The 139024-nt window shown below is 48.4% G+C and overlaps 5 protein-coding genes and 4 pseudogenes across 21 annotated transcripts in view; 4 read left to right on the top strand and 5 right to left on the bottom strand.

Annotated features, from left to right (window-relative positions):
- The window catches only part of KCNH3 (potassium voltage-gated channel subfamily H member 3), a 24536-nt gene extending 4277 nt beyond the window's left edge, over positions 1-20259 (top strand). Inside the window, exons 1-19 of the mRNA XM_039882110.1 lie at positions 1-553; positions 946-1009; positions 1247-1358; positions 1699-1888; positions 2305-3084; positions 4554-4787; positions 5259-5393; positions 6331-6464; positions 6902-7145; positions 7513-7670; positions 7755-7962; positions 11913-12185; positions 12487-12686; positions 13010-13259; positions 16620-16837; positions 17591-17922; positions 18335-18441; positions 19106-19182; positions 19277-20259. The exon at positions 1-553 is cut by the window's left edge and continues 4277 nt beyond it. Coding sequence (XP_039738044.1) covers positions 3009-3084; positions 4554-4787; positions 5259-5393; positions 6331-6464; positions 6902-7145; positions 7513-7670; positions 7755-7962; positions 11913-12185; positions 12487-12686; positions 13010-13259; positions 16620-16837; positions 17591-17922; positions 18335-18441; positions 19106-19182; positions 19277-19873 — 3243 coding nt within the window. The 5' untranslated portion in view covers positions 1-553; positions 946-1009; positions 1247-1358; positions 1699-1888; positions 2305-3008 and the 3' untranslated portion in view covers positions 19874-20259. The remainder of the gene's footprint in view (positions 554-945; positions 1010-1246; positions 1359-1698; positions 1889-2304; positions 3085-4553; positions 4788-5258; positions 5394-6330; positions 6465-6901; positions 7146-7512; positions 7671-7754; positions 7963-11912; positions 12186-12486; positions 12687-13009; positions 13260-16619; positions 16838-17590; positions 17923-18334; positions 18442-19105; positions 19183-19276) is intronic.
- Positions 20260-20264: 5 nt separating this feature from the next.
- On the bottom strand, positions 20265-29481 carry MCRS1 (microspherule protein 1). 5 transcript variants are annotated; one of them, XM_039882115.1, is made up of 16 exons: positions 29328-29435; positions 28455-28527; positions 28003-28122; positions 27351-27489; positions 26828-26966; positions 26065-26223; positions 25804-25913; positions 24813-24921; positions 24384-24522; positions 22251-22326; positions 21907-21935; positions 21696-21788; positions 21420-21502; positions 21164-21302; positions 20789-20932; positions 20265-20711 (listed from the first exon to the last, which is right to left on the bottom strand). In XM_039882115.1, the coding sequence occupies exons 3-16, from the start codon at positions 28010-28012 to the stop codon at positions 20602-20604; spliced, it is 1479 nt and encodes a 492-aa protein (XP_039738049.1). In that variant the 5' UTR covers positions 28013-28122; positions 28455-28527; positions 29328-29435; the 3' UTR covers positions 20265-20601. The 5 variants fall into 5 exon arrangements, with proteins under 5 accessions (XP_039738049.1, XP_039738048.1, XP_039738051.1 ...); XM_039882114.1 differs by lacking the exon at positions 28455-28527 and having other exon boundaries at positions 29328-29481; XM_039882117.1 differs by lacking the exon at positions 28455-28527 and having other exon boundaries at positions 21164-21251; positions 29328-29481.
- A 10771-nt stretch (positions 29482-40252) lies between these two features.
- On the bottom strand, positions 40253-62567 carry FAM186B (family with sequence similarity 186 member B). 6 transcript variants are annotated; one of them, XM_039882103.1, is made up of 9 exons: positions 62356-62567; positions 54562-54696; positions 53474-53699; positions 50265-50447; positions 46494-48168; positions 45816-46008; positions 44175-44353; positions 43287-43472; positions 40253-40597 (listed from the first exon to the last, which is right to left on the bottom strand). In XM_039882103.1, exons 2-9 carry the CDS (start codon positions 54655-54657, stop codon positions 40456-40458), a joined length of 2880 nt encoding a protein of 959 aa, XP_039738037.1. In that variant the 5' UTR covers positions 54658-54696; positions 62356-62567; the 3' UTR covers positions 40253-40455. The 6 variants fall into 6 exon arrangements, with proteins under 6 accessions (XP_039738037.1, XP_039738039.1, XP_039738040.1 ...); XM_039882105.1 differs by having other exon boundaries at positions 62438-62521; XM_039882106.1 differs by lacking the exon at positions 62356-62567 and adding an exon at positions 54768-56680.
- On the bottom strand, positions 57716-57834 carry LOC120618719 (uncharacterized; annotated as a pseudogene).
- Positions 58529-58646, top strand: LOC120618814 (uncharacterized; annotated as a pseudogene).
- Positions 62568-62719: 152 nt separating the features above from the next.
- Positions 62720-83023, top strand: PRPF40B (pre-mRNA processing factor 40B). 6 transcript variants are annotated; one of them, XM_039882099.1, is made up of 26 exons: positions 62721-62850; positions 68762-68842; positions 69589-69732; positions 70044-70109; positions 70793-70820; positions 71045-71070; positions 71208-71318; positions 71604-71724; positions 71806-71830; positions 72054-72263; positions 72490-72619; positions 72703-72767; positions 73312-73476; positions 73578-73686; positions 74062-74212; positions 74900-75033; positions 75714-75828; positions 75976-76067; positions 80257-80373; positions 80598-80735; positions 80942-81037; positions 81280-81366; positions 81577-81754; positions 82034-82095; positions 82205-82348; positions 82455-83023. In XM_039882099.1, exons 1-26 carry the CDS (start codon positions 62848-62850, stop codon positions 82545-82547), a joined length of 2691 nt encoding a protein of 896 aa, XP_039738033.1. In that variant the 5' UTR covers positions 62721-62847; the 3' UTR covers positions 82548-83023. The 6 variants fall into 6 exon arrangements, with proteins under 6 accessions (XP_039738034.1, XP_039738036.1, XP_039738033.1 ...); XM_039882100.1 differs by lacking the exon at positions 68762-68842 and having other exon boundaries at positions 62720-62850; XM_039882101.1 differs by lacking the exon at positions 71208-71318.
- A 271-nt stretch (positions 83024-83294) lies between these two features.
- Positions 83295-134541, bottom strand: FMNL3 (formin like 3). Of its 3 annotated transcripts, none has more exons than XM_039882095.1 (27): positions 134119-134541; positions 104777-104860; positions 102685-102765; positions 102338-102414; positions 99059-99142; positions 96141-96293; positions 94824-94932; positions 94565-94641; positions 94148-94241; positions 92987-93061; positions 92271-92381; positions 91810-91956; positions 91300-91401; positions 90030-90309; positions 89500-89568; positions 89285-89409; positions 88883-89085; positions 87916-88150; positions 87709-87777; positions 87502-87582; positions 87271-87400; positions 86436-86596; positions 86034-86135; positions 85613-85705; positions 85199-85322; positions 84961-85077; positions 83295-84251 (listed from the first exon to the last, which is right to left on the bottom strand). In XM_039882095.1, the coding sequence occupies exons 1-26, from the start codon at positions 134242-134244 to the stop codon at positions 84986-84988; spliced, it is 3084 nt and encodes a 1027-aa protein (XP_039738029.1). In that variant the 5' UTR covers positions 134245-134541; the 3' UTR covers positions 83295-84251; positions 84961-84985. The 3 variants fall into 3 exon arrangements, with proteins under 3 accessions (XP_039738029.1, XP_039738027.1, XP_039738030.1); XM_039882093.1 differs by having other exon boundaries at positions 91810-91959; positions 134119-134540; XM_039882096.1 differs by lacking the exon at positions 96141-96293 and having other exon boundaries at positions 91810-91959; positions 134119-134540.
- LOC120618191 (NADH dehydrogenase [ubiquinone] 1 alpha subcomplex subunit 5-like) lies at positions 128459-129018 on the top strand (annotated as a pseudogene).
- On the bottom strand, positions 129255-129373 carry LOC120618773 (uncharacterized; annotated as a pseudogene).
- Positions 134542-139024: the final 4483 nt, after the last annotated feature.

Genomic DNA, 139024 nt, shown 5'->3' with positions numbered 1-139024 from the left:
CCCAGCCCCACCCTGCTGAAGGTCACCCAGTTGGTCAGTGGCAGTTAGAATTCTAACCCAAATGAGTCTGACTTGAAAGCCTGAGATTTTTCCCACCACATAACACAGCCTTAGAAGCGGAGCCTGGCCACACTGGCTGAGAGAGCCAGGCTGGAGAAACAAACACCTGGGAATCTCCAGAAGAGGGTGGAGAGAGTGGGAAGAGGGGAGGAGATGGGAGGGGCCCCTGGGCTCTGTTCCTAGACAGCCACCTGTTCTCACCCACTGTGACTGACTCTGCCTATGCCTGCCGTTTGGGGGCTAGGGGCTTTATTCATCTTTTGTGCCTTGAGCGTTTTTTATCCCCCTAACTTTGCTCTTCCCTTCTCTCCTTGTTCCTTTTGTAGATAATACTCCTACAGGCCTCCCACGGCAGCTCCAAAACAGCCTCCTGAGTTTCTTCTTGTTGACAATGGCTCTGAACAGGGCTCTCCCTCAATCTTCCCCTCCCTGTGACTCCCCACTGTGGCTGATGAGTTGAGAGAAGGGGAGAGGAAAAGATTACAGTGAGGAGGTCAGTGCTCCATGACTTCCCAGTGCTCTGTTCACATCAACTCCTCCCCAACCCCCATCTTCCTATCTCTAACCAGGTCCCTGCCCCTTCCTGTATTTGGAGGTGGGGGGAGGAGGTGGAAGGAGAAGACAGGAAGACCTGAGGGACTAGGTAAAGATATAGAGATAAAAAGACTTGCTCAGGGTAACCACGCTGGTAAAAACTACATATCCCTACCTCTGCTTCCACATTTGTGAAACGAGTGTAAATAGCATCTACCCTGCCTATTGCACAGGGCTCCTGTAAGATTCAAAATCAGATAATAAACATTAACATGATGTAAATGTCACACATTGTTCTAGGTCCTTTAATTCTCCTAACAACCCTCTGAAGTAGTTATCCCCATTTCACAGGTAAGAAAATTGAGCCCCAGGAGGGAAATCACACGGCAAGTGGCAGAGCTATAATCAGACCTAGGTAATCTGTTTCCCAAGTTGATGGCACTGGTGCTATCAACCATGGCCTCAACCTGTCTTCAAATTGAGCTGACTCCCAAATAACAGCGTCTCCTCATTAGAATGCCTAAATGTCTCCCGGAGGGGCATAGATGAGCGGGTAGGGGCGAGGTTACTTTGCAGCCCAGGCCTCTGCGGGGTTGGGGGTGGAGGTGGAGAACCTGATCTACAGACTTCTTAGGCTCATTCTTCCTGGCAGTGAGATTCCAGGATTCAGAGAACTGCGGGAAGAGGATGCTTCCTTTTCCTTCCAAAGCGCCAACTAATTTTAATACAGGTGTCTGGGCTTTGGCCCTCATCTCGGATAAAGGGTAGGTGGAGCAGGGGACACTCCTTTCCGATGCTGGTGACTATGATGTGTTTCCTAGAGGGGTGGGGGTGCTGAGCCTCCTGCTTCACTCGTTTGGGAACAAATTGCTGTTTTGGCCCCAGCGGCTCCTCTGGGCGCGGGCGGTAGCCGCGCTCGCCACAAACCGTGGGAGGGAGGAGGAGCGGCGCTACAGCGCCAGGCTGGGAGCATCGACGCAGCACCGGAGACGGGCAGGAGACCGCCCCTTGCGCCCGGCTCCTCTCCGCCTGCCCCGCCCCTCCTCCCCTCCCACTCACCGGAGGGGGGCCCTTCAGCCACCTCACCCCGTCTCCCCCCGGCAGCTCCCCCTTCAGCTCAGAGCGGAATTCTTGAGGACCGAAAGCGGGCGGAGAGCGAGGAGGCTGGGTCCTCCTCCCTCCCCGCTCGCCGATATCTACGCGCACAAGATTGGGAAGTTCTTCCAAGTCTGATGTCTACCTGTCCCCTGTATTTGCAACCTGACCCTTTAGCGCACCCGGGGAGCTGCAAAAGGTGACGAATAATAGACATAAAAATTTAGGGACGAGACATAGGATCTAGCTCCCCCCCACACACACACTCACTCTCTTTACACCCCCGGGGCACACACGAGGAGAGTCTGAACCCTCTAATTCCCTGCCAGCTCCTGCCAGCAGCGGCTTCTCCTCGATGCATTTTCCAGAGGTCGAGTTGAGGTTGAGAAAGGCTTAGATGCCCAGAAGCTATGTTCAGACCGCCCCTCCCCAAATCTCCTTTTATATTTCTCCTGTACAGTTGGCGCCCCTCAAGGGCCCCGACCTCCGCCAACTGCCGGGCCTTCACTACCTCCGCTAGTTGCCCAGCTCCCTTTCCCATTACATTTTCCTCCAGGAACGCATCCTCTAAATTTTAGTCTAAAACACACCCCGCCTCCCCCGAGCTCTCCTCAGGTCCCTCCTGGGGAAGACAGGCAGCGAGGCTCTCTGAGAACCCCCAGCTGCAGGGAAAGACGCCTCATCCCTGCGACTGAGTAGCCCGAGCAGGACCAGGCGCTCGTCAGTGGTTCTCCGAGGGGGTGGCTTTGGGCGGCTCGAGTGGCAGGAGTAGGAGGGCCGCCGCCTCCCTACCCCCACCGAGGTCCCTAGGGGAGGGAGATCCCTCGGTGGGAGGCCTGTCCCTTTAAGGAGGCGGCCCTGCCTGGGTGTGCCCGGTCTCCATGGTTACCCCGGTGCAGGCGGCGGGCGCTGGAGAGAGGGAGGCTGCCGCTTCTCCCCGACAGACGGAGAAAGCTGCGGGGACCCGGCGCTCAGCCGAGCTCGAGCGGGAGCAGACCTGCAGCAGAAACGGGAGCCGCAGTCACCGCCGCCGCGAGCTCAAGGTGCTTAGAGCGCAGCCGGCGCGGAGCCGGGAGCCCAGGATTCGTGGGCGGCCGGAGAGCGAGGGGCCGCGCGCGATGCTCCGGGCCCCGACGGCCGGGACGCCTCCAAACGCGCGGACGGCTGGAGGGGCCTGCAAGCCGGGGGTGGGCATTGCCCCCCGACGGCTGCGCTAGGGGGCGCGGGGCCCGGAGGAGGGAGGCCGAGTAGGGCTCCCTCCCCCGGCGCTGAGTCCCCGCGCCCCGGAGGGATGGGGCGGGCGGCCACGGCCGCCTAAAATGCCGGCCATGCGGGGACTCCTGGCGCCTCAGAACACCTTCCTGGACACCATCGCCACGCGCTTCGACGGCACGCGTGAGTCTGACCCTCGACTCTCCCGGACTAGCCGTTCCTTTCCAGGGTTCCTGCGGGTCTTGCACCCCACATCTCAGCCTGCCGCCCTCCTGCTCTCACCTTCCCTCCTTCCCCCAGATCCCCGCTATTAGCTGGGACCACCGTCTCCTTCCAGAAGCCGTTTCACACAAAAGTTCGGAGTCAGCACTGTCCCAGGCCCGGCGAAACGGCTTGAAGTCTCCGAGTTTGGGGCCTGGAATGCCGTCTGTTCGCTGGGGCGCGAACCCGGACCCATCCTATCCCTGAGTCTGGCGCTATCCCACCGACCACCCTGGAACTGGTGGACTGGGGGATGAGGCGGGGGCGCGGTGCTCAGGAACCGCCTTGAGGGCTCAAAAAACAGATTTAGAAGAGATTTTAAAACGGAGATAGAGTAGGCGGGACCTAGGGGCGCACCGTTTGGTCAAGTTCACCTCACCGCCTGAACCCACCAACCTAAACCCACGTACGGAGTCCACTAGTTCCTAAAAAATAGGTTTGGGGACGCCCACCAAGACTGGGGAAGTTTGGAGAAGGAGACCAGAGCTTCTGGATTGTGAGTTCCCAGTCCCTGAGCACCGGGAAAGTCGTGAAAAGCCCCTTCCCCCTTCCTCTTCCCTCACAATCGCCCCCCAGTGAGGCTTCCCAGCCCTCTGCCTAGCGACCTTCATGGTCTCTGTCTCTTGATAGGAATCGGGTGGGAACCCATCTGATACCCCTCACCCCACCCCACCACACACAAACACACAGGCTTCTCCATCTGCTTTGCTGTGTGCTTGGCTCCTGCAGCCTGCTGATTCAGCGCCCCCACTCCCAATACATTCCTGGCTCCAGGCTATGGTATTCAGCTACCATTCTAACACCCCCATTCTCAATGACATTCACTAATTCCTGAGCCAGGTCACCCAGCTGGGGCTCAAACAGAGAGTGCAGAATGGATGATGGCCTGGACTGCCTCCCAGTCCAGGTGGGTCACAGTGGGAGGAGCCAGACAGCCAACTTGGGTACCTGGCTGGTGAGTGAGCCTGGCAAAGGTAGGGTTAGGGCTGAAACTGGCCTAGAGCTGGTGGTGCAGTACTCCTTTGGGCATTCCCGAACCTGCCCCTTATCCCAAGCTGCTCAGGACACACTACAGAGGGCATAATGCCCACACAGGGCTGCGTTCACCAATCTCAGTGTTCACAACTGCCGATTCTTAAATGCACTCATACGCATACTACTAGGAGTGGGGTACTGACACAGGTGACACACTCATTCCTGCTCATAAGCAGCTCTGCCCTAAGTCTGTCTATGTCTCCCCCAAACACGCACACGCACATACACATACACACTCACACAGGACTCCTGGGTTTTGTAAAGCCTACCTTTGGTCGCAGGCTTTTGAGAAAGGAGGGGTGATGGATTCTGGGCCTCTGTACCCCATGCCTACTCTGAGAGGTGCTCTCTTGCAGACAGTAACTTCGTGCTGGGCAACGCACAGGTGGCGGGGCTCTTTCCTGTGGTCTACTGCTCTGATGGCTTCTGTGACCTCACGGGTTTCTCCCGGGCTGAGGTCATGCAGCGAGGCTGTGCCTGCTCCTTCCTCTATGGGCCAGACACCAGTGAGCTTGTACGCCAGCAAATCCGCAAAGCCCTTGATGAGCACAAGGAGTTCAAGGCAGAGCTGATCCTATACCGGAAGAGTGGTGAGGGGCCGCCTGGCCGGCTGGCCTTACCTCCTTAGTCTCCCTCAGCCTGGCACCCATCCCATCCTTTGTCCCTCCTTTCCATTATCATCTTTTCCATCTTCCCATCTCATTCCACTTTCCCACATCCCACCTCCTCTTCCTCCACCCCACCGCTGTCCCTGGCTCTCTTCTCTTTTATCCTTATCCCAGCCTCAGCCTCCACTCAGTTTCCCATCTTGAGTTTTTTACCCCAGCAGGAAAATGTCCCCATGTCAGCAAGACAGATCTATGGACACACATATCTGATAGTCATCCCTGCTCTCCCTTGCTTTCCTCTGCCCTGTTTCATCAAGCCCTGTTCTAAGTGGAGTGAGCTGCTGCTCCTCTCCCAGAATTCTACTTGTATCTCAGCCAGGGGTGTCGTTGGTGCCTCTGTCTCCTTGGGCAGTGTGAGAATGGGGGCTAGGCTGAGTTTGTCTTTGTGCCCAGGGCTCCCATTCTGGTGTCTCCTGGATGTGATACCCATCAAGAATGAGAAAGGGGAGGTGGCCCTCTTCCTGGTCTCTCACAAGGACATCAGTGACACCAAGAACCGAGGGGGCCCCGAGAAATGGAAGGAGACAGGTGGGTGTTGGTGAGGGCTTTGATTTAGCTGCTGTGACTGGGGTGTTGAGCACCTGAGGCCTGAGCTTGTGGGTCCCCTCATGCACTCACACTTCTTGACTCCTACTCTGTTGCTGAGAGACTTGTGCTGCTTGCTCTCCTCTCCACATGCCCGGGTATGGAAAGCTTGTTTCCACATAGGCAGGTGGAGACACAGTGGGAGTTTTGAAGTCAACTTTACTAATAAACTGAAAGAAAACAAACTCCACTAGTGCCTGTGAAGTTCCATTTTCTGACCAATTAGTGAGACGGAGCACGGCCACCCCCCATCCCCCGTGCCTTTTCCTCACGAAAACCTGACTGGGAAGTCCTAGCCAAAGCCCTCTTTTAAATTTTTGGCACCCAACCCCTCTCGTATCCTCCCAAGGCTGGGGAAGGTCCTTGGACAGCTCACCAAGCTGTTATCTGAACCTGCTCCAAGGCCTCTTTGCCGCTTGGGGATGCTGGGTACTCTCCATTCTCCACTCCCCCACCCCCAGGCCCAGGTAGGCCTCTCCACAATGTAAGTCCTCAGTGGTCCCTGTAGTTGGACCCTGGGCTCCTTCTCTGAGCTCCTGCGACTCTGCCTGATGGCTTTCTGCTCACTCTGCACTTCCCCAACCCCTGGGAACCACCTCTCCCCTCCATTCCCAGGCTTTTCCCTGTGGAGATTTTCTCTTGCCTTGCTTTGGTCTAAATCTTCTCCTGGAAGCAGATGCTGGGAGTAGTGTCCATAAGCACGCATAGGATTGCCCATTGCTGGGGGTGGCCAGTGACCCTAGGAAGTGAGGAATGCCAGAGCCCCCATCTCTAAACAGGTTGACTAGTCAAGAGCCAGACCCATCCATGACCCCGCAACTGGTGTCCCATACCCAAGATTCTCTCGCCATCATCCTCATGGGCCCCTCTTCTTTTGCAGGTGGTGGCCGGCGCCGATATGGCCGGGCAGGAGCCAAAGGCTTCAATGCCAATCGCCGGCGGAGCCGGGCTGTGCTCTACCACCTGTCTGGGCACCTGCAGAAGCAGCCCAAGGGCAAGCACAAGCTCAATAAGGTGGATTGAGCACTAGGGTGTGTGCCTGGGGGTCGGGGCAGGATAAGGGCAGGCTGAGTGAGGAGTTAGAGGTGGGAACTGAGCCTACCACAGAATGTCCAGGGGGCTGCACAGCACTTTGGGGGTTGTGACTGAGAGAGGGACTGTCATATGCCTGATCCATCAAAGGGATAGAGGACAGTCTTAGCTCTGGGGTCGGATGGGCTTTGGCTCAATCCTGGCTCCTCTCCTAAGCAGCTGTGTGACTTCAGCTGTCACTTGACCTCCCTGATCCTTAGTCTTCTGATCTATAACATGGAGACTCTAAAGCCTACATCAGAGGTTGCTTTGAGAATGTAGAGAGGGGAAGGAGGTGGATGCCTGTCCTGGACCCCATCCAAACTCAGCTTGTACCAATTTCCTATCCTCCCTGCCTGGACCTGCCCTGTCTTACTAAGGGGGTATTTGGGGAGAAGCCCAATTTGCCTGAGTACAAAGTAGCCGCCATCCGGAAGTCACCATTCATCCTGCTGCACTGTGGGGCATTGAGGGCCACTTGGGACGGCTTCATTCTACTTGCCACTCTCTATGTGGCCGTCACCGTGCCCTACAACGTGTGTGTGAGCACAGCTCGGGAGCCCAGCGCCGCCCGGGGTCCTCCTAGCGTCTGCGACCTGGCTGTGGAGGTCCTCTTCATTCTTGGTAGGTGCCCTCTGTGCCTCCCACCCCACCCCATGCCAGGTGCCCCTCAGGCTTTGATGAGAATAATCTGCATGACTCTAGTGCCCCACCAGTGTACCCCTTGCCCTCCTCTTGTTTGTGACCTGTGGGCTTTGAAATCAGGCCTGGGTTCCAAATGTGTCTCTACCACTAATGAGTTATGTGACCCTGAGCTAGTCGCTGCCTCTCCAAGCCTCAGTATCTCCCTCCATCAAATAGGAATAGCAATATCCACCTTTTAGAGTTACTGCAGGCCAAGGGCCCAGGACAGTGTCAAATACTGAGCAAGTGCCCAGTAGAGAACAGCTCCTCTCCCACCCATGCCGACTCCCACCCGGACGTTCCGCAGACATCGTGCTGAATTTCCGTACCACGTTCGTGTCCAAGTCGGGCCAGGTGGTGTTTGCCCCCAAGTCCATTTGCCTCCACTATGTTACCACCTGGTTCCTGCTGGACGTCATCGCAGCCCTGCCCTTCGATCTGCTACATGCCTTCAAAGTCAACGTGGTCAGTGTGGCTGGGCAGGGTGGGCTTTGGGGTGGGGCGGCTGACGCTGGCCCAGGGGTGACCACCCTCTCTCCCTTGCCTCAGTACTTCGGGGCCCACCTACTGAAGACTGTGCGCCTGCTGCGCCTGCTGCGCCTGCTCCCCCGGCTGGATCGCTACTCGCAGTACAGTGCGGTGGTGCTGACCCTGCTCATGGCTGTGTTTGCCCTGTTGGCCCACTGGGTGGCCTGCATCTGGTTCTACATTGGCCAGCAGGAAATTGAGAGCAGCGCATCCGAGCTACCTGAGATCGGTACTGGAAGCTCCCTGGGGAAGGGAGTGTGCGTACATGCCTGCTGAGGAGTGTGTCTACTCGAATGTGCTTGTGTCAGGGAAATGTGAGTGCAAGCGTGTGTCTGTCGGGGTATGTTTGTGAACTGATACAGTGTCAGGTATGTGTGTGCGCCTATGCGTGTATCACAGGAACATCTGTGCAAGTAGACCTGAGTTTGTGAGAAGAATGTGGGGCTGGTGTGTGTGTCTGTGAGTGTGTCTGTGTGTTTGCGCAGGTGTGTGACAGAGCCACCACCTCACCGCAGGCCTGTTCTCCAGCAGCCAGGCATTATGGAGAAAGCATGGTGGACTGCCTAGGGGAGTCCTATTAACCCATTAATGGGACCAAACTTTTGTGGCCAAAACTCCTGTGGCCAAACTTTTGTCAATTTTTTGAGCCCCTGCCCAGCTGAGAACCCCGCCCCTCTCAGGAGAAGGTTGCACAGGAAGCCACTGCCCTCCTGGGTTGCTCTGAAGCCTGGCACTTTCTCGCCACCCTCTCTAAGCGCATTCCCCACCACCTTGGCTCCTAAGGCCCCTTCCCCGCTCTTGTCTCCAGGCTGCATCTCTCTCAGGTGCTTCGGAGCCCTCCTCCAGACTAAAATGCAGCCTTTTTCAGTTGCATCAGTATCTTCACTCTCCTTCATTTCACCTCCACTTTCACAACTCCTCCCTCTGCTTACTTCCCACTCATATCTTAACAACTGCTAGGAGGGCTTCCACCTCCCCCTCTCATCTTAAAATGTCACCCAGAAAGTTACAGTGACCTTCTTGGGCCAAACCCTTGTCCCCTTAAACTCCCTGTAGCACCTGACCCTGCTAACCACACTCCTTCAAAATGTTCTGCCTCTCTGCCCTGGCCTGGGCCTCCTCCTGCCCCAGCCCCTCCCAGTTCCAAGCTTTCCTCTGATCTTTCCTCCCCGCTCACCTTATTCTCCTTTGGTGATTCCACTGGATTCCTATGTGAATATCTCAGCTTCCATCCTTCCTCTCTCTTACTCGAAACCATTTTATTTCAACCATTTCTAACTCTCCATACTCACAGCTCCAAAATTTAGCACACCTTCCTCCTCCTAGGCTCTCCAGCCCTCTGGTAACTGCCCAGTAGCTGGCTTTTAGCATGTATTTCCAGTCAGTGGGCAAGAGACCAGCTGCTCAGATGGCCTCTTATGACTTCCCGCTCCTTGGCGGGGTCCAGGTAGGCCTAAGAAAGCCTCTCTAATCAGTTCTTAGGGATGAGGAGGCTCCCGTGAATGATCGCTCCTTTGCCAAGCCCACAGAGACCGGTGTGTGGCCCAGAGGGCCCACCTGGAGAGTTCCCAAGTGCTCTAGTTGCCATGCACACAGATGTTCCAGGCAGTGTCAGCTCCTTGGTGCTTACCCTTCCCAGAGGGAAGCTGCGGTGGAGGCTGCTCTTGGGATCAGATGGCCACCCAGCAAACACAGTCAGAGGGCCAAGAGATGGATAATAGTGACATAAACCTCTGACCTAAAAGTGAGCCAAGACACCAAATTCCCGGCTCAGTCCCCCTGCCCTAAAACAGGAGTCTATGTGGCTCCTTTGTTCTGGCCACTTCACAGGGGCTGCGGAGCTGACATTAAGAACACTTTTGGCTCCCAGAGGGCTCTGGGCCCCACATAAAGACCATGGGGATCCGGGGGGCCGGCTGACTATTTTGCAGATATACGTGGTAATTTTTGCACCCTTGAACCATAAGTTCCAGAGTGCTTTTGTTTTATTTGGGTCTGGTACTAGTTCACATTTGAAGAGTTTCCAAATTCTTCACATCATCATCTGCCTGTTCTTTCTCCAGGGAAACTAGCTTTCCACCTGGGTCGGAGCCACACCCAGACCTCCCAAAGTCTGGCTGTGGAAGGATGTCCGTAGGTGGCCTGGCTCTGTCTGTGGAAGGGACCTTCTCATGGTTTCCTTGTCTGGGTTCCCCTGCTCCGCTGCCCATGGTGTGGACACAGTTCCTGCCCCAGATTTCCATGAGCCCAGTGGAGATGGGCTGGATTTTCAAAAGCTTGTGCTAAATATTGAGGAAAATTGCTAAGGGCATTTCACGGTATGAAAGACGCCAGCCTCTAGAACAGCTTCTGCCAGCCTGACCCTCTCCACATACAGGCACCATCCCACCACCAGCTCCTGGGGCAGGAGTAGCTACTGCCCCAGCCCAACACAGAGAGGAGAGGTTCCTCTGCCACCCTCCCTTTATCCTCCTGCTTTCTGCAATCCTCACCAGGCAACTGGCTTCACCTCTGGCCCAATTAACTAATGACCGAGAAGTTTTGCATATTCCCCTGCATTCTCACAGAATACCTCAAGTAACAAGAGGGAGGAATCCTTACCTTGGCTTGGGCCTTATCACAGCCCCCCAGATTCCTTAGCCTGGAATTTGATGTCCCAGTGTGTACCTCCATTCTAGCTAAGCAGAGCTGCTTGCCTGTACGTGTTTTTATCTCAAGGTTTGGCTCATGCCTTTTTCTAAATCAGGAATGACTCCTCTCAGTTTGTATCAAAACTCTATCCATCCTCTGAGACCAAGCACAGATATCCCCTCTTCCAGGAAGCCTTCTCGCCCTAGCCTTATAGCATGTTGGTTTGAGCCTCATCATGTGGCACTTGAGCCTTATTTACCTCTGAAATGTACCTTCTACCCTGCAGTAAGCTCCTGTAGGTTCTCCCAGTTTTTGGTCCATATACATCAGGTTGCTGAATAAATGCGTGGGTGAGAGAAGGGGAGTCTGGATCTCAGGGGACAGCATATGCAAGGTGTTGGGGAGAATGTGGAGCAAAGAGGCTAAGATGTGTCGAGGTGGGAAGGGGAGAGTGAATGTAGAGAAGGGGTCTCACTGCAGCCTGTGATCCTAAGCCCACTCTCAGTACTTACCCTCTGCATCTCCATTCTATATCAGCCAATATGCCCTCACTCCCTTGCTCCCCATGGCCCCCAGCTCTGCTCTGACCCCTGGGACCTCTGCAGGCCCTGGGAACCTCCATCTAACATCCTATGATGCCCATAACCCTCCAGCTAGACTCAGAGTGGCTGCAGGCAGCCATGGGATCCTGAGAGACCCCAGTTCACAGCCCTGCCTTCTGCCAAGGCCAGCCCAGAGAATGTGGGGTTAATGGGGAGACTGGGCTGATCTTTGGCCTCCACTGGAGGCCCAGGCTGGCTGTGTCTGCATGTGTGCTGAGGACCTCTCTATGTGCACAGGTGCCTGCCCATCTGTGGCCTTTGAGTGTCCTCACCTGTGTGCTTATGTACATGCAAGTGTGTTCCCTCCCTAACCTGGGTGCCATTGTAAAAAGCACCTGTGTATCCTTATTTATCTCCAAAGTGTGCACAGGTCTTTTCTGTTTGAGTGGCTATGGCTGTGTATCTGAGAATGCTCACATATGTGTATCCTTGTGCTTTCAACTGTGCGGAGCATGTATATAGCCTTGATGGTGTGTATGTGCATGTCCATGCTGCTGTGCTTGAGAACCTGTGTGAGGCTGGGTGATTGTAGGGAAGGAAGAGGTTGAATGGGAGGCAGCTTTCTGGAGCAGGCGAGCTCAGAGAAAGAGCAAGAGGAGCCTGGGTGGACAAGGCAAAGGAGGTGGCCTCACCCATCCAGCCCTGGGGACGATTGGGATTAGTGCCAGCTGAGGGGAAGAGGGCACAGTGCTCCTTCATCCTCAGCACCAGTCGATGCTGGCTGGGGAGATGACAGCCTCAGCCTGATCTTCATGTGCTTCTCTTGCTGAGGGCTGAGGGGGTGGAACGAGGAGTGCTGGGCTTGCATAGAAGGAAAGTGGTGGGAAGCCATGGGGTTAGATTTGTATCCACATGCCCCCTACCCCAGGGGTACCAGCAGGCACACCTGCACCCACAGCGTGGCAGTGCTGTCCTGCTGACTCAGGCCCACCCGCCTCCTCCTCAGGCTGGCTGCAGGAGTTGGCGCGCCGACTGGAGACCCCCTACTACCTGGTGGGCCAGAGCCCAGATGTAGGGAACAGCTCTGGCCAGAGTGACAACTGTAGCAGTGATGCCAACAGGACGGCGCTGGAGCTCCTGGGCGGCCCCTCGCTGCGCAGCGCCTACATCACCTCCCTCTACTTCGCACTCAGCAGCCTCACCAGCGTGGGCTTCGGCAATGTGTCCGCCAACACGGACACCGAAAAGATCTTCTCCATCTGCACCATGCTCATCGGTGGTGAGGCCTGCCACTCTCTGGACTCACTCCCAGACTTCTGGCCCCAGGCGGCCCCTCCCTCCCTACCTCTCCCAGGGTCCCAAGGTTCTTCCCAGAGGTTCTTCTGCTTTAGGGAGCCCAAGGAACTCGAGGCCAGGGCCGGGAGCGCCCACTTGGCTGCAGGACTCCATACCACACAGTGGCGCATGCGCCTTGCCTAGGAGCGGGTGGGAGATGCGGGATTAGGACAGAGATGTCCAGCACGGTGTCAGGCTGGGCCAGGCCAGTCCTGGAGGTGACCCCCTCTCACCACCCTCCCCAGCCCTGATGCACGCGGTGGTGTTTGGGAACGTGACGGCCATCATCCAGCGCATGTACGCCCGCCGCTTTCTGTACCACAGCCGCACCCGCGACCTGCGAGACTACATCCGCATCCACCGCATCCCCAAGCCCCTCAAGCAGCGTATGCTCGAGTACTTCCAGGCGACCTGGGCCGTGAACAACGGTATCGACACCACAGAGGTACGCGGGACTCCCGGACTGGCCCTTCCAGCCTTCGCTCCCTCAGGGGTGTGCACTTGGCCTAAAATTCTCAGAAGTGGGCTAGGGGGCAAGGAATGCAGAATTCTGGCCTTTCTGCCTCTGCTCTCTCCTGGGGAGACAGCAGCATGGAACAGAGGGCTCGAAGGCCCCTTTCCATCTTTGTTAGGTCTAGAGGAGGTGCTCATAGAGGGGGTAAAGTGATTGAGAGAGAAAAAGAGAACCCTCTCACTGATTGGAACCTGTGGGGCTGGCTGGAGGCTGCCTCCTTTCTGCCACCCCAACCCTACTCCTTCCACCTGCAGCTGCTGCAGAGCCTCCCAGATGAACTTCGTGCAGATATTGCCATGCATCTGCACAAGGAGGTCCTGCAGCTGCCCCTGTTTGAGGCAGCGAGCCGTGGCTGTCTGCGGGCCCTGTCCCTGGCCCTGCGGCCTGCCTTCTGCACACCGGGCGAGTACCTCATCCACCAAGGCGATGCTCTCCAGGCCCTCTACTTCGTCTGCTCCGGCTCCATGGAGGTGCTCAAGGGCGGCACCGTGCTTGCCATCCTAGGTTTGTGAGGATGGGAGAGAGGGTTCAGGGGCTTGTGGGAGGCAGATGGTCCCATCTGCAGAAAACCCAGAGTGGAGACCCAGGCAAGACCACCCAGGGAGAAACAGCCAGGATGGAGTCAGGAGTAGCCATGGAGCCCTGGGTAAAGCTCAGAGCTGACCCAGTGACCACAAGGTGGCAACACAGGGAGGTGGAACCAATCTTGGGGGTGTTGGATCTGAGGGTGGTGGCTGGAGTGAGTGAGGACCAGCCTTTAGTCTCTAAGGGGACAGAGGAGAGCAGGAGGAAATTCAAATGCTGAGGATGGACGTACTGGAGAGAATGTTCAGATAGGGCTAGAAAAGGGAGGAATGGAAGTTGTCCTTGTGGGGCTTCCCACCACCACTGGGCTGCAGAAAGGGGAGAGGCTACTTTCCCAGGGCAGATGACAGAGCAGCCCCAGGGACAGCAGAGCTCAGACTCAGTGTGTGTTCTCCGTTCTTGGCAAGCGAAAGAGATGAAGATGAAGGATCCATTCCCTAGACAAAGGAGAGATTGCAGTTTTGGATTCGGCATCTTAATTTAATAGTGCTGACCCCAGGGTCTCACAGTGGGGCCAGCTGTGTTCCTTATACCTTCATTTCAAGCAAACCTCAAAACCCAGGAGGAGGAACTATTGTTATTTTTGTTTTGTATAGAAGGAGACTGAGGCTCCCAGAGGTTAATGAATTGGTAGGCTGGGGTTAGAGCTAGTCTTCACGACTCCAAACTTCAGTCTTCATACCTTGTGCTCCTGAGCGCTCTGCTCTGGGGAGACTGTGCACTGCAGAAAGGGCTTTGTTTCAGGATGCGTGGAAGCGCAGCACATTCGAGCCCTCTGGGAAATGCAAGGCCTCAGGGCTGCGGGGTGCTTGGACTGTGGGAGGCTGTCGGCAGTGACCCCAGAGGGTGGGAACACTGTGGTCTGGTTGGGTAATTGAGGACCTTGCATGCGGGACAGAGTGGGACAGAAAGGAGGTGGCATCCCAATCACAGTGGAATCTTCAGGCAGCCAAACGCTTGTCAACTCACTGTGGGGACAGGTGACGCCTGGAAGAGCTATGATGTGTCACAAACCTGGAGAATCAAGAAGACCAGATCCTCAGCAGCTACTGTGTGTTCATCCTTTTACCCTCAAAGAGGATGATGCTCCTACAAGAAACAGGAGAAAGAAGTATCATCAAGAGGTCTTGGAGCTGAGAGAGGCAAGACGCTGCTATGCCCTTCACTTTTCGTCATTCAAGAATTTGGCTTCTGGACCTAGATGCAGTTTATGCCAGGACTCTGAGCACACAGAGTTATGGCCACTCACATATGGCTGGCAATCCTTGAGAAATTATGGAGAACTGGAGAGATTCAGAAAGGCATAAAGACAGATTTTAACAATTGCAGACTGGTCACTCCAAAGCAAGATTGTCAAGTAGATTATTAAACAGATGGTTTCAGCTCAGAGCCGAGGAAGCGGTGTGGCTGGGAGCTGGCATGGGTCCTGCAAGAACATCTCTTCACTGATGCCAGGCACCAGGTCTCAGAATAGCCACATTCAGTATTAAGATGGAGCCTCAAGAATAGCCACCACCACCTGCCCTGGGCCTTTGCCTCTGGAATATTCCCAGTATTGGGATTTATACCACCTTTGATCCATCCTGGCCTTGCTCATAAATTCTGGATGAACTGGTCCTCTGTTGACTCGGAGGCTCTGAGTGCCCTGAGAATGCTTGGTTCCCCATGACCTGGTTTTCCACTTCGCCTTCACCCTATTCCTCACCTGCTTCCTTAGTTTAACATCCAGGTGCCTCCTCCCTGCTCCTGACAGCTAAGGCTCACCATGCATCTAGCACTGTTGATTCTGGCCCCTCCTTCTGTGTAGGACTGACAACAAAGCATGTGCAAAATCAGTTGTCGGGGAGGAAGGAGACAAGACAAAGAGAAATGGGCAGGGCAATGGTTCTGGGACGACGACCTTAAAGGGCTTGATGAGCTGAGGTGGAGGCTCTGGCTGAGATGCCAGCCTGAAGGGTGGTCTCTAGTCCCCGAGACCAGTGGCACAGAACTCTGTCCTTGGTCCTGTTCTATTTCTTGTTTTTATCTCATTTTCTGGTTGAAGACAAGGAATACACACTTATCCTATTTCTACATGACACATATGAGGAGAGAGAGCTCATTCATCCGATGATCACAGTGAGATCTAAACAGCTCTCAGAAGGGACCAGAAAGATGGCCTGAAACCAAGAAAATAAGATTAAACAATGATGCTTTCCACTTTTAAGTTTGAGCAAAAGTCCATGAACATTTAGACTTCTGCTGGCAGCATGAGGCAGCCCAAGGCGGGGATAGCAGTGATCCATCTTCTTATTTAAGGATAAGGAAACACTTTCCAATATTGTCAATGGTCTGGCCATGGGTTGAGCTGGCTTGTGAGGGCAGTGAGTGCTCTGCCAAGCCCGATGGCATGCCATCCCTGTAGAGAAGAATCTGTAGGGACTTTTGTCGGGTTCGGAGGGAAGGAAATGAACTTTGGTTGCTTATGTATGAGGCACTTTATCACCACTAATTCGTTTCATTCTCTCCATGTCCGAGATCAGAGACACCGTATTTCATTGATTCTAAGACACACATTTTTTTCCTCACCATTTAACATCTCAGATCTGGCGGGATACAGACTCTAATTGATGCCGTTCTACAATCTCTGTCAGCCAGGTGGCAGCCTTAGCTGGGAAACTCTCTATTGACACCTGCTGGTAAAATCAAGAAAGTACCACAGCCTCAGTTTAATACAGGATCAGGGAGAAAAGCAATGTGGGCTTGATATTTTCAGTGTGCCACACAGGGCACTAACCTGTTAATTCCACATACTGCTCCTAGATAAGCTACACCTGAATCACCACACAGGCTGGAAAACCATTGGATTGTGGGTCTCCCATAGATATTCTGATTCTGTAGGTAAGGATGGGGCCTGGGAGTCTGATTGGTTTAACTTTCCCAGAGGATGTGGATTCCCAGGCATGCAGGGAGCCGCTAGAATTGGTGACTGCCCAACCGTCTCAGAGCTAAAAGCTGGATGTGTTTCTGCACAGCAGCTTTGATCCAAAATGTGCTTGAGTGCTTGGGTCACAGTGCTTTTCACCCCAAACCTGTCTTGAAGAGCCAGCACGGCAGACAACAGGATCATTCAGGGCCTGGGCCCCTCTGCTTCTTTGTGTCTTGGCTTTCCGGCCCCACAGTGGGGGTCAGGCTGGAAAGGCCCTGCTCAGCCCATGAGGAAAGCTCAGCAGCCTTCACTCAACTTCCCTTTCTAGTGGCTGAAAGGCAGGCTCACTGACCTCTGCTTCCTCTCCCCAGGGAAGGGTGATCTGATCGGCTGTGAGCTGCCCCGGCGTGAGCAGGTGGTCAAGGCCAATGCTGATGTGAAAGGGCTGACGTATTGTGTCCTGCAGTGTCTGCAGTTAGCTGGGCTGCATGAGAGCCTAGCACTGTACCCCGAGTTTGCCCCATGCTTCAGCCGGGGCCTCCGAGGGGAGCTCAGCTACAACCTGGGTGCTGGAGGAGCCCCTGCAGAGGTGAGGATACTGGGTACATGCATGATGGGGGCTGGGGTGTCAGGGAGCCTGGTAAGGTGGGCAAAGGCCAGGGTTTGTGGAGGTACTGTGTGAGCACATGGTCTGGGTGAATGCCCCCTGCACATGGTGGAGGGGTCCACACTCTCCCTGCCCCTTCATACTCACATTCTGTCCTTTAGAGCCCAGCCATGCTTGGCTAACCTTTCCAGCTCTCCCCGGCCTATCTGAGACAGCCTGGCCCTCCCAGAGAGGTCTTAGGGGAGGGCAGCTAAATCTACTAGTACCAGAAAAAGAGCCTGCAGGCCGAAGACGAGGCATGGCAACAGTGGGGAAGAGTGGGCAGGGCCATGAACAGCCTTCCAGGTCACTGCATCTCCCCAGCTTCTTCATGGTGAAACAAGTCTGTTCTGAGGGGCTTGGATTTTCCTGGCTTATGTCACCAATTCCAAACCAGTTTTTAGTATGTTCTCTTGGATAGTTGTTAGCCTGGGGGACCAAGCCACACTTGGTTAGAATTTTGAGGGGCAGCGAATGTCTCCAGGGCTTGGTGGCTTTATGGTGGCAGCAGAAAAGTAGCATTTCCCCCACCACACATACATACTGAGCCTCTTCCTCTGAAGGATGGGAGACACTGGGCATCCTTTTTAACAAAGATGGCTTCTCTCTTCTAGGGAGATGAGGCCAGGGTGGGAAAGGTGAGTGGGACACAGTAAGGGCTATCCATGTGGGTTCCCTGTCCCCTACTACCCCCAGGTGGACACCAGCTCCCTGAGCGGCGACAACACTCTCATGTCCACGCTGGAGGAGAAGGAGACAGACGGGGAGCAGGGCCCCGCAGCCTCACCAGCCCCAGCTGATGAGCCCTCCAGTCCCCTGCTGTCCCCAAGCTGTACTTCCTCTTCCTCGGCCGCCAAGCTGCTATCCCCACGTCGAACGGTGCCCCGGCCCCGGCTAGGGGGCAGAGGGCGGCCTGGCAGGGCAGGGGCTTCGCAGGCTGAGGCTGGCCCCTCTGCTCACCCTCGGAGTTTAGAGGGGCTGCGGCTGCCCCCTGTGCCATGGAATATGCCCCCGGATCTGAGCCCCAGGTGAGCAGGCCCGAGGCTACTACACTGTGGCAGAGATGGTGGTGATAGGGCTGGGGCTCCGGCCAGGCACACCCCTGCCCTAGATGCCCATCCTTCCATCCTAACCCCTCCTAGTCTCCTCCAGGAAAGCTTCCCTGACTTCTCCACCTCCCTGCTGCCCCCACCTCACCATTTCCTGCAGGGCTGTACACTGCTTAGATCTCTCTTGCTGTTTCATGTTTTGAGCTTGGACCCCCAGCAAAACTGCAAGCTCCAAGGGGAAGGGACCTCATGTAATCTTTCTCTTGGGGCCCCAAGCCCCCTTGCCCAGCTCCTGCAGCCTCTGTGTGAGAACACTGGGGCATCTTGTCCCAGGAAACCTGGCAGTGGCTACCCATCTGTTGATTTATTGTCCTGGCACCTGTGTCCACAGGGTAGTAGATGGCATTGAGGATGGCTGTGGCTCTGACCAGCCCAAGTTCTCTTTCCGTGTGGGGCAGTCTGGTCCGGAATGTAGCAGCAGCCCCTCCCCTGGACCAGGTACTGGGGCCTGGGTCTGGGGGGAGGTCGGCAGAGCAGTCCCTTTGTCCTGTGAACCTCTGAGAAACCGGCAGGATATAGACTTTTCCTGGAAGCCCTCTTGCCCTCATCTTACCTGCGTAGTCTGGCCAGGGAGCTTTGTGAAGACTAGCGCCTTGGTGTTGGAAGGTAGCTGGGAAGGGGGTTTGGGTCTCTGCTGTCAGCTCTCTAGCAATGCTACCTTGGTTCTTGCCCCAGCTTCCAGTCTGTAAAATGGTTGTTGTATATGTTAAATAAGATTATGTTGCTAAGACCCTTAGCACAGTGCCTGGCTCAATGGGAAGATAAAGGGCTGCGGAAGCAGAGTTGAAAATGGCCCCCAGCGATGCCAGGGAGCCCCTGGAGTAGACCAGGTAATGAGCTCCCAGGAGTGTCCATGTCCCTAGAGGACAGAACAAGAGACAGGCATAGAAAGCAGCTTCCCAAGAGGGAAAGCATGGGGCAGTGTGCCTGAGGCCCTCTGGCAGTTTGAGAATTCAGCAACTTGAGCAAGGCTGGAAGTGGCCCTTCCTGACATCAGGTCCTGCCAGACCAACGTGGTCTGTGCTATCTCGGGAACAGGCCTGGACCCTGCGCTACCTCCTCTTACTAGCCCTGGCTAGTAACCCCATCTTACTGTCCACAGAGAATGGCCTGCTCACTGCCCCTCTTGGGCCCAGCGAGGTGAGGAACACAGACACGCTGGACAAGCTTCAGCAGGCGGTGGGTGAGGGGCAAGGTAGAAGCAGGGAGGGGAGAGGGGCCCTGCTGTTGTGTAAGGTCCTGATTTTGACTTCACTCTCCTCCCTTCCCATAGGTGATGGAGTTGTCTGAGCAGGTGCTACAGATGCGAGAGGGACTGCAGTCTCTGCGCCAGGCTGTGCAGCTCATCTTGGCACCCCATGGGGAGGGCCTGTGCCCTCGGGTGTCAGGAGAGGGGCCATGCCCTGCCAGCACCCCTGGGTTACTGCAGCCTCTGTGTGTGGACACTGGGGCGTCCTCCTACTGCTTGCAGCCCTCAGCTGGCTCTGTCTTGAGTGGGACCTGGCCCCACCCTCGTCCGGGACCCCCTCCCTTCGTAGCACCCTGGCCCTGGGGGCCCCCAGCATCTCAGAGCTCCCCCTGGCCTCGAGCCACAGCTTTCTGGACCTCCGCCTCTGACTCAGAGCCACCGGGCTCAGGAGAACTCTGCCCTGAGCCCAGCATCCCTGGCTCACCACCTCCTGAGGAAGGAGCTAGGACCGGGCCCTCAGAGCCCATGAGCCAGACTGAGGCTACCAGCACTGGAGAACCCCCACCAGGGTCAGGGGGCTTGGCCTTGCCCTGGGAGCCCCATAGCCTGGAGATGGTGCTTATTGGCTGCCACGGCTCTGGCACGGTCCAGTGGACCCAGGAAGAAGGCACAGGGGTCTGACTGCCAGCCTCAGAACTCAGTGTTGCCAGACATGCAGCCCTTTGCCACTCTGCCCAACCTCGGGGAAGAGGAAAAGTGGCAGCCGCCCCCAGGGACACCAGGCTGCCCGCTGGCTCAGGGTAGCAAGCCCAAAAGCCAAAGCAGGACTGGCCCTGGGCTTTCATGGAGGGTGGGCTGGAGCCTCAGGGGCAGGCCCCAGGCTAGGAATCCTTAGGCCCCTACTTGTGGGGCCCCTCCTCAGCCTGATCCTCTGACCTTCTAGTCTCCCTCTGCAGGCTGGGTGGACAGAGGCATGAGGCAAGGAGGGGTTCTGCCATCTCCCTGCATGTAAACCCTGCCTCGCCTGTCCCCACATTTTTTATATTAAAAAAATAATAATAATAAAAGAAACTACTTTGGAACGCAGTGCTTTTTATTTACAAAAGAAAATAAAAGTCTGAAGCTAATCAGCTGGAGACACAAAAAGTAGGGATCTGGGGAAAGAGAGGAAGGTGGTCTGCAGAGAGAACGGGAGGGGCTCTGGCTCTAAAGAAGCTGCATGGTCCCAGCCTCTAGGGGCTTCCTGAGGGCCAGCCCAGCCCCGCTACAGAAGCTCTGATCAATGGGCCATCAGTGGGTCTCCTGCTGCTCACTCTGGTTTTTCCAGGAGCTTGAGTCCCAGCTCCAGGAAGCTGGAATGGCAGAGGAAACTAAGGCCAGGGAGAGCCCATGGGTTCTGCTACCACTCCTCACTGTGGCATGATCTTGGCAGCCTCCGCCCGGATAAGGGCAATGAGGTCCTGGTTAATAAGGAAGACGAATCGCAGGCTGGCAATCTGTGGGTGGGACAGAAGAGTGGCTGAAGATAGAGATGGGACTGGGGATGAGGCCCACATACTGGCTCCCTACGCCCTGGGTCTCATTGTGGCCTCTCACCTCCCTCCCAGCTCACCTCCACCACGGAGTTGTTGCTGAGGCGCCATTTGGAGCCACAAAGCACGGGCCTTCCATCGATGTAGATGGGCCGCCGGCCCTCATTGGCAATGAAGAAATCACCATTGTTCTTCAGTTTGATGACACCTATGGGAAGAGAGAGGAAAAGGGGATAATGGGATGGAGGAAGGCCAGAAAAGAGCCCAAAGGCCTCATATACTCTCTCTGCTTCCTGGGGAAGGGCTAGAAGGTACCCCTGAAATGCAAGCTCATCAGCCCCAGCTGGTCCTTGAGAGTTCCCATGGAGACTAAGCCCCAGGGCTGGATGGGGCAGCAAAAGGCCAGGAGGAACAGCCTTTCATGCCTTCTTGTTGGTACCTTGCTTCCGGGAGATCTTCCAGGCTGGACCCTCTAGAGACAGGTCCACGTCAATCTGGTTATCCTTGGTTGCTCTGCCCAGGGTGATCTGGGGGAATGGAGTAGGTGAGGGCTGGAACCTAAGGACTAGGGGAAGAGTCTGCATAGGCCAGGGAAAGATGAGAAATCAGGCACCAGACATACAGCAGAGAGGACTGACAGACGAGGGAAACCTAGGAAGGGGAGGTGGGGTTGGGATGGGCTGGGCCTGCCTTACCTCTCGTGAGCGCATCAGGTACCGCACCATGCGACCCCGTAGCACTGCCAGCGTCTGGTTGTCAAAGTCCGGAGAGCTCATGCCTGGGGGAGGAGCAGTTCATGTGGGGAAGAGCCCACCCTTAGGGCTGCAGGGTAGAAGGGAGGGGGAGCCAGCACAAGGTCTAATGAGGGAAAGGAGTCAGGACTAGGAAAGGAGGGTGCACCCAGCCAGGCAACCACAAAGGCTCAGGGTGGGGGTTGAAGCATGCCCCTCATGGTCCTCTGGCCTCCTCACCTGTGATGCTATCTACTAGCACCTGCCACTTATGCAGTTCCTGTTCCAGCTGCCGAATCTCTCGCTTCTGGCGCCGGTCAGCCACTGTCAGCTCTGGGGTGAAGTGGGGTGGTAAGGAGGGACACTCTAAGGTCACCAGCACCTTGTACTGGTCCTCTCTGTTCCAGCAAGAGCTTCTACCCCCTCACTGACCTCACCAAGGCACACTCACCATGTTCCAGGACCTCATCTCGCATATCCCTGGGGGCAAGAAGAGACAAGATGGCTGAGGTTCTGCTTCTAGCTCACTTGCTATCACCATCAGGTGTTCCTCTGCTTACTAGGGTCTCCTCTTGCCTCCTTCCCAGGAGTGGGAATGTATGTGGGGGGTAAGGTACTCTGGGGGCAGGGGGAGCTCAGGAGGGAGACTAGGTGCCATTAGCTACCACTGGAACTTGAGGCTGAGACTAGGCTGGGCTCTGTTCCCTGCAGCAGGAGATGTAAGGCTAGGTGGCCCAGCAGCTCTGCCCCTAGGAGACACTCAGCTCTGCACTCTGCCTATGGCCCGTCACTCACTTGAGCTTACTGTCATCAATCAGGTCCTCTGCATCGGAGAAATTCAGCACTTGGTCCCCCTTGGGTAGCGGCTGCACTGAACAAAGGATGGAGGGAGGGTCAGCACCCATGTTCCTACTCAACCTCAAGTTGCTGAGCAGACCACTTAATTAAGGGGACAAACTGTAAAGAATGAGCCCACGGCATCAGTTTTGTGCTGAAGTGAACAAAAGTTAATCCAATACAAGTAATGGAGGTAGTTCTAGAAAGGACAATCAAGATTGCCCTTTCATGTGGGCTTTTTGGTGTGCAAAGGGTTCTCACTCACACAGCTCTGAAGTAGGAAAGGCACTGCCATTAGCTCTATTTTACAGATGAGGAAACAGACACAGGAGGGAGGATCCAACTCTGTGACTCTAGTTTATGACAGAGCTCTGTCTTCCAGATTCTAAACCTAAAGAGCAAAAACTTCGCATGCTCCTGAACATTTTCTGCTGCACTCAGTGAAGGGCTGAGAGGCACATGCCAGTCTGCTTCTATGTAGAAAGGATGTGTCAAAGGTAGCTGCTCTGCCTTATGCCACTGTTTTTCAAACTGTGGGTCATAATGTGTTAATGGGTCATGAAATTAGTTTCATTTTTCCAAAAAATGCGATAAAAATAAGATAATTAAGAGTCCATCAGCTATGTTCAGGATACATATTGTTTCATGTTTTTTTTGGGGTCAAAATGTAAAAGAGATTGGGGCCTTCAAAATCTGACAACTTCTGCCTTAAGACCAGCTATTCCCAGGACTGCAGTGTCTGCTCAGTAGCAGCTCCCACTAGTTAGTGGTCATGAAATTGTCAGTTGAGGAGTCTGACAACACCTGAAGTGCCAAATGTTCCTTCCACCACTGCCCCCACCTCCTTAGGTCAGACTATGTGTGAAAGAGGGTTTACGGCAGTCACTCCCACTAAGCCCCTCCTCTACCACAGTTGCCTGAAATTCCACCAGTCTAATAGTCAACTGACTTGACAGCTAGGCAGTGTACACCCCCTGTCCCTAGGGACTCCTTCTTAGCTCTAAATAGCAAAGGAAAAATCAAATACTCACATAAGATGACTCTTGAAGAGAAAAATTAAACTTTTAAGTTAACGAGTTTACACAAAATAATTCTCAAAATAATGATGAAGGAGCTAGCTATAGCAGCAAAAATAAACTTTATCCAGTGTCTGTTCTCGCTGTGGGATTTCATCAATATCTGAGCATGAGGAAGCAGTAGATATGGAAGCTGCAGGAATAAGCTGAACTGTGTGCTGGGCACTAAATTCAGAGATCCTCAGGAAAAAAAGATGGAGCTCCTCCAATTAAAATTTCCTAAAATCCTCTTGCAGGAGTATCTTTTAATAACCAGAGCTGGAGGACCAAGTTAATAAGATAAAGAGCATGGATGAAGCTTGCTTTTCAGAACAGTGTGAACAATGATGTAGAAGGCAACGGGCAATAATAATGTTTAGGAAGTAAGAGCAGTACTATGTAAATATGACCCTGAATCCCAAATCTACCTTGAAGTCTCTTCCAGTTTAATCAGACTGCTTTCCTGATCTGTCACTAAGAGAGTGAGAGTTTTGTTGATGAGGGAGATGAAGCAGGAAGAATTCTGGCTTGGTTGGGAAAGGAGAAAGAGAATGGACTGGGTGTGAAGTCCCAGTGGGAAGTTCTGAATGGCCTGAAGGCAGCCTGACAGCATGAACTGTTGGTGGGAGAAGTGGCAGTGAGAGGAAGGTGGAGATAAAGAAGGGCAGAAAAACTTAGAGAAAGTCTCTTTGGTGGGAAACAGGGAAGGGTAAACAGTGCAGAGGCTGTTCACATTTTGCTCGTTTGCAAGTTATTCATGAAGACTGTATTAATAAATTACTTATGTAATGATAAAATAGGTCAGAAAATCCAAAAACAAAAACAAAACAAAAACAACAGAAGTGATAGAAAACTGCCAGGATTTCTATCATTTCAGCTACTTTCCCTCCCTCTAGAAAGAAGAGGTTTTTGCTCCAAAGACAGGTGAACAAGACACTGGGGGCCACTGAGGGAGTTGTTACAGAGCATTTGAGGGCAGCTGTGCCCGGATCACATCATATTCACACACCCACACCCAGCTTCTGAAGCCAGTTACCTGTCTGGTCCTCCAGCAGGTAATACTGCTTCATGAGCTGCCAGTGGGCCTGAAGAGCCTTGGCAGTACGTGCCAGGTAAAAGGCATCGGGGTGTCTATGCAGCAGGTCTTGGAAGGTCTCCAAGGTGGGCTGGCTGGTCTGGAGGGCAAGAAGCATGTTCTAAGAGCCTGGGTTTTCTCACTCCTGCCTCTGCCTTACCACCCCATCCCCTGCCTGTACCCACCAGGAGCTGAAGGAAGGGACAGCTATGACTGCCCAGAGAGCCAGGCTTGGCCCTTCCTGAGGATCCTGTCACAAGGGCCCTTGCAGATGTGTGTGTATCTGCACAGGCATGTTTTCAGGTGGTAGGGACTCCCCACAGCAGTTTTCCAGGTAGTCCAGCTCTCACCCTGCCCAGTTCCCTCAATCTTATCAGCCCTTGACCTTACCGATCCCACTTTGCTCAGCAGCTGTTCCTCAGCCTTGCTAAATAGGGCCTTGCTCTGGATGGCAGCAATGGCCTCTGGGTGCAGCTGCCTCATGGCCTGGCAGGCCAACCTGGGCAAGGAAGAGACACGTCAGGGCGGAGCTGAAGGGAGGTTCTCAAGAAATCTGGGGTTCCTAATTCCCCTAAAGTCTACAGGTCTTTGAGATGCAAGACAAGAGGCCAGGCCCTCAACAGGAAGAGCCCGAGGCTTAGCATGGTACCTGTGGCCTCATGGGTTTGTCAAAAGCAAGAACAGGCAACTCAGGAAACTGAAGTTCCTGTGTTCAACCCTGTGAAGAGACTCAAAGGCAGTCCTCTAGATGCTAGTCCTGAGGGAAGTCCTGTGACTCCCTCCCCAAGTGTGTGGCCAAAGCTGCCACCCATTAGCCACTCCCTAGCATCCCCTTTTTCCCAAGCTAAGCCCTGCCCAGTTTCTGGTGTATCAGGGCCATGGCCACAGCTTAAGCAGCTGTGGAGTGGAAGACAGGCGTTAAACTTCCAACCAAATTTGGAAGATATTAAATAAAGTGACTGAGAAGAAAAAGTGTATGGTGCATGTGCACACGGGTTTATTTGGAACTCAAGCTGTTGAAGCTAGAAGTAATTACGGGAAGTCAGTGAGGAAAGGTTCAGAAGTGATCGGCCCAAAACCGCAATATACTCAGTGGCGGAATCAGGGCTCCTGGCATGCATTTAGGTTTTTTCCCCCCTATGCTTCCTCGGCATCCAGATCCCCTCGCTTCTGGCATCAAGCCAGGACTGGCAGGGTTGACAGCAGGAAGCAACTTCCCTCTGAAGCCCTGCAGGTCTTGGTATCATCATAGAGGATGCAAGGTACCAGGAGTCCTGCCTCTGAGGCCCCCTCCTTGGGCCCTTATACAATTCTCTGTTCCAGGAGCCAAATTCTGGTATTCCCCAGTACTTCCCCCACAGCTGGAGCCAGCTTCACTCACTTGGAGATGACAGGATCGTAGAGCAGGGCGTACCAGCGCTCCTGGACTTCCCGAAGGGTGAAGCGGCAGCTGAACTTCACACCCAGGTGGACAGATGTCAGGTCGTTGGTCTGCAGTGCCCCAGGGAAATTTGCTTCAGCCTCAGAGCTGGAAAGAACCCGTCCCTTGCCACCCAGAGGACACTGAGGGGCTAGTTGGGGGGCTGGGAACTAGAGGCTGAGGGAAGGAGGGAGACACAAAAACTATAGTGGGAAGCACTACCTGCAACACAGCATTGATGAGCAGGAGGTCATCTGCAGGCTTCCAGCGGCCCAGGTCCTTGGTCACCTGAAGTGGCTGTTTGCTCTTCTTTACACGTTTGGTGAGTCCAGGGGCTGGGGCTGGGCTGGGTGGCACAGGAGTGCTGGGGGCCTTGGATACCTGGGCAGAAGACCAAAACGCAGTGAGCTCAAAGCCAGCATCAGGGCAGCTGGGGCTTTGGGCCTAGAGATTTATGTACTGAGTGGCAGCCCCATCCCACCCAACAATAAGTAGCACAGGCAGGGAGCTCAGCTTTCTAACACCCGCCCACCTAAAGCACTTCTACATAGTCCTTGACCATATAGGGTCTTCTCTTTGCTGGTGGCACCCCCAACCCCAGAGTGGAGGGTGGGTGGAGAGGATACCAGGAAAACACTCTTGCTGGTACAGTGTCTGGGGCTAGAGCTATGCCACCTGGGGGTTATTTTTACACCCGGCAATGCTGGGAACAGGCTGTCTGCTCCCAGAATAGATGCACACTCTATGCCTCCCACACAGAATGTGATACAGGATGCACTGACAGGGTGGGGGTGCAGCAAGAAAAGAGGAGTAGAGAGAGATGGGCTCCCAGGAGAGAAGCATCTGAGGTTGAGGCTGGGGCAGTCTGGTCCTCTCATAAGCCTCCTCTGCAAGACTCTTGCCAGCTGGCAAAGGTTGTAGGGAAACACAGAATCTGGCACTGGACCCCATCCTCCCCCACCCCTTCCATCTCCCAATCTCTCACCTTCTTCTTCTCACTGGAGGAAGGTTCACTCCCAGAACAGCGCCCTGGTTCCACCCCGCTGGCCCCCTTTGCTCGGGTAGAGGACTTAGCCAAGCTGCTCTCTACCAGCTCATCATCAAACTTCTTCCTCTTGATGAACCTGTGTAGAGTCCTACTCAGTGAGCAAACCTTGCCCCCTCCCCAGCACCCACTCACACATATCTGGCATCCAGAACAGACCAGGTTCCCAGCAGGGTGCTAACTGCTCTGGCTCTGTAGATGGGGCATGGAAATATTATGCCCCATCCCTCTAAGATAACATGATATTTAACCACAAAGACTTCAAGTTAAAGACCTAAGATCTCCCTACTTTGCTCTCAGTCAAGGATTTAGTAAGGACAGAAAATGAACAAGGCTCTGCCAACCCTTAGGCCCCGCCAACCCTTAGGCCCCTAAGGGTCTCAAGTAGTCATTCTCAACAGGGGTGAAGGCATGCAGCACCTAATGCCCCTGCCCAGTCCCTGGCCATCCAAACCCTTATTACCTGGAAGAGCTTCTCCGTTTAGGAATGGTACCCAAGGCCTGTGAGGAGGCCCGCTTCTGCCCTGCCAGCGACTCCTCATCTTCTGAGCGGCTGGCAGTGCCTGATGCCATCAGGGATGAATCTAGCAACCCTTGAGAATCTAGGAAAAAAGAAGTGGTAAACTCGGGCCTCCTAATTGCCTAGCAGAGCCCTGAGCTTCTGCTCATGGGTCCCATTCTCAGCAGCCCCCTTACTCTGGCAGCCTTCCCGGCCCCTCCCTTTCTTCCTTGACACTTGAGGTTTTAAAGTGGGAGTTCCGTGGCCATCCAGATTCCATCTGGGCTCAGACCTGGCCCAGACCTTCTATGCTGGGCAGTCCTCCAGGTGCCACCTGTCATGTGCAGCACATGGTGCTCAGGTCAGACTGGTGATGCTGACACACCGGGCTCTGGGCATAACTGCTCCCTCTGCCATCAAAATGCAGCCATGCCAAAGAGCAGCAGCTCAACAGCAAGTCAGTCAATTGTGGCCTCTGCCGAGAGGTACATGGGTGGTGCTGGCCCAGGGGGAGGTGGCAATGCCCAGCCAAAGACACATGTGCCAGGTGTGGGGTAGAATCAGCAGATGCTTTGTGCCCAAATGTTTGGGGAGCTGGCCCGGCCTCATATACTACCTTTGTCCATCCTCTTACAGTCCCAAAGCCACTGGCTCCAAACCACAGGGCTAGGAGGAAGGGTCCCACAGGCTCATCCAAGGATTCTGACCAGATGAGCTTAGAGGCTGAGAGGAGATTCTGCAAAGGAGAAATGAGGCTCCCTGAAGCTCAGGATTCCAACTGGCCAGCCTCACCTCCTATACTGCAATAGGGGCCCGAGGGTCCCATAAGCTGAAGAAGACACAAGGAGAAGACACAAGCCTCTGTTCTGTCAATATGACCCTGATAAACCAGTAATAGGCTTTTGGAGGTCACTGACATCTTCGAGAATACGATAAAAGCTATGGGCTCCAGATAAATGTACAAACATATACTATTTAAGGATTCACGAACTCCACTAATTATATTCATAGCCCCTAGGTTAAGGGCCTTGATATAAACTAGCAGAAAACAAGGGATTCTTGGCTCACTTTTTCTTTTCGTCATCTGATCACTAAGCTCAACAGCAGCACCACTTTCCTTCTTCTGAGCGGCTGGCAGTGCCTGAGGCCAAAGAAGGGAAGAGGACAGAATTCCAACTAGCCTATCTCTCTTTTTTTTCCATTTGCATCTTTAACTGAAGATTTAGTGGGTGGTACCTCATGCAAACTAAAATACATGGTTTGAGAACTGCCCGAATATAAACCGCCAGGGGAGGAGGGGGTGCTCCTAAACTCCTGAGAACTCAGATACTAGCGACTTTAGGGGGCGCGCCACTTTTGGGTACCGCCCCCCTGCCCAGGGCGGCTCTTCGCGTTGCGGTCCGACCCTTTCCCCAGGTGTATTCGTCGCGCCGCCCCACAGAATACAACTGGAAATCTTGACGCCTGGGGAGAGGGAGAAGGGCCCCGATTCCAAGGGCAGACTTGAGGCTGGGTCTGAGCCCCCTTCCTTCCTTGACCTTCCCTCCCCTCTCGCTCGAGTGCACACCCAAGGTGGGAGATTAGTTTCAGGGGTTCGGGATAGCAGTGGTGATGAAGTAAGACCGCAACTCAAAAGCAAAGCACCGAGTGAAACCCGATGATCCCGCAGCCTTCGTTTAAGCCCCTCATGCCTGGGGAGGGGAGACCAACTCTCTGTGCAAATCTCACGCCACATTCAGCATGACACCTTGCGCATGCGTAACATCTCGGACCAGATTCTGGCCCGGTCCGGCCCACGCATGCGCAGAATTTCGGGGCGCTACCGGGGCGGGGCCCCAAACCCTGAGGGGGGGGGGAGGTCGTCCCCGGAGGCACTCTGAGAAATTCCATTTGACCCCCAACTCCGCTCAGAACCCGCAGATGCGAATCGCGAGGTCTCACCATTCCTAGGCTGCCAGCTCCAACAGTTTCTCCGTGGCGACGGCAGCTGCCGCAGGGCCAAAGCCAGCTTCCGTGAGGTACGTCTAGTTCCGGGTCTACGAACTAGAGGCTACACAATCCCTTCCGGTTTGTCCGGAAACGTGGGTAAAGGGGGCGTGGCCATGGCTACGAAGTTGTTATTTTCCTGACAGCCTAAATTAAAGGTTTCCCCTATTGGGACAACATAGGGGAAATCTTTGATTACTGTCAAAGATTACAGTCTCTAGAGAGGTTACCGGGTTGTGGGGAGCGATTAAAGGGAGGGGCGAGACTTGGGTCGGGATAGACTGAGAGGCGAGGCCGTGGGGCGAGGTGGGACGACGCTGGGCGGGGCGGGCTGGAAGGTGGGCCCAGGACGCGGACTGGATTTCGGCTTCCGAATTCGCACAAGGAATAGGAGTCTGAAAGTTACCCAGGACCAGTTATGTATTGTTTGATTCTACCAGAGATCTTAGAGAAACTATGCTATGTCAGGCCTTGTGCTAGGCACGAGACGGGGAGATGAGGCGTACCGGAGGGGCAGGGAGGTGGTTGTCTGTGGAACCGATGGAGGGTCGTGGGCCGTGTTCTTAGAAGGTAGAGGCCCTGGGAAAAGGAGCGGTGCTCAGTTGGTCCCGTCAGCTTAATCCCACCTGGACTGCTGGAGGCATTGTGGGTCCTGGGAGGTAAGAGAGAAGACCAATGGAAGCACTTCCAGGGGGTGGGGGGTACCCTGGAGGGAATTGGAATAGAAGAACAAGCATACAGGAAAAGTTGGGAATTTGGGGGTGTAAGAGCTGCCCTGGGAAACCAGAAAGACTGTCCTCTAAAAGGGAGTTTCTGTTTGTTTTGTTTCCTCGGAGGGCACAAAAGTGTAGTAGCTCCAACGAAACACTGCAGCTCAGATCCATTTCCAAAGCTGTCCAGCAGCTAGAGCGGTCCCTTCAATGGTGGTGTCAAGTACATGTCACATAGACATTGGCCAGGGGATTCAAGTGTCAGATGGGAGGTTAGCTCTTCTAGCCCTGATAGTGAGTGTATGGTAGTCTTCTGCTTCAAAAGTTACATAATTTACTAATTTACTAAATTAGTAGTTTACTAATTTACTTTCTTGTGATATTACTTAATGAGTATTAACCAAGTCTATCTCCGCTGACAGATTGTGTTTCCTGATACAAGGTCTGGTGGACTATCTAGATATAGTATAGTAGCTATGCTAGATGAGAGTTATCAGGGAGGTCCCTAAAAAGATGACAACTGAGCTGAAATGTGACAGTTGATAAGGGACCAGTCATGCAAAGAGCTTGGGTAAGAAGACTTAGAGGGGAAAGCGTAGCTCCAAAGCAGAAAAGAGTGGTTAGTTGGAGGAACAAGAAGGAACTCACTGTGAATAGAGCAGGATGATCAAAAAAAAGAAGGGAGGAGATGAGAACAGAGGGGTCATCAAGGGTAGGTCACAGCCCTTGTAGTTCATTGTATGAATTTTGGCTTTTATTCTTAGTGCATTGGAAAGCTTGTAAAGGATTACCAGCAAAGGCATTCATCCTGTGATGTTATTTAATTTTTAAAATGAGCCCTCTGGCTGCATGTGGAGATTGGATTATAGGGGTTAAAAGAGAAAATATAGAGATCAGATTAGAGGCTATTAGCAATCTAGGAGAGAGGTAAACCCAGGTGGTTTAGCTGGCTTGTGGTGGCAGTGAAGATGAACAGATACAGTGATTTCGATGTATAGTTTGGAGGTAGAACCACAAAGGCTTGCAGATGAATTGGATATGGGACATAAGGGAAAGAGAAGAATCATGGATGAGACCTAGATTTTTGGCCTGAGAAACTGGGAGGATGCTAGAGACCCCCTTTAGAATATATTCAGAATCTGGTCCTATCACACCAGCTTCTCCACTGTCTCCTGATCCAAGTCCCCTGGATCAATCATCTCTCACCTGGACTATTACAAGAGATTCCTAACTAGTGTCCCAGCTCTCACCTTTACTGCCACGCCTCCAGTTTCTTCACAGTAGTTAGGGTTTTCCTATTAAAATGGAAATCCACTCATGTCAAGCTTCTGTTCAAAATCCTCCATCTTCCTTGGAATAAAAGCTCACAGTCTAGCCCCGTTACCTCTGACCTCATTTCCTGCTCCTCTCATCCTTTAAAAAATTTTAGTCTTCATCCCCTGCAGTCTACCTCTTCCCTGCTTTGTTTTCCTCCTTAGCTCTTATCCTCTAATGTAAAGTGTAATTTATTTTTTCCTTTTATTGTCTGTTCCCCAGCAGTAGAATGTAAGCTCTATGGTGGCAGAATTTTTGTCTGTTTTGTTCACTGCTATGGTAGGTGCTTAGTAAACATTTGTTGAGCGTGTCAAATTTGTTGAAAAGGAGAAGTCTGTGGGAAGAGCAGGTTTTATGGGGGCAGAAACAAAGAATTTTGTTTAGACAATATTAAGTTTGGGATGCCTGTAAGGTATCTTGATGGAGGTATTAAGTAGAAAGATGGACCACTAGTCCTGTCAAGAGGCCTGGACTGGAGATACACATTAGGGAGTCATCATGAGCAACTGAATGCCAGTTCCTAGGGAGAGTGTAGATAGAGAATGAGGAAGTTCCAAGACCAATGCCTGGGGCACTCTAATATTTAAGATAAGGTAGAGGAGTAGCTAGCAAAGAAACAAAAAGAAGAGTGGATAAAAAGAAAACCTAGCAATGGCACCAATCATCTAGTCTCCAGTTAACCATCCTGGCTCCAGAGTACTCTTGCACAGTCTGGCACTCTGCCTTGGGTAGATTTGGCTTACAATGGAGGGCACACTTACGGTTTCTTCATGACCTTTGCTCATAGGCTTGGCCCTAGGCTCCTCCATCTGGGGGATTAGAACATGGTGGTTAAGAAGACAGGCTCTGGAGTCAAACAGCCTGATTTTTAAACCGCAGCAATCTCACCTACCAGCTTGTACCTTGAGCAAGTTACCTCAGTTTCATCGGTGGGGAAATAATAGTACCTACTTGATAGAATGGTTCTGAGGAGTAAATCACTCATTACTTTCTCAACTGAGTAGTATATAGCAGGTGTTCAAAAAATGGTATCTGTGTACTCTTCTCAGGGCTTGGGTCTCAGCATCTCCTTCCAAGTAGTCTAGGACCTGGACTCTGATAGCACAGCCCTTCCCCACTCCTGTCCACTAGAGTAGGACCAGTTTCTTTCTCACGTAAGGCTATGACATTCTGGCATCTAGTCATAGGACACAGGATCTATTTGCTGTTGGCTGAGCTATAAGTCAAGTTTCATAAAGCTGTTGACCAGTACAAAGTTACCTTTGGATTCACAATGCATTTTAAGTTAACAAAAAACTCTACTCGATATCCGTACACTCTTTTTTTTCTCTAAGGGAGGAAAACATCTGGAAAAGAAGAGTCTCATACACAAACTGAAACCTGAAATACCAATCCCCAGGGTAGAGAATCAGACCTTATGAAACATGGAACTCCTTTAACATAACAAAATTTGCACATGTCAGTCCAAAAGCTAGAATCACACTTAATAAGGACACCTAAATTATTCCGATTGAAATTAGGTATTCCATAAAGTTAGGATGGCCCCTATGATGATTTCACATTGCTTTGGAAGTGCTAGCCTACTTAATTACAGAAGGGAAAGGAATGAGATAAAAATGAGGAAAGAAGAGGTAAAATTATCATTATGATGTGATAGCTTATCTGAAAAATCCGAGGATTCAACTGAAAAAATAATACAAATAAGACATTTTAGCAAAGTGGGCACAAATTAATATACAAAAAGCCAACGAACAGCAGCCAATTAGAAAGTATAGGGGAATATATCATTTACCATAGCAACAACAAAGTCAACTAACCAAGAGTAATCTTAATATACTAGATCTAGGTGCTCAAAACTAAAATGCTAAATCGTAGGACACAAAAGGAGGTTTGAATAAATGGAAAGGAATACTCTAATTTGGGGTAGAAAGACTTGCTATCGTAATGTTGTCGGCTCTCTATAAATCCGTAAATTTAACACTATCTAATACTAATACTACATGACCTGAATATAAAGTTCATATGGGAATTTTTGCATCAGGAGTAGCCATGAACATTCTGAAAAAGAAGGTTAATGAAGGGAATAGCTCTACCAGATATTAAACCATTAAAAGCTACAATAATTAAAATAGTAAAATCAGGAGACGGTGCATGCATAGGCAGTTTGGTCCAGAGTCCAGACAGACCTAAGACATTTAAAATGTTAGTTCTTGATAAAGATGGCATTGTCTATCAGTAGAGAAAAGATGGGTTGTACAGTAAGTGGTATCAAGACAATTGTGTAGCCACCTAAAAAAATATAATATGGTATCTCTAGTCCTTACACTAAAACAAATCCATATGAATCAATTTTGTTTAAATAAATGTAGAAGAGTAAAACCATAAATTTATAATGTCAGTACAGAATGTGTTTTTCAGAATAGCATAAAATTTTCTAAAGCATAAAAAAAATTCTGTCAACATAAAAAATCTATAATTTCTGCAGAGCAAAAAATATTATAAACAAAGACAAACAGCAAACTGGGGGAAATATTTGCAACTCATATCATAGACAAAGGGATTAATTTGCTTCATACATACAAAATCCCTTCAAATCAATAGGAAAAAACTAAAATCCAATAAGAAAATGGATGGTTAATGTAAAAGGAAAGATAAATGGTTCTTAGATATATGAAAAAATCTTCAACCTCGCAAGAAAACTGAAACTATATTTAGATATCATTTTTTACCTATAGATTGGAAAAAAAATTTTAATGTTTGATAATAGACCCCTGGCGTGGTTGTGGGGACATAGGCCCTCTTTATCTGTTACTGATAGAACTGTAAATTGTCGATACTTGTCAAAATTACAAATGCATGTAACTTCTGATCCAATATTTGCACACATGCAAAATAAACTATACACAAAGTTATCAACTATAGCATTGTTATAGGAGCAAAAGTTTACAAATGACTCAAACATCTATTACTAGAAGACTAGTTAAATAAATTATGATTCCTCTATACAATGGCATATCATACAGAAAGGCTGAAGAGCTGTCACAAAAATCTTTATAGGCCATGATTAAACTCATAAAGTACCATTAAAGTTTTTAATCAGGGTGAGATCTGGATTTTAGAAAGAACTCTTGGGTCTAGTATGGAGTGTAGATTGAGAGGGTAAAACTAGAGACAGGGTGATCAGTCGGTAGCCTAAATTAGGGTAGTCACCAAGGAGAAGACGAAAGATGTAAACTGGAAAGGGCTTGGAGATAGAGGTAAGGGCACGAGAGAGGAGGCACTAATTGTACCCTGGTTTCTGGCTTTGGCAGTAGATGGAGAGTGATAGTTAATGCATCAAGATAGGGAGCACAAGTAGAGAAGTCGGTTTGGGCAAGAAGGAAAGATGATGAGTTTTATTTGGATGAACTGAGTTGGAGGTGCCAGAAGGCAGTCAGTTGATATGTTCACTTGGGTATTTGGAAATACAATTCTGTGACTCGGGAGAGATTAGAACAAGGGATACATTTGGGAATCATCATCATATAGCTTATGTTTGAAATGGTAGGAGAGGATGAAGTCATCTGGGTATATCCTGTGGCATGAGGAGATGAGAGAGTTCAAGCATGAAGTGACCCCTGGAGTACACAGGCAGGAGATGATGAGCTCCAACAGGAGCCAGAGAAGTACATGGGGAACATAGGAGGGAAACCAAGTATCACAGGACGAAAGTCAAGGGAAGGGTATGGTAGAGTTCAGGTGGACTCTTCCTCTCACTTGATTATAATACCCTTAAGGACATAAACTGGGTTTTATTTTTCTTTGTTTTCTCCCTGTCTGCTTCATCCCTACCTTCAACCAAAACAAGGTTTTACACATAATAGATATGTCTGTGAACAGATAAGGTCATGAATGTGTAAATGCAGTCCCCACTATTTATTACTCTGCCTCAAGAGTTGAGTGTGAAAGGAATTGTATCTCAATGTCATCTTTACACAGTCGAGTACTTAACACAATGCACTAAGTACTTGCTAAATGAGTGATGGATGGGTGGGTAGATGATAAGTCCTAGTTTTATTTATTTTTGTAGCCACTCCAGTGATTTGCATATTCACGTTTATACCCTCACTGCCTAGTACAGACCATAGCACCACAGTAGGTGCTCAATAAATATTTAAGGACTCAATAAATAATTACTCATTTAATTTGCTCTCAGGAGCCTCCAGAGAGGCCAGTAGCTTTAGCAAACAGTGTTTTGTATGTGCTTCCCACCACCTCTGACAGGCTGCCTTTGCAGGCCAATGACAAACTGTGTTGTGTAAACATGGCTCTACCTAGGGACTGTGAAGTGTGGCTAACAGATGGAATTAGGGCTGTCACGGTGGGTAAGCATTTAATTCAAGAGATATGCCTCTCCAGGCAGAAACAGCCTGGAAGAAGACTCGGAAGCAACAGCAAGGCAGCTCAGCTAAGGGATGGAATTATTTATTCCTTAGAGAAAAGTCTGACTTGGTTTCTACTATGTGCACAGCCCTCTGTGCTGGGGGCAGCTAGCTACAACTGTGAAAACAACTGGGCATCTGCTCTTAAAGAGTTTGAAGTCTGGTGGGGCTGAGGACAGGCCCATCAGTAATCCCAGAACAAAGGCAAGATTGACCAGCACTGGAAGAGATGCATAAACAAAGAATGGAGAGAGTGCTCAGGAGAATGGGGGCCTTAAGGAGGATTAGGTGAGGCTTCATGGTAACGGGGCAGTAGAATTTGAGCTCATTCACCAAGCTCTCCTGAATGGGATGGGAATTGTAAAAGCTTCCAACTAGTTTTCCTGCTTCCCCCTTGCTTCTGTCTTTACTCATCACTGTAACTAGAGCCATGCTCTTAAAGTGTAGGTCAGCTTATGTCACTTCTTTTTTCAAAATTTCTGCAGTGGTTCCCATTTCATTTAGATTAAAAATGGCTCCTGATCATTCAGAGTGGGGAAGTCTTTACAGTAGCCTGTAAATGCCTTAAGTAATCTGTCCCCCAATCATTTCTCCAGCATCATTTTCTTCTGCACACTCATCTGGCGGCAGGCACACTGGAGCATGCTGTTCCTTGAATGTGCCAGGCATGCTCTCACCTCACGCTGTTTCTCCATGGCTTCCTTCCTCACCTCTTCTAGTCTTAACTCAGATGTCACCTCACTGAAGCCTGACATGACCTATTTTAATTGTAACCCCTACGTTCTGGTACCTTACCCCTCTTTTGAAATTTATGTTTTTCCATGCTATCTTTTTTGTTTATTGTCTGTTATTCCTCAATAGAATGTAAGCTCCATGAAAGCACTTTTAAAAATTTAAAAAAAAAAACCTATTTTCTTCAATACTGTATCTCTAACACCTAAAATAGTGCCTAGTAACAGTGCCCAGTTGGTATTTGTTGAATGAATGGATGAACAAATATATGAATGAATGAGGACATGATACATGTTTTAGAATGTCTACGGGAAGGGCATTCTGGCGGACTTCCTGAAAAAATAGTTGCCTGAAAAATCATTTGCAAGAACAGATCTCTGACCTACAGGGCCTAGGACCCTACTGGGGGTGGGTGGTCAAGTGAGGAGGAAGTGGCCCCTAGGCTGAGGGAGAGAAGACTCTGGCCATCAAGAATTGTCTGTGGGATCCAGATGTCTAAAGAATGGGCCAGGAATCCTTTGTCTCTTTCCTCTACCTTTGTCATCCTTGCTCTCCATGCTCAGCTAGGCACTTTCTCGGACGAACCCCACCCAGCTTCAGTTGAGTCTCTGTTTCAGCAGTTTCCATGCTTTTAATTCAGTCCCTCTCCCTGCCCAGGCCATCTGAGGTCCTCAGACAAGCACGTTGCTGCCCCCTTGTGGCTGCTGCAGTAACGGAACTCTTTCAGAAAGGAAGGAGACAGACCTACACAGGGATTCTTAAAATAGGGACTGTGGAAGAAAAAATCTGAATTTTCTTGACCCTGTGGTGACCCTAAATTATGGACACCTACTGCCCTTCACAGACACTGCCACCATTGGCAATTACCATCTCAGCAGATCCCTGACAGGTGTGCCAGCTGGACTTGAGCTTTGGTGGTTCTGGGCTGGTCACCTTTAGGAAAAGAATTTGGGGCAACAGTCAGACCCCAGGACCTACTTTGAGGGGCATTTAGGACAGTTGACTAGTATATCTAGCCTTCACCGACTCTGTCTCCTCCCAACTCACAGCCAATAAATAATCTTCGAGGGGTGATGCAGCCACTAGCCAGCTCGAGGCCTCGTATGTGTTAAGAAGAGAGGTTGGGTGTGACAGGACAGGAAAGGCTGGGCACTGTGGAGAACTGGAGCGCCCATGCCCTGTAGGACACTACTCAGTTCCAGCCAACTGTTGGTTTTGCAGGTAACAGAAACCTCCCTAAGCTAACATCAGCCTCAAACAAGGGAATGTCCTGGAATGCTGCTGGGTTATCTTGTGGACCTATAAGGCAGGGATACAGCTGGGCCTCAGGAACCATCTGGCTGACAAATGGTTCAGATGAGAAGACTGCTTTGTTACTTATTTCTATGTAATTTTTTTTTCTTTCTGGCTGCTTTCAAGATGTTCTCTTATCTTTGATATCAGCACGTGGACTATGATATGCTTTGTATTTATCCTGTTTGGGATGCTCTGAGCTTCTTGAATCTGTAGTTTATTGTCTTTCATTAATTTGGGAAATTCTCAGTGATTATCTCTTTAAATATTTCTTCTGCCCCAATCTGTCTCTGATATTAAGGTTTTCATTTCTAATGTTTCCATTTTTCCATTTCTTTTTTTCTTTCTTTTTTTTTTTTACAATTTCCTGCTGTCTCTCAAATTCCCCATCAGTTCACACATGTTCTCCACCTTTTCCACTAGACTTGATTCTTTAACATATTAAATGTAGCTATTTCAAAGTCTTCAATAATAATTACATCTTAGTCATGCTCATATTCCCTTTTTGAGATGACTCCTCCATCCATGGAGTCATGCTTATCCTTTTCCTGATTTTTTTCTCAGTGGCCTCCCCAGTACATGGAACACACCAGATTCCACATGGCTTTCCTCCCCCTGGCTCTTTGGGCTGTTTATAAAAGGTTTTTATTTCTTCCACTTCACCAGTTTCTCCCTGAAGGTTACAGCTGGGGCTAAAATGGACCCTTCTCTCATGTCCCTTTTCACATTAGTGTTGGTTCCTCATCTTGGAGGCCTCTGAGGCCTGGTTCATATAAGCAGAGCTATGGCCAGCCCCCAAATTTGGCTTAAAGGAACACATCAAGAAATATTCCTTCCAATGCTTTGGCTTCCCTGAGTTTTTTTTTTTTTTTTTTTGAGGGTGGAGGCAGTATCTTATTTGACCAAATACATCAGCTTTGCTCTGAAAAAAATAAAATGAGGCTTGTATATAGGATTAAAGAACCTCATTACTAGAAAAACATCATATATATCTATATATCTCCTTGGTTTCCAACCCTCTAGGCTTTACAGCTTGGCCCATTCAGGCCCTATTTGCCTTCAAGGAGTTAAATGGTTGGCAAAGCAGAAGAAGAATCTATCAGATATTCTGCTTGCTTGCCAGAGAGCGTGCTAGAGGACATCCAAAAAGTCAAAGTCCTCCACCACCTGGTTTAGCCACCAGATACCTGAAGCACAGTGCCAAGAACATATGAAACATTTAAAAATGTTACTGGTGTCAAAATACAAAAAATGTAAAAAATATGTATATATAATTGCATGTTTATAAAACATGTTGTCAGTTTCATTACACTGTCAAATTTAATATTCAAAATATTCCCATTACATTTACAAAACTTGTTAGATTTCATCTCTATGCATGATAATTGCTGAAAAGTCAGCCAAAACTACACATTAAAAAAACTTACTCATAGCCAGTTAATTTCCAAAGCAAAGTTAAAAATCCTTTCAAATTATTTAAAGCAATAAATTTAGTATGAGGTCATTTTAGGATGTTGGGTACAATTGGTGTGAGGCCTCCAAAAAAGAATAAGCCTGGGACCTGAAAAGCTACAAAAGGCCCTTCACTGCCACAGCTGTCCTATGTGTGACCTGCGTCTGGAATGCCTCTCATCTCCCTCCCCCTCACCAGGCTTCCTTGCCTTAAGCTATGGCTCAGAAATCAAACCCTGCTCCAACATCATCCAAGAGACAGCTGTTCACATCCCACATCCTTTTTTTCCTTCCAGACTCTCAACCTTAAGCTGGAAGCAAAGATGGGCGCCATTCCTGAGAAAAAGAATCACTGGATTGTGGGTTCTCTGAGGACAGGGCCATTTCCTAGTAATGTTTTACTGTGCCTGGTCCATGGGCCAGGTTCTTGCTGGGTGAGTGGAGAAGGACGGGAGGGCGGAGGCTGAGTGAGACAAGAGGCAGATGGCTGTGTGTGAGGGAGAGTAAGGGTGGGACAGTGCTCGTTAGCCAAATGAACTAACAAAAACAGTCTTAACTGAACAGACAGACAGTTGCCAGAGATGGCCTCCTTAGCCCACTCCATCTAGATTTGGAACCTCCATGTCTCCATTACTGCCACTTTTGCCATCACTCCACAGAGACTTACTCACCTTTGCCTCCTACCTAGTGACACGTGGCTCTGACTTGTACTTGACATCCCCTTTTGTTTTTATTTTCTGTGCTTTCATGCTTCATCAGTATTGCAGTTACTTATTTGCTCATGTCTTTGATTAACTGAAGAATTACTGACCCCTACTATGTGCCAGGCACTAATCATGGCCGTCTCAGCTTGTTGGCTCCCAAAGGACAGGTGCAACAGTTGGGGAATCTTCTCTGATTGGTGTCCAGGTGGTCATTGATCCAGTTCCAAAAATCATTTGGGGAGGTGTGCGTTTCGGCAATGAGACAGAACATTTAAAAAATAAACACACTTCTGTTTTATTAAAAATATACAGTTTGGGGACTGAAGGAGGAAAGTTGAGTTTCTTAAAGTTCTAGGACTACTTAGCAACACCTATGGTGTTTGTTTCAAAACCCCAGCTAGGAGCCTGCATTTGGAACAAGTTCCCAGGTGATTTTAGTCATCCTAAAGTTTGAGAGTCACTGGCTAAGGGATGGAGTGGGGTCTCGATCCTTCTGGTTTTTTAGGGTTCCAGGGAGGCACTCGCTTGGCTTTTTATGAACAAGTTTAGCTGACTCATCTGAGGGTTCCCGGCATTCCTTTCTTTGGGTTGCTGAGGCACTGAAAGAGTTAATACAGTTAGAGGTGGAGGAGCAGCTGAGACAAGGCCCTAGGATGTTAGTGCTCACCCAGCCCACTCAAGAGCTTCCCAGGTCATTTCTGGGACACCAGTCCAGGGCTGGGACCAGACTTGACCCGGACATCGAACTGCTTAACACACATTTCTGCTACATCCTAGGGGCTCTGCTTCTCTTCTTGTGAATCTGCCTCTCATTTCACCTCACAGAATACTTCCCTCTTCCTTCCTCTTACTCTTCCTTGCTCCTTCCTACCCATCCATGTTTCTTCCTGTCCATCCCCTTTTCAGAAACCAAGTTATAAGCACTCTCCTCTGTCTGTAGCATGTTGGACGTCTGTGTGAGTCTGCACTGGCTGCATCTCAGTGCATGCATGTGAACCACTGTGAACCTAACTGTACAGGAACAGGCCCTAAGCAAGGGAGGACAGTTAGAGTAAAGGTTAAGATTCTTCTCCAACTTCAGATAGCATTTGGTGTGTGCAGACATGTAGCTATCTTACCTGTTAGACAGAGGGCCCAGGGGAGACGCTTGTAAGGCAAAGCAGAAAAAGATCTTGCAGAGGGAGGTCCAAGGGGCACAGTCTTCCTAGTGTCCCAAACCACAGAAGGGAGATAAATGGCCCTTCCCCACATGCTAAGAGGACACAGATGAGACAGGCTGTCTCATCTGTCAGTGCCAGGCAGACCAGGAAAATGGGGAAGTTAGCATGAGGTTGGTCCTAGTTATAAAACTAAATGGTGCTGTGAACTGGACAGCATGGTGAGGTTGGCAGGATTACAAAGAGGTGAGTGACCTGAAACCACACAGCAGGTGAACTTGAGGACTGATGGGGGGCCAGGGGCAGGCAGCCAAAGAGAAGGTGCACTTTTGGGAGTGAAAGCAGAGTGTGTCTCCAGAGGGACACACACAGAGCACTCACAAAGAAAGCAGCATGACCACCCCACCCCCACACCTCAAGGCAGCAGTAGCCTGGACATCAGCAGAGAACTCTCATTAAAGAGTGGTAGATTCTCATGCCACAATAGCGAGATCCCAAGACAACTCGGCGCTCCAACACTGAAACGTTGAGGACCAGCGTGACACGCAGGTAGGCGGTGCCAACCTGGGAAGTGAATAAAGAAGACAGAAGAAGCAGACCTTTGCCTCTCTACTTGGTAGTGAGATAAAGTGAATAAACTTGTATAAAGTTGGAAAAAGGGGAAGAAAATTGTATTTGCCTAAATTCCCCTGGAAAGAAGCTGTCTTTGCTGGGAATAATATTTTGATAAGTGCTTAAGCCTGAAGCTGAGATCCCAGTGGAGGCCTGGGTATGGGTGGAATAGCTCTGTGTGAGATAAGAAGGAGTTTTTGAATTTTGCATGTTCTACCAAAGAGAGAGGGGAAGAAAAGAGGCTGCTGTTTGGTGCTATTCACTATGAATTCCTTTCTCTATCACCCCCTTAAATTTCCAGAAAGTTACATTACGAAATGCTTGAGGTCAAGTGGAGTGTGTACACTTGATATTTATGTGCACATGTTTATCTGTGGGGGAAGAACAAAGGGATTGGGGGCCTCAGATTCAAACAGAATGCCAAATAGAGACACCACCATGAGGGCACCTTGGGCAAGTTTAGCCAAATCTCAGGGCGGGGAGGGCCCTAGTTGACTTCCGGGTTACTGAGTTCTGCTACAGTATTTGTTGTTTTGGTTCTTAATTAATTGTGTGTGCTATATCGAGATCAACTCACAACAATAACACACACACACACACACACACCCTTGGAAACTCTCCAGAAACTGAAAACCAGGTATCTATGTAAGAGGTGAACTATAATGCTAATGTCCAGCTGGGACTTTCAGGCTCACTTCAGAATGGAAGCATAGCCAAGGACCCGCCTTCTTTGATGCTGCCATGCTACTCTGTTTTACCCAAGTCCCTTTCTGGAGGATGGCAGCTGCACCAGCATCTTATAGCTCTTGGTTCTGCTTAGGTCTAAGACTGGCAGGCATCAGTACCTTCTCCTTGTCAAAGATCTTTAACTGGGGCAAGGCCAGGAACACAAGAGGCTCCTGGGATTGGCCATCTAGAAAGGCCCTTTGAAAGAGCCTTAAGTCTTCAATAGTGACAACTTCAAGCCAAGAGAGGGAAAGGAGAGTTGAATCTTCCTAATCAGAAAACCTAAGTGCTTGTTGGCCTACTGAGTCCTGCCTCCCTCCCTGCAGGTGCTCTTCCCAGGGACAGTTCTTGAAGGCCTTAAGGCCTTAAGGAAATGACAATGCCAAAGACAGGCCCAGGCCCAGGTCTCAGGTTTATCATACGATTCTTGGTCTCCCTCATCTATCCATCTTAAACCTGGCTTTCCTTGAGAACAACCCCCAGACCTAGGGGAAGATACACCTCTTGAGCAATTCATGTGCAAGTGGGAAGGAAAGACTTCTATAGTGATCTGAGACACCATGGAAAGTCCTTTGAGAGAACTAGATTGGTATTGGCATAGGGAGACAAGCTGATGGCTGACGAGGCAGGCAAGCACCTCTCTGTGATGTGGCACAATAAATGAGGTCATCCGCAATGTTCAGAAAGAGACCTCTTGGGCTGCTGGACAGAGATAGTACAGTGTGTACTCTGGCCCCGGCCTTTGTGGGCAGGTTTCCCTGAATCCAGATTAACCACCCAAACTGCATCTTACCATGCCTTGAGGGACATCAAGCTTTTATGGTAGGAGGAATGTACATCCAATGCCAACAGCCGGGGAACATCCGGGCACCCTCCTAGCTGGTCCCAGGACAGGCTGGTCGGGGTCTTCTTTTCTATTGGGTGACTGGAGGAGGCCACATCAGTCTTCCAAACGGCCTCCATCTCATTGCACTGTTGGCTGGAGTAGGGGTGGAAAATGTTAAAAGAGACAAGGAGTTAGACAGACAGACAGAGGGATTGAGAAGCAACAAACTCTCCAGGACCACAAAGCCCAAGACACTGGGCCTTGTTTTCTTCCCTTAAGTAGTTGTCACTGTCCTCCATGTCACCTCTCTTCCCTTTAAGTCTCACCTCCCAGGGGCTCCTCTGGCTGAGAAGCTACTGGAAGAGGCTCCCCAGGCACATGTCCTAAACCTGGCAATACTAGAGTGGGTGTGGATATGAGTCTTTTTGGCTGCCCAGAGGCTCACAGTGTCTCTTTTTGAGCCTAGGAGGTCACATGGTGGATATAATCAGGTTTGTTTGTATGGATGGACCAACAGCGGATGGACCAACAGCAGGTAGACCAATGCTCAGGGTAGAAGTGATTGTAAGTTCTCAGCTGTGGGTCCTCAAGATTCTTTCAGCTGCATAGTTTGGAACATACTTGGTCAGGCTGGCCCCTGAAGCCCATATAACCACCACACACATGCACACTCCCATTTGGGCCAATGGCTGGAGCTGAGCAGGGAAGCTGAGAAGACAGGTGCCTTGCAACTCATGAGGTGAGCTTTGCCTGTCTTTGCCCTGAAGGAGCTGCCAGCCTCCTCAGTCTGGTCACCCCTGCTCCCTGCCTCCCCACTCCTCCAGCTGGCTGCCCCCGTGGCTTCCCTGTACCTACCGGGCCATCCACAGGGGCACACGTTCCTGGTGCTTGGATTGAAGATGCTCTGGGAGCTGCTTGCAGGAGAGGCCACTGGAGTAGGCACGCTGGAGTAAGGATGGGGGCGGCTTGCTCTTCCTTGACTTTAGGGAGGTGACTACAGGGGTGTGCAGGTGAACGTTCCACTCCAGTTGGAGCTAGAGAAACCAACAGAAAGGCATCGGAGAGACAAGAAGTTATCCCCTCTCTAGGGTGGGAGGAGGCATTGCCTAACTCAGGGCTGAACAGAGAGAGTGAGACCCAGGGAATCCTTCTAATTAGAAACTCTTGGGACTCTGGGTCTCGAATTTCCTAGAAATTCCTTGATTTCTTACTTGTTGGGTTGGTTCCTGTTATCTTCTTTGCTGTGGAGAACCTGGACAATGGGCAAAGCAATAAAGAATAAAGCCAGAAGAAGCCAGAGCAGCTGGAACTCCTGAGAGTACTCACAGGGTGCATGACGTGGGGCCAGGTTGTGCCTGGAATGCTCTGGGTATCTTTTATCCGGCCCCAACTCTGGCACTGGACAAAGAGCTGGGGAACCCTCAGAGCCACTGGGAGAACTGTCATATGGTCCCTTTGACACGTATAGGAGATGATCGGTACTAGTATAGGTGATAGGAAACTGAGTTGGGAGATAGCTCCATGGCTAAGGCTCTTCCAACTGCCTGCTGCTGACACTTATAGAGTCCCTCAGCACACTGCTTCCCATAGACTTAGGCCACTGCTGTTCAGGACTCGGGGTTATCTTAGGGGAGATACCAGCAGGTTCTGAGTCACTGCTGTGGGATTCTCCAGTCCCTACATGCCATGGGCTAGTCCCCTGGGGATCATATGCTTTTTCTGCCCCAGTAACTGGGAAAAGAGTGGAGGAAACTGAAGCCAGTTCTCAGGGAGTAAAAATAGGTCAAACCCAACAAACTGGGACTCAAAATGACTTTGAACTCTCAACAGCAACACCAAAACCTATAAGGCAATGATCAGTGTCTTCAAAATTGTAAGAGAAAATGAATTCTAACCTAGCCTTCCATATCCAGGCAAACTGTCAATTAACAGTGAGGGTGTATACGAAGTAAAGATATTTTCAGACAACCAAGGTCTCAATGATTTTACCTGCCAGGTACCCTTTGTCAGGAAGTGACTGGAGGAGGTGCTCCATTAAAACAAGGGAGACCTGGCATCTAGAAATTAAGGAAGCTGTCCCCAGAGAGAAGCAAAGTGAGTCTCCAGCATGAGGGTGAAGAGGACACCTGTGGCCGAGCCTGGAGAGCAACCAGAACCTACAGGAGCAGGGCAGAGAGACGGACCTGGGAGGGAGAACCTCAGTGCAAAGTTGGGATTGCGGGGTCCAGATACCTTCCTCCTCCAGGAGAATCTTTCTTCTGTAGCTCTTTTTGAAGGTCCCTCTCTACTGAAGGTCTCCATATATGGATACTGGAAAGCTGCCTTTCCTTACACTCAGGCCGCCTCCTGCCTTCACCTCTTCCTGGCTCAGAGGCTTCAAACCTGCTCTCTTATTTACCATCCCCCCACCCCACATTCCTGTCCCCATCCCTACTGGGCCCACTGACTCCAGGTCAGTCAGTGCAGGAGGCCCAAGTCACCAGGAAGGAGGCCCACCTTGGGGAACATGGTCACCATGCTGCTCAAGCACTCTCGGCGCTTCTCCTCCAGCTCCTTCTGTTTGTTCATCATGGCCTGCAGACGAAGGTCCTGCAGGCGGTCAGTGTTCTCCAGGAAGATGTAGAGATTCTGGGCCTTGTAGGTAGTCCCCGTTTCTCGCATGGCTTGTATGTGGTTGATTACTTCTTGTCTGGGGAGAGAAGACAATCATTTACTGGGTGAAGGGCTCTCCTCCTTTCCCCAAGTCTTTCAACCAGAGATGACTTCACAGTTATAATTCCTGGGAGCAAAAAGAGAAGCAGAGGTTGGTGGGAGCTCAGGAAAGCAGGAAGCAGAGAAGTTGGAGGTGGTATCAGGTGTGGAGCCTTGGGGCTAGGCTGGAAACAGGAAGAAAGCAGGGAAAATGGAGCATATTAGGAGGGTTATGGACAGAGGGTAGGAAGAGAGGAAGAAATAAGGAAGGGGTCTTAGAGGAAAAGCCCAGTACAGGAGAGTGATGTGTAGGTACCCCCACCTCCCACGCCTTCAGGGTTGCCCAGGGCCTCAGGGGGACCTTGTCCAGGCCTGGAGTGACTCTCCCCACCCCATGCCCCTCCTCTCCTCTTGGGTTTTGGCTTTGCCTGCACATCGCAGTGGGTGTGGGTAGGTGCTGGGTGGGTGCCAGGGAGGACCTACCGGAGGCTCTGGAAGCGTCTATAGAGGATGTACTTATGGCACAGGCTCCACAGTCTGAGTGTGTTCAGCTCCATGGTGGTGGTGGTGAGCTCCAGTGCCTTCCGGCGCAGGCAGTGGGGCAGCCCCCGCTCAGCATCCTCACTAAGGAGCTGCAGATTCTTCCTCAGAGCATCCATGTCCATGTGGTATACCTTCTCCTTCAGACTTACCGGGGATATATGCAGAGATATATGCAAAGGGGGCTGGGTCACCTTTCTGTCAGATTCCCCTGTGATAGGAGCGGAGGCTGATTTCTTGGGCTTTGTGAGAACCTGGCAGGTCCATGGTTTCTGGGTAAAATCAGCTGAACTCATGGTCCTCTGAGTTCTGGGGATGGGCTGCTGAGTATTAGGGGACCTAGGCAAGCGTGGCCTCCTGCCTTGGCGTGCAGATTGGACCCGGCTTGGGGGAGGTGCCAGTGATGCCTTCTCCAAGTCCCTCCATCGACTGGTAGTCACGAAGATCATCCTCTCCGCATCCTTCCTTGGCTGCTCTGTCTCCCTCCGTGGGCTCCCTTCCTCCTTTTCTGGCTGGGTCAATCTCTGCTGCTGCTCCTTTGCCACCTCCTCCATCTTCCACTGCCGCAGCTTCTCCTGGTGCTCCTGCTCCAGCAGGGCCCACTTCTTCTGCCGCTGCAGCCACATCTCCTCCTCCTCCAGCCACTGCTGCCTCCGCCTCTCCCAGCTGAGTTCCTCTTCCCGGTGCTCCGAGGCCACCTTCCTGGAGCTCTCTGGGGACAGCTCCTCCCTAAAACAGGATTTAATTTGGAGTCGTTCTTTCTCCTGGGCTGCTTCCTGGAAGAAGTCCTTCTGGTCTCTGACTTTGTGGCCTAGGCTCTCTGCCACTGGTATTTCCCATTTCTTAGGAAACTTGTGATCCACCGAAGATGGCAACATAGGCTGAAGACTTTCAGCATCCTTACTGCTGTACATATCTGCGATCCTCGAACGCATGGTCATGGTGGAAAGTGGATGATATGCTGAAGACCTAGCACCACTGTCCCCAGCCATGGCCATGGGACTTGGGGAAAGTGGTGAAAACAATTGCTCCTCCTTCTTGGGTTCCTGTTGGGTTTCCTCCATGACTGGTTCTTTCTTTGACAGGGTCTCTTCCTCAGGGGTGCCCAGAGAGTCAACAAAGATCTTGGCCTGGTCTATGGCTTGATCTCTCGCAGACTGAGCCTTCTTCAGCTGGAACTCTAAGGCATGCTTTATCAGGAGAAGATCATGGTACTTCCCCCCTAGAATTTCTACTTGCTTTAGTAGGGCATCCCTCTTACTCTCGAGGACCTGGAGAGATTGCTGGAAGTATAGCCTCTGGCTGCTTAGTTCTTTAGTCATCTCTGTTTTCATGTGCTTGTACTTGGTCTGCAGGCTCCTATTCTCTTTGTGCTGGAGGATCAAGGCTTTGTTGAGGTTCTCCACCACAGTGGACATGTACCTGATGGCCCTGACCTCCCCCTGGTTGAACATGGAGGAGTCTAGGAGCTCCTGTAGCATGGACTTCACCTCAGAGACCCTCGTGCAGGTAGTTTTATTGTCCTGGAGCATCTGCTCTGGACTCAGTGGCTGAGGGTAGGATGTAGATTTTTGTGGGCTTTGTTCCCGCCAGCCTTGCCAGAAGGTATGTTTAGATACTAAGAGAAGTAGAGAGAACAAAGACAATAAGCTCCCATGGGTCCCAAGGATTATAATACCTCTCCAGACCCTGCTTGGCCAAATTCCCATCCAGTCCCCTTAGGACTTTGGCAAGAATAAGGAGCTGCGGCTGTATGTGAGGCCAGGGAAGATGTTGTCAGGAGAGATCTCTGCCAGGCTCACAGCTTGGCCAGGGCTTACCTGTCAGGGCCTGGCAGCTCTGTAGCACCTGCATGACCCAGAGGGACCTAGAACTATTCAATCCAGTTCAACTCAATTCAACGTACTCCTGGTCCTCCATATTTCCCTGGAGTAGAGTTATTTTTTCTAATCATGCTACTTCCCAGCCTCAATATCTGTGTTTTCCAACTATCTGATCTGGAGTCTACCTGACACTTAGACTCCAGATCAATTGGGAAGCTTTATTTCCCTTTCTTGTTATCACTGGACCATGTTCATAGAGGATTTATCACATGGTCCTGTAACTGTTCACGTGTTTTTGTTTTTAATGACTAATGTCTTTTTCCAATTGGGAGTACAAACTCCTTTGATACTTTGATGAAAACAGAACTTCTCTCCAGGAAAATGCACATAGACTGTGCACTCTGTGTTCACAGACCTCCGCTCTTCAGAGCTGGGTCATGGTTGTAGTTGTACCCCCTTAGATCTACCATGTGTAGGGCTGCTGGAGTGATTATCTTGGAGCATCCATTCATTTGCCTAGTCAATGAACATCAATGGCAGAAAAAGACATTGCCTAACTTTGAATAAGGGCTAAAGGAAATATGGAAGTTAAATGACATTGACGTCATGCTAGCATCAATCTAATATTGTCAGAGAGGCCATATGGCCTAGTGGTTCAAAGCTTGGATTCTGGAATCAGGTAACTTGGGCTTGATTCCATCCATACCACTTGCTCTGGGCAAGTTTTTGAACTTCTCAGTGCCTCTGTTTCTGAAAAACGGGATAATTATAGCATCTACTTCATAGGACTTAATTAAAAGCATGTTTACTGCTGAGCACAGTATCAGGTACCTAGTGAATGCTCAATAACCAATCCCTAAAAAATAAATAAGACACAGCCTTTGCCATGTAGGAGTTTGTAATCTAGCAAAGAAATAAGTCAAGTATACAACTAACTATATTTGGAGAAATAATATGGTCAGGATTGTAGGAGAGATTGTCCCTGCTCCCACGTTTCCTTGCTTCCTCCCTCCCCCAGCTGTGGACCTTGCTTGATGATAAGGAACTTGACTGTAAGAGTCAATGGTAAAATGCTAATGTTAGCTATTGTTTATTAAGCCCTGAGCAGATTCTAAGTATGGTGCCAGATGCCTTGTACCAAGGGGAACCTTGCAAGTGGGCAGCATCCTCCTTATTTTGTATAAGAGGAAAGTGAGGTTCAGAAAGATGAAGTCACTTGCCCAAAGTTACATAGCCAAAAACTGGTACATGAGACTCAAACTCAGGTCTGTCTGACTCTGAAGCTCATGCTTTTGAATAAGAATAAGAAGCCAGAAAACCTAAGTGTGATTTTGCCACAGGCTTTCTTTGTGGTCCTTTCTTCGAGCTTTAGTGTTCTCATCTATAAAATGTAGGAGTTAGATAATCTCAGGTCCCTTTAGTGCTGATAGGAGTAAAATTCTAAGGTTGAATCTTGTTGACTGACAACTTCTAGAACAGCCAAAATCGAGAAGGTTCTGGAACTGTTGGCTGAGTCTCACCAGACTTTTGGCTCTGTGGCTGGGTTTGGAGTAAGGAAAGGATGTTCCTCAGGCTCAAGCTACACACTCCAGCCTTTCTGGCTTTCTAGCCTTGCTCCTCAGAACCTGCATGAGGCCACAGCTCCAGGGAGCACCAAAAGAAGCTATTTCCACATCACCCCTTCCTCCAGCCCTGAGGGACAGCTCAGAACTGCTTAGTGCTCAGCTTGGGTTCAACTCTCCAACCCCTCACCCCTGCTAATCCATCTCAGATAAAGCTTTTGTTATGAAGGAGAGTCAGAAAGACCCGCATGGACTCTGATGTGTGACTTCTTCCCCTGAGATGGCATCTGCTCCACTCAACCCACCTCCCAGGTACTGCTGGAACCTACTTTGTGCCCTTTTCTTTTGTCCTTCAATGAGAGTGGAGCAAAGGGAAATGAGAGACTCGATGCCTCCTTTGGTGGTGATGAGGGACAGAGGTAACACCTTCTCCATCACCTCAATCCATTCATCCAGGTCTTCTTCTTCTTCCTCACTCTTCCTGTTCCTGATCTCATAGGTCAGACTGTCACCTAGAGAGGGAGTAAGAGGTTTAGGCTGAGAACGATCTATCCTCTAGGGAACCCCAAGCAGCCCTATAGCACAGGGGTGATACTAGCAGGCTTCGAGGTCAGACTGGTTTTACCTCTTACTAGCTGTGTGATGTCGGGCATGTCGCTTATTCCCTTACGCCTCAGCATCCTCACTTGTAAAAGGGTTGGGTTGGGATTAAATGAGATAATACATGTGAAATAATCAACATGAAGCCTGCCATGTAGAAAATATGTAACGGATATTAAACAATATTGTTATACTATGAGGCCAGGGATGTGTCTGCCTTGTTGTCGCTCTATCCCCATTGCTTAGTCCAATATCTGGACAATTAAACTACTTAACTGGAGTCAACAGTCCTGCTTAGTTCTTGGGGACAGCTGAAGCATCACTGAACTGAGCTTGTCAGGGGCAGGACAGTGTGAGGGGGATGGGGTACATTTCTATGCCACCTTCCTCCAACATTGCAGCATCCATCATAGCTCACAGTAGACTGAGGTCTTGTTATGGGATAACTCTGATCTTATCAGAGGTATCATCTGGCTCCAGGGCTACTTACAGCTGGTCCACACTCAAATGGCTATACCAGTTTCTTACAGCTAGTATCAGTGCTGTTTGGCCCAGTGCCCATGCAATAGGCATCATTCAGTACTATGAATACTACCCTTGGGTTCCACTGTAAAATAGCTAATGTGTGCCACCAAAAAACTGTTAGAACTAACAAATGCAGTAGAATTGCAAGACACAAAATCAGCATACAAAGGTCAGTTGCATTTCTATATGCTAAAAATGAACAATCTGAAAAAGAAATAAGGAAAACAATCCCATATATAAAAGCATCAAAAACAAATGAATACTTAGGAATAAATTTAGGCAGGGAAGTGAAGGATCTTTACACTGAAAACTGTAAGACATTGATGAAAGAAATTGAAGACATATTTAAGTGGAAGGATACAACGTGTTCATGGATTGGAAGAATTAATATTGTTAAATGTCCATACCCAAAACCACCTAAAGATTCAGTGCAATATCAATGGCATTTTTCACAGAAATAGAAAAAACAATTCTAAAATTTACATAGTTTCTGCAGTAAAAAAAAAATGATCAACAAAACGAAAAGGTAACTTACAGAATAGGAGAAAATACTTGCAAACCATATGTCTGATAAGGGGTTAAGATCCAAAATATATAAGGAACTCATACAATTTAATAGCAAGAAAACAATCCAATTTAAAAATGAGCAAAGGATCTGAATAGACATTTTTCTAAAGAAGACATACAAATGGCCAAAAAATACATGAAAAGGTGTTCAACATCACTAATCAGGAAAACGCAAATCAAAACCACAATGAGAAATTACCTCATACTTGTTAGGATGGCTATTATGAAAAAAAAGAGATAACTATTGATGAGGATTGTAGAAAAGGGAACCCTTCTGCACTGTTGGTGAGACTGTAAATTGGCACAACCATTTTGGAAAACAGCACGAAGTTTCCTCAAAAAATTAAAAATAGAATTACTATATGATCCAGCAACCCCAGTTCTGGGTATACATCCAAAAAAAATGAAATCACTGTCTTTAAGAGATATCTGTATGGCCACGTTCAATGAAGCATTATTCACAAGAGCCAAGACATGGAAACAACCTAAGTGTCAATCAACCAATGAATGGATATAAAATGTGGTATAACGGAATATTTCTTGGCCATAAAAAAGAATAAAATCTTGTCATTTGTGACAACATGGATGGACCTAGTGGGTGTGAAATAAGTCAGGGAAAGACAAATACCATATGACTTTACTTATGTGTGGAATCTAAAAAACAAAAACAAAATAGAGAACAAACTGATGGTTGCCAGATGGGAGGAGGATTGGAGCCTGGGTGAAAAAGATGAAGGGCTTAAGAAGTACAAATTGGCAGTTATAAAATAGTCATGAGGATGTAAAGTACCGCATAGGGAAGATAGTAATATTGTAATAACTATGTATGGTGTCAGGTTGGAACTAGACTTACCGGCGGCAGTCACTTCATACCTTATATAAATGTCTAACCACTATGCTGTACACCTGAAACTAATACAATATTAAACGTCAACTGTAATTGAAAATTAAAAATATTTAAATGTGGTACATACAATGACATACTGTTCTGTCATAACAAAGAAGGAAATTTTGCCATTTGTAACAACATGGATGGACTTCCAGGGTATTAGGCTAATGGAATAAGTCTGACAGAGAAAGACAAATACTGTATGATCTCATTTATACGTAGAATCTAAAAAGTTGAACTAAGAGAAACAGAGAATAGATTGGTGGTTACCAGAGGCTGGGAAATGGGGTACATGGGGAGACATTAGTCAAAGGGTACAAACATTCAATTGTAGGATAAATAAGTTCTGAGGAGCTAAAGTATAGCGTGGTGACTGTAGTTAACAATACTACATTGTATACTTGGAATTTGCTAAGAGAGTAGATCTTAAATGTTCTTATCACAAAAAAGGGTAACTGTGTGATGATGGATGTGTTAAGTAACTTTATTGTGATAATCATTTCATAACATATGTATATTGAGTCATCACATTCTAACTTTAAATTTACACAATGTCATTTGTCAATTAAATCTCAGTAAAGGTAAAAAAAAATTATAAAGAAAATAAATTCGCTAGAGTGGGTTTGAATTTAGTTCACATCTTTCTAGAAAATGAGATATCATAATGGACCTGTGATTTAAGCTTCATCACATGTGGCAGCTAATGTCGCAATCTGTTACGTTTTAGACAATTACATGTTTGCTGGTCTGGGGAGTGGAGGTGATATGTTGTGACATGAGTGGGAGAATGTTTCACTGGAGAGACACTGTGATACGTCTTTTGCTCCCTCGGCACCCTCCCCTCCCAGAGAAGGCTGACTTAGGGTGGGGAAAGGAGGAGACTGAAAGAGCTGGGACTAGTGGTGTCTCCTGGGGAAGACACCTGCCCTCAGGACTGCACCTAGCCTGCAAACTCACCCCAGTCACCCAGCCAGCGGAGAATCTCATACAAATGCTTCTCTTTAGTCTTAGCATCTTTAGAGAAGGAGGCTATTTTCTCCAGCAAGATGAATCTGTTCTTGCCCTTCTGCTCCATCTGGTGAGATTTTGCCTTTTCTTTAAAATCATATCCTAATTCTTCCTGGAATCGGTCGATGACACAGTTGACATTGTCCAAAATGTCTGAGAGCTGGGAAGAAATATCCTACAGGGAAGACGGCAGATTGTAGTGTTTAGAGGTGTGAACACTGAAGCCAGATGAAATGTCCTAGTCGTGTGATCTTAGACAAGTCATTTAATGTCTTGGTGCCTCAGTTTTCTTATTTGTAACGTAGGGATCATTATAGTATCAATGTCATAGGGTTTTTGTAAAGATTAAGTGAATTAATATTTCTCAAGCACTTAGGACACTGCCTAGCACATAAAATAAGTAGCTCTTATCACTGTCATTTTAATGATTAAGACCAGGTCAGGGAGAGAATACTAAAAATCCATAGCAAAACTTTCTTCAGAATTTCAGAATTTGCTGGGGCCTTTTGGACATCTCTCCTCACAAGGATCCCGAGGAAACAGACTGGAAAAATGAGGCCCTAAGAAACCCTCAGGATCAGAGTCTCCCACAAAAAAATACACTAGAGGTTCTTGAGCCTGGTGATTCCAGCCTTTGGCCATTTTCCTGAGTTCTGAGGGCTCCGCTTGAGGGATTCTGAAAGGTTGCCAAGAACAGACCCCAAATCATGAGCTCTGGGCCCCACATCCTGCCCTGCTAGGACCCACCCCTGTGTGTCTCTGGGCCATCCTGGGGTTTCCATGGGCTGTTCCCTTCCTGGGCCCAACCCTGACTTGGGAAGGGGTTGGCAGGAGGGACATGATTGACTCCAGCCGGCCTTGCAGAGGCCAAGTGTAAGAGGTGGATATTTTGTAGTAATCTGTCTGCAAACCCAGCTTGTTGAGAATCCCAGGATCCCCAAGGGCCCACAGGTAGAATCTTTCCCAAATCTGGGATCAGCCCCCAGCCTCCACATCAGACCCCAATAGAAGGATAACTTTCTCATCTCAGAGATTACCTCCTGAGCTCGAGTTAGCTGGGCAGCCTCAATCTTCGAGATGATGGCTGTCACTGATGTGGGGGTCACCAACTGTGGAGGCTTGTCTTTCTCCATTTTGGATCACTCTATCAGTCACAAAGATGTCTTGTGTCTCTAGAACACAAGCCTGGACATGTGATATTGGCCGCTTTGGGATTAAGGGCTCTGGGGCAGCTCCTGCGTACCTTCGACTAGTCACAGCTCCCCGTAACTGCCAGACAGTGGGTTCCAACTGACCTTCTTTTCTCCAGTGACATCATCAGTTTGATTGGAAGAATGACTCCCTGTCACCTATCTGCTTGATTATCTAGCCTTTTATCTATTACCTAATATATATTAACTTGACCTGTTGCTTTTCAAAAATCATTAAATATTTTGCTCCCAAACGAAATGTTAATGGCTAAAAATAGGAAAAAGCAATTAGAAAAAATTCTCTTCCCAGTGAGAACTTTTTAAAAATTAGAACCAATCAGTAATTAATGGGACTGTGTTTGGATTTGCACCAGATATCAAGGCTCAGTCAACTCTTTCATTTACTGAAGGTGATCATCATTGCAAGAGGCCTTTTTAAAACAAATAGTTAAAATGGATATTGTTGTAGTCCCAGGACCTAGAACTGTGCCTAGCACATAGTAGGCATTTAATAAACACTTGTTGTATGAATGAATATGTAAGTACAATTTCATATACATACATGCAAATTATTCTTCTATGCTACTGAAAAGTAGTCCCATTTAACAGATAAGGAATTAAACATTGTAAGTTTAGTTCTTAGCAGTGCCATAGCCACTTAATAACTTGTCATCTGACACCTACCTGTCTTTTACATACTATCATTCACTCACTCTAAGTTAATTCTTTCATTGCCTCATTCACTCAACAAACACTTACTGGTAACATTCTATGTGCCAGGCATAGGACTAGGTGCTGGAAATACAGAAACAAGTGAGACCTGATTCTCTTTGAGGTACTCATACCCTCGTTTATGGATACCTGTCTATCTATACATCTGGCATAGGATGGTCCTTTAATCTCTTAACGATTTCAGCACATGTTATAGTTTGTGAATAACATTCATCCTTATAAACATGTGCAAGCTAGTTATGGCTCAGAGGAGTTAGGAGATTTTAACTCCTAAAGTTACAGGCTGGGAGGTACAGAGCCAGGACTTCAGCCTGGCTTCTTGACTCCAAGTCTAGGGTCCTTTCCTTTTTTTCTCCCTTTCTCCTTCCCCACTACCTCTCTTTCTCTTTCTTTTAAACCCAATCATATGATAATTAGATTACACATAAATGCCTAAACAGCCAATTAAAAGATAGAGATTGTAAGAGTCAATTAAAACCCAAGACTCAACTATGTTCTGTCTACAAGAAACTTTAAATAAAAAGACACACAAAGGTTAAAAATAAAAGGAAGGAAAGAGATAAACCATACTGATACTAATCAAAGCTAGAGTGGTTATATTCATATCAGATTTTGGAATAAGATATATTAGCAAAGATCAAAAGGGAGGGACTTTCCATAATGATAAAGGTGTCAATAAATAACATTGAATAACATAGCTTCAAAATACATGAAGCAAAAAACTTACAGAAGTGAAAGAATAAATGGATAAGTCCACAATTATAGTTAGAGATAGCAACACTTTCTTACAGGAATTGGGTATCAATAGAAGAAAATAAGTAAGGATATAGAGGTTTTGAAAAACTCTATCAACCAACTCAATTCAATTGACATTTATAGAACACCTCACCCAACAAATAGCAGGACACATTTCCAAATACATATGGCACAATAATCTGGGCTGTAAAACAAATATCAGTAAACTTAAGATTAGAATTATACATAATATGTTCTCTGAGCACAATGGAATTAAACTATAAATCAATAATTGAGAGAGATCTGGGAAATTCCCAACTATCTGTAAATTAAACATACTTCTAAATAAATAAATAAATAAATAAAAATAAACATACTTCTATATAGCCCACGAGTCACAGAAAAAATCATAAGGAAAATTATGAAATATTTTGAGGTGAGTGAAAATGAAAACATGACATATCAAAATTTGTGAGATGCTACTAAAGAAGAAAAACTTAGAAAAGTTAGAATAGAAACTCAAACTAAGCAGAAGGAAATAATAAGGATAAGAGTAGAAATCAATAAAATAAAAAAAACAAAAACAGGAAGTCAGTGCAATCAAAACTTGGTTCTTTGAAAAGATTAATAAAATTGACAAAACTCTAGCCAAATTTTACCAAGAAAAACAAAAAGAAGACACAAATTATCAACAATAGTAATGAGATAGGAGTCATCACTACCGACTGCAGTGAGAATAATAAGGGAATATTATGAAAAAAACTTTGTCAATGAGTTGGTAAATTGGATCAAGTGGACAAATTCCTTAAAAGACAATGTATCAAAGCTCACTAAAGAAGACAAAACCTAACAAGCCCTATATCTATTAAAGAAATTGGATTTGTAATTAAAAGTTTTTCCCTCAAAGAAAACTCCAGCCCCAGATGGCTTAATTGGTGAATTTTGCCAAACATTTAAAGAAAAAATAATACAATGCAATTCTATACAAACCTTTCCAGAAAACTGCATGGTAGGGAACACTTCTCATTTTATGGGATTAGCATGACCTTGCTACCAAAGCCAGACAAAGATATTATAAAAATAAAAATCCAGTATTCCTTACAAACATAGACATAAAAAGAAATGAAATGGAAGCCCGACTGAAAAAAAATTGTTTGCAAAACATATGTTTCATAAAGGATTTGTATCTAGAATATATAAAGAACTACTATAACTCAATAACAAAAAGAAAAATAATCCATTTTTTAAAAGGGGTAGAAGATTTAAATAGACACATCACTAAAGAAGATATACAAATGGTAAATAAACACATGAAAAGATTGTCAACATCATTAGTTCTTAAGGAAATGTAAGTTAAAACCATAACGAGATGCCAAGCTGGCAAGGAAGAGTTAGAAAATAAAAAGTGACAATACCAAGTGTTGAGGAGGATATTGGGAAAATAAAACCCTCATATATTACTGGTGAGACTGTAAAATGGTACAGCTGCTTTGGAAAACAGTTTGGCAGTTTTTTTTCAGATTTCTTTTTTAAATTCTTACAGCACCTGGTATTCCGAGGTAGTCTCTTATCCAAGTACTAAACAGGCCCAACCCTGCTTAGCTTCTGAGATCAGATGAGATTGGGCACGTTCAGAATGGCATGGCCGTAGACAGTATGGCAGTTTTTTTAAAAAGTTAAATATGCATTACCATACAACCCGGTGATCCCACTCCTAAGTAATGAAAACATATGTCCACACAAAGACCTATACACAAATATTCATAAGCAATTCTATTTGTTACAGCACAAACTTGTAAGCAACCTAAATGTCTATCGACTGGTGAATGGATAAACAAATTGTAGTATGTCCACGCAATGAAATATACTACTTCGCATTAAAATGGAATGAATTACTGATACATGCAATAACATGGATAATTTCAAAAGCATTATACTAAGAGAAAGAAGTCAGACACAAACTACTACAAACTGTATGATTCCATTTATATGAAATTCTAGAAAGGCAAAACTATAATGATAGAAAGCAGATCAGTAGATACCAGGAGCCAGACAAAGAGGAAGAGACTGACTGCAAAAGGGAACAAACGAAGTTTCTGAGTGAAGGAAATGTTTTATGTCATGATTATGGTGGTGGTCACAACTGTATACATCTGTGAAAATTCACTGTATTGTACACTTAAATTGGTGAATTTTATTATATGTAAACTACACCTTGATAAAGCTGATTTTTAAAAATGTAATGTTTTATAATGCCTATGACTGTGGAGGGATTATGCGCAGATAGTGCAAGGGACTAGAAGTTAGTCAGGAAAGTATTGGAGGGTGTAAGAAAATAACCCTTTCTGTCTACGGCCATGCCACCCTGAACAAGCCTGATCCCGTCTGATCTCAGAAGCTAAGCAGGGTTGGGCCTCGTTAGTACTTGGATAGGAGACCACCTAAGAAGACAGGTGCTGTAGGCATAAAAAATAAAAAATAAGGGATTGTAAGATGACAAGGTCCTTGCAATCTGTGAGGTCAACCAAAGGTTGCCTTGCCTAAAAAAATGAAAAGAACCCTTCCTCTTTTTTCAGGTGGTGAGTCTTCTCTACTTTCATTCCCATTTCCTTGGGGCTAGGATGCTCCCTCTTCCAAACTCCTCTCCCATGCATCTCTGGGCCAGTAGCAACACCTTCACCACAGTCCAACGGCCACACTTCGGTGATCACTAGCCCAGGGGAGATGTTCGTAAACTTTTTTTAAAAACACAGTGAAACCCCCTTTCCAAGTAAAGCTTTTTGTAGAACCTTGCTATCTAAAACAGTTAAAAGCAATATCTTATTAGAATACATTTATAAGTTCTACTTCATGATAGCTCTGTTATAAAATCATCCAATGTCAACAAGCCTGTTTCATGAACCCCAAACTTTGATATGTAGGACATTTGAGTGTATATATTTTTGAACTACTGTTTTAAAAAGTTAAAATATATTTAAAGTTTCTAGGTAAAAATGGTAGATTGAACACATGTATTTAATTTTGCTCTACTAAAAATACACTAAAACTATAGCAAGGGATTTTGTAAAGGCATAAATCCATAAGGACCGGGAAACAGGACAGGAGATAAGAGCCAAATACTTTAGGAAACTGGAAAGTATGTGGATAAATAGTTACTGACTTAGACTAGAGAGGGATGGATCCTAAGGCAGCAGTGGGGTAACCATATGCAAAATGGTACCGGTTGTGCCAGACTGCTCACCGCCCTGAGAAGGAAGTCCTAAAGATGCTGACATCAGAGGTTCCCTTCATTGAAGCTTGTAGCTGACAAGTCCCACCCATGTACCTGAGCCCACAGAACACAAATGCTACCAATAGGCTTTTTGGTAACTTATCCTCAAATATGAACAGACAACTGAGGAAGAAAAGAATCTAACATGAAAGAGACCAAAACAACATAAGAAGAAATTTAGACAAACATGTGATTAGGCAGAAAGAAGAAAACTTAAATAAAACTACTATTAATAGCTTCAGAGATTAGATAAGCTATTGCAACTCTGAAACAAAGTAAGATGGTTTTTTTAAAAAAAGCAATATTCAGAGAATAAAAATAAGATGAATAATAAAAATCTTTAAAATATTGAAAACTCAGTAGAAGTTCTCTTAGTAGAAGAATGAGAAGATAAAATTGAGGAAATCTCCAAGAAAACCAAGTAAAAAGATGGAAAAGAGAGAAAAAAAAAAGAAATCAGAAGGACCAGTCCAGCAGATCCATCATCTGAATTATAGGAGTTCCAGAAAAGAAAGAACAGAGAAAATAGAAGGGAAGAAATCATCAATGGAATGATTCAGGATTATTTCCCAGAAGTGAGGGGCACTGAGTGTCCAACACAACAAATAGCCTCTCACCAAAATATATCACTGCCATTTCAGAACACTGGAGACAAGGAGAGGTTCAGAGACAGGGAGAAAGTCACAGGATTAGGAGTTAAAAGGCTTCAGACTTCTCAAAAGCAATGATTGAAAGCCAGAAGGTAATGTTTCAATGTCTTCAAAATTCCTAAGAAAATCAATTCCCACCCAGTGTCAGAGCAGAATAATGGCAATGTCAAACATGCAGTTTCAAAACAATTTACCACCTCCTTTCTTAGGAAGCTTCTGGAAGATGGTCTCCACCAAAAATAGAGAATAAATCAAAAAAGAGAAAGACATAGAATAAGGCAAATAAAAGGTCCAACAAAGGAGACAAAGAAAATGCCCAGGAGGATGAGAAAGGAGATGCCAGGTTGCCAGAAGTACAGCAGAATAGAGGATAAACACTCAGATTGGAGCAGGTCAGAGGCTCCAGCAGAGACGTCTTCAAGGTGAAATTGGTAGAGTATCTGCTATATCTAGATATTCTGAAAAGGATTTAGACAACAGGGGGAGATTTTGAGACAGATTTTGTGATAAATACATAGAAAACTAAACAAATGAAAAAACAAGATAATTATTAATTTCAGGAAAAGAAGCTGTGTAGGAAAGGGTAATCAAAGTTTTCTATACAGCTCAACTCTGAACAGCATATGTAGTCACTGTATTGTAAGAACTAAAAATTGAACTAACAAAAACTAAAAACTACTTAATTAAATTAGGCAGACAGGAGATGAGAATGAGGTATAAGCAAGGGGTAGGACGGGAGGAAGGGAAAATCTCCTATTATTTGTGGGGCTGGACAAGACAATAATATAGACTTACATACTAAATGTTTTAATGTTATAAATTAAGCTAATTGTTAAATAAAATATCTGCTAAACTCCTCACTTTACAAATATACCTTTTTAAGGACCTGGAAGGCCAAGTTCTAAATTAAAATTTTTGGAAACCTCAGTTCTGCACTAGAAAATAGCAGCCCCCAGCTCCTGGCTCTTGCCTGACCCCTCACCCCGCTTCCCTCTGCCTGTGCCTCTGTCCTTTATGAGAGAGCCTCAGGCTCCTGCGGATACCCCAGCTTGTGCTCACATGTCTTGCAAAAAGCTGCCCCTGAGCTACCCCTCAGGCCTAGGGATGCCCACACCATCAGCAAGGTCTCCCTGGGGAGGAGAGATCCAAGAAAGAAGCTGGTACAGGCCCAGGAAGCAAGCTGGGCAGGGAATTCCAGGGTCTCATATATTCAAAATATGGCCTATGAGGAAGTAAATGGTCTTTGGATGGACACATCTCCTTGGATTCCTGTATGGGGAGGGGACAGCTGGAGGACGTCCAGAGATAGGAAGAACAAAGCCAAAAAGAAACAGCATTGAAAACCCGAAGAGATGATGGAGTCAGGGCTCTGCTGTTTTTAATAAATCTTCTACAATTTTTTTTACTCTTTAAAACAGATGTCTATGTATTCTAAGAAATACCTCATAGAGAAAATAAAAACTTTAAAAATAAAAAGTGATTGATAAAAGTTTGTGGAACCTCTGAACCACTTCTGCTATGCCTAAAGATCTCAATAATGAAGTTTGAAAACCACAGGACTAGGCCCTTGTGTGAGGCTATCTAGGTATTGTGATGAAAACCACAATGAAGTAGCCCCCAAGAATGAATCCCTTTTCCTTTCCTCCCACCTGTCACCTTTAATTTAAGAGTTCTACTTTGTGTTGGTTGTTTTCCTACCTCTCCCAGTCTAGACTCAAAGCTCCTTGCAAGCAGAGACCCAGTTCAGAATTCTTTGTACCTCCAGAACCTAGCACAGTACCCAGCACAGAATACAGGCTCTGCTATGTGTTGATGGATAAAGGAAAAAGGAAGCATCTTTACACAGGCTTTGGAGGGAAGGTGTTTGATCCTTTTCTACACCTGGAGCCTGGAGCCCTGTCAGTTACGAGCCCTGAGTCCTTAAGCATATTCATTAAATAGCTTTAGGTTATAATTCCCATATCTGCCCAACATAGTATTTATCTCATATCTTTAATTCCCATAAAAGATTGGGTCCCTGCTCTAAATCTCAAAAAGTTAACTTCAGGGTAACGTGAGAAGCACGTGTACGCCCCACGACAGCAGGGATTTTGGAGGATCTGCTTTTTCCCAGCTGCTGTATGTCCAGTGCCTGGAACAGTTCCTGGCACATACAGTTGCTTAACAAATAGTTGTTGGGTTAATGAATGAATTAAAAAGTACTAAAAATAAATACGCGTCAAATAAAAACACTCTCTGTGAAGTGAAAGATACCCCTATATTCGATCCAGCCCCTGGTCCTGCTATCGAGCGCGCGGGATCTAGTCGCTCTGAGCGCCGTGCAGGGCGGACGCACCAGCTAAGCCGCGAAGACTGGGAAACTGCAGGCTGAGATCTGGAGGCGGCGGGTGGCAAGGGCGGGAAGGCAAAAGAGTTGCGGGCGCGCGAAGAGCCTGCCTGCGACCAGGGCTCTGGCTCCTTGGGCCGTCGGTCAGAGCCCGGAGCAGGTGCGCTCCGCCCCCCTGTGGGCGGGCCCTGAATTCGTCGGCGCGGAGGCGGGTCCTGGCTCTCCGCGCCGGGGGCGGGGCCGGGCCCGGGCGCTCCGGGCCGGTGGAGGGCCGGGCTGGCGGACGGGAGCGACCGGAGCCCCGGCCACCAAGGGGTGCGACCCCCACTGGCTCCGCCTTCCCGGCTGCGGCCCGGCCAATCAGAGCGGCTTTTACTGGCGGGTGGGCCGAGCCGGCCCAGCTGCTCCGAGGCTCTGGCATGGTAACGTCCCCGCGCGGGGGTGGTGGGGCCCACAGCGGTCCCTCAGTGCCCCCGCGGCCCGGGCTGGGGCCGGGGGGTCGGGGAGGCCGTCGGGTGTACCTGGGACCCCGAGGGAGGGCGAGTGGCATGAGGGGCTAGAGAGAGGAGCCCGGGAGGGGGGATGGGGACGGAGATTTTGGGAGAAGGGGTGGGGAGGCCATGATGGAGGATGGCAGGGGGGGTGGGGGTTGAGGGAACAGAGAGTTGCAGGACCAGGTGAGGAGGAAAGGAAAAGTGTAAAGGTGGATTTGTGGAAAAAGTCAGAAGCAGAGGGGCAACTGTGGGACCGGGGAGAGCTGGGGGCATAGTTTCTCCTGAGATAATTTGGCGTCGACATGCCCCTCCCCCGATATAGCATTCCCTTTGGAAGCCGTGGATGACCCTTAAGACCTCTTGGAGACCCTCTCCTTCATTTCCCCCCGCATTGTCTCCAGTGGCGAGGAGGGAGTACTGTTTTCTGAGGAAATAAAGGCTTCTGGCCCCCACCCAGTGCTGGATAGCCCAAGAAGTGGGAGAGCAGTCTCCTTGGCTCCAATCCTGGCTCTGCCATCATCAAACTGTGTAACATCTCTATATGACCTTGGGCAAGTCACTACCTTTCTTTGGGCCTCAGATTTCCCAACGATAAAAAAAAAAATGTGTACATAAGAATGATCGTCCAAATCTCCTCTAGCTCCAAAATGGAGTGGTTCTTGATGAGAAAGTTCAGGAGAATGGGTTCTAGGACGTGGAGAAGCAAAAGAAAGGATGAAGGTGGAGGTGAGGCCTTCAGCTGGGGCTGCAGAAAATCCCCAGGGATGTCGGGGGATGGTAGCACAAAGCCTGCAAAGCTGGGGCAGACTAAGCAAGGGCCTCTGGAATCTTGGAGGGATGGAAGAACTGTTAAGTAGAGGAGGAGGATGTTGAGACCTAACTCAGTAAAGATGAAGACCAGAAGTAACATTCTCTTCTTCAAAGGGAGAATGGTAAGGTAGTAGGATCAGAGAGAAGTAGTAGAAGATATTTTTTAGTAAGACAGTACCTTTGGGGAACACGAGGAATAATAAGGCTGGTACAGAAGAATGGGGACTTAGGATGGTCTTGAAAACAGAGGGAGGGCTGGTGCTGTTTGGGGCAGTTGAAGAAGGGCAGCAAGTAGGTAGACCACAGGATAATCAGCTGGCCTTGGCCTCCAAATTTTTTTTTTTTTTTTTTTTTTTGGTGATGGCTACCTCTTTCTGAGAGATGTACCTCCCAGCCTTCATTTACCAGCACAGATACGGATCTTGTCCGGGAGTGAATCAGACCAGGTCAACCTTGGAATCACCTAGCTGTCTGAGGATTTCAGGATTGTGTGAGGATGGGTTGGGGGAAGAAAACAAGGGAATGAATTTGAGTGTAAAAAATCATCCTTGCTAGGAGGAAGCTTTGTGGAGTAGTTGAAAGCAAAGCTTTGGGGTCAGACTGCTTGGATTCCAAACTTGCCTCTACCATTTAATATCTTCGAACCTTGTCAAGTTACTTAATCTCTTTGAACTTCAGTTTCTTTATCTATAAAATGGGGATAATAACCTTTAAGATGGTTATAAGGATTAAATGAGTGTCATGGTATCTGGCTCATAATAAGTACTCAATAAATATTAGCTGTTAGCCATTATCATTCACTTTCCATTCTCTTCCTTCTGTTTCTCAATTCTTGTCCTTTTTTCCTTTTGTTCTTTCTTCTGAATCATCAATTCTGAGATATCCCTTAGATGTGGAGGCTGCGAAGAATTGATTGCATCTTGGAGGTCCTTCCACTTGTCTATGTGAACACATGATGCTCAGATGATCAGTTGTCTCTTCATCTTCTATCCTCAGCCTACAAATGTGTTTTTGTTCCAGGGAAGACACAGGTTCTGCTGCTCTTTGAATCCTCTTTCACATATCCCTCTCACATAAGTCACATCTTCAGATCCTCACCCAGAAGTGTAATAAAATCCAAAGTTGTACAGGCACTGCACCCAGTGAGATAGAAGGAATGTTTCAGGAAAGTACACATCACACAGGGGAGGTCAGGGAATGGAAGGCTTTGGAAGTTCCATAGAAATTTATGTTCATTCCATTGTTCTGTCCTCTGTCCAAAACAGGCCAGTGTCTGGATCCTTGCCAGGGGTCTCCATTCCAAGTTAAAGATGGTCATATATAGTTAGGTTTTTATTATTTAGATTTTCCTAAGCCAGTAGTTGATTCTAGTTTCCTTTCCCTAGCCTCACAGATCTCTGCCAAGCTTCCTCTCTGTCTCATCACAGTCTTTATCCAGAGAATTTGTACAAAGGTACCTGGTCTCGTGCACACACACACCCCTTTGCCTATTTTAGGATATCCCACTATGCAAAAATCTAATAAGGTTAAGGATGAGTCTGCATTTTTTCATAGCACTTTGTGTTCAGGGCCCTGACTAGATACTCAGAGGAAGCTTAAAAGGAGAAAACGCAGACCCTGAATGTTAGGAAATCCCCATCCCAGTAGGGAGACAGGCAGTCCCACATGAAACACCCAGCAAACATTCACAGAGTAGCATGTCACTTGGTGCAAAGTAGTAATTAGGAGTGTGTCTATGTGTGGGGATAGTCATAAAGGTAACCTGAAGGAGGCGAATATTGGACCATCTTGAACAAAGATGGAGACAAAGGGGAATAAAACACATGGAGTAATCTATGTGCAAAGAGGAGTAGGGAAGCCATTGAGTCAGGAGGAGCCAAGGAGAGTTTTGGCATGGGCTTTGTTGAAAGACTTTCACTGTTAGATGACAGGGTCTATATGGTGGCAATAGGGAGCCACCACTGATTCTCAAGCAAGAAAATGTTGAATCCTTGCAGATTTAACTGCATGGGTCACATAGGATATGCTGGAATGAAAAAACAGACCCGCTTGCTATGACAAAGACTGCTTTTAAGAGAGTAGAGCTGGAGGGCAGATTAGACCTAGTGCTAGCTCTGTCCCTAAGCAGTGATGGGACCTTGGACTCATTATTACCCCTTAGTTTTCTCATCTGAAAAAAGGGCTCTTTGAGTCCTCTCCAGCTTTGACATTTTTTGTTCTCTGAGTAACTACCAGTGGCTTTGTTTGTGGGACCTGTCTCTACCATTCAGTCTTAAGTCAACAAATATTTATTAACACCTACTGTGTACCAGTAGCATATAGTGAGGAAAATACAGTGGAGCTAGGAAATCGGGATGAGCAAAAACAAAGTCCTTGCCCCTTAGCGGTTTTAGACTAGTGGAGGCAGAAGATATTCATTGATTCTAAAATTCACCAATTAACATTTCTGAAGTCAAGATGCATCTTAAAATCAATGGAGTATCACGATTTAATTGGCAGCATTTGCTTTTTATTAGTGCCACATAATAGTTTAATCGGAATTGTACAAATAACTAAAAATTCCAATGGGTAATTGCTGAAGGGAAAGGTACATAGGATATGAGCATGTAAAGGAGGATGCTGACTGGTCCACTAGGTTGGGAGGAGGGCTTTCTTGAGGAAATGATGACATATGTGAAGGATATGTAGGCAAAGTGTGGAGTTGGTGGGAAGATTACCCTAGGCAAAGGTGGATGCCTGAGGTAAGAGAACTGAAAGAAGGTGAGCGTGGCTGAAGCACAGACCCAGGAGCTCAGCATGCAGGTGAGGCTGGCAAGGCATTTGGGGAGCAAACCTCTCACAGCCTCCCAGGCCCTGAGCAGGAGTTTTGGTTTTTACCCTAAAAACAGTGGGAAGCCATTGAAGAGTTTTAAACAGGGGAGTAAAATGGTCTGAGGTACATTTTGATGACCTTGTTGTGGCTGTAGATTGTAGTGGATGCCGGAAGACTAGATGATGGGTGGTGAGCGTGGAGGAGGACATGGAGAGTAGATGAATTCAAGAGATCTCTAGGAGGTAAAATTAACAGGACTCAGTGATGTATTGACAAGGAAGAGGGAGGCGTGGAGAGTGACTCACGTTTCTGTCTTGGACAACTGTATGGATGGTGGCACCAATATCTGACACGGACAACCCTAGAGCCTGATAGGTCCCAAAGGTGTCTCTATAGCATCTAGGAGGTTAGATAGGATCCTAAGGCAGCTTGAGGTGGGAAGATGTGGCACAGAGAATTGAATTTCTTTCCATATTGATTAGTTTCTGACTTCCCATGCTGAGGAAAGTTTCAAAGGACAGGAGCTGGTCTGACACGGCTAGAGGAGTTGAACACAGAAAAGGTGATTCAAGTTGGAGTAGTTTGGCGTATTTCCTTCTCTTGTTATGACAGGATGGGTGGGAAAGGAGGAAACACAGATATTACTAAAGGTAGCGATTAGAAAGCATTTTTAAATGCTGAGTTTTCTTAACAGGGATAATTGAGGAAGCAGGGAAATCAAGCAGCAGTGAGGTGGCTCCTCCTCAGCCTAGACCTCTTCCCTACCACTCCTCACCTTTCAAGCAAAGAGGAGGAAGGCCAGAGCCTTTTAGCTGCATCTCCACACCTCAGTTTACTTTAAAAAAATTTTTTGAATTGGTGACATTGTAATATGGGCTCATATTCAAAAGTTACAAAAGGGCATGTAGTGAGAAGTCTCCACCTTGGTCCCCTTCCTACTGATTTCTTGTATGTCAGCCTTTTGTCTCTGATTTTTATACAAGTGATAAAATTTTGCAGTGCTTTGCTTTTTTCCCCACTTGTTAATACATCTTAAAGGTTGTTTAATGTCAAGACAATGAGCTTCATTCTTTTTATGGCTGCACATTATTTCATTTTATGTTTGTGTGTAATTTCTTAGTTCCTTATTGATGGATATTTAGGCCGATTCTAACTTGTTTTTACAAATAATGCTGAAATGGGAACCTTTGTATAAGGCATCATTTTGGCCACGTGGGGCTTTATCTATATGATGAATTTTTAGAATTAGAAGATTCTATATAGAGTGTATTTATTCCTTCATTTTTCATTCATTCATTCAATATTTCTTGAGTATCCATGATGTGCCAGATACTGTGACAGGTGCCAGGAATCCAGCTTTCAGCAAGTCAGATATGATCCCTACCCTCATGGAATATTATTACACTCTATTAAGGAAAAACATAATTACAAAGTTGTATGCAAGAGGAAACTAAAAAGGAGACCAGACAGAGAATAAATTGGAAGGATCTGCTTTAAATAGAGTTAGATTATTTAATCTGAGATTTAAAGGGTGGGATACAGCCTGCTGTTATGTATAGAATGGGGAAACAGGCTGTTAAAAGCCTCACCCACAGGAAGAGAAGTTCAGGGTCTGTAGGGGAGGTGGGGTAGAGCTAAAAAGTTGAGAGATGATTGAGAGTGGGAGACTAAAGATGAGGACAATTAGGGGAGGGAGCTGGTAGTGAAGAGAGTTAGGGAAACTAGCACTTATGAAGGACTAGTGACTAATTGTGTTTAGAGGGCTTTGAGATTGAATCTCTGTACCTGGATGAATTCAAGTGGGGAGTCAGGAAAAGAGGCCACTTCCTTCCTGGGTACTTTGGGAATGAAAGCCTCTTTTTAACTGGTTTGAGGGGGGCACAGCCTTGCCCACAGCAGGAGAGTGTATGAAAATCCTTGAGCAGAGCCAGTCTGTGCCTGTAGTACTGCCTCCTCTATCTTTTCTGTGACTTTGGCAAAATGTAAACTTCTAAAATGAAGATGACATTGAAGGGGTTTGGCCAGCTGGCTCTGGGCTGGTGGAAGAGAGAGCAGACCTACCCAGGGCTCAGAGTTGGGGGTAGGCAGGAAATTGAGCTTAGAGACCCTTCCTCTGAACTTTGTGCTCCTTTTTCAGCTTCACCCCTCTGCTTCCCTTTTGCAAAAACCCATCTCTTTGCCCATCCTGGGTCCTATGACTTTTCTCTCCCTCAACAGTCGGTTCCCGATTCTGGTCCCCGGCCCCCAGCAGCGCCTGCCCCCTTCCCACCGGGGCCCCCCATGATGCCACCACCCTTCGTAAGTTTTATGTCTTTCCCTGGGCTTGGCTTTTCCAGCCTACACCCCCAACTCCTCAGTCCCTCGCATTGCTACACAGTTTTAGTGGAAAAAAAACCTCTGCTGCCCTTGGAAGAGGGATGGTTTTGCTGGAGTATTGGGATGGGAGATGCTGCTGTTCAGCTCTTTGTCCATAAGTTGACAGTCCCCCTTTGTCTTTTTGTCTTTGGGACACACTGGGGCTGGGATGGAAGTGGAAGGGAAAAGATCCCTTTGAAGGTAGGGTGGGGCTGTCTTTCTCTTTCACTATTCCTTATCTATATTCTTTAAATATGCCACAGAAGTCAGGCTGACTAGCAGCTGGTGGTCATTGAGTTGGAGAGAAAGGGAGTGGGAGGTTGGGGACTGGGGATTTGGGTACTGGACACCTGCCTTCTGGCCCTGCATCTGAGAGGCCTCTTTGGGGAGAGTTGCTGAAAAGGTGGAGCCTTCCAGCCACAGTGTGGTGGTGGTTACACTTCCCTTTTCCCTCTCCCTTCTCTACCTCTCAAGAAGCTGTGTGCTTCCCCGTTAGACCCAGAGGACCCTTTTATCGGTCTCAGTGGTGAGGAGGGAGGCAGTTTCATGCTTTGTGCTTCTCAAATTAAAGCCTTGGAATTGCCTTAGATCTGGGGTGGATGGTTCAGGTGGGAGACAAGTGGATGTTTCCTGCCAGGACCAAGGCAGTGTCTTCTCTGCCCAGTATCTCTTCCTCTCCTCATTTCCAGATGCCCCCTCCAGGAATCCCCCCACCCTTTCCTCCAATGGGGCTACCCCCCGTGAGTCAGAGACCACCAGCCATCCCCCCTATGCCACCTGGAATCATGCCCCCAATGCTTCCACCAATGGGGGCACCACCACCACTCACACAGGTAATCTTCTCCCCTGCACCAGGACCTCAGAAAACCCTGTGAATTTAGCTGAGGATGGAGATGAGAGTGGGCATCTGGACTTCAGAAACTGGGGAGGAAGGGAGGGAGTTTCAGGCCAGGCCCATGTGGATTTGTCTGCTGAATGACTGGAGAAAACTTCCAGGCTAGGCTAAGAGCCCAGAATCCCTCAGGGGATTGCCTAAGGAGGTACCCACGTAAGCGTCCCAGTTCCAGCGGAATCTCTCAGGACCCTGCCCAGCCTGTGCTTGCCCCACCTGAGTAGCTGTTTTTTGTCTTCTTTGTATCCATAGATACCAGGAATGGTACCTCCCATGATGCCAGGAATGCTGATGCCAGCAGTGCCTGTCACCGCAGCGGTAAGCACTGGGGCCAGCAGGAAGCAGGCTCTACCTTGCAGCATTCTGAGTCTGACTTGGAGTTCAGGATTATGGCCTCCATTCTTTTCCCTCTTCTCATCGGATCCACTCTGGTCCCTGGCATCATCCCCCACACTTGAGTCCTCCTCTCCAGCCATGTACTCAGCTCTTCTTGTCTCTAATTCATCCTCAAAAGCATGTACATTCTCTCTTGTTACTTACTGCTGAGCCCATCTCCCTTAAGGAACACAGTCATGCCAGAGACTGCTTACCCTCACAGAGCTAGCACTGTGGACACTTAAATACAGTCTCCTCTTCACATCTTCTTTGGAGGAAACAGTAGCACCTGGGGAGCTCACTGTGCCTTCTTGCGCCTTTGCTCAGTGTAGTAGAGTCAGGGTAGGATGTAGAATATGACATCCACTGTGGAAGGTATGGGCTTTGGAGGCTGACTCAACAAAACACTCTCACTTGAGGAAAATGAAGAAAGTTGCTGCTGTGCGATTCCCCCTGGGATCCTAGAGCCACGGCCTCAAAGGGCGGGGGAAGCTTGTTAGGGAGCAGAGATCCCTGGGAGCAGGACACATGGATCCTGGCCTGGCCTGCTTCTCCATCCCCCATGGCCTGGCTCTGGGGGCCACTGGGCTTGGCCCCAACCCTTCCCCCTCCTCTTTCTTCGGCAGACGGCTCCGGGTGCGGACACCGCCAGCTGTGAGTCTTCTGGGGGCCTCCTCCCCCCAGGCTCGGAGGTTGGGGGGCACAGGGGAGAGGGGACTAGAGCCCACCCTGGATCATGCCTGTTGGGATGCCAGGGAGCTTGGGATGTTGATGGGACCAGGGGATATATATTGGGGATGGAGTAAGGGAGGAATAGGTTGGGAGAAGATGGGTGTTGGAGCAAGGACTTAGTGTCTTTCCTTTGGTTTCTTTTCTAGCTGCTGTGGCTGGGACAGGCCCTCCGGTGAGTTCTTCCAGCTCGGGGGTCTCTGGATAGAAAGGTCGAAAGTGGGTGGCTGATGGTTCAGTCTTTGGGCTGAGGAGAAGCAGCTTTGGGAAAGGGGCCTTGACCGCCATTCTGTGCCCCCCCCCCTCCCCCAGAGGGCCCTATGGAGTGAGCATGTGGCCCCTGACGGGCGCATCTACTACTACAATGCTGACGACAAGCAGTCCGTGTGGGAGAAGCCCAGCGTGCTCAAGTCCAAGGCGGAGGTCCTGAGCAGGGCTTTCTGGCCCTTCCCCTCAGCTGCCCCAAACCTACCAAGTGCTTGGTCTCCCCTGAGCCTCTAACCATACACATTATGGTTCCTCTGATCCCAAGATCCCTGACCACCCCCAACCTCCCTAGGATCTCAGGAAGTCCGCCTTCCCCCATGTTGAGCCTGACCAGGTGGTAGCTAAAAACTGTTCCCTACTCACTAGGTCCCCTTAGTTCCCCTTACTGTGGCTGGAAGGCATATGCAGCCCACTGATGTCCTCTGACCCATCCTCTTACAGTTGTTGCTGTCTCAGTGTCCCTGGAAAGAGTACAAATCGGATACAGGCAAACCTTATTACTATAACAACCAGAGTAAGGAGTCCCGCTGGACCCGGCCCAAGGACCTGGATGACCTGGAGGGTGAGGAAGGGATGGGCCTGGGCAGGGGCTCTGGGGGTGGCCCTTGCTACTCTGTGACCATGTTACTTGTTTCCATTGCAGCTCTAGTCAAACAAGAGGCTGTAGGGTGAGTGACTTACCCATCTTGCCTACCTATCCATTCATACGTGGGGCCACCTGAAGGGTGGGAGTGAACTCTCTCCCCATGATCCCTGTTCCACCAGACCTCAGTCTCCTTGCAGAGTGGTCACTCTGGCCCCAGTCTTTCTCAGGATAGAGGGACCTGCCAGCCCCTGACCACTTCTATCTCTGTTCTACTCCCGGACACTACCTTTCCGGCTCACCTGCAGGAAACAGCAGCAGCAGCAGCCACCACAGACACTGCAGCCGCAGCCTCCTCAGCCACAGCCTGACCCCCCACCTGTGCCTCCTGGCCCTACCCCAATGCCCATGGGCCTCCTAGAACCTGAGCCAGGTGGGAGTGAAGATTGCGATGTGTCAGATGCTGCCCAGCCCCTGGAACAGGGGTTCCTACTGCAGCCAGAGGAGGGCCCCAGCAGGTGAGGGCTGCCCCCGCAGCATTCTGGATGCTGGCCTTAGGCTCCCAGCCTAGTTGACTTCTACTAGGCCTCTTGGGAAGGGTATGGATATGTGGGCATGATCTCTGAAGGGCAGAACAGGGCTGCCCTAGGGAGCAAGAAGGGGGTGGTTTGCTCCTGATCACGCAGGGCACTGAGACCTACAGGGACTGGGGGATGCTGTGGCTGAGTCCCCTTTGCCTCCCAGTTCTACTGGACAGCATCAGCCGCCACAGCAGGAGGAAGAGGAATCAAGGCCAGAACCAGAGAGGTCTGGCCTCAGTTGGAGCAACCGGGAGAAGGCAAAGCAGGCCTTTAAGGAGCTGCTGAGGGACAAGGTGCTGGGAGTGGGGCTCCCAGGGTATGCCTGGAGGGGGCTGGAGATGGCCAGGCCCTGTGACCCCCACCTACTCCATTCCAGGCTGTCCCCTCCAACGCATCATGGGAACAGGCCATGAAGATGGTGGTCACCGACCCCCGTTACAGGTAGGCCTGGGTGGAGGGAGCCAGGCCCTCCACACCCTGTTCATGAGAGCATCTGGGCCAGGAACTCCCTGAGAAACCCTAGCTCAATACTTAGGCCCCAAGGAACCAGAGTCAGGAAAGTAGTAGACAGGTGAGAGTTCAAGGGGAAGAGAAGCTATGGAGGGCCTCCAGGAGGAGGGAAAAGTATCGGACATGAAACATTCAATAAATGCTTGTTGAATTGAATTGATTTGAATTGAGTTAATTGGGGAAAGGGGGCAGGATAGGGCAGAATCCCGACTGCAATTTGAGTACCCCAAAGCACAAGGATCAAGTATTAGCAGTGTCCTGGAGCCCGTCCCTTCCTCTCACTACCTCTCATTCCTTCCCACATCCCTGTCTTGCCTCCCTCTGCCCTGGAGCCTCTGTAGCCTGCTGTGCCCATGCATGGACCCCTCACTCAGTCCTGTGGAGACCCATCCCCACGGTGCCACGATCCAGCTTTGTGGGCTATGCAGGGTGGTTCACACTGACTCCTCTATTCCCCATCCCAACCCCACCCCAGTGCCTTGCCCAAACTGAGTGAGAAAAAGCAGGCATTCAATGCCTACAAGGCGCAGCGGGAGAAGGAGGAGAAGGAAGAGGCCCGACTAAGGGCCAAGGAGGCCAAGCAGACCTTGCAGCACTTCCTGGAGCAGCATGAGCGCATGACCTCCACCACCCGCTACCGGTCAGGGGCCTGGGCTGGGGTGGGGCTGGGGAACCCTGAGAACACATGGGCCCATGGTCACTGTTCTCTGCCTGCCTACCCACAGCCCATATGCTCCACAGGCGGGCAGAACAGACCTTTGGGGAGCTGGAGGTCTGGGCTGTGGTTCCTGAGAGGGATCGAAAAGAGGTTTATGATGATGTCCTCTTCTTCCTGGCCAAGAAGGAGAAGGTAACAGTCATGGGCTGGATTCGTCAGCCCTAGTCTCATCTTAGACTGTTCATGTTTTTGCTTCCTTATGGACCCTAGCCAGTCATTTTTCTGATGCGCCAGGGTTCCAGCTCCTTACTCGGAAGCTGGTGTGGCACTTGCACATCCCTTCATTTCTGCTCTGGACCTACAACCCTGGGCATGAGAGGGCAGGAAGGAGTCTCTGAGGGGTTGGTCTGTAACCTGTGCTCCTTCCCCTTTCTGGGGACATAAAACTATGCATCTGGTCCTCCTAAGGCTCCCTAGCTACCTGCCTTTCCCCAAATCCTCTGCTGCCCTGGCCCACTTGAGTACTTCTGGCTTGCCCTGCCTCACCCTGATCCTGTGGCTCCCCAGGAACAGGCCAAGCAGCTCCGACGCCGTAACATCCAGGCCCTGAAGAGCATCCTGGATGGGATGAGTAGCGTCAACTTCCAAACGACATGGTCCCAGGCCCAGCAGTACCTCATGGATAACCCCAGCTTTGCTCAGGACCATCAGCTTCAGAGTAAGCCCGGGTCTCCATTCCCACCTGTCCCTTCCCCTTTTTTCACTGACCTGGGCCCCCAGATCCTGCTTGACATGACTCCCCTACACCTCCTGGACATCCAGGAATCCCGAGCACTCAGTCCCTGTACCTCTCTGGACTCAAGATCCCAGAATGCTCAGGACACCTTCTCCTTCTGGGGCCTGCTGTTGACCTGGAGATTGTGTGTCCCCGGAAGAAGAGCTCTGGGATAGGAATCAGAAGACCTGGAGATGATTTTTATAGCTGATGTAAACATAGTCTTAAATTGTCATCACACTGGGCATTAACTGGTGACACATTACAAAGCTATTGTTGGCCTGTAGTTGATCACTGGCTATAGCAGAAATTCACCTTCTGAAGTAGCATCAAAACCTGATTGGTTCCCAGTTCTATAAACTGAAACTTCTGATCCCAAGAGAACTGATTTCATAAGCACGATTCCTTCTAGTAACTAAATTTACAAGAGCTCAATTCTTGCTAATTTTTTTCTCATACAATTAATAAATGACACCTCAAGAACCACTGTCCAGTAGCCTCTCCCACAGAGTCCTCTGTCCAACTTGTCCCACCATCCTCGCTGTCACTGGCACCTTCGAAGCAGTGGGGTTGCTGGGGAGTGAGGATGTGTCTTGCTGGTGTGGTGCCCACTGAGCCTCCTATGGTTAGACATGGACAAGGAAGATGCACTGATCTGCTTTGAGGAGCACATCCGAGCTTTGGAGAGGGAGGAGGAGGAGGAGCGGGAGCGAGCCCGGCTTCGGGAGCGGCGCCAGCAACGCAAGAACCGGGAGGCCTTCCAGGTATCTTTGCCACTCCTGGATCAGAACTCAGCTCTGCCCCAGACCATAGCCTATTCACCCATGCCCTGCCTCTTCAGCCAGGCATACTGTTTTGCCTGTGCCCGGCCCTCTCCCGGCTCCACGAGGCCTCATGCCTGCAAGCCTGTCCCTGCTGTGTCTCCTCAACTCAGCCTTGCTCCCCTAGGGAGACGAGATGTATGTACCACCCAGAAACTGCCAGCAGAGAGCACTCTAAAGGCACAGCTTGGCAACTAGGCCAAGTTTATTTTCCTTTGGTGAGGAGGCCAATAAGCATAGCTTTTCCCTAGTTTGAAGGTGGGGGTTACTTAGCCTTAACAGTAGGGGTTACTTAGCCTTAGCAGTGGGGGTTACTTAGCCTTAACACTTGGGGAAGTTGAAACAAAGTCATGGAAAGATTGTGCTGCAGGCAAGTTTCTGTTTCTTTGCCTCCTAGCCTGGCTCACTTTCTTGTTTTAGTCTGTTCCCTCTGTTTACATTCTCTCCTTTCTCATTGCTCTCTGCTTCCCTATCTGTATTTCTTCATCTCTGCTTCCCTGGCCTGCATTTCCTCAATCTGGGTTGTCTCTGCCTCTCCTGCCATCCCCTCTCTTCCTCCCCAGGCTCTGGCTCTGTCTCCCTCCCTGTCTCACTCTCCCTATAACCGGCCTCTCCCTGCCCAGACCTTCCTGGACGAGCTGCACGAGACAGGGCAGCTGCACTCCATGTCCACCTGGATGGAGCTGTACCCAGCGGTCAGCACTGATGTCCGCTTTGCCAACATGCTGGGCCAGCCGGGTAAGGCAGCCGGGCTCCCCTTCTCTGGCCTGGCTTCCTGCCCTGCTGGCCTTTCTGCATCCCTACTCCTGGGTCCTGTCCTTGACCCTACCCCTAGGCCTCGGGAAGCTGCCACCCGCCAGGCCCCCCTCCCTCCCTCCCCCACAGGCTCCACCCCTTTGGACTTGTTCAAGTTCTATGTGGAGGAGTTGAAGGCACGATTCCATGATGAGAAGAAGATCATTAAGGACATCCTTAAGGTGAGGGAGGTGTGGGGTTGTGGATGGATGCAGGCTGGGTACTGGGCATATTCTCCAGCAGGACTCCCTGATGAATACTATTGTGCAGGAGCATTGCAGCTCAGTTCAGCAGATATCCACCATGATCCTTTACTGTGCACTAGGGACACAGAAATGAATAAGATACCATTTCTGCCTGTAAGGAGTTCATGGCCTAATAGGAAGATAGATGTGACAGCTGTTGTACAGAGGGGCAAGTGTTATTACAAAGACAAGAATCAGAAGAATTGACCTTTGAACTGCACCTTTAAGAACAAGTAGGTGGAGGAGGGTGGAAGTCCTGGACATAGGGAACTAACGGAGCGAAGGCAAGATAGGGACAGAGAATGGCAGGTTTGAGGAGCAAGAAGCATAGCTAATCATAAACTGGTAGCCCACAGATAGGTTCCTTCTGGTCTATACAGTGTTTTAGAAAAGTTTGGAATTTTTGCAAACATTTTAAGATCAGGAGATTGCACATAACATCTGGATCTACAGCTTCTCTTGGAAATTTGGATTATCTCGCAGCACTGGGCTGGTTTTGCAAGGCATTCAGTGGACTTCAGCTGAGATGACACTGCCTTTTAGAAGAAGCACGTCATTTTGATCTTCAACACGTCTTATCTGTCATGGCAGTGAGTTCAGCTGCCATTTACCATGCACATTGCTTTTCTTTCACTAGAGAAATAGTTCTCCATATCCTTGTCTATCAAAGGTTGAAAAGTGAGCAGTGGACTAAGAGAGCCTTATGTTTCAGATGAAGAAAACAGAAAGCATATTTGAGGAAGTGAAGAACATTCTAGTGCATTTGAGGAGGCAGTATGTAGATTTGTTAGGAACAAGACTGTGAAGGCAGACTACCTTGGGTAAAACCAAGTGAACCGCTTACTAGTTGTGTGACTTGGGCAGACTATTTAACCTATCTGAGCCTCAGTTTCCTCATCTGAAAAATGAGTTTTCCACCAAAGTATGCCTAATTACCAAGGGAAGTTAACTTGGTACCTGAGGTGAGAAGGGTCTAATAAAGCTAGAAATACCCCACTGCACACATATTTCTTTGAAGTCCCGTGTTTTGCCTTTCAACTCATGTAGGTGTTGCATATTAATACCATATTACTTCTCTATTTAATGTAAATTTAATATTTTAAAATTACTGACCTTAGGTAAAATGTATCATATCGTCTGTCCTGTGGCTTCCTCTCTTTCTCTGGAACCACATGTTCCAGTTTGGAAGTAGAGCCCTGCGTATAAAATTCCTCAAACACTAAAATAACAAATTTAGATTTTTATCTCGTAAGTAATGGGGAGTCAGGGAATGATATGAGCAGATGATGTCTTGGAAAAACCCTGGTGAGAGTGTAGAGTAGCACCTCTCAGACTGAGGATAGGCAGTGCTAGGAGGATAGTAACCTGAAGTCTCAAGATACTAAGAGTGATAGTGGCAAGTAATTCAAATAAATTCTGAGCTTGAGTCATTCTCTTCCTACTGCCCCCCATACCTCTGCCCCACTGTCAGGGCCTTTTGGTAGAAAAGTCTCAGCGGCCCTGGCCTCTTGAGGCTGGTTCAGAGGTGTGGGAGGTGGGCAGCGAGACCAGTCAGGAGGCTATTCCAGTGATCTAGGTGGGAAATGAGCTTGGCCGTGGCCCTGGGGATGAGGAAAGAGCTGTAGTGCTCCAACTATTTCTGAGCCTCCCTAGGTTTCCTTAGAGGTGCCTTGGGATAAACAAGGGAGGGTTAGGCTCCTTCCTCTGTGAACGAGTACAACAGCTTGTTTCTCTTTTATACATTGAGGTTCTGCAAAATATTTTTATTGAAAAAAAAAGTTTCTGCTGTTATTTAAAAAAAAAAAATGAACGTTTAAAACCAGTAGGATAGAGTCGCTCAGAAGTAGAATTGATAGATTTGTGTGTGTGTGTGTGTGTGTGTGTGTGAAATAGAGGGAAAGAAAGGAGTGAGTTGGAGTTGTTGGCAGGAGGGGATGATGGCACCAGAGGCAAGGATTCAGTGGGAAGAACAGGGCTGGAGAAATAGGAATTCCATTTGGGGAATACTCAGAAACAACCTGGAGCAGAGAGGAAAAAAGTAAATACCATATGCTAAATTGGATAATCATGTAAAGTAGAAATATCTAATCCCGGGAGAGCTAAATTTTATTGGACGCTCAACTTTTAGCTGCAGAGTGGCTGGTACTGCTGACAGGCCTGCAGGAGGCCTGTCTTCACTGAGTCCTGTCTCTCCAAACCTCCAGAGAAAGAAGCTGCTTCTTTCAATTCCCCTTCCTGTTCCTCCTTTCGGGCTCCTGCCTACAGAAGGCCGACAAATCCAGGAGACCCTGGCCAGGAGTATCCCCAGGCCATCCACCAGTCAGGTGGACTATGATGGTGCCTCTTATCCCATAGGATAATGCCAAGAGCCTCGAACTTGGAACAGCTGGAAGACAAGGATCCAGGCCTGAGAGATCCATGGAGTGGTGGGGTGGGGGGACAAAATGCTCACGGGAAATTAATTTTTTGGGATCTGCTGAATATGAAGTGTCTATGAAATATCCAGTCCAGTATAGGTCTGAAAATGAGAGAGGTGGGAACGAGATAGCTGGGGACAATGCAGATTGAAAAGATTGATTAAGTGTTCTCAGGGGAATAAGTACATGCAAGAGAGGCAGTAAAAGAGGTCAAAAAGACTGGAGACCCTAGAGAGAGAAGTATTGAAAAAGTGAATAGCAGAGGTGCTGAGAACCAGATGAGCGAGGACCGAGAAGGGGCTCTATTAAGACATGAACAACCTTTGGGAGAGTACTGTCCACGAAGAGGGTAGAATGGATGCAGCACAGACTTGGGAGTCCGGTAATTTCTGCTGTTTATATGTTAAGATCTCTGCAAGTTATATAATGGCTTAGAGTCTGTTTCCTCATCTGTAAAACGGGGATAATTTATGTGCAAGGTTGTGAGAATTTAATAACATTTGTAGTGTCTTGCTTATGGTAGGCTCAATGTTTATTCATTTCCTTTGTGCTTCATTTAAACATTTTGAAACAAAGGCAGCAGAGATCGTAAGCTAGAGTAAGGTGAAAGCAGGATAGAAAGGAAGTTCCAGGTTAAGTGAGGTGTGTGGTTGATGCAAGGAGCCAGTGAAAGAGTGAGATTGAAGCTTTCAATTCCCTGAGATTGACATGTTTGAGAAAGGCTGGAGACGGTGGGTTGAGAAAGCCCTCTTGGAAGAAGCAGGAGCATGCCTTTGCTGTCAGCAGGAAGGCTCAAACAAGTTAGAGCTGTGTGAAGAGCGAGGGAGGGAAGTCAGGCCTGTGCCCTGGCTGCCTGGAAAGCCAGACCTCAAACTTCAAGTGGCTTTACTTTCTACCAGGTTGTCTTGGGCCCAATGAGATAACTTTCTTAAACCTGTTTTATTGGATGTTGTAAGACTTAGATGAGAAGTACAGAGCCTGGCCCATGGGGCTTTGAGAATGTGAGGTGTTTTTAATATTGTTTGGGAGCTGCACACCAGATGGCCTTTATTTCTCCCATGGACCAAGTGATCTATGTGGATGTAGTACTTACAAGTACAGGCTTTGGTGTTGGAAAGACCTGAGGTAGAGTTCTTGCTCAACCTGTACTTATTAGCTGAGACTTTGGGCAAGTGCTCTAGTTTCTCTTAATCTTGGTTTCTCCTTCCACATAAAATCAGGAGATTAGGATTTGTTTAAATTTAGATAGGTGAAGATTAAATAAGATAATGTGTGTGAAGCACTCAGCTTGGTAGCTGGTACATAGAAAGCACTCAGTAATATATCCAAAGGGTGAGACTAGCAGAGGTTGACTGAGAATGCAAGGATGTTACTGAGCAACAAGGGTCCAAGCTTTAAGCCAAAAGAACAAAGAACTAATTGTGAGAAACTCAGGAATCCATCAGCAGACACGGCATGTGCCAGCATGTACACACCCTGCCTCCCCTACCTTTTCCCCATGTGATCAAACCCTCCAGCTCCCTGTGACCACAGCCAGGGTAGGCATGGGGGCTCAAGCATCAGATGGTGAGGCCTTGGACAACTTAGTTTCCGAATATATCCCAGCCATGTGGATCTCTTGGGGTGGGGAACTTTTTGAGCATCCTGTAGTTGGACCCCTCTGCCTGCCCTGGAGGTGCCTCCTGCTTCATGAGCTGCTGTGCCTACAGGACCGGGGCTTCTGTGTGGAGGTGAACACAGCCTTTGAGGACTTCGCCCACGTCATAAGCTTTGACAAGAGGGCTGCTGCGCTGGACGCAGGCAACATCAAGCTGACCTTCAATAGTGTGAGGGGTCGGGCAGGGCGGTGCTGTAGCCAGGGTCCTGCTCACACTCAACCCTGTGTCTTGTTCTATTCCTTCTTGCTCACTGCCCCAGTGTAACTACTCCCAGTTCAGGGGATGATGATAGGAGCCCAGACCCCAACTTCCCATTTCCTAAGGTACGCCAGAGTAGGGCCCGTGCACCCACTCTCCTGGGTGACCCTGTTCTGTGTGCTTTCTCCCCTCAGCTGCTGGAGAAAGCAGAGGCTCGGGAGAGAGAGCGGGAGAAGGAGGAGGCACGAAGGCTGCGGCGCAGGGAAGCTGCCTTTCGAAGCATGCTGAGGCAGGCCGTGCCTGCTCTGGAGCTGGGCACTGCCTGGGAAGAGGTCAGGACTGCAGCCTGGTGCCAGACGCCACCCCTCAGTCCTGAGGGCAGCGGTGCTTCTCCACCACTGGGGGCTCACCCCAGTCATAGCACAGCTGGGGCTAGCTCCAGCTCCCTTCCTTTCTCCACCCCAGCCCTGCCCTGTGCTCACGGCGGCACCCATGCCGTGCCGGGGCTGGTCTGATCAGCAGTGCTCTCCCGTTCAAGGTCCGTGAGCGCTTTGTGTGCGACTCAGCCTTTGAGCAGATCACCCTGGAGTCGGAGCGGATCCGGCTCTTCCGGGAGTTCCTGCAGGTACTGGAGGTGAGGCATAGCTTCTGGTCCTCTTCATCTATCCTAAGCTCTAGAACAGCCAAGGCCAGTTCCACAGAGAAACTTCCCCCTTACCCCCTGTGGCTCCCCTTTCCTTAAACGACTAAGGAGGTGGGGGTCTTAGGTGCTCTAGGGCTTGAGTCTCATAGGAGCCAAAACTAGGCTTTAGGTTTCAGGGTCCTTCCTGAAGCTAACCCTGGTGCCTTCCTCATCCCTCTCTCTGCCTCTACCAGACTGAATGCCAGCACCTCCACACCAAAGGCCGAAAGCACAGCAGAAAGGGCAAGAAGCACCATCACAAGCGTTCCCACTCACCCTCAGTGAGTTGGCGGGTAGAGGGATGTGGGTGAGGCTGGACTGTCTTAGAGAAATAAGAATTACTTTTCTTGTTTTTCTCCTACATCACCTCCCCTAGAGGAAGCTTTGAGGATTCCTTTAGCCCTGGATTCTCCCCTTTGCCCCCAATTCCCAGACTTGAGGCTTCTAGGGACCAGGAAACCTCTGCTGACATGTATCGCTGATATCCCCAGGGCTCCGAGTCGGAAGAGGAGGAGCCACCCCCACCGTCTCTCCGGCCCCCCAAGCGGAGGCGGCGGAACCCCTCTGAGTCTGGCTCTGAGCCCTCTTCCTCACTTGATTCAGTTGAAAGTGGGGGTGCTGCCCTTGGAGGACGGAGCTCCCCATCCTCCCGCCTTCTCCTTGGATCAGGTAAGCGGTTGGAAGCTGGGGAAGTTGGCCCAGACGGAGAGGAGGTCCTGGGGAGCCCCAGCCTAAGGGAAGAGTGGATTGAGGGCTGTCAGAGTATGTAGAATTTCCCATCCTTGTCCTGGCAGGAAACTGGGAGAAGGGGGAAAACTGGACGGACTGAGACCTTCTCAGGCCAGTCCCTGTCAGTGATGAATGAGCAGAAATAGATGGACTGTGGTAGAGAAAAGGGTGAGCCCTCCCTTCCCCCATAGGACTTACTGTGGGGTTTTCTATCTCCAGATCATGGCCTTCGGAAAGCCAAGAAACCAAAAAAGAAAACTAAGAAGAGAAGACACAAGTCGGTGCGTAGAGAAGGAACTTCTACCCAAGACCCTGCTATTGTGTATGGGTCTCTTCCACCCGCCTCCAGGCTTCACAGGAACTGAGGAGGCGGGCTCTGGGCTCTTACAGAACAGTCCTGAGAGTGAGACAGATCCTGAGGAGAAAGCTGGCAAGGAGAGTGATGAGAAAGAACCAGAACAGGACAAGGACAGGGAGCTCCGACTGGCAGAGCTCCCTAACCGCTCCCCAGGTTTTGGAATCAAGAAGGAGAAGGTGAGAGGCAGGTGCCTGGTCCGAGCCCCAGCCCAGGTAGCACTCTTTCCAGGCCTCCATGGCCCTCAGGGGAGGCTGTGGGTGAGCTGTGCCTTTGCTCCGCCAGACGGGCTGGGACACGTCAGAAAGTGAGCTGAGCGAGGGTGAGCTGGAAAGGCGGCGGCGGACACTCCTGCAGCAGCTGGATGACCACCAGTGACCCGACAAGCTGCTCTGCCTCGGGTCTGTGTGAGGCTGTGGCTCCTAGGTCATCCCTATCATCTGCCACAGACTCCTTCCTTAGTCTGGTCTGTGTCCACTTTTCTTCAAGTAACCCCACCCTCAACACACCATTGCCGGTACCCCCTCAAGGTTACTCGTGGTGTTCAAGGGTCCCCCACTCCCCGGACAACTAGTGCAGTCCTTGCCCTCAGCCCCAAACCAGAGATTGATGGTGTATACCATGTGGGGTGGGTGTTGCCAGTAGCTAAAATGTGAGAAGGGGCCTCCAGGGAAAAGTGACAAGCTGGTGGACAGCCTGGGTGGCAGAGGGCGGGGTCCTTACCCTCTAGCATCAGTGCCTGCTCCTGCCTGCCTGGGCCCTAGGGCTCCACCACTCCTTTCTCTAGCCCTGGGACCCATTGTATGTGTGTTTTGTTTTGTTTTTGTTTTTTAAATAACAATATTTATAACGTGGCCAGTGGCTCTTTTGTTTTCGCCATATGCTACTGGAGCAGGCTGGGTACTTGCCAGGCACACACATGCCCAGCAGAGGGCACCAGTGTCTCATGGGAGGCCTTCCTCCCTTTATGTGGTTGAAGCCCACCCAGCCTGGTTCCCCTCCTTGGGCTTCTGTGCCCACCTCCCCCAAGCAGATGGCAACTCTGCCCAGCCTTTCTATCTCTGTGGCTCAGGTCAGGCTAAATGGCCACCCTAGCCCTCCACATTCAGAAAGAGGAGACAGGCCTGGTGCTTCAAGCCTTTGTTGAGAGAAAGAAGGGCTAGGGTTTATATACAAGAGAGAAGGGAGGTGGTACATGTACAAAAAAGAGTGGGCCCCTGAATTCCCTTCCAGAGGCTAAGCAACTGGCAGGGGACTGAAAAAATAGCCAGTTAAGCCCCCCATGCTCCCGGCCCCTGCCAAAAAAAACCCTAGCAGAGGAAAGGAGATAAAGATGCTGTTGGCACACCCTTTCTCTAGGTGTCTTAGAGCTGGGGCAGAGAAAACTCTTCTGCCTACCTCAGCAAGGACAGGGTCAGCCTGGAATGGAAAGGGCCAGGGCCAAGAGCAGTGGGCATGGCATCTCTCCTCTACCTTATCACTATGGCACAGCTGAGCAGGGCCCCAACTTAGGAGGGCCTCACTCCTGGTAAAGGATGATCTGAGACAGGCAGGGTCCCAGGGCTCCCCAAGCCTGGACTCTTCTAGATCACAGCTGATCATAGGCTGTGAAAAGGAAGAGAAAAAAAAGAAGGGATAGTTACTTTCTCCTCTTATGCCTCTGGCTCTAATGACAAAGGGGCCTGGGTGCCCCTGTAGGCTAAAGCTGGAAATGGTTTTTTCCAGCCCAGCTGACCTGACCCTTGCTAACACTTCAGGAAATAAAGTTGAAGACCTTGGGGGCAAAGTGCAGTATTGGAGGCACCAGGGCCATGCCGGTCTAGTGCCCACAGTGGCGGCAGGCAAGATGCAGCTTTGAGACCTGGGATGGACACTGGGTCTGGAGCAGCACAGCCCTCCCCTGGGCCCTCAGTCGATTCCAGGGCTCCATGTCCACTGGTTGGACTTGCAGGAGGACTTTGAGGGTTGAAGTGCTTCTGCCTCCTAGAGGGTCTCAGCGGGGGCCTGGAGCCCGAGGGGGGCCACTGGGTGGTGCGGTACTCCTGTCTTGGTGGCGAACAAATATGGGCTGGTGGTGGAGGCCTGTGGGGGAGACAGAGGCCCATGAATGCAGGGCAGCCAGGCCAGGCACACCCTCTAGGACAGCCCCTTCAGGAGCAGCCCATAGGCAGGGCCAGAAAAGAGCCAGCCATAAGGCTGATAAGGGAGAAGCTTACAGAGAACCTGGAGAAGATGGTCAGGGAGAGGACTGGGACTCTGTATTTTCAGAGGATCAGGTGGGGTGACTAGAGGCCACTGGGCAGTGGCAGAAACAAAGTAGACTCAGCAAGAGCCAGAAGCTAGGAAGAGACCCCAGGCAGACTGGATATTGGGAAACAGAAGTCAAGGGACATTGGATGATCCTGGGCAGAAGCTACTGCCAGAGCTCTTATGAGGAGGGACCCCAAGGGGGAAGCAAAGACAAAGGACTCCCAAGCAAAGGAACAGAGCCTCAGGCTCAGTCATCAGAGGCAGTGGCCTGGTCCTGCCTGCTCTGGGAACTCCCTACACATTGGTCTTAGTAGAAGCTAGGACAGCATTAGTGGGAGAGATACCACTTCCCCGAGGGCACATGCAGGACATAAGCCATGCTTCTCAGAGCATGGGGCATGCAGGGAGGGAAGTATATGTCCCCATCACCATGAGGTGGCCAGAGGATGGTGCCAAGTCATGCAGAGGAAGAGGTGCCTTTGGGCCCCAGCAGGAGTCCTGGGAGGTGGGCATGCAGACTGGCACCTATAGTGCCCAGTACCTGTCAAAGGCCTCAGCCTTGGGGGTTAACAGTTTGACTCATCATGGTGGGCTGCATCGCAGAAGAAGCGTGAGCCCCGCTTGGCAGTACGGGCCGTGAAAGGGACACTCTTCAGCACTGTGGCCCAGGAGAGAGACACTGTGGTCAGGCCCCATGGGGGTGGGGTAGAGGAGAGCCCAGGGGATATGGTGGGGTTTTGGGAGCTGGGCCCAGTATCCAGGGAGGAAAAGGGCCCCACCTGTGATGATGTCCTCAATGGTACCATCCTTCCCCTCGTACACAGGCCGGTGCTCCTTGGCCTGGCGCCGCCTCAACTCTGCAATTAGCTCCTGCTGTTGCCACTTGTTCCGCTGGGATGGGGTCTAGGGCCGAACATTTGAAGGGAAGGAAGTCACCACTAACCTACCATGGGGCTGGTTCCTGCCCCAAGATGCAGTCTGAGGGTGTCCTTAATTGTGCATGGCAGCCCAGCCTCTATCCTTGCCTGGGAATTCTCTCCCAAAGCACCTCTCCCCATCCCTTTGGACGCCAGCCCCAGGCCCTTTGGGTGGTCTGTGGGCTCCAGTTTTCTATCTCCTCTCCCCCTTCATTTGCTCCACCCCCTCCCAATCCTCCACCCGTTATCCAGGCCCCTGCTCTTGGTCCCACCCACCTTGGCATCCAGTTTCTTGGCTTCCTGAGCCAGCTGCTTCTCCCGCATTACCTCCTCCTGCTTCTTGCGGGCTTCATTCTCTTGTTCTGCTTCCTAAGAACCGTGGGGGGAGGGTGTGAGGCTCACACAGCCTGTTAGGGGAGGAGCTGACACTGAGGGTGGAGATTGGGTGGCAGTGGGACCAGCAACCCCAGGTGGCCACCCTCTGGAGGGGCACTTCCTGCCCCAAACAATGACAGGAAGGGCCTGGGCCCCCACCCTGCCCACCAGTTCACAGCTAAGAGGCCGATGGCCAGCTTCCCTCGCTCCCTCCCCCAGGACTCAGAGATGGAGACAGAAAAGGCCCAGACTTGAAGCCCAGCCCTTTCTGCCCCTACCAGTTTTCTCTCAGCCTTTTTACTTTAAAAGCCTCTCTGCTCACCTTGTAAGAACGAATGAATCGGACAAATACTGGGAAGAATACAGAAGGAGGTGTGGTCTTGGGACTCTCACCGAAGTAGCGCACAACTGCATTGTAGGCCTCCTGGGGAAGGGTGGGGAGAAGGGGTTAGCCTGGTGGTAAAGAAGCCTAGCTCCACACCAGGGACAGGAGGCCCACAGAAAACAGTGTCCAGCCCATTCGGACTGGAAAGAACCCGGGCTCCCAGAGCTTCCTCGTGTTCATGTAGCAGCTGCCTGCCACCCCAAAGCTCCCTTTCCCCCACACTAAGCCAGCCAGTCGCTTGATAAAAGTTCTTTGATCTAAGAATCAGAACTAAGCCCACCTAGAGGGGCACAGTGCCTTAACCCTGGCTGCTCCCACCAGCCTCCACCATGTGCTCACTTCAGCTGTCTTGGCATCACGCTGGAGCTTGTCCAGTTTGCCTTCATTGGCATTGAGGAAGTTCCGAAGGACGCTGTTGTCATGTATGCTGCACTCCCGCCGAATCAGCTCCATGCCCCGGCCCAGCTCCTTCACATCTAGCAGCACGTTCTCCAGGGACACTGTGGTCACCAGAACCCAGGCTGAGGCCCAACCAGAGCCTGACATGCCCACCTCCCAGTCCATGGCTACAGTGAACTCCCCCACTCCCTCAGCATGGGCTCACTCAGGTTCTCATGCTCCTGCTTCCTGAACCACTCTGAGCAGATAGACAGGGGCATACCAAGCTAGCTGGGCTCTCATGGGGCAAGGAAAATGGATAGAGGCTGGGAACTTATGACCCCAAGGTAGCAATGGGAAGCAAGACGGAGACTGCTGGTCTCTAAAACAAGGCTGCCTCAGGCCTGTCCCAGAGCTCATGAGTAGGGCCGAAATACCAGCTACCTTATTGTCTGAGATGGGCTTTATGGTTTTTCCAAGCACTTCCCATACATCACAGAGAAATGCAGTCTCTGGGGCCAGCCTGAAGGAATTGGGAGTAAAGAGCCACTGCGGCCTTCCTCGGCCTGCTCCTACTGACCAAGGTGGGAAGGGCTGGGGCAGACCTGGTGCCTGCAGGAAGTCTCCCCCTAGGGTAGCCCCTGCCCATGGCCCCAGCGGAAAGCTTTGAAGTGGTCAGAAAGAAGATAACAAAAGCCAGAAACAAAGAGACTCAAGTATTCCCTCTTCTCATAGCTTCCTGAGATTGTCCTGAGCTGAACACGAAGGCAGACTCGCCCGGCCAGGCTCCCCTCACCTGCTGCAGCCTTCTCCACAAAGTGCAGCTCATGCCAGAAGTTAGCCAGGTCTGGGTATTTCTCCTTCACCGTCAAGGCAATGAAATGCAGTAGTGTCATCTTCCTGTCAGTGGACTTGGTGTCCAGCAGCTGGGAGGTGGGGGCAGGGGACAATGTGAGAGGAGTGAACATCCTGCCTCCATGGCCTCTGCCCCACAGGCTTCCTGGTCCTGTGCTGCCCACCATCTTACCAGATCCAGGCTCTGGAGCTTGAAGCCATACACAGCCCCTCGCTTGCTGCTGTTCATGTAGTTCCCCAGTGCGAGTATGATCTATCCAAAAGATGTGTGGAAGGAGGTCAGGCCAAGCCCTGGGGTCTCGTTTCTCCTCTGCATAGCCCCAGGCCCCCACCCAGAACCTGGGACCCACCGGCACCCCCATCCGTGACCTCTCCCCACCTCCAACATCTGCTTCAGCTTCTGTGAGGACTTGACAGAGGCGGAGGCTGCAATGATGGCATTAAGTTGCTGAAAAGCAAGATAAAGAGCTGAATAACCCCAGGCTAGGATGAGGCAAAGTCAGTAAGGGGCTGGGAGAACTGGCAAGGCAGGGGAGTGACGCGTGGACAGTGGAAAGGGAGCTGCAGATTTGGGTGGGGGCCCTACCGGCGTGAGCATCTGCAGGTTGTCCTGGAAGTTGCCCAGGAAGGCCATACCAGCCATTCGCTGGGTCAGCCGCTCCACCTTGCTGAAAAGCAGCATGAAGCGGTCTTCGGCCGCCAGCTCCTCCAGGGGCTGCCTCTCCCGCTCATATTGCCGCAGTAGCTTCACCTCTGCCTCTGTGGGCAGGAAGCGCATCAGGCACTCCACGAAGTCCACTGGTAGTGTCTGTAGGTCGAACCTGTGTAGGAGGGAGGAACTCCCTCAGATCTCTCATTTGCCCACATTATCTATCATCCCTTTATTCTCCAGCTCCTAGAAGGACGGAGGGTGGGGTCAATGAGTAGGACACAGCCAGAGGCAGAGGACCATCCTAGGGAGATATCCCATGTCCTGCCTAAAAACCCTTCAATATCCTCCCTCCATTCCTAAAGAGAAGTCTTGACACCTGCGTGTGGCTTAGGAGGCTCAGCCTGCAAGACTTCTGCCTATTTTTCTACCCTGTCTCTCCTACTTCCTTCCTTACACTAAAGCCTTAGCTAATTCTCAGTACCCAGGGCACTGTGCTTCTTCCTCCAGGCCCTAAACTGGACTTCATATACTTCTTTCGCAGATAAGACATCACCTCCTCTGGGAAGGCTTCCCTAATTACTCAAGCTCAGCTACCTGGCCCTCCCTGTTTTCCCAAAGCTGCCTGTACCTCCGTCACTTTGGTAGTTATCGCCCAGTGTTACTGGATTATTCCCACTACACTGGGAGTTCCTTGAGTGAAGGTCTGGGATTAATCCCCAGCATTTCACATGGTGCATGGCACCAGGCATGGATGCAGTAAGTTCTGGCTAAGCCAGTGGATAACTAAGAGGTATGAGGCAGTTCTGCCAAAGTCCTGGAATCCAGGTAAGGCCAGCATCCAAGGTAGAGAACTGGGTTTCCAACTGGATGGGGACCAGGGCCAGGTCAGTAGGAGCCTCACGTGTGGATAGCCCTGCAGATCTCCTCAGCTGAGCGGCCAGCCTTGCGTAGGGTGATGGCCAAGTTCTTGGCACGATTGGCTTCCAACAGGGTCACCTTGCTGGCGGCCTTTTGTGCTGTCTTGCTCTTGGAGCAGATGAGGTCAAGAGCAGGGCCCTGGGCTTTTGTCTTGAACAGTTCTTCAAACTTGTCCAGGTCCAGGTCCTGGCAGGAGTTGATGAGAAGGATAATGCTGTTCCCTCTTACTACTAGAGGAGCCCCAGCAGCCCTCCCAGCAGAATCGGCTCAGTTCTGGATCATGGAGGGCTGAGTCTGAGGGTTTTTCCAAGGCCAAGAGATCTGCCTAAAAGGCAACCTGGTCCCCAGCCCCCAATTTTCCCCTCAGGGCCCCAGGCCCCACTACCTCCAAGATCTTCTCATCATCAAGTTCACTGAAGACAGTGCCACTGATCTGGTTGGGTTTCAGTGCGGTCCAGTTGAAGACAGGCAGCCGGAACTTGGTCTTGATAGGTTTCTTGATGCGAATGGCTAATTTGGAAGGAGGATCGATGAGGCAGTGGGTCAAGGACACACTCCTTTGTTCTCACTACCCCTGCCCAGAGCCGTGGGGACACTCACCTGACAGGCCTACTGTCAACACCACAGAGGGAGAAGCACCAGGGAGAGGTGGGGCTGGGGGACACTTGTCTGGGGAAAGAAGAACAGCACAATGGCCCAGGGGCCAAGAGACTCTTCAGAGGTCCCCTCTCTCTGCCACCCAACCTAGCCTTAAAGACTCTTAGGAAAAGAGGCTGCATGAACTTTCTGCCCAAGCAGTTCCCAGGGGTCCTAACTCTGACAGGGGCAGGTCTTGCGAGTCTGCCCACTCTCTCCTGCTTCGGTCTAAGCCCTCTCCTTAGCTGTCTTCAGAACAATCGGGAGCAGCAGCTTTGTGATCCTCAAAACAGACCCATGTCTGCCCTTAGACATCCCTTCCCTAGTAACTTGAGCCTCCCTCAGGTTCTAGTCCCTCCTCAGCCCTCTCCCACCCGCCTTTACATTCTCCTGGCCACATCCCCAGCTTCTCCCTGAGGAAGATACTGCTAACTGGGGTTTTAGTCTGGCCTCACAATGTGGCTGCCCCTCCCAGTTCCCAGGGCCCTTCTTACCTGGTAACGGGGGTGGTGGAGGGGGCAAGGGAGGAGCAGGCGGCGGAGGCAGAGGGAGAGCCTCCTCAGGGGGTGGGGCTGAAGCCAGGAGGTCCAGGTCAGAGGGTGGCACACCCTCACTCAGCTCCACAGGGCCTATCCGGGCCAGGGCCTCACTGCCCACCAACTCCAGGCCCCGGGCACTGGGCTCCAAGTGGCATCGGCGCTGGAAGGCCTCCTCCTTTTCTTTAATAAGCCGCCGCAGGGTATGTACCTGGTGGCTCGTGTTCTCATAAGTCTCCTGTTGGGAAGATACACCATTCAGAAAAGAGAGGGCTGAAGGCACAACAGTCACTGCCTCAGGAGTGAGACTTCCTACCCAAGGGTCTCTCGGCTTGGGCCTCCAAGAGGGTGCCCGAGGCAGCATGAGAAAACCTGGAGAGGACCATGGGAAGCTGGCACACAGCAAAACAAAAGAGGTGAGCACAAGAGCTCTGCAGTGTCCTTCCTCTTTGCTCCAGCCTTAGTTTTACAGGTCCCTCAAGGCCCAGTTAGAATGTGCCCCTATGCAACTTTTCCAGATCCACCTCTAGCCTGCTATGCAGCTTTCAGCCCTCTATGCTCATCACTGCTCATTTCATTTGGCCTTATGTACTCGCTCAGCTGGGAGCCCTCTGTGGACAAGACCCTGCCTCAGTCATCTCTGTATCCTCCATACTCCTGATGCAACACTTCAGATTCTTAGCAGGAGCTCAGTAGATATACACTGAGCTCGGCAGAGCCAGTCCAATTGTATTACTTTGGAAGAAAAGGTAGGTTTTGGAGCATGATTTTATAACAAAAAGCTAACTCAGGAGATAGAGAAGAAATATGAGGAGCTTCTGCTCTCCTGATTTAGGAGACCTGGTGGATAACCTAATAACAGCCCAAGGACCTGGGCTATGAGGAGCCTGCTCATGACACAGGGCTGAGGGAAGCACTGTGGGTATAGGGGAGGAAAAAGCAACAGGATGGGCTAGTGGGAGGAGACAGACCCCAGAGGTGCCTGAGGGTGCCTGGTCTGCTCCTACCCTCTTCTGTGTGTGTCTGGCCCACTCTGGCTTCAGCTTCCCTCTCCAACCAAAATATGGAGTAAAATCATCAGCCCACCTTCATCTGAATACCTCAAGGTCATGAATCAAGGTCTGGATTCTCAAGGATTTGACATGACTCAGGAAAAAAAAAAACAAAGATCCCCAGGCCCTGGCATCCAGCACCAGCCAGGGACTTCCCTCCTCTGGTTACTTGGTACCTTGATGCTCTCTAGTTCCTTCTCCCGCTGCAACAGCTGCTTCTCTAGCTCCGCCACCCGCATCATGTTCTCATTTTCTAGGTCCAGAAGCTTCTCCGTGAGCTGTAGGATGGGAAGGGTAGGTTTAGGTCTGGTCCTAAAGCCTGGGCACTCTGCACAGCCTGAGCTCCAGTCAGGCCCCAGGCCCCAAAGGCAACTTGGCCTGGTGGCTTCCCTCTATTGTTCCCGTGGGCCCGGGGTCTGATACCATGTGAAATAGTACAAGGCAAATGGTTGCATCTGACTCGTGAGCCGGAGACCACCTCATGCCCAGTCCTGGAGGTCAGTGTGTGTTCTGATCTGTGAATGATCCAGTGCCTCAGCCAAAGGGTACTCTAGAGAGCCCCGGTTGTTCTGAGGCTTCCCTGGGCTCAGTCTGGAAGTGTGTGTGTCAGTTCAGGATTCCTGGAATTCAGATGTCCCCATCCCCCACCCCAACAGTGGTTTTGGCAGCACAGGAGGACCACCTACATGGGACACATGCTCTTCCAGCTCCTCCACCTTCTCCAGGGCCACATTCTTGGTCTCGGCATCCTCCAACAAACCCCCCACATCAAATACGTTGTCCAGGTACGCCTGGATCTGCACCTGCAGCTTCTCGCTCTCTGTATGCCTCGACTTCTAGGAAAAGTAGAGGGAACAGTAGGTGGGGGAGCCTCTTAAGAAAGACTTAGTCCTCATCGCCTCCTACAATTGCTTCCTAGAGCATACTATCCAGGGAGTTCCTACTGTGGCCATGCCAGATTCTTGCCCCCTGGAGCTGCCTGATTGGGCAGCTCCTCTGTTGGAGGGCCTGAGTCCCTGGCCACAGAAGACATGCAGGGTTCTAGAAGTATCCATGACTAGGCTCTTGTAAAAGAAAAACCCTTTGCGATATAGCTAAGTCAGTCCTCTGCCCCAAAGCTCCCCACCCTGTGCAGATGCGAGCTCACCTGTAAGAACTCCTCCAGCCCCAGCTTAGTAAACTCATACTGTAGGTGGACCCGGAAGTTCATATCCTCCACCGAGTGCACCACGATGTTGATAAACTGCATGCAGGCCACCTGGGGAAGAAGCGGCCCACATGGGAAGAGATAGGAAGGGCAGGAGAGAGCAAGAGACAGGGAGGGTGGGCAGCTGTTACAACCAGCATCATCAGCTCGATAATCAAAAGCAGTGAATAAAAAAGGTAAGTCTTTCTGGGAGCAAAAGAGTACTTTAACTTAAAAATTGTCAAATGTAATATTCAGTGTATGAAGATAAGTAAATTACATGAGAAATAGATGTAAATGAAGCTACAGATCTGATTTCCTCTGCACATTAGCATATACTTCTTGAGATATCCCTACTTAGCTGAAGACCCTAGACTGAAGGGCAGAGAAGCTGGAGGAAGATCTTAGGAATGGGAAAGCTGTTTAAAAAGGATCCAAATCAGGGACAGTGAGGCCACTAAAAGGGGAAAAGGAGGCAGACCTGAGACACCCAAATGACATTGTCTTGAAGTTTCTAAAGGCAGTTTTGGGTGAGCGAGTGGACAAGGAGCATTTACTGGGTAGAGAAAATTATTCCAGATTCTACACAGAATACCAAAATCTGTCAGCCTGGCCCCTGTTCTCAGGGAGCATGCGATCCTGCTGGCCGTGCTCCTGACTCAGGCCCAGCTCCTCACCATGAAGTCGATGTTGCTGTCCTCATTTCGGAAGTACTCCATCAGCTTCTCAAAGCGATGCAGCTCCTTGCACACCTGAACAAGCAAACTTCTCAGTGAAAGGACCTATCTCAGGCAGAGCCCAAGCCCCTGAGCCCTGGCTCCCAGAAACGTCACAGCAAAGGGACTGGTTCGGACTAAGTTTAACCACAACTCTCTAGGCAACGAGCCATTCGGGACATGACAGAAGGAAGCCTGGGACTTTGCATCTGCCCTGGGTCCCTGGTCCTCTGCCAAGTTGCTGAGAGAGCTCAGTAAAGTCTGTGCCCTTAGTTGGGGCTTTAGCTGTCTCTGGGGGTAGGCCATGAAGAGACCAAAGGGTATGCTGTGGCCAAGTGACTGAAGGAAGGAGGAAACAAGGAAGAACGTTGGAAGGCATGGCTGAGGAAAGAGACTGAGGTCCTAGTAGGGATGCAGGAGAGAGGCCAGGGTGCAGGAAAGCCCCTGTGTGAGAGGGGTCCTGAGACTCCTCTGAGCTCCGTCTTCAAGGAGGAAGAGCTATTTCCTGGCTTAAACAATGGATGCTAGGGAAGCAGTCCACAGAGGAGGAAGGGGTGGGACCAACAGCTGGGCTAGATGTTGAGGAATCCTATGTTCAAGTGGATGAGGGTTTCAGAGCTGGACCCTGGGGAAATTCCAAGTAGAAGCTCCCTTTCCCCTCACCAACAACAGCCACCAACCCAAGAGGATCCTCGCTTGTCTTCTCCTCCCACTGAAAAGACATTTGCTTTGGGTTCTACCAGTGCGTCCACTGCCTGATAACCACCTGGGGAGCCTATTAAAGCACAGACACCCAGGCCTCCATGGAGTCTGTCCATTTAACAGGCTCTTTAGGCATTCTGATGATAGGTTAGGACTGCTGGACTAGAGCCCTAAGCCATATGAGGGCATCCTTAGCTGGCCAATCAAGAAACTTCCTGGCACACAATCTGGCAAGACTGAAGTTCTGGTTTTATTAAAAAAAAAGGGTGGCAGGGGTGGGGGGAGGGTATGGTGGCAGGCTACTTAGGTAAGCACAGGGATGTTAAAACCACTAAGATGTGTAAAATTGCAGGAAAGGATGAAATTGGCTCCCACCTCCTCTCTGCCAAACACACACAGACGCACATGCAGGAGACTGACCTCCTTGAAATTGTCAAAGGCAGCAAGAATGATTTCGTGACCTCCCCGCACCAAACACACAGCTGCCAGCAGCTCCAAGACAAGGGCTTTGGTCCTAAAGGGTGAAGAAGGAAGATTAATTCCCTAGCTCCCTACCCTGGCCACCACACAGCTCATGTTCACAACTGGATGAGTCCTTTCAGAGAGTGGAGACAGCCTCAGTGATGAGGGGAGAGGCTGGGTTTGGGAAAGAAGGCAGGGGAAGGCAAGCTTGCTCCCTCACTAAGCTGTGCAGACCAGAGAGAAGCCAGGGACAACTGCTTCTCCTTCAACATAGTTGAGGGAGCCGAACCAAGGCACTGACCCAGTCCACAGGACCCCAAGGCCAGGCAGGACTTCTTGGCAGGGGGAAGAAGAAAGGGGAGGGAAGGAGCTCACCTTGGATTCTTGTTGTTGAGACTGAGCGCAATCTCATTGACAGCGTGGGGGTGGGACATGACCAAGTTGAATCCATACTGTAGCAAGGGGAAGAGACAGAAAGAAGGCAGACCGTGATGGTGGGAAAGGCAGATCCTTGACTCCTTGACTACAGGCCCACCAGCAAACCCGTCTGTTAATGCTGGTGCCCTCCTAGCTCTCCTGGTTTGGCAGATGAGGCAGAAGCAGTCAAGCACCCATGGCTGGTCTACCCCTTTACCTGATAGTTCATGATGGCTCTGAGACAAAGGATGCAGACGTGGACATCATCCTTCTGGCTCACCAGGCGGGAGTTCTTCAGGGCCCTGCGCCCAGGGAGAGTGCTGTACCTGGGGGAGAGGTGGCTGTTGGTGAAAGGTTTAGGAGTGCTCACCATCACCCAGACAGCAGGCTGCCCCTCAGCAGCAGCAGAAAATGGGGAAAGAGGAGCTTGCGCCATCAGCCTAGAGAGAGAAGGTGCAGCGGGGCAGGGCGCTCAGCTATTTCACTTCCCTGGAACAGATCTTTGTCAACAGCTACCCAGGACTCCCGCTTTATAATCAGTGTCCAAACCATCCAAGCCCAGTGGTCCTCCAAAATACAACAGTAGGTGTGTAGGCTTCCCTAGCCTCAAGATGGGTCCAAGGAGACATTCGTTTGAGCCTTCTCTCCTTCTCTTTCCAGTCACTGCATCTTCCACACAGTGGAAGGAGTCTTTGGCTCCTATCTCACTTCTATGTCCCAGAAAATGCAGTGTAGACCCCAAAGGCTTTAGGAGCAGTGGGGGCTACATATGACTGTACTCCCTTCCCCAATGATGTTTCATAAAAGAAAGAGGGCACCAATGGTATATGCTTATGCATGACTATAACGATGAGCAGTATCAGAGGGCAAAACCCAAAGGAGACCAGGAGTAAAGCATGGCAACAAAAAAGAGATCACAGAAAGGACCACAGGACCCAAAGGAAAGCCTCCTTGGGCAGGAGGGGCTCAGAGAAGTCTTCAGGTCAATCCAACTGCCTCCGGGCAGGACAGCTCTTAAGATACCGCAGACAAATGAACACCTTGCAGCCTTGGAGAAAAAAGACCTAAAAGAAGAAATGAAGGGAAGGCGAGCAGCAAGCAGGCTGGGTGGGAGCTGGTCTCCAAGCAGCTGATGGGGCAGAGTGCAGACCCAGAGGGAAACAGGAAGGCCTGAGCTGGATCCCTCAGTGAAGGTGAGGGAGCTAGGTGAGGACAAGCCCTGCCCAAGACGCCAGGAGGAATGGTAGAGTGAGAATGAGGAATGGAGGGGCCCCCAGAGACGGGGTGAGAAGGGGGAGAGCTGGAACCCCAGATGGGGTGGGCACAGCTGAGGGCAATGTACTTACCCAGGACAGATCGCTGGGCAGAGTCAAGGAGACAGAGAGGACAGACCAGAGACAGACTGGCAGGCAGAGGGCAAGAGAGCTGAGCCTGGAAGCAAGAGTGGAGGGAGGAGCATGAGCACTCACCGCTGTTACCCAGGACCTGGACTGGGGCTGGGGGAGGCAGGCGGGCAGAGCGAGAGCACACATACCGGAGCACAGACTGGCGCGCAGAGCGAGCGAGGCTGTTGGTGAAGGGGGCTGACAGGGCGCTGGGTGGCTGCAGGTCCTCGATGGACCTGCTCCAGGACCGGAGCTTGTCAAATGCACCATCGTCACCACTCTCCAGACCCTCAAAGTCAAACCTGGAGCAGGAAAGGACACATATGCGCACACACAGGAGAAATTTAGTGCCAAGCCCCCCGGCAAGCCCTCCCCCACCCTGTAGACTTCTAGGGCAACAAGAAGCAATGGCAGCCAGAAGAGAAAGCAGAATTGGGCAGCAGAGGCCCAACTCTGTACAGGAGAGCCACCAACACAGGACAAGGGCAGAGCGGGCACAGGCAGCAACCAGAACGGGGATCTGAGGAGATGGGAATGCTGATGGAGGCTAGCCGCTGCTTCCACTGACCGGGCAGCTCCAGGAGGAGCAATCTCCCCCTGGGCCGAAGGGGACATAGAGAGCTGGCAGTCTTTCTGCACTCCCAACCTCAGATGGGACATCTCAGAGAAGCTGTGGCTCTCCCTAGAGAATGTGCCCTGCCAAAGGGTGGTAGGGAACAGGCCAACTGCAGGTATTGCTAGTTGGCAAATGGCAGTCACCAAAGGACCCTGAGTGCCCTGAAAAAGCCCAGCTGCTTCTGGATTGGGCTCATGAGGGCAGGTCAAAAGAGAAGGGAATAGGGGGCCCAGCAAGCCCAGAGCGGGAAAGTCTTCTAAGTTCAAGAGGAAACTACGGTCCCATACTATCACTGGGTTTGAATGACCGGGTTTCCTGTGTGAAACTTCTAGGTTTTTCTGACATAAAGGCTCCAGGGGCCTCAGCTTCCCTATGGAAAGAAATCACAGGTCCAAGGTATAGACTGGCGTCCTTAGTTCCTAAAGGAGTTGTGATGGTTTCTATGTTTGTCACTTCCTGTTTCTGGGACCAGATGTCTCCCACCATCAGCAGTTGTGGCCAGGGCAAAGAGGACAGCTCAAGATCACAAACACAAAGGGACTTCTACCTTACATATCCCCACATCGAAATATACCCCCTTGAGAAGCAAGCCCACTCCTCTTTCCTGTCCTTCCCCACTGCAGGTCCCTAAGGACTGAGTGAACATCTCCTAGAGGTTCTTCCAAGGAGGCTTCTGTTCACTCATGCACAGCCCCAGGGTCATAGGCACAGAGGCCGAGTCTTTCTGAAATAGGAAGTAACATCTGCAGATGCCTGAATGTTCCAAAGGAAGCAGAAGCAGGCTCAGAGTCCTGATGGTCAGGAGGTGTTTATGGGGCTCTCAAGTAGAAGGGTCTTGCTGACAGGGAAACAACTTGCCAGTGGCTTCTCTCTATCACTAATAGTATTCCCTACATTGGCATACGCAGTTTATAAATAAATACCTCCATATAAACTCTATTTGGCTTTACCCTTTCTTCTCGACCCTTCCCAAAACACACTCTCTCTCCTTCACACACACACACACACACCCACGCTCACTTCAAGTCTTTCTTTTAAAAACAGAGTTAGAGGCATTGCCCCGTGGACACTGCAATCCTGAGGTCCCAGTATATTTTGGTTTAGAGCAGCTGGGGTTTGTTTGCTTTTCAAACGAGATAGGCTTATTCGGAAAAATGATCTACATCTTTTTACTATAAAAACTCTGAATTTAAAAAAAAAAACACTTCAGCAAATGTTTTTCATTTCTTTCTATAAAAAGAGTGGTTTTTAAAGGGACACGAGGATTCGAGGATCACGAGGCATGACTTGTAAGGACAGGAATGGGGAGTGGGCCACTCCTGGTTTTAACAGGGGATGATTTGGAAAAGGTGACAAGCCAACCCTAGGAGAGGGTTTAGTTTGAAAACCTTGGGAGATGAGACTAAAGACTTGCTGGACGAAGAATGGCTGGTGGGGCAAGGACAGTAGAAAGAAAAGTGAAAGTGGAGGCTAGGGCTGAGTCCCCAGACTGAGGAATTCCCCAAGACGTGGACTTTCAGGGCTAAAACAGGAAAGTCACAGGCAAACCAGGCTGATTGGTCACCCTAGGGCTGACTTAAGTCTTGGGTATAAGTCTGAATATGTTGGTCCTCCAGTGAATGATCCCTATAACCCCTCTTCCCATATATGCAGGTAATTACGGTAGGGTATACCCCCTGGAACATTAACGATTAACAATAAAGTGGCTGCCACAGTACAGACTACGTTCCAAATACTGCAATGTGCTTTACACACATATCATTTATTGTCTAATCCTTACAACCCTGGACTGGATTGTACATTCCCTTTGATATAAGGGGACACACTCTTGCCTGAGGTCACACAGATGGTAAACAACAAAGACTCATACCCAGTCTGTCTTACTCAAAATCTCCTCGTTCCTTCCACTGCCTCACGCTGCCTTCTCATCTGTGTTAATTCACTTCCAGATGCCTCCAAGCCCCCAACCTGCTTGAAAATGGTTCCTGAAGGCTTCATTTTTAAGTCTGGGTCAAAGGTCATGCTATGCTCACTGCTTCTGGGGTGACCTGGAGTAACCCTCTCATAATTAGAGACCCAAAGGAGCTTCCTGAAGACTCTGCTCTCTAAAAGCAAGTGAGCCCCACCAAGGCATCTCTCCCAGAAGCCAGGACATTTCCTTGGACTGCTCCTAGCCTGGAGTCTGGATCCTGTGGCTTCTGATTCTGTGCTCCCTTTCCACATCTCTTAACTCCTGACCGCCAAAACATACCTTCTACTCCAGCCATCTGGCATTCTTCGCTTGGCTGCCTGTCCAATCCCCCACCGCTGTCTCGGCTACTCCCTTCTGGCCTGGGATACCCATTCTCATCTTCACTATTGCATTCTCACCTTCCTCAGTAAATCAGAATTGATCTGTGTCTTCTGTCCTCCCTCACTGGTCCCCAACTGCAGTCCCAGGGTGATACTCACATGACAGAACATTGGGCAAAGGACAGGTAATCCACCAGCACATCCAGGCCTTTGTTTTCATCATTCAGAAACTCCCGCACCCACCTGCAGATAAAGAAAACACAGTGGAGGGGTACACTAAAGTGGGGCAAAGGGGAAGAGGGGAGTGACCTCTGACCCAACGACCCTCTCCTGGATCCCCTGAAAACTAGCACTAGGCTGGAAACATTCTGAAGATCAAAACCCATGGCAGACCCACCCATGGCCATGTCACCAGCCTGGACCTCCCTTTAACAGGGAGCCAGGGATGGGGAGAGGTACCAGCTTTCCAATACCACATCAGCCAAACAAGCTCTCAGGAGGCCCCCCTCAAGGACCAGAGACCCCGGCTCAATCATTTTCTGTGTCTCTGTTGTCTAGTGCAAGGCTAGGCATGCTTTACTCGAAAACATCACCTTTAAATAATGTTTGTTGGAAGAACTGGGGGGTTATCAAGAGCATTTACTGCAGTCTTTGTGTAGAGCTGTGTCTGATAGACCCGCAGGTCTCCAACTTGACCAAAGTCTCAGTCAAAAGACAGGCAGGGAGGGTCAGAGAGCTCTGGAACAGAGGTATATTGAACCTAAGCGCTCTCCACCAAGTTCGAGCAAAGGCATTTAGGGAAATAAAGAGGGATATGTGAGAGTTCTGTGTTTGGCAGAATGGGAAAAGGACTGGGGAAGAGTCAGGAACTCAAGTCATGCAGAATGGTTGTGACCACTCAGAGCCAGACTGAGAGGTTGGGCCCCTTCAGCCAGGGAGGCAGGAGGGTAGACACTAGGGCTCCCTAAAGACAATGGCAGACTGGGGCAGCTCCACCATTCTGCCTGCAGGCCTTTTGGGCTGAGATATTCCTGGCAAGGAAGTAAAGAGCGGGTCCCAGGAGGGCTGTTATAGGACAGGTTCATTCCATAGCACAGAGGGACATAAAGCTCTCAGGATGAAACTCTGACTCTCCTGAGTGCTCTGTTCTCTCAGAAGGTCTGGGGTCTTTATAGGCCAGCTGCACTCAACAGCCCTGCCAGGCGGCTTCTTCCCAAAAGCGCCATGTTTGCCGACCACACCCAGAGCTAGAGAGAGGCTGGGCTGGAGCACCAGGCCTGCCTGAGATCTGGCAGCAGGCTCTGGCTGAGGCTGACTGACACCGGAGCTGCCTGAAGTTAGCTTCCTCTCTGGGGGCCGACAGGCCTCCCGTTTCCTGTCTGTCTGCTCTCCAGCTCCCCACCCCCTTCTCATTTCCTGTCTGAGTCTACACTGCTATTTTCGGGATCTTGACACTTTGAGGAGAGGTTAAAGGGCACTTAGGCAAGGCTGAGAAACCAATACAAAGCAAGGAGAGGAGGAGCTGCCCAGGCTCTGGAATCTCATTTCCCAGCCCTCTCCACTCCAGGGTCTCAGTTCCCATCAGGCTGCCCCTGCACACCCAGCTTCTGCAGGCCCCAGGCCGATCAGGCTGTGGCCGAAGCAGGATACTCCTCTCCCTACCTTGCCCTGGGCTCCTACCACCCCGGAGCATGCTCCACACCCTAGCCGGACAGCCTGACTAACTTCCTGCCCAGAAATCCTGGAAGGATCCTGGCTCTCCTGTATGCTACTCAGAGAAGCCACAGTTCAGATGACAGGAGCTCCTAAGATGCCAGACACTAAGCCGTTCCCTGGGAACCAAGGACCAGGTCCAAGCCCTCTAACTTGTATGCCAACTGCCAAGGGGCCCTAGGCCTGGGAAACATGCTGCTCTGTCCCCAGCTCCTGGCCAGTGCCCAGAGGGGCGGGCACCAGGTAGAAGGGGAGGGCAGAAGGGACTGTCACACACTGCTCTGTTGCCCTCTCCAGAGAAAAGCAGACCCCCAACATCACACAGGAAGACTTAATAAGGAAGACAGGAGGGCCTGAGAAGGAGGGTAGGAGGGAAGAACAGGCCCTGTGGAGGAGTGCAGGGTAGGTGGCGCTCTCTAAGCTGCCATCTGTGTCACTCTTGCCGTCACAGTCGTGGCAGCTGAGGAGGCCCTGACAGTTTTCCTCTCTCTGAAGAGTCACCAAATAAAGGTGAAAGCTTCGTTACACGTTTCCTAGTGGGTCAGCTTTCAATGTCTGGTTCACAGAAGAGGTGTGAAAACCAACTCTGGCCACTGAGCACACCTACAGAGGCCAGGAACTATCCTTTTCCTGTTCTCTCCTGTGTCATTTTTCCTGTGACTGCTGAAGCAGCTGGCTACATACGCGTAGCCTCTACAAGAGCCCTTGGGTAAGCTCAGTCTAGGGGTGGACAAGTGGGCAGCTGCCATGGACAGAAGGAGAAGGTGGATGATGTCATTTGGTTCTTTTCACCCCTGTTCTCAGGAAGCCCAGGACCCTGGGACTGATACCTGCCTGGCGACCCCCACCCCTACCTATGGCTCAACTTCCTACTCATGTAAGCTCTCAATATTTGTGCCAGGCCCCTTGGTCAAGATTGCAGCCCTGCCTGCAGTTCTCTATCAGGTGTCCCTCACCGTCCTTTGTGTACACATTCTCTCTCCCTTTCTCTCTCTTTCTCTTTCTCTCCCTCCCCCCACCCACCCCCCGTCTCTCCCTCTCTCTCACTTTCACTATATATACTATGGCCGGTTTTGGTTTTATGAAACAGACCACTGCCATCTTTCACTGTACCTGACGAATTAGCCCTCTGCCTGTTCAGCATGTCTGGTTCCCCATCATAGACTGAAGAAAAAAAAAGACTCACACAGTTCCTAGGGGCCCTGTCAATGGATAGCAGTACCAGGGTCTGTTAATAACAGAAGATGTTCAACCCCTGGTCCCCACGGCCTCAGATCTTCTTTCCTGGTACTTCAAGAAACTTCTACTCATTTTAATACTGTCTCAAAATCAAGCAAATAACCTTCTGGGCAACAAACAGTCCAGGAACTAGGTCTTAGCTACCCAATGTAATATGCTCCCCCATCCCCGTCCCTCTCTGGGCCTTCCTTGGCCCGGTCCCAGGCCACAGGCAGATTTCAGTCTTAGCTGCTGTGAGAACGTCTTCCACTCAAAGCCACAGGATGAGGACCCCAGGAGAGGTCCCAAGCTTGCCAGCAGCATCCAGTCAGCAGCTGGCAGAGCTGAGGGGGAGAGGCCAGAAAAGGAACAGTCTGAAGTTCTAGGGAACCAAAGCCATTCAAGGGGCAACTCTGCCCCCTGGCAGAGAGATAAACAGGCACACCATCCTCAGAGGACATCAGATCCTGAGTGACCAAGAGGCTCTGATGGCCAAATCTGACTCACCCAATGTGGTTGGTACGAAGTGAGATCTCCAGCTCCCTCAGTACTTTGGTGGACTCCTGCACTCTCCTCCTGAACTTCTGTAAACATGGAATTTTCTGTCACCGATGGAGGCCCCAATCCAACTTCACAGAACCAACAAAAGGGGTAGAAAAGGGAAAGGGAAAGGATACAAGAGGGCAGTGATAGGCCTTCTCTCTATCATCAGGCAGCCACTCCAGGCGCATGGCCTCTGAACCCAGAAACCCAACTCCCACTGCAGAAGCAGATGGCCCACCCCAAGTCAAAGGACTCCACACCACAGGACTATAAAGGGCAGCGAGATGGGGCCTCCCTGCCTCACACTTCACCTTCCGAGTTACACTGGGGTCCAAGAAGCTCTGCAGTTTCTGGATATAAGTATGCGGAGGGTTCTTCACCTGGAATCGTTCCTGTAAGGGAAACACACGTGTGCACCTGATGTTCTGAGGAGTGCTGAGGAAGTAGAGCACTCACTGCGTTCGATGTGAAGGGACCCAGCCTCCTAAAGGTGTCACCTGGCCCTGAACAACACCTAAACTGTAGATTCCCTTCCCTGACCTGTCTTCGGGTGCCTCCCATATGTTACCATCTTCCCCTCCTCCCATTAGCCTAGATTTTTCCATGTCAAAATTATTTTAAGAGCCTGATGCTTGCTGTGTAGATGCAGAGATCGAAGAGCTGTGAACAGCACCCATAACAAAGGTGATTGGGGAAACTGTTGTTCACTGCCTAGCCAACTGATGGATGGGAGTAGGAAGGCCAAGGGAAGGGGTGCCAATCCTTATAGAGATTGACTTTCTCAGCTCTGAACCCAGAATTTGGGGCTGGACTGGTTTTGCAACATTAACACAGCTCAGGGCTGCAAACACACTTTCTGCTCCTTGCCTAGGCCCTAGGCCCCAACAGTCCAAAGCAACATCAGTGCTGAAGATTGTTTTCAGCAAGGTCATTCCTCGATCTCCTTCAACACAGGGCATGAGACCATGCCCTCACCATTTTGGCCGAAACCCCTTATCTGACCCAAGGGGAAACTCAGGAAAAACTCAGGCACTCCGGTCCTGTAAAGGCCTTCACAACTGAGATATCTGAAGACTTGGGGGTAGAGGGGCCAGAAAAGCCCAGAAGAATGATATAATGTTAGAAAATAGGAACTAAAAGCAAAATGAAAGGAAAAAAGGAAGGTTTGAGAATGAGCTAAAATAATGTGACCTAGAAAAGACTAAGAGCTTATCAGTTAAAGAAACTCAGTAACAAGGGTTGCTGTTCTTCAAAACTCAAGCACATGCTCACCATGTTCGCCAACTCCTCCTAATGCAGAACACAAGGAAATGGGCCTTTGTTGGAGAGGGAGGGACCTGGACTAGGCTCTCTGAGGCATAATCCTACCTTAGGTCAAGCGGCGTGACTTGGGAGACAGAGGAGCCTCATGGTTAGCACAGAGTCGGCTGCTTGAGCCCTGGCTCCATCGCCCTGACTCCATCACTTACTAGGGTTCCTCATCTACAAAATATAACAGGTGCCTTCCTTACAAGGTTTTTGCAAGGATTAAATGAGATATTTAAGTAAATGCAAAGTGCTTGATCCACAATAAGCGCTCAATAAATGCTAGCTATTATGATTTTACTCAGTGTTTGAAAATAAATAATAAATTTACTCATGCAAGGCTCCATGGCAAACTGCTGGGCAAACACACTGCCTGCACTGTGTCAGGTGCTTCCACACTTCCCAAGAGGTAAGGCAGCAGAAGCCAACGCACCTAGCCCTATAGGCAGGCCTGTCTGAGTTCAGACTTGTGACTTTGATCTTCAACCGTCTAAAGGAGAAAAAGCCAGGCAGTTGGTCTTAGTTCTTAGTTCTGAGCTAAGTAATAACCTCTGTATTGTCGTCCAGCTCTAAACACTATTCATGTAGTGAGAGCTTCTAATAATCACATTCTAAGATTTGGGAACAAGAGACTAGAGGACTGGGGCTTCTTGTTCATAAAAGTCTGTAAATAATGAGAAAAATCCTGCTGCTTGCCATGTTTGGGGCAGAGTGAGAGAGAGACATGGTCTTTTGCATTATTACCCCGTCAGGCACAGCCTTCACCCTGGGGAAAGGCAGAAACAGGCGCTGCTAAAAAACTACCTAACTCCTCCACAGCTGACCTACACTCCAGACCTACACAAACCTCCTTTAGGCCACTGCCTGTTGGGAAGAAATCAAGATGGCTCTTTGTAGGAGCTAGAGGGGAACTCAGTCTACCAGCCCTATCTCTGTTAGAAGAGTCCTTCTTGGAACAGGAAGTGGGTATAGACTGAGGCCAAGTTCAGACCAGCTTCTTCAACAGACTCCAAGGCTGCAATCCATGCCTTTGGCCCTGCTGCCTCCTCCAGCTCAAGACACAACCCTCACCTCCTGGCCCTGGCCCTAACTCCTTACCTGGTCACAGATCAGATCCCACTTCTTCTCATTGTCATATTGCCGCAGGAGCCGGGCCTTGTCGGGAGGCAGGTTCATGGAGCTCTGAGGAGAGAACCTGAGTCAACGGGGCTGAATGTGCCCACCCCCCCACACACACACACCTAGAGGAGAGAAAAGCTAGACTACGCACGCACACCTTTCCTCTCCTGGACCCTCAGTTCACCCTGACACTCTATCACTGATAAGGAAGGCTCAGAGAAGCGGGACAGACCCCCCCACCTCCTCTTCATATTTACTTCAGTTTGGGTGAACAATGTTTTCTAAACCATATGTCATGGAATCAATTTAGTGAATCGAGATTATCTTTATCTTGAAGGAAAATGAACAGATTAAAATAGAAGATACCAGAATTCATTGCAAGTAGGAAATATAATGAAGCTTTCATAAAGCTTTTTTCTTTTATAGTTTATGTATATACGTATACACATACACATATAGGTTATGCTGTAAAATATGTTTCTTCACATGGGACAGGTCAAAAAAGTTTGAGAGCCACCAGTTTAAAGCGGAAATTTTCAATCTGCTTTTCTCCCATGGCCTGAGAGATGGGTGGCCTTCCTGTACTATGCACACCCATGGGCAAATCCTGAGCCACCCACAGCCTGTGTAGATGCTACAACTCTACCCTTTTGTCTCATATCAGGATACAAGTGAAGGAGAAGGACATTAGCATAAAGATAACTTCTCAGAATATTTTTAGGAAATAACTTTTAAAACTTTAGTACTTTATTAGTAGCAAATTACTTACAACACACAGCTCCCAATTAATTTATAGTAAAGTGTCCTAACTTCTTGTTGAGACACTCTAATTTAGAACATAAGACAGATCAGATATCATTTTACTTTGTTCACTACTGAATAAAAGTGTAGGTGAGTGAGTCAGTGAGTGAGTGAAGCACAAGGCATCCATGACCTGGCCACACCCAGGCCAGCAGCCTCTATCCCCATCCAGCCAAGCCTCTCTGCTAACGAGTCCGGCTACCTGTGTTGCAGGTCACAACCCTTGCCCCTAAAGGCAGATCACTGCACCTGCCCCACCCCCATACTCCTGAATCAAATACGATCTCCCACCTGCAGTACCATAGCTCTCCGATAACCCGCATGACTTCCCACAAATCCAGCCCCCTCCCGAGCACACTGCAGGCCACCTGGAGGGCCTTCCTCTCATCTTTCTCTCCTTTGCCGACTGCTCCCGAGTTCAGCTCTAACCCAAGCATGACCACTTGGTTTACTTCTTCCCGCTCCTTGATATCCCAATCCCTGGGGACATGAATTGTGTGCACCAAGGAGTCACAAACCCTGCATTAGTCCAGAAGAAGCAGGAGTATCCTGTGAGTGGGCCCTCCATTTTCTAGGAAACCAAAAAAAAAGTCCTTATACATTTATTTCTACCATACATATCTATTATGCATTTATCTACAGACATACGATTAAACCAGAGAGGGCCCACTGCTGATGCAATACCAATGGCTGCATGGGTGGGGGGTGGCAGTGGGGCAGGGACGGCAAATACAACCCCAAATGCTCTCTCCAGAACTACTTTGCTAAGGGCCAATCTCGGCATGTCTGTGTGCAGAGCAGAAGCCCACAACATAACAGGGACTCAAAGGTCAAAGGCAGGCCGGAGCAAGGTCTCCCACCTAACCAGGGCCAGGCTGCTGCCAGCTGAACCAAAAGGGAGACTGGAACAGAAACAGTCCTCAGGCCTCATTCTGGTTCTGTGCACATGCTAAGCACATCACTGTCATCTGCCCATTTCTCTCAAGTCTGCATCATGAAAACAGTTTTCTATTGTCTCCCTTGGAAGAAAGCCACTGGGGAAAGGGTCGGGGTAGCATGTCACTACTGTGGCAAATATGACATCCCGTCTACAACAACTTCCTCCCTCAGCCACTCAATGCCAGCTGCTGCGGCCTCCCACTTCCCCACCAGGTGAACTGGTGAGAAAACACTTGGTACTCCTGAGACTTCAAATACAGAGGAAAGTCATTCCCTTAGGGAACCCTAATCTGAGAGCATGCAAGAGGCATATCAGGGACCTGGTCAAACATTAGATGCTCAGAAGAGATGAACCCCTAGAGTATAAAAACAGGTGGCAGAAGCACAAATCAACTCTGACCACAAGCCCACATCCTCCAGTCTATAGTTCTGGGTAGCACCTTCCGGACTGTGATGCCAGCCTTCTTTGCTTCTTTGGGGCTGAAGTGTGATGGGGAAGAAAGTGGGTAGGGGGAATTCCCCCAGCCTCCGGTACTCTCACAAGAATTTGGTCACTGGCTGTGGGGTGGGAACAGGGCCTGGTCAGGGCAGTTCTCTCCCTGGCAGACAAGGTCGTTGGGGCTTCTGCTTCCATCTGATAATGTGCGTGAGTCCAGTAGCACTCCAATGTCCTGAGGAAGCTGCTCTGCCCTAAGGAAGGACAACTTCCTGAGTTCCGGGGACAGCTGTGGAGCAAACCTGACAAGGTTCCGGTCTCAGTCAAAGGTTTGCTTCCTTGACACTTTCCTTCAGCGGTTCCGCAGGGACTGTGGGCTCTTAGAAGGCAGATGCAAGGCTAAGCTCTTGCTACCTCCTTGCTGGGACCTTTGTTGATCAGGAAGGAGGCACAGCTGTCTTGGAACAGAGGCCACTGGAGTTGGTGCAAGAGCAACTTTGGGCTCTTCAGAGCTGCTGAACCTCAGTTCTGAACCTGAGCTCGTCCATAAAACGAGATAATCTCACTACTTCCCAGGGTTTTATGAGGATTAAATGATAAACATTTTATGTTTGTATGTGTCTAGAACACTGTGGGTGTTCAACATAGTTCCCTTCCCCTTCCTCCTAAAACGCCTGTGTAATGTGGTGACATCCCAAGGACCCGCCTTCTCATTTCTGGATTGTCTCTCTATCTCAGCCTCTGTTCCTCCTTCAGCAACTGCTTCTCAACATTCTGAAGATATAGCAATCCTTTACTTTTTCTTTGATCCCCCTCTGGTTTCCTCTAAGACTAGAAGGCAATTAAATACCACCATCCTTGGGACGGGGAGACCCCAGGAAGATGGGAGGAGAAGAGGAGGATGAACTCAAACTGAAAGCAACTCTGAGACTGAGTCCTAAGTCAGAGGGAACCAGCAAGAAGTCTAATAATAAAAACCAGTAACGGGAAGAAGCAGAAAGGGGTGGATCTGATGCTTCTCCAGCAAGGCAACTCTGGTTTACTGCCAGTTTGAGGCCAGGCAGAGTGTCCTGTTCAAAGGCCAATACCCTTCTGGGTTCTGTAGGAGCAAGGCACCTTTACTCCTCAGCTGACCCCTTCCCCCCAGTGAAGCTGAGGAGGAGGAAGGCAGATCTGGTCACAGAGGTTCCCTTCTCTTTCCTGCTCTGCACCCCCAGCCAGTTAGCCCCTCCTCATTTCCTTCCCATTGCAGGGAGGGAAATGCCGGTGGGGTTGGGGTTTCCTTCAGCTGAAGGCCCTGCTTTGGGACTCACCCCTGACTTGTCGGTATCCTTGGGCCAGGCCTGGGGAAAACCCAACACACAAGAAATAGGCACCACCAAAAACTCCCGGCTGTTTCTTTGGCCCCAGTCAATCATGACAAATCTTAGGAAGAGAGACAAAAATGGCATAGCTCCTCTGAGAGGCAGGGAGTAAAATATCTGAAACTTTCCTGCAAGGGGGATTCTGGAGGCTTTAAGGAAGGCAGGCAGGGGATGTTTTGAGCAAATACAGAATGTGAGTTAGTGGTTTCCTTAATATTTTCCCTTTCAGAACTACTCCCCAAATCCCCTACGGCTGGACACTTCTCCCAAGCGTGGTAGCCCCAGGCCCAAGTGAGGAACCCTGGGAAGCTGAATCTAGAACTTCCCTGGAGATGAAATAAGGCACTGTCCTGGGCACCATATGCTGCCGAGCCCCTGGCCACAGCTGCCACCATGTCCTTTTGGGCATCCATAGATCAGCCCATTGTATAGGGCAAAGGTGGAATGTGGTAGGAGGCATGAAGTTTGGGAGTCCAGGGCAACACTGGGCACAAAGACCCATCCCCAGTCGACGAAAGGACAGAGCATTAGGAGTGGCTCAGCCTACCCTCCACTTGTCTCTTACTGGTAGGCAGTAGGCACAGCTGTGGCCAGCTGGGCACTGCTCCCAAAGGGCACGAGCCCAAAGGGTGGGAGGTACCAGCTCCTGGGCCTCGCCCCCCTTGGCGGCCACAGTCAGCCCTGCCGCAGTAGCAGCTCCCAGACAATGAGAGTTATTTTCAGCCAGTGCTTTAACACAAGCCAGCTGGCCAATACGCAGGGCGGGAGTCCTCCTCCACCCAGCCCGCCCAGATGGCAGGCAGGCCCAGCCCACTGCCTACGCTGCCGCCACCTCTGCGTCACTGTTTATCTCGCTGTTTCAGCACAGCTCCTTCTAAGTCCCCTCCAAAACTACAATCCTGTCAAAAGGAAACCAAAAAAAATCAGAGAGTTTGATCAAAGGTCCAAAAGCTAAAATGAAAAGGTCCAGACATGGGAAGCACAGCAGCCCCTCCAAACACCCACACTTTTCCCCAGCCCCGTGACTGGCGGGTGTAGCACATGGGAGGAAGTGGAATGTATTGGTGGCCAGATCTCACTGCAGCCTCCATGGACCCAGGCGCCGAGCCTGGCTTTGCTGCCAGCCTGGAAGATGAAGCTCAAGACTGTTCTCACCTGCCTCTCTCTCCCATCATCTTTCTTTTCAGAGCTCAGGTTTGGGGAAGATAACTTGAAACAGCCAGCCTGGGATGAGCCTGAAACAACTGTGAAAGGTTCTGGGAGAAGAACCATATCCTGTGGCAGAAAGGAAATCACAGGAACAGTTCATGACACTTGGCTGGAGGGAGAGGTACCACGCCCTGTGATGGAATGGGGTGAACATTTCAACCAGCTCCCCCTCACATTGGAGAGTTCAAGAATAGGAAGGGGCAGAGAGCAGCAGTCACCTCCCTGGACTCTAGGCCACCAGCCCTGGTGATGCCAAACCCACAACCTCAACAGTGCAGCTCCCCCTCTGCTCCTCATTCTTCCTCCACCTGCCACTCTATGCACAGGAGCTCATGGGTGCAATACAACTCTAACCAAACACACACAGGCCTGAGCTGCTTATGAGAAAGCTGCTGGGGTACCTCATGACACAAGACATCAGTAAAGAGGGTGCACCATGATTTAAATGTCTATAGTGGCTTATGTCTGGCTTTTTGTCTTTATTTAATTGAAGCTATCACTTTGGGGACAAGCTGCCAGGGTAAAGCCAGCATTCACAGGCTCCCAGCCCTGTCTGGAGAACGTGCTTCTGTGGTCACTGATGACTCTATAACCAGAAATGACTTGCTGAGCAGTTACAGGCCAAGTCCCTGAGCAGCCTGGAGGAAAAAGAGATGGATTCACCAGATGTCTCAGGCTGAGCTCTGCAACTCGCATCAAAGAAGTCGGATAAAGGGGAGGTCCTAGAAACCCATCGAACAGAGGTGGCTTTTTCCAAATACAACTCTGCCCCCAATGTCCCTTCTTCATCCTAGAGGACTCCTCCATTGGATTCTGAGAAGGCAAAGGAAGTTGGCCATGTCCCAATGCCATCAAAGCACCCAGCTCTACCTTCTGCCACACTGCTGGCCTCACACCTGACATCAGGTAACCCCTGCAAGTAACCTGGCTCCCTGACCCTGGCTGAGGACACCTACTCAGCCAAGAAGCACACAATCTCAGAAAAAAGAACCCTTGTTAGCTCTGAGACCCCAGGCCCTAGCTAAAAAGCCACTGCTACAGCAACTTGATCTGTCTGCTGGCTCCTCAGCCCCTCCTCGCGGTTAGCCAGACCCACACACTCCCCAGTTACGCAGAATGGAAACTATTCTGCTGGGGGCAGCCGGCTTTCCAAAGCCAAGGAGTCCTGGGGCAGAACCTCACATGCTCCCTGCAGCCAACCAAGGTCCTCCCTTCTCTTCATTGATATTCTGCCCTCCTGCCTGGGGAGCCCTATAGGTAGTGCTACCTCTCAGAGGACACAATATGTTTAGGGTTACATCCCACAAAAGAAGGGTATGTTACTCTCCCCAGGCCACAGACCATTACTCACTAAGACTCAATACGTCTCCCTCCCAGGGTCTCTCATCCATACCTTCCCTTCCAGTCCCACTATCACCACCATGTAGGCCCCTACTGCTCACTCCTGACCCTCTGGGATAACCTTCCAGCTGGCATCCCTACTTCCAGCCTTCAACCCCCAACCAACCTGAATGTGGATGAAATTTCTAAACCTCCTAGCACATAAGATAAATTGTTTCTTCTCATTTCAGAAATCTTCTCTGACTCCTTATCATTTACACAAGAAAACCTGAACTCCTTGGCCTACTGTTCTTACTATCTTAAAATAAGAAAGAGCTTCAGAAGATTACCCCAGCCTGACCCCAGCATCTTTGACCAGCCTTATCCTCTCCTGGATTCTCTCCTAAAACAGCCACTCTTTTCATAATCTTTGCTTGTAATTGATGTTCCCCCAATCTTCTGAATCTCTACCTATTACTACCTGACTCAAAATCCAAGAGCTCTGTGGCTACCTAACCTAATCAGCCCATCTTCTGAGCTTTAAAGTATAATCATATGTGAAGAAAGACAAGGCAGAGACTTGCTTGTTATCCCCGTCTTCTCAACTTCCTTAGTATAGAACCTCCATTATTCATTTGAGCACTTGCAGGCCCAGAATTAATATTTCTCATCTTCCCTGACATTCGAGTGTGGCTATGACCTTGTAGAATGCAAGCAGTAGTGTACACCTTCTGAGAAATATCATTAAAGGGTGAGAATATACCTTTCTTTTCTCCTTTCTGCTTCCAGCTAGTTGGAATGCAGAAGTAATGGCTGGAACTTCAGCAGCTATTCTGAACCATGAGATAACCCTGAAAATGGGATTCCAGATGGGTGAAAAAACAGGAAAGAAAACACCTGGTCACTGATACCACGGACCTTAACACAAATTTAATGTGTTCCGTAAGTGTCTCTTCATGTGTGAGTTTCCTCTATTCACAACTAGAACATGAACTCAAGGATAAGGGTCATATCTTATCCTTCTTTGAATCATGTACAGGTGCTTACTAAATAATTGATTGATCCTGCTACTACATCTCCCACCGCCAAGTCCTTTGTTCAGCTCCTTTATTTTTAGAGGGATTATCCAACTTCTCACCATTGTCCTATTTCTGAGCTCTCTTTCCTTTAATCTACTTTTTGTTCTATAGCCCAAATTACTTACTTTATATGCTGCTTCTTCCTCGGCAAACTTCCAGACTTCTCAATCTGAGTTTCAACTCTGTCCTTCAGTTTATGCCATAAGTCTAAGCCACTTACCTGTCCTACTCTTTATCTAGACTCTTCTTATAGCTTGCTAGACTACAGGCTCCTGGGCACAGGGATCACCACCAGCTTGTTTACGACTATAGTAGGTGCTCAATAAAGACCAGGCAAGTTGAATTTCCCCCATAATATATTCCTCTTCCTCCTGTCCCTAAGTTTTCTACTATATTACACCCCAGAGAGATCATCCTCTTCCCAATTGCCAGCCATGCCCCTCCTCCAATTCACAACAGGTAATATCCCATCTTCTCTAGCAAATCTTTCATAAATGAGAGTGGCAAGACCTACCACCCCTCAATCCCCAAACAGTGTCTCTACATATTTACTAATGCCTTTAAAACATGTTCATGGAGTTGTAATTTATGACTTATAAGGCCTCTTCACCTTTTCTTGTATGTTCAATAAATATCCTATCACAAGTCTCACAGTATGGTTAAAACACTAAATGAGGAGCCACACTGCCCTGGTATGAATCCTGGCTACCACTTACTACGTGTATAGCCTTGGAAGAGTTATTTAATCTCTATGAGCTTGGTTTCCTCATTTATAAAATGGACATAGAAATAGTACCTACTTCACAGGGTTGCTATGATGATTAAACAAGTTAATATATGTAAAGCATTTAAATCAGAACCTAGGTAGTAAATGTTACACATAATGCTAGCTGAGATTTTTTTGTATGTGTATTTTTTATTCAATATTTTGCTAAAAAACTGTATGCCAAGCACTAAGCTAGGAGCTACGGATATAAAAATAAATAGGGCAGGAACCCTATATTCAGGAAGTTTATATCCAGAGAGCAAGGCTGACAAGCAAACCAGGGGTGAGTATAGACAGCACGGCTGTGAGAGGTGCACATGGCACTGTGGGATCCCTGGGAGGTAACATCTAATTGAACAGAGGAGTCATGTAAGGCTTCCTGTAAGAAATGCTATAGGATTTAGTCTTAAACATCAAGCACGAGGGAGTCAGGCAAAGGTAACAAAGGAGGGGGAGATAGCGATATTCTAGGTAAGGAGACAGCATTTACAAACACGTGGAAGCACAAAACACCATAAAAAGTCCAAGAGTCTCCAAGTGATTTGCGATAATAAAATGAAAGTGTATATGAGAAAATTACAGCAGGCAGGAAACAGCCAGATGACAAAGGGTTTTAGGAACTAGGGTAAGTATGAGCAGGATAATAATGATGCTACCATCAAAACAAAAATAGTAATAATGATAAAAGCTAACATTTATTGACAGAACTGTGATAATAGCTCCATATGAATTATATCACTTAATGCTCATAACAACTCTGTGAAGGTGAAACTATGATTATTCCCATTTTATAAGTGAGGAAACAAAGGTGTTGAAAAGCCATGGTACTTGCCCAGAGTCGCATAGCCAGTATGTGGTGGAGCCGAGATTTGAACCCAATTCTGACCCTAATACTTGAGCTTGTATCCCCACACAATGCCTCCTCTGAGACAATAATGACATTAGCCTTCCTCTGTGCCTCTTCAAATTGTACGCATCCTTCAGGACCAATACAATCAACCTTCCTCATGAAACCTCCCCAAAAACAGCCCTCACATCACACACTTCTTCTCCTGAACTTAGGTGGGTTTTACTGCCTTTAACTCCTACTGATGATTGTATTCGATCATTCCTCCAACACTAGTGTCTTTGATGTATCATGTATTGTGCCAAATGGAAGACCTGTTTTGCTTTGTGGTAACTTGTATATTTACAAAGAAAGGGGAAACTATGACTTATAAACATCTCTGGGTCAGGCACTGTGGTAGACCCTTTAATTACAAGATTTCTTGGAAGATTCACTTCTTTCTCTTATTGTTATTCACCTTTCACATTCTGTATTCTGAACTAGACTACGAGCTCTGTGAGACCATGGACTTTACCTTAAACACACTTGTTCTTAGACATGGATGCCTAGCACACAGAAGTTCAATAGATACTGTGGCTGTTCATGTGGACAGCAGAGGCTGGCTGGGGGCAGCACACCGTCTTACCCAGTGCATGGGCTAGGGAGCCAGCTCTGGCTCTCCAGGATTCTCATTGTAAGTCCAGGAGCTTATTATCAAACCATAAAACTTAATGAATCCCATCCTATTTCCAGTGTACATGTGGGAGGGGCATGACTTTTGCTTTATAGAAGGGTAAACTGAGGCCTGGCATGGGCACACATCTGTCACAAGTCATATTGGCAGGGGAGAGGCACTACAAGTCTTCTGTGTCTCCTTGCTTTTTCAATTGCTCCCAAGTGGAGGTCCTCAGCTTCAGTGCCCCTGTCCTCTTTGGGGAGGAATCACAGTGACTCTGGTCTGCTATCAATCCATGAGCCCTACTCCCAACATTGTCCCCCTTGATATCCTGAAGGCCAGAGCTTGACAGCAGAAGTCATAGCTGCCCACATCCCAACTCCATCTTTGAGTGTCCCAGCTTTTTCACATCTCATCTGATTGTCCAACTAGCAAAAAAATACTCTTTGGAGTGAGCCTTCTGAGAGTTCCCATCTTATGACCCAAAGAAACCCTGGATCTTCTCTGCTTCTTGCAACGTCTGGCATCCTAAGTGCTATATTCACTCAGGGTCACAAAGCAGGAGAAAAACATTACTGTAAATCTCTTATATACCATGCACTTTTCTCATATGATCTCACTGTTCTCAATAACCACTGGAGATAAAATATTATACGTGTTTAAGTGGGGAGAGAATTAAGAATCTGGGATCGACTGGCTCGAGGTCACACAGAAAGTGGAGAACTCAGATTCAAACCCAGATATGCAGACTGTAACATAACTTTTGCCAGGACATGGCTTTTTCTACCATGTCCTGCCATCTCCTTACAAAGAAAACAAATCTCCATTTCTAACTTGGTAAGGTTCACCTGGATTTGTCTGGCTGGCTTCAGCTGATCATCAAACAGCACAACTGAGGAGGAACCAGCTGAATGAATGAAGCATGTGTGCTGGACACCTAAAGTTCAAGGCTTCTGTCTCAGAATAAAAGAGTGACCATGTGAAGAAAAGGGAACTGTCCTCTTGGTTACCACATGGTGACAATTCTCTCATATCTGAATGACATTTCAAACATTCAGAATGCTACAGATAACAGAATGGGCTTTGGAATCAGGGACGACCTAGATCTGAATCCTGGTACTTTTCATGAGACAGTGGGAAAAGTATTAAACTTCTCTGAACTCATTTCTTCATCTATAAAATAAAGATTATAATATCTACCTCCCGTAAGAATTGAATGAAGAGATGAATGAAAAACACTGCATGGTGCCTGGCACAGGAGAAGAGCTCTATGAATTATAACTGGGCGGAGCTACTCCAGGCACTGCCGCTGACCCAAGTTAGCTTGTAAGCACATAGGCAAAATACAATCTCAAAGTACTTTAAAATGCATAAAAGAGAGACTATATAGATATAGCTGACCAGTATAGGTTAAATATATTTATTTATATGTTTATTATTTCTCTAGGTTAGAGCAATCGCACACATGCCCCTCTGAAAGATAAGACTGAGACACCAATAGCCACCCAGGGGATTCACAGAAAAGTTGGAACCAGAATTCAGGGAGACAGAATTGAGTCACTAAGGTGCTCTGCTGAGTGACTGGGGACAACTTCTCTAACCCTCTGGAGGAGATTTGTCTTCTGCCTTATCTCAAATCCCTCACTTCTCCCACTTTCTCTCGACTTCCTCAGGTTAAGCCTGTGGTCTACAAATCTGAGGTCTGATTCTGCCACAAATCTCTGTTTTCGGCCCTCTCACCTAAACTACTCTTCTCAACTACATAAGTCCTGGGAGCTGTCCCTCCCAGTCACTGAAGGGCTGTGCTATCTGCGGAAATATAGAGAAAGGCATGAGAACCTTTCAGCCCCAAATTTTAGTTGACCAGTAGATACTGATGGGATAGAAATAAATATTTCTGTCCCAAACTTCTCCTTTGAGCTTTAGCTTTAAATATCCAATCACTCATTACAACTTGCACCCAGACTTCCACAGGCTCTACAACCTCACGTGCCTCCAACTGGCCTCACTTTCCCTTCTGTTATTTTTATTCCCGTGTTCTCTTAACCAGTGGTACCTCCATCTAACTAATCTAGCAAGCTAGAAATCTGAAATCCTAAATTCTCCCTTTTCCCTCATCTCTACCTTCCCAATGTCAAATGTAATCAGTCACCATGTCCTCAAAATTTAATCTTTTTAATTATTTATTGATTTTTCTCATCATTTCCACCATGCAAACCACCCCTCGTACAGGCTCCCATCATTGTCACCACTACCAGGCCCCCATTGAGCTGCCTACCTCTAATTCTGATTCTCTGCTAGACTGTCAGACTGACCTGCCCACAATTCAAAATCGGACAACACCGCTCTCCTATGAAAAGCATGAAGTACAGTCCCTTCAAAACGGCATTCAAAGCCCTCCTTATCACTTCAGCCTTCGCTCTCACCACTCGGCCTTATACCTCACACTCTAACAGCCCCAAGCAGCTGCATGAGGATTCTCTGAACACATCATGCTGTCTCACCTTCATGTCTCTGCCCATGCTGGCCCCTGTACCTAGAATGCTTTCTCTCTCACACTTCTCCAAATCTTAATTATCCCTGTAGCCAGGCAGTGTTCCCCTGGCCCCACCTCTCCCCTGTGCTCCTTGGACGCTCCTCATATCTGTACCACTGCACTTCCCAAGCTGTACATTGCAATTATATGTTTAATGTGTTTGTCTCCCCCTCTAGACTGAACTCCTGGGGCAGACACTGTCTTAGTCATGTTTTCTTCTCTGGCATTTAACACAATTCTAAATACTTGATATATGCTTGTTGCATGAATGAACACCAGGGTGCACTTGGGGAGTCTTTGAGGGCTGGTATTGTGTCCCTCTCCCCATCTTCAGGTGGGGAAGATGACACCTTAACCAGTCTGTTCGCCACCTCAGAGACCCTCCACACTACCAGGGTACTGACGTGAATCTTTACCTTTACCTGTTTTGCCATAGAGTAGGCCTCTGTGCTCTCTTGCCTCTGAGACAATCAGAGGCAGCTGGTACTTTGCAATGTCATGACGCCATCTTGACATTTCCCTGGGCATCTATAGGCTACGAGTGCTAGGTGGTTTCTTTACAATTCTTGGAGGGAATTGACTGAGAAGCTAGATGTCACCAGATACTGTTTAGCTGGCTACCCCTCAACTCTTGAGGTTATGCTTACAGCTTTTAACAAGGATATTCCAAGGAAATGACAAATGCTTTGGGAGCTCACCAGGACCTGTTGTCCCATAAATGCACAAGATTCTTAATTCCTTAGTCTCTCATGATGCCAGCAGTAATTAGCAACTAATAGCTGGTATTGGACCATTAATCTGGAACTCATGCCAGATGCAACAGAAAATAATGTGCAGACATGAGCACTTTACAAGGGATTCACCAAGTGCCCTGACTGCCAGGGCCTGAGGATAATGAGTGCTTGTGTGATGCTGATTCTGCTGAGCGGCAAGCAAAAACAAAATACCACAAGCACAAATAAGAAGTCTGTCCAAAGTAAGGGGCCCAAAGCATACTGTAGACACAGAAGGTTCACATGAAGATGCTCTTTCCCAGTTAGCTATTTCTCATCCATCCATTTGAGAACATCATCTGGGCCTCACTCTAAGGCTAGCATTGAGGTGAGGGAAGTGCCAATCTGCAAATGAGCTTGCATAACAGTGGCCTCCACCACCCCAGAGTTCAATACAGTCCCAGGAGTACAAGTCTCAACCTTGGCAGGCCTACATTGGCTGTTCTGGCCTTGGTAAAAGTCCCAGTCTGAAAGGTTCTTAAAGTCCAATCCTTTAATGGCTGTACCAGAGGTGAAAAGGGCAGACCAAGGACTACGCTGGTTCATGGAGGTCCTAAGGCCTGTGAAAAAGTCATGACAAGGGCAACAGCATCAAGTAGAAAGGCAGGGGACTAACATACGGAGTGCGGTTTAGTGATTTTACAACTCTGAGATACACAGAACCAGTCTCTACCCATCAGCAAAAGTATTTCTTGAATATTCTCCTTAATACCAAACCCCTGACTTTGAGAGGTTAGTGATCTTAGAATATTTCAACTTAAAATTTATTGAGCACCCACTATGCCAGACATTGCCCTGAATCCTTTACATATGCTATTTAATCCTCACGAAATCCCTAGAAGCTAAGTAGTATTACCCTGATTATACAGATAAAGAAACTGAGGCTCGAAGAAGCTAAGGCACTGGCCCAAGGTCACAGAGCTAATAAATGGAAGAGCCAGGATTCAAATCCAAATCCACTGAGCCCTGAAGCTCTTACAAAAGGCCTGGCTGGGCATCCAGTCATAGGCAGAAGAATCCCTGCATTCCTTGCAGTTTCTCAGGCCAGACTTCTTCCTCCTCTAGCCAAGAACACACAAAGTGACTTCAAGAAATCTTGAGAGAATCAGGCTTGAGGAGCCCTGGAAAGACAGGTCTCTACTTACAGTTAATCAGCACCCTGCCCCACCCTGCAGACAGTTCTGACAAGTGGAGCCGAGGAGAGGCAACCATAAGATCCTGGGGCGAGAATCCAGCTGGGCCCCTAGACGGGCACTGATCTGACCCCTGCCCAGACTGGCTGCACCACCATGGGGAGCCCTTTCCTTGAAGAAATGCTGGGAGCCAGGATTTAGAGTCCACAGATAGTTGCCTTTTACTGTTTCCCTTTGCTTTCATACCTGAATCCCAAAATTTGCCTTGTCACCTTATCTAAAATATTGCCCCCATTTCTCTCTATCCCCTTACCTTCTTTTTCTTCATTGCACTTACTGCTACTTAATATTATATTATATACCTGTATCTTTTTTGGTTTTCTCCCCAAAACAATGTGAACTCTATGGGGCAGGTCTCTTTGTCTCTTTTGTTCACTATGGTATTCCTAACATCTAAAATACAGAGCAAACATTCAATAAAATTTTGTTAAATGAATAAATGAGTGATCGCACAATCAAACATTTAAAAACTCTACTTTCATCCCAGTGTGCTACATAAGAAGCAAGACTGAATAATGCCAACTGCCCGGGCAGCCGCATCAAACCTGTCATTGGACCCTAACATCCCATCCTGTATCTCCCTAAAGTTCCCATAGCTCACCCCCAGGCTTACAAATCCTAACCTGCCAGGCACTAAAGGCAGAAAATGGAGCAGCGCCTAGGGAGGAGACACATTTCTCCTCCAGTTAAATACAGCCCAGGACCTCAGCAAATTAAAAGCTCCCTCTTTACTGAATCCACTCAGCTTTAGTTATAGGTCGCACTTTTTATTTTTGTAACCAGCCAATTCACCAAATTATAGGCTCAGGCCACCGGGAGGCATGCCAAACACTGGGGCCAACCTAACAGAGGCACTGCCCTTTTTGGACTGAGTGGGGGCATAGGAGTGAGGGCTGAGTACCAGTCAAACCTGAAAGGGCAGAGAGCATGATAGCTCTGCTAGGCAGAGTTGAGTGAGGAGCCTGGCCTCACTCAGGCCAATATGCTGGCCAGAAGGGAGCCAGATTCCAGGGCTCTCCACACAAACAGCCACAATGAGCTCTTAAAACTATAAAGCAGATCGGGTCACTCCATCTAAAATTAATATTCAAACTCCTTACCAAGGCAGACCAACAAGGTCCCCATGACCTGAGCCCTGCTCACCTCTCTTCTGCCTTCTCATACATCTCTTTAGCATCCTAATCAACCAATCTGGCATTCCTTCAGTTCCTCGAATGTGCAAAGTTCCTTTCTACCGCAAGGCTTGTGTAGGTTATTTTCTCTTCCTAGAACCCCTTCTCCCAGATCTTTACATACGACTATGACATGAATTGGGATGGATAGGTCTGTAAGACTGGAGTAGAGAGAACACTAAGGTGTCTTTTACAACAGACTAGTGAAGCAATGAGAAAAACTATAGCAGTGGTAGTAGATATGGAGAAGGTGATAGAAGAAATAGCCCAGAGTGATTCTCAAGTGTCTGGGATGAGGGAGGGTGCCATTCCCCTACCCCCTTCCCTAATACAGTGTGTAAGAAAACACTAGCAGGTAGAAAGTGGATCGCAAACACTGGACACTGTTACTATGCAATGAAATGTGTTAAGCAGCTACCGTGAACAATCATACAAATTATTTAGTACAAGACATTTCACTCCAAAGGAAGTCAAGAAAGATTTAACAAAGGAAAGAATTAGCCCAAAACTTGATAACTAGAAATGGAAGCTTTTACATTTTTGGACTTCTGCAGTTCTGAGGTAAACTGTAGAATCATTTACTACCCAGTTTTAAAGCAAATTATTCTGATTCTCTAACCTGCAAGGATTAATCACTTATTTCTCATATATTGCAATCATTCACCATTAATGAACAAACCCATGAATGGCCAGGAAGCACTTACCAATTAATCTCTAAGCTGGGCAGGAAGACCTCCATAGACTTTTCTAACAATCAGTGGCTCTTCAGACAAAATTTTCTGTGAACTGATCATCCATTCTAAGCCAAGCTCACCTCTCTGTAACAGGACTCCTCTAACCCAGCAGGCAGGACTCCCAGCTGCCCCTCATATAGCTGTTCATTCTCCCTCTTTAATTCCCTCCCATATGCTGCTTCCTGGCCTATGGGAGGGAACAGCCTCCTCTCTCCTAATCCATACTTGTCACCTTTAAAACCTGACTTAAAGTCCATGCCCTTCTTAGAGCATTGCCAGATTAACAATTCTATGCCATGCTGACCCTCCCCTAACTCTCCAATCCTTCTGTGCCTGTAGCAGGGAGACACCCATCACCCTATGATCTCATTTGGTCCTCACGAATACATGATTTGGAAAGACAAATAGTATCCCCATATTATGAGTAAGATTAGGCACACAGAATGCCCCATGGACAACCTGAGGACACACACTTGTTTTAATTCTCTAGTTGTTCAACGTACAGTTCTAAATATATCTTCTGTCTCTCCAGCTTAGCGAGCATTGTCTTCTATTTCTTTGGTATTCTCCAAAGCACTTGAGAAAGTGCTGTGTATACAGTAGGCACCTAAGACATATTTCCTTAATAAATCAAGGAAGGAAGGAAAATGAAATGAAAATAGATCGTCTTCAAGGCTGTTTGTCTCTGGCCCTCATTTAGCTATTCTCTCCTAACAATCTGTTCTTTGCCTCCCAAGGACATAATTTATAATTAAGTATTTATTTAATATCTGTCTTTCGGGGTGGCTCCATAGTGTAGTGGTTAGCATGTCTGCTTTACATGCAGAAGGTCCTAGGTTCGTGCCCCAGATGGAGCCATGGACCATACTCCAGGTGCGCCAGGCCTCCCAGGGGCACCAAGCTCTCGATGCATAGCAAGAGTGCGTGGGAGGAGACACCCACCTTCAGAGATCCAATTCTTAAGGGGAGACAGCAACATCCATAGGTCAGGGGTGGAAGTAGGAGAAGGGGAAAAAAAGTCTGTCTTTCCTTCTAAACTCCATGAAGGCAAAGGCGATATTTATTTTTTCATATACCCTGTGTACATCCCAAAATAATTTAAAAGAATAAAGCTCATTGAATAGCCAATGTCCTAGTATGAGAGCTGGGATCCAAATCCAAAGCCTGAATCTTCCCACCACCTCTTAGCAAAGGAAGACTTGTCTTGGAACTTTCCCTACATTCTGCCATAATCTGCACAATGCCCTCCAAAGCAGAACTGATTGCAAAGGGGGCTGACCCTAGGAAAAGGAGGAGATTGTTGTTTAAGATGTGGGCTTTGGAGTCAGACTGCTTGGATTTAAATCCTGACTTTACCATCTACTAACTGTGTGATCCTAAATGAGCCATTTAACCTCCTTGGACCTCAGTTTCCTCACCTATAAAATGGAGATGATAACTACTGCATACAGTGGTGATGATTAAATGAGATGCTGTGTGTAAAGAGCTTTGCATGGTGCCTAGCATGAGATTAGCACTCAATAAATGTTAGCTATTAAAGTGATTAGCTATCCGTAGTCCTAGGAAACAAGAATCTAGAGAACGTGGCTTCCATGGGAGTCAGGGCTGTTGAACTGACTTGACTTTGAGAAGCTTAGCTGCAGTGAAGCCCAGAGCTCATGCGTATTCTCTTTGCTGAATTTACCTGCTACATAGCTCTGCTAAGGCTGGAGGTACAGTTTTCACTGGCCTGGGAATGAAAGGCTAAAAATATACAGCCCGGCTGTGTCTGGGGGATTAAGATCATACCTACATTTAAGAATTTAAAATACAGCCTCAGGGCAGGAGAACATCTCTTAGGATTCTTTCTACTCTGACAACTAGTGCCAAGTTCAGCACAGGGCAGGGAAAGGGCTGTGGCCAGTTGCTGATCCCACTAGTGGTCTTTCTCTCTCTTGCTCTTTTTTTGGCTCAGTGCAGAGAATAAGAGAGTGGAGCTTTCTTTTTTGCAATAAAAGTTGAGTCCTCCTCCCCTATTTTTATTCTCCCTTTTCTCGTAAAGGAGGAATAAATACATGAGCACATATTATTTTTTAAAAATCAATTAAAAAGCTTATAGAATAAAAAATGAGTCACTCTTCAGCCACCAACACTATCCATCCCCTTCCATATGTCACCACAGTTAACAGCTTGGTGTTGATTCTTCCCAGCCTTTTTTCTATACATTTACAGACAAATATATATTTACAGACAAATTTATAAAGCATTATATATGGTCTTCTTTTAATTGCCTTTTCGGATTATTTATACACATATCTTGGAGATTCCCATCAGCCACAGGCATATATTGGGTGCCTACCCAGTGCCAGGTATTTGGCTATACAGTGATAAGCATACATAAAGTCTCCACCCTTGTGGAGTCAGCTGTCTGGGGAGACAGATAATAAATGAGTAATCAAACAAATAATTTCAAAATGGGAAATAATACAAAAGAAATTAATAAGATGCTAAGACAGAGGACAATATGGGAGGGAGGCCTCTCTTAGAGGTGTCATATTTTAAACTGAGACCTGAAGTATAAGCTGGACCAAGCCATTTGAAGACCCAGAAAAGGGCATTCCAGGAAAGGAAATGGCTTATGAATGGCCTTGAAACAGAAAGGAGATTGTCCTGAACTGAAAGGATAATGTGGAGCTTGATAAACAGGAGTGCAAGTGAAGAGGTCAGCAGGAGCCAAATAATGCAGTTCTAAGGGCCAAGACTTTGCCTTTTTTTTTTTTTTTCCCCATTAAAGGTTTTTAAGACAGGGACATAATACTATTTGATTTATATTTTAAATTTGGCTGCTTTGTGGAGAATGGATGAGAGGATGGAGAAAGGGGCAGAAGAGGAAATTGGAGGCCAGTCGGTTGGATGTAATATAAGCAAGAGCTGATATTGGCTAGGACTGAAGTGGTAGCAGTAAAGATAGATGAGTAGATCTGAGATATATTTTTGGAGATAGAACTGGCAGGGCTTGCTGATAGACTGGGTATTGGGAAGGGAGAAGGGAAAACAGTATTTGCCTTGGGTAACTAGGTGAATAGAAGAGAAATAGATTTGGGCAAGAAATGAACAATTAAGTTATTTCCAGTTTTTTACTGTTAAACAATGCAGCTCTGAGGATCGTTTCTATGCACCTTCATGCAAATGTGTAAACAATTCTGTAAGGCGGTTTCCTGGAAGTGAGATGCCTGAGTTAAAGGGTATGCACATTTGAAATTAATAAACCTTATAAAATGCTTTCTTAAATGTCTGTACCAAATTACCCTATCATTAATAGTGTATTAATGTACCACTAATGACAACCATGGACATTATCAATCTTTAAAATTTCACCCAGATAATTAGTATAAAAAGTGTATCATCTAAATGTTCATTTCCTTGATTTCTAGTGAGGTTAAGATTTTTTCTTTTTTTTAACTTAATTATATAACTAACACGTAAGTACATTCTCCCCATAAAAAATATAAACGGTATAAAGCTAAATTCCCTTTGACTCTCTTGTTCCTCCCATTGTGGTTCCCTCTCTGCATCCCAGAGGTAACTATTGTTACCAGTTTTATTTGTATCTTTTCAGAAAATTTTCTATGCAATTTTAAATCTATACATATAATCAATGATTTAAGCACCTTTTAGAAGCTGTATTTCCAGCAGTTCTTTCAGCATGAACAAAATATCCAACTAAAAATTTTTGTTTAAAGCCTCTCTAAGTATATAATATATAAAGCTGAGAACTTCCCCAGTTAGTTAACCCCTTTGAGCCCTGGTTTTATCACCTGGAAAAGAGAAGTGAAATAACTGCCTCAGAGAGTTGTTGTTAAGTTAAATGTAAAAGCATGGGGCATGTGCCCAACAAATGTTCTCTTTCCTTAACATATACAAATCCAAGCATTTGGTGGAGATAAGAAACTAAGCCATTGCTAAAATAATGAGATGGGAGACTCCAACAAGAAAAAAATATTTTTAATGTCCTAGGGGGAAAAAGAAAAGTTTTTTCATAATAAATAAAGCTCCCAAAAGATTTGAATTTTTCTTCAAAAATTTTACTATGAAATATTCTGTGCAGTCAAAAAAGTATAAGGTTTTGTTGTTGCTGTTGTTGTTTTGCTTTTGTAAGGTAGAAAGCAAGAGGACTTAAGCATAGAAGTACCCGCTAGAGACTGGATGTTCACAGCCCCCCTCTCAGTCACATCCTGGGAAGCCGAGGGTCTGGATGTTCCCGGAGACCTTAGGCCTGCAGGAGGGAGTTGCAGCTGCAATCAGGCAGTACCTCCAAACACAGGATATGACCTAACCTTTGGGCCTCACTGCAAGGATGCCACTGGTTCCCCTGGCTTGTCAAAGTACATCCTGTCATCCCTACCTGGATGTTCCTGTAGGTTGAGGGTCTAGTTCAAAGGGGCAGACCCCACTACAAAATGTCCCTAATCAAAGTTTAAACCAAAATGTCCAGGGGCCGGACTATCTTCCCCTAAACAGGAGTCAGCCAAGTTTCAACAAGCTCTTTTTTTGGAACCACCAACAGAGGCATCATTGTATCTGAAATAATAACCAGGACTCCTCCTTACAAAATACCAAGAGTACTGTTTGTATCAAGGAGCTCCTACAGTGGCTTCTCCTCACCCAGCTCTACCTTCCTATTTCTCTAGGCTCAAAGCCAGGGATTCCCTAGCAGATCCAAGAATGGGCTTTAAACTACCCAAATTCTGTGCATGGAAGGAGGGAGTATTAGGGATCACAGATTTAATTAGATTTTTAAAAGGCTCTGTTATCCAAAAGATGTAGAAGCATTGTTGAAAGATTGCTCAAATATATTCCCAAACTAAGAGAACTTTTACACTGGTTTGAGGAACTAACAAGGGGGTAGGCAAAGGTCAGCAGTGAAGTATGTGTACCCCAAGCTGCTCCTTGATAAGTTTTAGCGTATCAAGGCTAAACAGAGGGAATCAGATAACTGGGCACTAAACCTACAGATAGAGGTAATAAAAAGAGGCCCGCCTCTAGGCTGAAGGTAATAGGAAATGGGAAAACCAAGAAAGCACCAAAAACTATGTCTCTGCCTACACTTTTACTGCTCTTGAAGTGTCATCCCCAACTGGGACACAAAGGCAACGGAGGTACCGATTAGTAGAAGAGGATTCTAAGCAGAGGAGCTATCAGCTTTGTGGACAGGATCCTTCTTTATTGTGTGAGGCTGACCCAAACACCTCAGGATGGTTAATGTCCCTGGTGCTCAGGCACAGGGACACCTCCCATTCAGTGCGATAAACAAAACATCCTCATTTGTTTCCCCAAACTCCCTGCTGAGACAACACCTCCCCCCGTGGAAAACCACTTTAACTTACAGTAACAGAGGTGGTGTAGTGGGTACTGTATATGGCACAAACATTTATGTGTAGAACCTTTATAGATTACAAAGTATTTTCACTATGTTGTCTACTTTAAATATCCTCAAAACTCTGTAAGGAAGGTATTATCATCACCCATTTCATAAAGAATGAAATTGGTTCAGAAAAGTTCTAGGTTTTGCCCAAGGTCATTCAGTTGGGGAAAAAGGGCTATAAAGCTGGATCAGAACCCAACTCTTCTGACTCCAAACTGATATTCCTTCTTTCATATAATTCTGAGCCAGCAAGTCTTTTAAACCAACTACTTCTGCCCAGAATGGATCTTTTTCAGGTTTGAAGGGAAACACTAGGAAGATCTAGGGATTGGTTCCCCAGCTTCCTGCAAGGAAGCTGGTAAAAACAACTGAGCAGAAACTAACTCTGCTCTAAACTGTAGGTTGTTCTTAAAGCAGGATAACCATCTCCTAAAGTACTCACACCAGGCTCATCTCCAGCTCTTACTTAGATAGGGGCTAAGCAATTGAAGGAAAGTTATGCACACTCTAGTCTAGATCTGAGTATAAATGAGCAAGCAGTGGAGGAAGAGAATACATACCTTCCCTGTTAATATTTTGAGATTCAGAGGCAAGGCCACCAGCCCTGCTCCAGCCCTGGTGCTCACTCTGGGTAAGGGTGGGAAGGTGGTAAAAGAGATGGGGAGGGGACAAGGGAAAGAGACAAGGACAAGAACTGAACCAACACAGGTATACAATAGCCTAAAACCTTTCTCTACTGGCAAAATTTGTCACGTAAATAATTCTGCTAGCCTCTTGTAGTTCTGACCATTATTTAGAATACCTTTCAAGGACCTCAGAGTACTTATAAACTGAGAAGAGAATGCATATTAGTAAAGCTGGGAGGAGAAAACTGCTCCCCTAAAAACTCTAACCAGGTCTTCCCCTACCCAACACACAAACTCCCAACCCACACCTTTGCTGTGAGGTGACTGAAGACAGAAAGGGTAAGAGAATCTGGAAAGAGGATTCTGAAAGATGAAAAAAGAAGTAGAGAGGAGGGTAGGAGGCAAAGACAACCAGAGTACCTCAAGGACAGAGAGGCAGCCTGACACTTCCACATCTTTCTTGAGGGGGGCGGGAGAGGGGACTCATTTTCCCCACATAGGAGGAAAACAAGATACAAAGGTATGATTCTGCCAAGGGAGGCAAAAGAGAGACTAGGAATAGGAACTGAGGAATTCTAGCTACCCAGTCATCTCTATTATGGAATCTACTTTTCTTCATGGGTGACAATCTTAAAATCCCTAAGTTCCCATCTGGTGCTATTCCAAAAGGGAGCCTTGAAGTAGCCAGAGAGATCTGAGGGTAGGGGGGAGCTATATGGAGACAGCACCCTCTCTTATCTTCAAAGAAAAAGTTCCTTCCTCTTCTCCGAAGTGCACTTCCGAACTGGAATGAACTTCCAGCCTTTCCCTGGCACTGCTTCAGCTAAGCTCAGACTTGGGAGAAATGTTTCTCCAGAACGGAGGCGACCAGCCTGGCTGACCAGATAACACATGGACTTCAGGCAACCAGCGCTGCTGTCCCCTGGGCCCACTACAGTCAGTTCTGGGGCGGATACTATGTCTTGACCACAGAACCAGGGCCCTGGCTCCAGCCAGCCTCCCAGGCAACCTCAGGGGCAGGGGAGGATCTGTGGTCTCATTTCCTCTCCACCTTGGCTTCTTTTTTCACTTCACTGAAGATTAGCTATTTCCACCACGACCAGTTCCTGTTCTCACCAGCTGCAGTTGTTTCCCCACAGACAGAGCTATGAAGCACTGGTGTGGCTGCCACCTGGACTATCCCAGCTGCAGAAACAGACCGAACAAGTCCTAAGCTAAAAGGCTTTTTCATCCAAAATAAGACAGCAGGGAGAAGAAACTTTAAGGGACAAGAAGCAATCCAAAAACACACAGTGGATATACTGGTGTCCATCCTATTATTATTTTAATCTTACATAATAGTTATATGTTCTTTCATGTGAAAAATATTTTATAATGAAAAAGTGTGGGAAACATACACATTTATTACATAGAAATATGTAGATATAATAAATTCCCAACCATGAGCAACAGACACAAACAAAAGATGGCCAAAACATTTATGATGAAATGTCAAAAGAAATGCAAAGAACAAGACACCATTTTTCATTAACAAAATTGGCAAAGATTTTTAAAAAGTTGTATCATCCAGTATTGGATAGCTTATGAAAAAAAAAGGAAGACACTCACACTATGAATGGAAAAGCCAACTGGTACAACTTTTTTAGAAGATATATTTCTCAAAGGCCTTTAAAAAGCATATACCCTTTGACCAAATAACTCAACTTCTAGCAATTTATCCTAAGGAAATAATCAGAGTTACACACAAATATGTATGCACAGGATATTCATCACAGTGTTATTCATAGGAGAGAGAGAGAGAGAGAGAGAAAAGGCAGTAATAAAATAAAATATGGAGTACTAAGCAGTCATGAAATCATGATACTGAAGAATATTTAAACAAATGAGAAAATGCTTAAAATAGTAAAATAAAAATCAGTTTACAAAACAATATGCACAGTATGATCCTAATTGTTAGAATATATATGTACATATAGAGAGAGAGAGTTAGAATATCAAAATGTTAGTAGCAGAGAGTCGGTGCTGTCATGGGCTTGCTGAAGACCACCGGCCTTGTGCAATTGGTTGTATGCGAGAGTCCACACGAGAGGCTAAGGATATTGTATTAAAAGATTCTTGAAGTTCTTGAGCAAATCCCTAAAAATGCAGCATACAGAAAGTATAAAGAACAGATTATAAATGAGAAGCTGCATATGGTTAAAGCAGAATCAGATGTTAAAAATTAGAAGACCAACTTCAGAGTGGCTAAATAGAAGAGGTGATTCTTCAGACTGAAAACAAAGTCTAGCGAGAAAAACGATAAAATGGAAACCATGAGAGCCATTAGTGGAAGAGCCTCCTGACCACCAATGGAAATGGCCAATATAATCATCATTAAATGACCTCTGTGTGGATAGGAAACCAATGTAATGAAATGTTCTGTTATAGCAAAAAAATGTTAATAGTAGATAGTGAGATTACAGGCAATTTTAATTCTCTTCTTTATACTCTTCTATATATTTTATATATTTTTAACTTTATTTATTTTTTTAGGTGAGGCAACCCTTGGTTGACCTCACAGATTGCAAGGACCTTGTCAGCTTACAATTCCTTATTTTTTTTAACTCCTACAGCACCTGGTCTTCCTAGGTGGTCTCCCATCCAAGTACTAACCAGGCCCGACCCTGCTTAGCTTCTGAGATCAGACGGGATTGGGCTTGTTCAGGGTGGCATGGCCGTAGGCTATTTTTATACTTTTAACTTCCAAATTTGTTTAATAAGCATGTATTATTTTCATAATCAGTAAAAAAGAAGCTATTCTTAATCCTCCTCCCTCCTTTTGAGGACATTCACATGCATTATTCCCTTTTTAGAAAACCATTTGGAAATGTGTATTTAGGAAATTAAAAACATATCCTACAACCCAGAACGTTCAATCTTGGGTTTCCATACAAAGGAAAACGCTAAATATTGAAATGGCTTTGTACACCAAGATGTTCATCACAGCATTGTTTATGATAGAAAACAGAAGCAAACAACCTTAAATGTCCAACGGTAGGAGAGTAGTTAAGTAAACAATGGTACATTCACTTGATGGACCAATGTGCAAGCATTTAAAAATGTTTATAATGATTAGACTGAGAAAACTGATAAAATAAAAAAAAAACTGGATAGAAACACACACACACACTCATATCACAACACTGAACAAAACCCTATGCAGAGAAAAATATATTAAAGGTTTTAAAACACACTGGCTCCATTTGGCAAAGTAACTAAAGAAAATATGGATGTTTTTCTTCAATCTAAATCTTCGATCTTTTCTTCTTTCTAAATTACCCATACTTTTTTTTTAGAGAATGAGTATTACTTTAAGAGAAAAAGGAAAAAAAACTCAAATCTCCCTCTGAGCAATCGAAACATTCCCAAACGACAAGGATTCCATCCCCACACACACATGCACACACTTCCCCCAGTCTAAGGCAGCAGTCATGTGGGAAGGTCAAGGGAATGAGGCCTAGAGTCTTAGCGGAGTCTCTGAACAAGAAGTGGGGGTTCCTCTGACCAGCTGCTGTCAAGGGCCCTTTTCCTCCCTCAAGTTCTATTCCAGCCTGAACTAATTCACCAAAACCTCCAGGACTGGGGAAAAAAATTGCCACCATGGTGATTTGGAACTTGATATTTTAGTCCAACTTTTTCCCAGCCCTTTCTGTGTCAAAGGAGGCCCATCAAAGCCTCTTAGACAACTAGCACCCAGGCCAGTTTAGCTCCCACATCAATGCTATACTTACAGCAAAACCCCAAGTCATCAGTCGTCACCATGAAAATGTGAGAGGAGGAGCCTTGGCAGGGACAGCCTGTCACACAACCCCACCCTCATGTCCTGAGAGCCTCCTCCTGAAGGATATCCAGGGATTTTTCTGGCATCAGAACCTTTAGGCTCCGTTTCAAGTCTATGATAATCAGTAGAAAAATCAGGGTGCAAACAGAGCAAAGGCTGACAGCTATCCTTTCAATGTCCTTAAAGCCCTCTGCCTCCTCTCTCTAAGGAAAGGCCAGTAGTGTCCAGAATGCTAGCTTCTGAGTAATTGAGGGTAAACAGTAATCTAGTTGGAACCAAAATACAGATGTGGGCTTTATCAGATCAGAAATTGGATCTCATTCTGGTATTAATAAAGAGGAGCCCCAATAACCGCACATCTCTAAACTTCTGAATTCTCAACAGAATGGGAGCTGCCACTTAGACAAGTGGGTAAGGAAGAATCCCAAGAAAACAGCTTAACAGCAGCTTCACAACCTTTTCATACCAGGGCACACCTAGAAAATAATACTATTTGTATAGTACACAGGGTATAGTGGAAGCTGATCCCAGCCAAAGGGGACTAATTGGGGACCTCAGTTGCCCCCAGGGATGAGGGGATCAGTATCCCAGCACACCAGTAGGGAAGCCTGGGATTAGGGCACTGGGCTGGGTTAGAATTCTTGGAATTAATGTCCCGAACAAATCACCTCGTGGCCTCAAACCTGGAGCTATCCAACCTCAGCTGACAAGCTATGGGTCAGATCATGTGTCTGCACCAGAAAGCTGGGAGCCTGTGGTCTTGACTCAGCAGTGATACAATTTCCTCAACCAGGGTGCTTTTCAGGGGGGTTTCCATAGACACAGTGGGATGGCAGCAGACATATCTCTGAGACTAGCTATAAAGAATTGGGTAATTGGTTTCATCAGATTCCTACACTTAAAATCCCATTTTGAAACTGCGAATGGTAGCAGATCTGAGTCATTGCTAAGAGCTACAAATTTAAAAGCTACCATTTGCTAAGCATATAGTAGATGCCAGACTCTGCTAAGCACTTGACTTCTAGTTTCATTAAATCCACACAACCTCATGTGGTGAATACTATTATTATCCCCATTTATAAGAAGAAACTGGGACTCAAAGGTTAACTTGCTTGAGGTCAACTTTTCTAATTGGAGATTGTGAAGAGCTAGTATTGGAGCCCACTTTGACATGAAAGTCCCTATGCTTAACCAGGACACCAGTATGTCGCCTCAACCCCCGCCCCTCCAAAAAAAAATACTACTTGGCTTTTTCTGAAAGTAAATTAATCATAGTGAAGCTAACAATCTGAGAAAGAAAAGGGTGAAAAAGGAGCAGCTTGTCTCTCACATAATCAAGAAAAGCAGCTAATATACACTGAGTATCTATCTACTGGGTGCCAATGCCTTACACACGGCTCACCTAATTCTCAAAGTCCCATCAGGATAAGTATTATTAGCCCCAATTTACAGATGAGCAAATCTATAAAATTTATAGATGAGGCTTAGAGAAGTTAAGACAATTGCTAAGACAGAGTCCTTGCTTTTTCTACCATACTCTGCCTCTCCTGACTGTTCAAGAAATATACTTGAGCCTATTCCAGGGTCAAGCATCCATGGCCAGTACTGTTTCTGAAGGGCATGTTTCAGGATCAGAGGAAAAGGGATCTTTAAGAGCCCCCAAAGAAAAGCTCAAATGCCCAAGATAGCATGATTTCCCTGTGTTGGAAAAGTGAGGTAAAATCCCTTTTCTCCTAAGACAGCTAACTAGCCCTGGCCTGCCCTGTTCCAACCCCCCAATCAGCAGCAACTCAGACACAGAAATAAAACCAAAACAAAAGCCACAAGAAAACAAATCAAAACTTTATACAGAAAGGAAGGTTTGCAAGTGGGTGGTCCGGTCCCCTGCTTAACCTGGATGCTCTGGGTGCTCTGGCTAGTAATCAGGACACCACGTGCATTTTGTGAATATTAAGTCATCAGTGTGCCAGCTAAACAAATTTATCAACCAAGCTCCGATGAGGACATGATCAACTCTGGTTCTGAGCTCTCACAGCAAAGAGCCTAGAAGCCCCACTTCAGACCACCCCTTTTCCTCCAATTTCTGAAGTTACCTTGAGCCAGTTCACTGGGGGTTTTCATACCCCCACTGGAGTGCAGATTCCCTCCCACTCTTTTTCCCAACAGTTGAGCTCTTGTTCTCAAGGGCACAGAGTCCCAGAGTCCCAGGCTCTCCTCCTCAGCCTGAGATGGCCACAGCACATTAGTAGTCACTGACTCACTCCATCCCTCTAAGGAGGCTAAGGGAAATGCAGAGGGACACAGGATGTGTGGCCCAGATCCCTTCGGCCCTTTCCAGGGCTGGTGGGCAGAGAGGTGCCAGGAACACTGCTTCCTCTTGGAACCCTGTGGATCCTCTTTGACCTGTCTGTGGTGCCAGTGGGCAGATGTCAGGCTCTCCACCATCAGAGAGACCAGGATCTCTACACAGCTCCACTGATGCCAACAGATCTAATCTCCCTATTCCAAGGCAGATGAAATCCAATAAGGCTGCTAAGTCCACAACTTATCCCTCATGGGCAAAAGCCAAGTCAGCCCTTCAAGCCACACCAACAATAACGGCAGCATTAACACCGCCTCTTAGAGAGTTCCTTGAGGAACTAGGAACTATTTCCCCAAGTCTTTTACCTCCGTTAGCAAATATTCTATCACCTAGTTCACTTTCTTTTTCCAAAATTTCATTTTTAGCTCCAACGTATTCTTTGGCTTCATTCCAGTTATACCAGCTCAGATCCTCTCTATCCACAGAGCCACCAACATCATTCCAGTTCCCACGCCGAAGAATCCCAAAGTCAGCTCTAAAAACTTATCTGTATAGATCATTTGGGAACCTACAGAAAGACTAAAAAGAAGCACAGGCAAAGAACAGAAAGTAACCACCAGGACTTAATATAAAAAGGGGGGCGGGAAGGTTTGTGTATTGTTTCAATTGGAAAAATACACTAGTGAAATGGCTTATCCACATGTTCAACCCTTTTAGATAAATCCACTATAACTTTGCAAGATGCCTGCAGGCCGTTCTGAAAATAAGTAGAATGGCATCACTCTTGATTCCACCCCCTTCAAGAGCTGCCAGCCCCCTTCCCAATCCCCCTTCTTTACCCCAAACATCTGGTCCGGCCTGGGAGTGGGACCCACTCCCTGGAAAGCCTCCATGTTAACACGAGAGGCGGTCTCCCCAGTCAGAAAGCCCTGACTTAGGCTGAGTGGGCCGGCTCCAAGCTTCTGAATTCCCCTGCACCAACCCAAGGCTTAGGGATGAGAATTTCTAGGGACCCGAGGAGGCTGTCGGGGAAGTGGGGAGAAGTGAGAAGGGCAGCAGAAGGGGGGCGGGGAGAAAGAAGTCTGGATCTTGCGGCGGTCCCGGGCTGGGGACCCCTCCCTCTAAGTGTCTAGAGGTTGAGGCGTCGATTGGGAGGTCCCAGACGCGGCTGTCGGTGCCGGCTGGCCGCTGCTCAAAGGTTCCCGGAAAGGCACTGGAGGCCAGGGTCTGTCGGAAGCCCTGACTGAAGGGGTGGGCCGGGCGGGCAAATCGCGGCCAAGTCCCACCCGGGGCGCTGGGATCTGGGGGGCGGTAGGAAGGGGAAGGGACTGGGCTCCGCTCTCACCAGCACCAGGGCGAACCTCTCTTCCAGCTCACAGGGCTCAGGCATCGGCATCTTGCCGGGCGGCGGCAGCAGCGAGACAGAGGGTGGTTCGCCCGGGCCCCCCTCGGTGCTCTCCAGGTTGCCCATGGCGGCAGGGCCCCCTCGGGGGCCGCAGCCCCCCACCTCCACGCCCGGGGGCCCTGGGCTCGGCTTGCTTGGACTCGGCTCCTCCCTCAGCGCCTGCTTCCCCAGTCCAGACTCCTTAGCCCGGTTGCGGGCCCCGGGGGCTCCTCGGGGGTCCGGCAGGCGACGGCGCGCGGCGACGGCGGAGGCTGCGCAGCGGGCAGTGGCACAGAAGCGCCCGGCACAGCGCCCACGGTTTGCACTCACACCGTGCCTTGCTGCTCTCGGCGCGCCGCCCCGGCGCTGCCCCTCCCCGCCCCCGCGCTTTTTCCCTTCTCCCCCTTCGTTTCCTCCCACCCACTCCCGGCTGGGACTCCCGCTTCCCCCACGAGCGCCGACTGCAGCCCGCTCGCCGCGCTCTCCATTCATGCAGGCCCCGCCTCCCGCCCACAGGCCTCTCGGGCAGCCGTCCCGCCCCCGCCTGCGCGCGATTGATGGCCACAGCTGCCGATCACAGCGCCTCCCGCCCCCAGCGGCCTCGCGCCTGGCACCTAGCGCGCCCTGGCGGCTCCGGTACGCATCTGATCACAGCGATTGAGGAGGTGTCAGCTTGGACTGCGGAGAAATGGATCCAGCCCTTTTCCACAAGTAGCTCACAATGTATACAGATAAGTAAAACATAGGACAGAGTGTGAAAAGATCACTACAAAAGAAGTAGAAATAACTAGGATACTAAGAAAAGGGAGAGACACTACATCTATCAAGAGTCATCAAAAGGGAAATCATATTTGAATCTGATATTGAGGGAAGAGGAAGACCTTAACTGACCGAGACAGGTGAAAAAGCATTTAAGAGAAGAGAATCTTACCAAAGTTCAGAGGTCGATCTACCTGGGTGTGAAAAGGAGGGGCAGCAGAAGCTAGATCTGCTGGTGGGTAATCATTGATGATGTGATAGACATTTATTGTTTCTGCCAGCCTAGCCTCTATCCCTCTTCTTCAAGTGATAGGGAACCACTGCTCCCCTATTCTCAGTCCATGTAGAGCTGAACTCTATCCCCATTCTTGGGAGCCCCATGACCCAGGCCTGACCAATCACAGGATCTCTGCCTCTAACTTCAGAGATTATTTTAGGGACTGACACTTAATCAAAGCCCGAATAAGACTCATTTCTAAGGCTTTCACTGGAGCAATCAGGAAAGAGGCATTCTATTTCTTTTAAGACTTCTGAATCGCTAGGATGTAAATCTGGAGCTGCTGGTAGCCATCATGCCATCACACCTCAAGTCTGCTTGAGAATTAAGCCAATGCAGAGGAAAACAAAGCTAAGAGATAAAGATAGAGTTCTGGTAACATGCTGAGAATCTAAATCCAACCATGCCTGAAGTTATTACCCTGACTTTTCATTCATTTATTCAACATATGTCAAATACTGTTTTAGGCATTAAAGATACATCTATAAACAAAAAGGCATACATTTTGCTCTCTTGGAATTTACATTCTGGGTAGGAGAAGAGGCAGACAATAAATAAGTAAAATAAACAGATGTTAGTGATCAGTGTTAATAAACATAAAACTGAAAGAGGATAGAGGTGGAGGTTGAAATTTTAAATAGGACAATCAGAGAAGGCTTCACTAATAAGGCATTTGGATAAAAATCAGAAGAACGTGAGGGAGTAAGCCATGTGGCTACTGGGGGAAGAATGATCCAGACAAAAAATAACAAGTGCATATTATGCCTAATGTGTTAGAGGAACAGCAAGGAGGCCAGTGTGGGTGGAGTGTAATGAGCAAGGGAAAGAGTAGTAACAAACAGATGAGGTCAGAAAGGTAACTAGAAGCCATATTGTGCAGGTCATTGTAGGATGTTGTGACGACTCTGGTTTTTACCTGAAGTTAGGTAGCCATTGGAGGATTTTGAGCAGAAGAGTGACATGATCTAACTTATGTTTTAAAGGATCATTCTGGCTCTTGCATTAAAAATAAACAATAGAAGCATGAGCAGGGAGACCAGTGAGGAGGCTATTAAAATATACAAGTGAGAGATAATGATGCTTTGGAGCAAGATAGTAGCTGTACAGGCAGAGAAATATGGTCAGATTCTTTCGTTATTATTTTTTTTAACTTCTAAATACTTCACTGTGTATTTCTTAAAATCAAAGACATTCTACACAATCTCAATACAAATGTGTCAAAATCAAGAAAGTAACATTGATAAAACACTGTAATGCAACTTTATTCAAATTTCACCTCTGTAGATTTGTCCTCTGTAGTAAGAATTTTTCAGGTCCAAGATCCAATCCAGGATCACATGTTGTTGCATTTTAGTTGTCATATCTCTTCAGCCATCCTTCATCTAGATCAGTCTTAATCTTTCTTTGTCCTTCTCAACTTCGATATTTTAAAGAGATGGGGCCAATTATTTTGTAAAACGTCCCTTGATCTGGGTATGTCTGATACTTCATTAAATTTAAGTTATGCATAGGTGGCAGGAATACCCCAGAAGTGATGTTATGTTCTTCTCATTGATCCTATCAGGTGGCAGGTGATTGTGACCTGTTCCCATATTGGTGATGTTAACTTTGATCACCAAATCCTGGACATCTTCATCAATTTTCTATACTTAGTTATTATCTTCCCTTTTGTAATTAGTAACTAACCTGTGGGGAGAGTATCTGAAGCTATGTGAATATCCTGTTCCTTCTAGTACATTGACGATTCATGCCGGAATCAAATTATCATAATGATTGCCAAATAGTGATTTTAAAACTCTATCATTCCTTCTGCATTTATTAGTTAATATTTTATCATAAAGGTCTTCCCTTCTTCCTTATTTATTTACTTCTGTCAATATGGACCCATGGATTCTGATTTATTCAATAGGTTATAATCCATTACTATCATTGAAAAGGAATTTTCCACTCAAATGGCTAACCTTGTAATCAGCTCTTTGTTCTGCTTCTGTAGACATGCTTGCTGCATAGGCCGAAGGGCAGAGTGATCTCGAAATCAACTAAAAACTCACCCTCCCCTTTGATTGTTTTGTCTAGATAACAGATGTATTGCCTTTGCTTGTTAAGCTCTATAAAAGTAAGGTCACCCCCAAGGTCGGGGCCCAGATCTTCAGAGCATTATTATGGGACCACCGACGTAATAAACCTGAGTTCTCCAACTCTCCGAGTGGTTCTTGGTTTCTCGCCGGTCTTTTTTCTGCAATATCATTGCTTATTTTGATACTCAGATTGTCCCAGATTTGGCCAGCGGGAGCTCCTTCAAGCTGGCTTCTGTGCTTGTCATTCTTTGAGCATGCTCTTACTTGTGGCACAAGATGGTACAGGTTTACTTTCCCAGCCCCAGCCCTGGACTCAGCCATTTTGCTTAAGACCCCATTTTTTTGTGGGGAGTGATATTAGAACCCAAGATCTGGAAATTAGGTATGCTAATTGCCACTGAGGTATCATTGCTCATGCCCTTTTCAGTGGACAGACTGGGGAAATAGCCACTATATATCATTCTTGCCTTTCATCATTTTTATTTGTGTAGGAGCGTTCCTTTTGTAGACTTCGTGGGCTGGGTGTCTTCGGCAGGCCAGGTGGAGCTGGAGTGTGCATGGGCTGCAGGGCATCCTAGGGACAAGCTTTACTGGGAACTCAAGCTGTAGCTGGAGTGTGCACAAGCTGAGGGAAGTCCTGGGGGCAAGCTGCATCAGGACCATCTTGTCAGCCCGGATGGAGTTGTAGCTGGAATGGGCTCAGGCCTTGGGTAATCCTAGGAGCAAGCTGCACAGAAGCCTAGAGCTGAAGCTGGAGTGGGCAGGGGTAGAGGAAAGTCCTGGGAGCAAGCTGTGCCAGGAACAACTTGGCGGATCAGTTGAAGTTGTAGCGTGAGTGGGCTCAGGCTTCGAGTAGTCCCTGGGGCCTGGAACTGACGCTGGAGCAGCTTCGAGCTGCATGGATTCCTATGGATAAGCAGCATGGGCTGTTCTGTGATCCCTCTCAGCTGCGGGGTGGTGTGTTGTGTTGGGTTGGGTGCTCACGGTACCATAACTCCAGCTCTGCTACCTGTTTCTGGTCTCTCTCAGTTGTTGTACAGAAGCTGTTCAGTCAGCCCTCAGTTTTTCAGAGGGAATTGCTCTGTAGGTGTAAATTTGGGGTATTTATAGGAGGAAGGGAATTCAGTTTCTATGCCGCCATCTTGGACTAGAAGCCCCCAAATAGTCAGATCCCTGATGGATTTGAAAGTATGCCAATAGAATTACCTGACAGTTTGAATATGGAGGGCAAATGAAGAAAAACTCCAAAGGATTTGACCTGAGCAACTGGGAGTGTGGAGGTTTCATTAACTGAAATGGAGAAAGACTGTGGGAAAAGTAGATTTGTTGAGGGAGAGATGGAAAGGGAAGACTGAGAACAGGGTTTTGGCCATGTTGAGTTTGATTTGCTGATTGGACATCCAAGTAGATGTAGCCACTAGGTAACAGGATACGTATGAGACTGGGGATTCAAACTGGCAATATCAATTTGAGAATCATCAGCATGTCAATGTTTTTTAAAGCTAGTAAATTCTACTTTTTTGTAAGTCAGTCTGAGTTGGGTTTCTATGGTCTTTCCAGACCATTGAAACTCTCTCCCAAAACTGTCAGCCTCTTCCAATCAGTGAGACAAACCAACCAACTCACATCTTTTCCTAACCCCTCACCCCAAATACACACTTTCCTAACTGTTATAGCAGACTTTTCTAGGGCAGAGGAGTTATATAACACTAGTGAAGACTTCTACTACAAAAAAATAAGAACTCATAAGGGG

This window comes from Pteropus medius, unplaced genomic scaffold (genome assembly GCF_902729225.1).
Source record: "Pteropus medius unplaced genomic scaffold, Ma_sr-lr_union100, whole genome shotgun sequence".
Taxonomy (NCBI): Eukaryota; Metazoa; Chordata; class Mammalia; order Chiroptera; family Pteropodidae; genus Pteropus; species Pteropus medius.
This window is presented reverse-complemented; position numbering and strand designations above follow the sequence as displayed.

Coding starts and splice junctions, on each gene's coding strand:
- PRPF40B (XM_039882097.1), top strand. CDS start 68,540: ATGAAGATGACATTGAAGGGGTTTGGCCAGCTGGCTCTGGGCTGGTGG. Junction 71,071..71,207: donor TGGCTGGGACAGGCCCTCCG/GTGAGTTCTTCC, acceptor CCCCTCCCCCAG/AGGGCCCTATGGAGTGAGCA. Junction 73,687..74,061: donor TCCTGGCCAAGAAGGAGAAG/GTAACAGTCATG, acceptor GTGGCTCCCCAG/GAACAGGCCAAGCAGCTCCG.
- FMNL3 (XM_039882093.1), bottom strand. CDS start 134,244: ATGGGCAACCTGGAGAGCACCGAGGGGGGCCCGGGCGAACCACCCTCT. Junction 92,382..92,986: donor ACAGCAACATCGACTTCATG/GTGAGGAGCTGG, acceptor CTTCTTCCCCAG/GTGGCCTGCATGCAGTTTAT. Junction 91,960..92,270: donor GGCTGGAGGAGTTCTTACAG/GTGAGCTCGCAT, acceptor TACTTTTCCTAG/AAGTCGAGGCATACAGAGAG.
- MCRS1 (XM_039882114.1), bottom strand. Junction 26,967..27,350: donor AAACGGAGAAGCTCTTCCAG/GTAATAAGGGTT, acceptor GACTCTACACAG/GTTCATCAAGAGGAAGAAGT. Junction 24,523..24,812: donor TGCTGAGCAAAGTGGGATCG/GTAAGGTCAAGG, acceptor CTTGCCCTCCAG/ACCAGCCAGCCCACCTTGGA.
- FAM186B (XM_039882103.1), bottom strand. CDS start 54,657: ATGGAGAAAGACAAGCCTCCACAGTTGGTGACCCCCACATCAGTGACA. Junction 50,448..53,473: donor CCGCTGGCTGGGTGACTGGG/GTGAGTTTGCAG, acceptor CTCCCTCTCTAG/GTGACAGTCTGACCTATGAG. Junction 43,473..44,174: donor GTGCCCCTGTGGATGGCCCG/GTAGGTACAGGG, acceptor CCCCTACTCCAG/CCAACAGTGCAATGAGATGG.